Raw genomic sequence first — 144,179 nt, forward strand, 5'->3', positions numbered from 1 at the left:
GCTTATTTTGGTCTGTCTTCTGCTTTTAATTCAATCCTCTGCAACTCAAAAGAAAGATAATTATGGTAAAATGTGAACATTAGGGAATGAATACACTGCATAGTAGTTACCTTTTTCAGCCATTTCTAGAGTTCAAGTCAGTGGGCTAGAATTTGTGTACTCATGTCTATCACATCTAATTACTATGGAAATGTATTCTAGCAATATTGAATGATTATTACAGCCTCGTAGAATAATCCTGTACCACTTGCTTACTATGAAATCTAAGCTAAATGGCACTTACAAATTTATCTGTTGTTTAGGTTAGAGGAGGAGGAAGAGGGAAGGAAGAAGTGACAGCTTTCACCAGAAGCTTGGAAGTAGGAATTTAATAATGATCATACTGATAATCTAAAGGGGCTCTTGGCAAGTAAAGGAGGAGGTGGGAGCCTAACGTTGTGCCAGAGGGCAAGTGAGACAGAAATGCAGAACATATGGATGATTTTGTGGTGTTGAAAGAATATGTCTGTGCTGTCAGATAAGAAAGATTGTTACATTTGATGCTTCTGCTATTATTTGGAGTTGTGGTTTTCTTAATTTCAGTGAGACTTCTTATGGCAGTGTTACCTTGTTTCACAGCTGAATAGGATCTATCCCTAGAGCATGTTTCTCTGAGTTTTTAAGTTCTGTCAGCTGCCTTCAGGGTTACTTCTAAAATGCTACTGCATATTCATGATATGTTAGTGGTGGCCACCAGTATCTCATAGACAACTCTAAACAATACTTGGCTTTTCTTATCTGCCTTGGTGGCCACAGAACTTGATTTCTTGTCACCCCTTCTACTTGAAGTGTACTGTAAGTTTGCAAGGTGCAGAGAAGGTTTGAGTTGCAGTACTGTTGTAAATGCTGACATTCCTCCTGTTTGGAGTCTCTTTGGTCAGTTAGTTTTCTGAGCACGAGCTAGTACTAGCATGGTCTGGGACTTAACAGGTCAATGCAGATTGACAAGGAAAACAAATATGTTAAAATATCTTCTGTGAATGTAGGACTTCTATTCGAGTATTACTGTTTGTTTGAATAACTGTAGTAAAGGCAACGCCTCTTTCACATGGTGGTTGCAACGTTCATTTTGTGAACTTACAGTCTTTGTGCCTGTCATTCCAGATCATCTACTGAGATCTTTTTGGGTTAAATCAGAAGTTGTCACGTATCAAGCAGGGAGTCATTTACACTCACATTTAGATATCGTGGAGGAGCCATTTCAAGCCACTATAACAAGACTGGAGCTTTAATTTCTGCAAGGTGATGGTCAAATAGGTATCCTACAGGCTGCTTTTCTCCTTGTGATGAATGCAAATTATTTTTCTGGCACAGTGGACCTGTAAGTCCTGCCTTTAGACATTCCAAAGAAGTTACTGGATCCTTTTAGTGATCCTTAATGCCAAAGATCTGATGTTACTGACATATAACCAAGTACTGAACAAGATGATAAATTATTGCTCAAATGGCTAAATGAGCTTTTTATGTTGCTATTGATCATGGAGCTTTGTGAGATTCCAAAATAAAGTATTTATAATATACTGTCAGGCTTGTTTGGATGTTGTCTTTGGGACTAGTCAGTGAAAGTTCTGGTATTTTGAAAGTCTTCATTCAAATGTACCCTTCTAGAAATTGCTAGTTACTTTAGATGTCTAAATTGATCTTCAGAGGAGGAATACTCACATCCTGAAAAATCACTTTCCACTAGAGTCTTATCCCTTCAGAATAACTGGCTAGTCGTGAAAGCATGATTGCCTATAGTGAGCAAGACCTGAAGTGATAACCTGCTCTGATAACTAAAAATTTGGTAGTCATGTCTCTGCTTCTTTCTGGCCAGTGTCTATACTATTTTCTTGTAGCTATGTATACAACATGGATGTGTGAGGCAAGGTACACTATGTGCTGCTCAAATGACTGTACAATAAGGGTTTCTGCTTTCTGAAAAATCTGTAATTATATGGTGATTTTTCTTTCAGAAGAATAATGATCTGAAATTAGAATTTGGACTATGTCCTCTTCTGAGGTTTTAATTGCAGTCTGATGTATGATTTGGAAAAATAACTTGCCAGTTTTAGTACCTTTCACAAAAGGTCTCATTGTTGCTTAGGAACCAACATAATGTCCATGAAAAGTACTATCCACATTAGACGGTAAAAGGGTTTCATCTGAAACATACCTCTCCTGAAGCAGAAAAGGTATGTCAGTGCTTGTAAGCCATCAAAAAGAGCTATGGAGATATGCAAACTTCTGCAATATTGGCAAGAATATATTCTACTGCCTGAACACCATAAGCTCTAATTAACTCAAATATAATGAGAAAATGAGTTGTGGATAGACAACTGAAATTTCTCTCTAACACACTTTTTATCAGGCTTCCTTGCCTATCAGGCAAAGCAGACCTATATGAGAAGGGTTTTTTTTTGTATGTAGCTACTATCGATTTGCTATTACTACTGAGTGTAGGTGGTTTTGTTTCTAATTCAGCAGATAGAAGGCAGCTCTCTGCCATAATTGTGACTCTGCTGTGGTACTTTTATTGCTAAAAAATACTTTGACCAACTTAAGCAAAAAGTTAGTTGACACAGAAGGACCACTCTGTAAGAAAAGTAAATTAAATTTTTGACTCTTTTTCTGGCTATAAATACCAAGTATTTTATCAAAGTATGTAAATTAACCCTGAAGAAAATTTATCTGAGTATTTGAAAAAAGAAGACTAAGGAAGAATGCATGACTGTTCTCAAACCATTCTCCCTGCAAATGACTTTATTAATCAGAAATAATTATTAACTAAGATGTAGTAGCTTAAAGAAAGACAACACTTTTCCATAGCAAGTACCAACTGAGAGAGGTCAAGCTATGACAGAATGAAAAAATTCCCTGGGTCAGTTCCGCACTTGTTCTACCTCATGACCTTTTTTTAACCTCACTATTTTTCCCTTGCTGTGACAATGATGCTTGAAAATGTTGGTTTGTCCAAATTCACTCACTTTCTAACTAATTCTACATTGCTATACATCATCAACCATTAGCAGTGTCCATTCTATTCTATGTATTCTACCTCAACTTTGTCATGGTACACATCTTTGTATGAAATGGAGTGAATGGAGCAAAATCCACTTTAGAGTAGATAGAATGAAATCAGAAACCACAGAAACACTGGGCAGGTTTGGGTTTTTTAATCAATGGAGCCTGTATCTATAAAACCTAAAAAGTTTTAGTATTTCTTGATGTAATAAAAACAGTTTGAAAGGTTGAATGAAGCGAACGTTTTCTAAGGATGACTATTCTGCAAGAACATTGCGCCATTTTTTTAAAAAGAAACTCTGTAGAATACTTACAAAACATATAACATCTTATTGTTATTTTAATACCAAGAGTTTGGTTTAAGACCTGCAGATTTTCTGCTAAAATAATCCTCTCTATTTAGATAGTGACAACATATAATTTACACAAAGTTAATTACAGTAACTCGGATCAAAGCAGCTCCAGAAATCATAGTTCCCACTCAAAACCAAAATAAAAATATTTTTTGTCATATCCTACTCACATTGTTTGAAGAAAAATGCTAGAATATGAATTAAAAATTTTTACCTGTGTCCTCTTGTTACTTCTTGATTTTTACTGGTGAAGAGTGTTATCTGTGTTACGGATGTGCTCCTTTTAAAGATCTGAACAGGTTTTCTGGTGATCACTCTCTGTGGCATCTTTTATGCAGGTGCTTCTTGTTGCTAAGAGATCAGTTGCTTAGAGATGGAAGTTTGTTTTTTGTAATAGATCAGGGGCCATTGCTATTGAAAAGATAATTTTGTAATTTTACCTCTAGAGCTCAATGTATCTGCTGCAAAATAGCCAACGGTAGAGATACACACGCCTAATGCTGATTAGAATTGTAACCGGAGAGTAAAACAGAAAAGTAAACAAAGTTTGTAATTATGGCTCTGAATATCTAGCAAACAGATTTGCCATTTAACTGTGGAGGTGCAACTAGCAGAAATTACATTAATTCTTTGCCTAACTTATCTAAATGTATTTTTAATTTCCAACAGAAAGGAAGAAAAGTCCAAGAGTTTTATTCTAAAACTGGGATGCGCAAAGTTGTCGATAACCATTTGTAAGATACAATCCTGCACTGACATTGGAAAGGTCTTACTGACTTTTCTATATATTTTTGTATATATTGTTTCCTTTATATTCCCAGTTGGTTTGATAACTCTTCACAATTACTATACAAACTAAAGGCTGGTTTCTCTGCTTTGTGATGCTTATTTTTATTGCTGTAGCCTTGGGCAACTTGAACAAACTTAACTTATGAAAATCAAGAACTGCATTAAGCAATTACAGGAAACATTAAAATAATGACCAAAGGAAAAGGTGGTGATGTTATTAAAAGATTAGACTAACACAGAAGAATAAGACACTTGTGCCTGTTACTTACTGTTTTGAAACATCAACAGAAGTCTGAATTTTCTCAGTTTCTGCTATGGGAAATCCTTAGCTGACTCAGCCGCCTCTTCTATAAATTTACCTCTGTGAGTCCAAATAGACTGTTTTGTGAAATAGGTCAAAATCATCTTTTTTTTTTTTTGCTTAGTGCTCTTAAGTTTAGGGAATCCAGTCACTCAAGTCTGTTTTCAGCAAGGCTGTGTTATGTCCTCTGGCAGCAAGACACTATGCATCCTTGTCTTTCACTGTCAGGCCACAAATGTAGAAGATTCCCGTAAAATGTTTTCATTCTTCTTTCTCTGAATTCACTTAAGGCTTTAGCATTAGCATTTAAAAGGAATAAGCAAAACAAATTAGAGCACTTTTAATCAGAAAACCCATCTAATGGGTAAAAGGGTCTTATATCTAAAGGACTATGATCTGACTTGGAACAAAAGGTATTTAAGACTTACGTACAATAGTTCTAGTGATGGAATATTTTAACTTGGGGAAGGCTGGAAGACGCCTAGAATTTTATTGAATGTGAAATCTCTTTTGAGAAGCCTTTCTTAAAGTAAGTAAGTAAATAAATAAATAATGCAGACAGTCTGGGGAGAAGAAGGACTGAATTCATGCAGAAATGTTTCCAGCATTACTGCAACCTCATTGAAGATGCACAGCTTACACAACTAGCAGCCAACGTAATTTCAGTCTGAGAACTGAACTCTTGTTCTTTTTCCATGTGCACACACCCTTCCATATCTATTTATTATGCAGAGACTTGTTTACAGAATAATTTCACTGTATAATTTTCCTGGAATCAAAAGGACAAGCAGAAATGGGCAGAACTTTAGTGAACAATTCTATTGTCTCCTGTATTTAGAGCTGATCACAATAACGGGTAAAACCTGTTGCATCTTATCTGACATTCTGAAAGTGTTAAAATTACTTTATTTTATTTCAGAAAGAGAGGATAGCTGGTTTTAATTTTTAAGCTTACCTAAAAATTCTGGGGGAAGTCGTGCATTAGTATTTTTTGTTTTAACAAGCCAGCTGTATGTTTTTACTGCTTGTAGACTTAGGGTTATTTACATTCTGGAGGAGTTAGATTGTGAGGCTGATTCTGATCCATTTCATGGTCTCTTTCTTATAGATTGTTAATGTGGCCAAACTAATATGAATGATCAGTTCTGAAGTAGATGGATCATTTTTCCATGGATACCTAATTAAGAAAGCTTCATGTAGCAGTGTGAGAAAGTTACCATAGTAAGTTTCCAGCTCTTTCTCATGATTTGAAACCAATTTACTGCATTTAGTGTTGCTTTGGCTTCAGTTGCTGAGAAGAATAACAGCTCGTGTTGAACTTTGCTAGCTAGTTTTCTCGTTTTGTGTTTCTTCAAGTTCCCCACATATTTTTATCAAAAATCAAACCTCAGTATTCATTGCCACTACAAACACATCGTTTTGGGTTTTGTCTAGGATATAAAGGGAAGTTATACCTCAAACCCTTGTGTGGTTGCAGCTATCACTCACTGACTTCGGAGATGGTATATTGTTTTATAGGTGTTGGGTCAGGCTGCAGTATTGGAGAGTAACACTCTTGAACTCAATTGGAAAAAGAGCTCTGGGAGGACATTACTTTCATTATGCTGAATTGCAGTTAAAACAAATACTAGCTTAATTTAGAAGCACCTATATCCTTAGATATTCTTTTTTAGACATGCAAATGGTAAGAATAAACTACTTAACTACTCATATTATTTTTAAAAACCTTAGAATGAGGGGTTTGGTAAAGTAAGAAGTTAATATAAGGAATGCGGAAACCAATACAATTTCTTTCTTTGTCAGCATGTGTTGCTTGAGGTTTAGGGGAGTCCAAGAATGATCTGGCCAGTTTCCCACACAAGTACGTTTTGATTCCTTGCTCCATGATCATTTATTTAATCAAAAGTGTACTGATTTCTAAAAATGAAAAATCTCGTAAAGTTTTTGTTGGGGCTCTTTCTTCTGCCAGTGCTATGTATCTACGTACTGATACAAAGAAAATTTATGCATGAATTGTAATTCAGGGGCAAGAAACCAGTTGAATTGGTCTTGAAGAAGTCACAAAAGAGGTTAAATAATGTGAAAATACTTGTTTATGGTTAAACTAGGTTTTGTCAAGACTGACTTCTGTGGGATATATCTTTAAATCAAATATTATTTCCATATACCAGACAAAATGTATTTAAGTTCTTTCAAGCCAAAGAATTCCCGGAACTTTGTATAATGCAACCAGAATGATTGGACTTGTTGTTCCCTACAAAGATCTATGGTTGAATACTACAAATTCTTCAGAGCTTGAGTAGGCATTCACTGAATTAACAAAGTTCTTTTTTATACCATTAAAAATAAGGCGCTTTTTTTTTTTTCTAAAGATTTTACAAGAGACTTTTGAGGAAAAAAGGATGCAAAGTGCTCTTCATAGTTGAGTAGAAGGGTACACATCCCTGTATGGGACCCTGTGGCTCATATGTTAAAACTGATTAGAGTTCTGTTTTAGCAGTAAGGGCTTGAATCTGATCTAGTAACTATGTAAAAAGAAAATAAGTTCAATTAAATCAGTGAAAATGAAATCACTAATATAAGAATCAGTATTGTGAAACTAGTAGGACAGGATCAGGCTCAGATCTTAATTTTTTTAATGTCCTGATGGTTTCACTGAGGGTATGAGATAAATGCTCACCTTACCCCAAGGATGGATAACCACTGATAAATGTGTCTCTAATATACTCCATGTTGTTTTAGGATAAAAGGAAAAAAAGACATCTGTATGAACATAGACTGTCAGCACAAGGTCACATTAAAGCTCGGTGCTCCATCTCAGATATTGGCCAAAAACAGATGCCAAGCGGAGAGTATAAGCACTGGGCAAGTATATATACTTTCCTCTCCCTATATTTCCTCCACTATTTAAGGATAAAGGAATTTAAAGTTACAGTCTTAGCCATCACTATGTTTGCAATGGATACATGCCTTTTCTAGGAACTTCAAGAAAGACATCGTAGTAATTTAACCAGGCATTTTACTCCTACCTTTTTCTCTTAACTTCCCATATGTACTGTTTTCCTGTTATCCTAAAGAAGTCGGTTGTCAAGTACTAAGAGAGCTGAGACTATTGCAAGTATCCATATCCAAATGCTTCCTGTGCTACTTTATAATTTAGAAGTGTGTCTCAGCCATGGGAATAGCTAATGTCAAAACTGTCAGGTTCTCTCACTGACGAGCAAAACTGTTAAACAAAACATACGCTGGATATGTTTTATATTTTTTATGTATATATATATAAGTTCCCTTTCTTTATAATTCCCTTAAAATTGTATTTGGTATCAGATTAATGGAGTCTTTTGTTTGATGAATGAGGAGATAATTTTGACATTTCTTCTAACTTTTGAGAGCTTGACTTATTGGTAACTTTCAATAGTATTTTGTTATATTCCTCATGCTTATGGCAGTTAACGGCAAAATAGCTTTTTCTTAACACTAAACATATGTTGTAATTTAGAAAAGGCAAAAAAATTAATGGAAAGCTTTTGAGGAGAAATGGTATGGTAGGAAAGAGGAAGGGGATGGATAAGGGAAAGGCTGTATTGGCTCTGTAGTTGTAGTATATTCCCTATATTAAATATATTCAGTATATATTGAATATAAAAGGCTACATATTCAGAGGAGCACTAAAAAGACAGTAAAGTTCAATGGAGTTTCCACTCGAAATGATGGGATTTTTGTCCTAATTTCAGTGGGAATAGAATAAGGTCTCCTTTAAAGCATATGGAGAGATTATAAGGTAAGGTTCCAGAAAATGGATTTTGAAGTTTGATTGTTAAGGCTTGACTTATCTCTGCCTATTTTTACCTCAAAATCTTCTCTTGGAAATCAAGCACGTGCTAGTGGTGTGTTTTGATAACTTGTCCTTCATACTAATTCATAGTTATCTAGAAAACAATTTTACTTATCTGCCATGTTTTCCAATTATATCTAATAAGGTTATTAGTATTCTTTTAATGATCAAAGGGGTCTTAGGGCTGAATGTATGTATTTGGCTTTGAGATCCTTGGGGCAAAAAAAAAAAAGGTGTACTGCAGGGTTATGTTGCTATTGCCCTTTGAAGATAGGCATTAGATAGCTGTTATTCATCACTGTTCTTGCATATTAAGAGAATTTAAACCTTGAAATAAAATTAAGCTGTATTTTTTCAGTGACTCCCCTCAAAATCACTCTTCTCATTCTGTCCACATCAGGTTGATAGAACAGCATTAAAAAACTCAAAGTGGAACAAGTTAACAATATAGATATTTTTCTCTTATTAGTCTGCCTGCATAAGTTCAGATCTTCAGACTATGGTAGACTACACTTGTTAACTTGAGAAGTACTACTTATTTGAAGATGGGGACAGTGTGTTCTTGTCACAGGCAGAAGCAGCTGTAATGAAGTATCATAGGAACAGGTCACAGATGTGCTATGTAAAACTAACTTTGTATTAAGTGGCTGAGCATCTACAGTTTCAGCTTGTTAGCCGTTCAACTGGTTTAAATTTTTTTTTCTTCTCCTGAATTGGTATTGCAGCAGGCGAAAAAAAGGAAGAGAGATCTGTGAAGACTTCTTTGTCCTTGATGTGTGGGAACTAGTGAGGACTATCTCAGATTTTTCTCTCCATGGATATAAGACTAATTTGAGAGCAGCTCTTTGGGGTGTGGGCAAACGTGCTTTGAGAGATAGTCTGTTCCCTTGTCACGGAAAAATCTGCAGGCTATTCAGAGTAGTTTAGGATGAGCCTTCAGATTGCTACAGGCTGCTTTGACAGCTAAATACTCTCCCACCCCCCCTTTTTTTTTTCAGTAAGCTGCCACAGTTGAGTGACTATCCCTGCAAGTCTTGTGCAGCATTCTCTTGTGTGATTACTGCAATAAAAGTGATACAGAACTTGTACGTCAGTGTGCAACCACAGAGGCAGAGTACGTTCTATTGAGCTTTTAAACCACTTCTTCCATTTTTTTCCATTTTAATTTCTTTGAAGTAATATACATGCTATACAAGTATTTCTTATTATTGTTTATAAGAACCTGATTTACTCAGGTTTTTTCATACTGATTCAATGTTAATATTATCTACTTTACGTTGTAACTGCTTGAATGCCTGAGCAGTTCATGCCAGTAAATTAATTTCCTCTTTTGCACAACATGAGGTTTAAAATAATTCTTCATCAGAGAGTTCGAAAATGTAAGAGTTGAAAAATCTTTTATTAGAACTTTTATTTCTTATAGTCAACTTTTTCATTTATGAGGTGGTATGCATGTATGTGAGAACACATGATTAAAAGCTCATCTATGTTACATTATTATAACTAAGCATATATATGTGGGCCCACTGCAATGGTTGCAGCCTCCTTTTCTGTAATATGTAGTTTCAGTGTATTTTTCTCAACCTGTTGGCAGGATTCGTGTTACTTCTGTCTTTCTTTGAGGGGTAGTTCCCAAAGAGATAATACACGGTGCTACTAGGTATCTCTTTCTTCCATTGTTGAGATTTTTCCTTACTTCTGGAGCTTGTCTGTCGCTACTTACCTCCTCAAAATGTTAAATTGCTAAGCACTGGTTTTGTTGCTGTAATTATTCCTACTTAATGGACTTGTGAACAAACCTCCTCCCTTCCCTAAGTATTATCGGTTTATCCTATAGAGAACTAAGGAAGGTTGGGAGTATCTGCCTCTCTGAGCTTTCTTTGCACTGTAATTCCAGTTTTTTGGCCTGTTTTTAAAGGGGAAAGATAGGAATACTGAGGTGTAGTTTCTTGCTGTTTGGCCAGATAATTACTGTGTATCGGCCAGGTGCTGGTACTACCCTTCTACTGCTTGGGATCATTCCAAGTATGGTAGGAGGCAGTGGGTCCACTAAGGCCACTGGACTTTCACGTTCTTGTGGGGATGACTTCAGCAGCTTGAACACACTTGCTGTCTATTGGTGCCACTTTTGGAAAAATGCTCCAATATCCACTTAATTTTCCCAAGAAATTTCTGTTATTTGGCCATTATAGTGGGAACAGGAGTCCACTGTACTTTTGTTGTATCATGTAGAATTCTTTTTAATGGTCACTTGCATATATTGTGGGATGTTTCAGGCATTTATTTTAACAAATAGGGATGTTTTCCACCAAAAGTTTAAACTTTTGTTAAAAGGAAAGTATAGCCAAACCTTTAGTGCATATAATCCCAACCACTCAAAGCAGTCATTATAAGAGTGCTTACAGAACAGTACGTTTTCAATGCTGAAGGTGCTGCAGGCATTTCCTCAGTAGAATTAAAACACTCCATACAATACTCAAGTTTAGTTTGGAAAGAAAGTACGCAATAATCAAATGAAAATGCTACTAACCACTTCTAGTTGTTCTGAATCCTCTAAACTGCTTTTTCAAGGGCTGTTGGTTATTTTGCTAATGGTACCGATTTCTCTGTGAAGACAGCCTTGGCTGCACAAGCTCTGAAGTGGACGGGGTTCAGAGAAGCCTCTCTGCACCTGCTTTCTAACTCGTACTGCTTGAAGGCATAGCAGGTTTGCAAAAGCATTTTCTGTGCATAGGACTTGCTGCTTATATAAGAGGGTTTTTCAGTAAGTGTTTTTTTCCTGTTATACAAATTTACCTGTACATCAGTCCAAGCTATGAAGCATTTTGTGACTGATCAGCTTCTCATAAAATGCTTTTTTTCCCCATTTGTGCTGTTTTGGCAAATACAAGAAGCAAATGTTTTGAAATAGTCTGTGGAGAAAAAAATACCATAAACGTTAATGAATCCAGCCTAAAGCTGTGTACAATTTCAGGTTATAAATACTCCTTTAAAATAATTCCCTCTGCATTGAAACATACTGTTATAAGCTTCTGTATTACCTTCACCTTTTAGAGGCTGAAAGTCAGTTTTTTGTAGAAACACACATGTTGTATGTTTAGGCCCTCTCATGTAAGTGTTTGATGGAATATTACAACTTTGTGCTATACAACACAGTGCAATAATTGTAATTTTCTGCAGAAGAAGCTGCTGGCAAAACCAAAATGGTTACATGTGATTATGTACCAAAACAACCAAAACTGTCTTTTGGTTGTGAGCTCAGAATTCAAGAGCTGCGAGGGAATTTAGCACATGACCCAGAATATATCTCAAATGCTGTGATGTGTAAAAAAACTATTTTTGATTTTAAAGTTATATGAGGTAAGTATGCTTAATCTGGGTCCTTTCTGATAAACTATGAAATGCAAACAAAGCAGAATTTATCATAGCCTGCACAGGTAAGACTTCTGAATGATCTGTAACTATGTTTATCAGCTAGTCCTACAATGAAATGTTAACTTGCCCATTACAAAATTGCTCACAATTACTGGTGTGTGTACCCAAGTAAAACACAATGAGTTTTCTAAAAACCTAGTTATAACAAGCTGAACTCAAATTGAAGAAGCGCTACTGAAATTTATTCTCCTGCAGAGACATTTGCTGAAGATTATGTCTAAGACAGTAGCATAATGGAAATAGTGCAAAATCCTCTCTGCACTCTGTGTTTGGTGGAATCCAGTCAATTTTAATACCTGAAACACTCAGGTTTATTAGCAGTTCTAAATGAAGCTTTTGTAAATAGTCTCACAACATCACTGCACAGTGCAGTGCTCCACAGTAATACTAAAGCTGACTCTGAAGGGAATACCTTGGCAGCTGCTAGCAGAATGACCGTGTTAGATTGGTGCTCTGCCTGTGATAATTCACTCTGCTTCTTAGTAAATGTTCTCAGATGGAAGTTTCTCTGCCGCGGTTGAGTGAGTGAAAGCACTGGCTTTGCCATTCAAGGTGAAATGGCTGGTACATGTAATCAAGAGGAAATCTCTTGGTCCATATTTTTCTTAATGATTTAGATTATATTTTTAGGCTCAGAGACGCCAGGTCCAGTAGATCTTCTATAAAAACTAAGTAAGTAATTGATCAAAGGCTTGAGTGATAAGCAGTAAAAAACAGGTTAGAGTGTTCTAGATTATGAATGTTCTTTTTTTAATGAATAACCAAACCAGGCACTGAGGCTTTGCTTAATATAAAAATTGATATGTTCAGTAATCCTCATCTCTGCTTGCCAGCAGACTCCCTACATACCTGTAACAGATGCTGATCCAATTCTGTAAGACATAAATGACAATAACTCATGCATAAGAGCATTCATTTTAAAATTAGTATCTAAATAGACAAACAAGGCAGTTTTTCATAGTTAGTTAGCTACGCAAAAACACTCATCATTCTCCAAACTCTATCAATAAAAGAATATTAAAAAAAAATAAATCCCAGGATTAGCCCACAATCAGGCTGCATCTGATCTCTGCTGGAAGAGTAATGGATTGTGGTGAATCACTCTAGAACAGTCAATTTATTTTTTAAGTAGCTGATTTGGCTGGGGAGATGCTGCAGTTCTTCCTTACTGCTAAACTTCCTTTACCTAGTAACTTAAGTACCGATATCCAGCTTTCCTACCTGAAGGAACTGTATAATCATGTTTAATTGCAGTGATGTTAAACCTATCCTAACATTAGTCGTAAAATCTGTGTCCTCATACAGATAAGAAATACACTAAATTTTGTGCTCATTTCTGTTATGGAGGAAAGGCGAAAACTTTTTTAAGGAAATGCAGTGATTTTCTTTTTTTTTTTTTTACTTTAATCTGTGTGTGTAAGAAGTGACAAGTAGGACATAATCCGAAACTGAGCTAAAAATAAAACCAGAAAACTCAATCAGCTTTTTTACATGAAAATAGAAATCAATGTCTGGTAGAAGTTAAACTCCCATTTTACTTTTTTCATCCTATTTATCCATACATATAGAGAGATGGGAAGATTTTTTTGCCCTATGGGCAGCTATTCTGAATCAAGACAATGGTCTGTCCATTGATATTATTTGGGATTGAATTATAACTGAGAGTGCAAATGAGTGACAACGTACAATACGTTAAGCAAAACCTCCTCCTTGTTCTCGCAGGTTATAGATATCTGGCGTGGTTTCCTAACAGTCCTTTTCATTGTCACAGATGAACTCTTAAACTCTTATCTGAGTATAGCCAACAAAAAACTGCAGGGCTTTAAAAGGAAACTTTCTATCTGAATAGATGGTTCAGATTGATTTCTTTATAAAGTGCAGGATACAAATACAAGGCCCTGGGTCGGTGTCAGTACTGTTTTTCTGTGTTCTTGGTAATGCTGCTTTGATAAGACAAAAAGTCAGTATCACATCCTGTAGACATATTTTGTTTAAACAAACAAGAAAAAAAAAAGCAGAGGGGATGTGCTTGTACTAAAGAAGATTTTATTGAAATATGTGCATAAACTAGCTTATGCAGGAACAATGCAAAATTTTCAAAGTGACAGTGCAAAAATAACCACACAATAATAAAACTAGGGGAACAGAGGAAACAAATAGAAGGGATGGATGTCCTGGGCACTTCTTGTTTGTGATGCAATTTCTTTTTCTTTCTTCAAGAAAAAACCCTTGATAAAAGGCAAGCAATAAGAAAGAGCGTGGGAAATTAAAAAGTGTGTTTCTGAGAGAAAAATAACTTTTCTTTAGGTCTATTTGTCGTTATTGACACAAAGATCCAAATCTGATTTAGCAGTAAGAAGAAAAGCGGAAAGAATGCAACTGTATAGCACAGTGATAAGAACTGTCAAAGAAGAAAAGGCGAACTACCAATACGTTTCTGTGATCTCTGCTAAAGTATTTCCTGAATGACCTACTAAATGCCTGTTACCTTAGAAGATATAATGGTAGAACACAGGTAGAAATCAACATAAATTGTGTTGCTGTGCCAGTTGCCTTTATCCTGTAATTAAATCCTTAGTTTATAATTTTTTGTTAAACTTTAAATACATCCATTTTACATCTTGGTTGTTGAGATGCTGAACTAAGACTGGTAATTATACTTAGCTCTCTGGATCCTTTTTTGTAGAAACACTGAATAGCATAGTATAGGTAACATAGCAGAAAAATTTTAACTTAAAGCTATATAGTAAAAAAGGCTGTATAGCAGAAAAGTTCGAGCTCAGCTGCCCAAACATTCTGTTGCTGTTGTAATATAAAATGTACATGACAATACAACCTCTTGCTGCTACCAAGAATATTGTTAGATCTGATTATTATTCTCAGCCTCTTCCTAAAAGAGGACCTCTGCACCTGCAGAAAGTGTAGGTGCTCAGCACCTTTGAGACTGCAGTCCTATAGCATCCAGTCTGTCATGCACATTCAAAATTACTCTTTCTGATAAAATTACTCTTTTCTTAAAAGTCTTTCTGACTTGATCTACTTGCTTAGAAAATGACTGTTTTTTTAAGTCATGATTTTGTGGCATTTCTGATCCTTTTGTGGTATCTTCAGGTGTTTTAATGTGGAGACAAGGAACATAAATTCAGACAGTGCAATCTGAGGGGGTTCTTCCCAGACAGGGAATGTGCCAAATTGCTTGCTTGTTGACGTGGGCTGTAGCTACAATGCCTGTAAAGGAACTAAGTATTCTGCCAGAGTGCCCCCTCCATCCTGTATTCCCAGAACAATTTGCATGTTGTGTCATAGCCATGTGCCATTTTGAGATCTGCACAGACTTGCACATTTTCTATTCTGCAAATTAAGACATATACAGCCCTGAAACAAGGGTGTTTGGGGAAAAGGGAGGGAATGTGCCCCTTCTTCCCCCTGGAAAAACCTCAGTGCCTTCCATACTTTCTCCCTAAATAAGGCAAAATACTCAAAATGCAGTTTTATGTGTGTACATTCTATTATTGACTTATATGAGCAGCTTTCCTGAAAATATTGTGCATTTAGATAATTTATATAAAAAACCCTACTTAAATTTAAAGTCTAATCTAACGATAAAAATCTAATATATAAGGACTCCATCTCTTGCTTCTTTGCTTCTTTCCTATTCCTGTTGTGTGATGACTTGAGATTATAAAATCTTTGAAATAAGGGACAATCTTTTACGAAATGTGTCCGAGTAAGGTCTATCTTAGTATCCCACTTTCCCTGAGTGGTAATACTGCTATGGATATATGTCTGAAGTTAAGGAAAATGAATTGTATGTCTAAACCTGTCTTCTGGGCTTGCTTTGTTAGCAATAGAGGAAAAGCAGTAATTTCTAGGATGCGATTCATCTTGTTCTCAGGTAGAAGTCTGTGTGGTCACTTAGTTTCCATGCCTGTCTGTAAGACACACTGAGGTGTCATGGATAAGCTTAATGTTCCTGTTTAGTCAATCCAGTGTATGTGATTTTTATCCCAATTATGGGTAAATAGGTAGTTGGTAATTACTTGGTTACTAATGAAAACTGTAACTCTTCTAACTGAAGAAGATCCAATTCTAGAATATTAGTAGACTTTAAAGGTGAAAACGGCAGATTAATTTGTGTAATATAGTTCTTAATGTCATTCTAACGCATGATTTTAGTGCTGTCTTTAATATAGTCTTTCAGTTACCTTTCCATTATCGCTCTGTATCTTTAAAATTACAATGGGTTTTACTATCAGGACCTCAAAGAATACGTTCTGTGGTTTTGACTTGAATTAATATATAGTGACTATAATAATTTACCTAATATGGCTAGTCATTCTCTTTTTCTTGTGGATGTTCTGAGATCACATTGCCATCCTCTCCATTTATAAATTACCCCAGTGCAGTTGGTGCATTTCTTTTGCAGCTGTCTTTGTGGCTGTTACTGTGTTCAGTTTTCTGGAAGTCGTAGATACCTGTAGCAAATTCATTATTTGAAATTTCTTCTATATGAATTTTTAAACAGATTATACAGTGCTATTTCTTTCTCTTGGCTTTATAAATAGTCTTATGTGTGCATTTATGGTGTGTGTAGTGATGTATCAAATTAATATGTTAAAAGTGCTCAAATAGGCAAAAATAATTTTAATTTCCTGTGAATCACAATTCCTAGAAAAATAGTCTTTAGCTGCCAGTGCCCTAATGATGCATCTCTAAGGCATCTTTCTCCAAGATTATTGAATGTTCATTCAAAGACAATCACAGAATCACAGAATCAACCAGGTTGGAAGAGACCTCTGGGATCATTGAGTCTAACCATTGCCCTGACACCACCCTGTCAACTAGACCATGGCACTAAGTGCCATGTCCAGTCTTTTCTTAAACACATCCAGAGATGGTGACTCCACCACCTCCCTGGGCAGCCCCTTCCAATGTCTAATGACCCTTTCTGAGAAGAAATTCTTCCTAATGTCCAACCTGAACCTCCCCTGGCGAAGCTTGAGGCTGTGTCCTCTTGTCCTATCATTAGTTGCCTGGGAGAAGAGGCTGACTCCCACTCCGCTACAGCCTCCTTTCAGGTAGATGTAGACTGCAATAAGGTTACCTCTGAGGCTCCTCTTCTCCAGGCTAAACAACCTCAGCTCCCTCAGCTGTTCTTCATGGGTCATACCCTCTGCTCATGGCATTGAACAGTACTCTTTGTGCTGCACTACTTGCAGGTATTTATGGGTTTTATTTTTAATTTTAAACACCATCTTGGTTTACCTAGCAAGAAATTGTTTTTCATTGGTTCTTAATTTATGATTTATCATGAAGACTGGATATTCCAAAAGAACAGTTTGTATATCCTTTGCTGTGCGTAAATTTATTTAGTTTTGCAACTCTGTATAAGTAGGAATTTCCTGAAATCAGAGGAACTTCTTAAGGTATATGTTGCTGATTCCTTTAGGAGCTTTATATCCTTGTGCCACTGAAATACACAATGGAAGTTTAAAGAGGTTGGGATATAGCTACAGCTTTTTCAGATAGTAATTCGTTAAGCATTATCTTATAATGATAATAATTATTAATTCTGCAGTATTCTATAGGAGCATCCAAGGCTTCTTCCATGAAAAAAAACCCACCTCCTCTGATATAAAACGATCAGAATTATACTATTCTCTATATATTTTATTTTCCTCTGATTCTTAAAAATACTCCCCCTCACCTTGAAAAGCAAGCCTGTGCATCCGATATGCTATAATCTGTGTGGAATGTATGTGCAGAAAGGGAGTGGGTTGCATTCTGGTGCCTGTCAGTGATACAAGCCTGAAGTAATTCTGTGGGGTGAGGTTAATCATGGAGTTTAGTGTAGTCTGAATCACTCTAAGTCTGCTATTGTAGCTGACCCACAGTTACTGCAAAGACATTTCAAACCTACGTATTCCATTTTTTCCGACCATGAATAGACTAGGACCTAATATGAATTTCAAAATCAAGCCTTTCTTCTTGCATGTGGTCAGAAGCCTTTTAGTATTTTAAAGCTGAGCCTTTGCTATAGAAACAATGTTGGTTTCAGTGCCAATACTGAATTGCAACTGTGATTTGGATGGAGGAACTCTGCAGCTGCTCGGCTGCTAATGTGTCACATGGTTTGAGCAGCGATGGCAGAGATTAAGAGAAAGAGCATTCACAGCTCTTACTGTGGCTTGCCTTCCTCAGTATATCCACGCTGAACATATAGATGTAATGGTTCCCAGTATCAACTGTTGCAAAGGAAACCACAAGAAATTTGCTGAAAAGCATTAACTGTTCATCCGTTTGAGAGTCCAAAGAATGATCTTCCCCTTCTGCTTATGTAGATTTGGAGAGTAGAGTAGATCTGGAATCCTGAAACATAAACATATTAAACCTCTATCATATTTCCTGAGAAGAAGGGGATTCAATAAAATCTATCAGTTATCATGGGAGGTTATGAAAGCTTTATAAGACATTTTTTCACTTTAACTAGTTCAGGAGAAGAGATTACCTTCTTTCTAATAGCATTCATAGAGATTATAATCTGTATAATCTTTTAATAGCATCATCAGAGGAAGTTTGGTTATCTGTCTTATAAGAGCATCATTCTCAGCAACTCAGTCCATCTTTCAGCATCAGTTATCCAAGTGAAAACAACATGCCAATCTCCAGTGTGCTTTTTCACTGGGACAACTGCCTAAATAGAGGGGATTTCAGTAACAATTTTTGCAAAGTAAAACATCAGTGGGAGCATTAGTTAAGTGTGGCACCCTCTGAATACATTCTCAGCCTCAGAATAATCAAGTGATATTCTTTATTATACACACAGCGTGTAATTTGGATACAAAAATACCTCTTGTGGTAAAGCTATGTTTTATCTCCTAACAATTTATTTCAACTGTATGACTAAGCTGGAATTGTGAAAGGCATAAACGTGATGCTGCCTCTGCAGTTTCCATATTTATATTGACAGCTTCTTTCAAGTTCCCATATAACTTAGGCAGATTTGCATCATCTTTGTATGCCATGCTTCACTGCATGTCAGTTTTGATGCACATCTGTGTTAGGACATGCTTTGGAGAAACAGATTCTGAAATGCCAGGAAAAAATTGAAGTGCTGCTTGCTGGCATTCTGCCTACCTGACAAAAAGACTGATGGGTATATGGAATAACAGCTTTCTCACATGGGTTTAGATTGCTAGTGAGCATATTTTTTCTGTCCTTTTGGCAAGGAAATAAGAGTAAAGTTTCCAGAACTTATCAGCAGCACTCCCAAGCCTCCATTCTGCTTTGCGGATACCAGTCTACCATTGAGACTCTTGATTTTCATCATGGAGAAGGAACGGGGCCAACAAGCATGCGGCTGCATTGCAGTTGATGTCAAGTGTTGTATGGATGGACTAAAACTTCAGGTGTGCTATACAGGGACAAGACATCTAGAAGGAGACATAGGATTATAGAGGGGTAGCAGAAGATGAGAGGATGTGGAGACATTTGGGTGAAGTGCTGGTTACATGGTATGGGGAGAGATTCTGTAGAAAGCTGGGAAAGGCGTGTCCACGGCCCAGTAAGACAGCTGCTTCTGCCACTGGAGTAGCTAATAGGACTTTCTAAGCAGTCTAAGCTTGGGAACTCCTTTGCCACAAACTGTGCTGTCAACTGATTCCTGACTTTCAAAAAGAGGGCAATTTCTTGACAGAGGTGAAATGCTCTGTGTTCTAGCAAACTAAGTACAGTACTGCACAGGCTGCCATATAACCTGGGATATAGGCAGCAGCTCTGGAGCAATTAACAGCCTGGGGAAGAATCCTACTACTCTGCCAGCTGAGCAGGTTCCGTAGCCCACAGCCTTGGATAGGATGTTCACAGTGATCCAATGGCCCATTTTTTAATGAACAATATTCAGTTTCTTTTTGATTGTAATACAGAGAAAATCCTGCAAGACTAGACAGATGGGGAAACAGTGCTGTACTACTTCTGTTATTCTCCAAATGGTAGCTCATGATTATTATACTCTTTTTACTCAATCATTATGCTCTGAAATGGACAATAAAGATGAAGGATTGCTGTTTGCTATGCTGTAAGGTCTCTGGAGTGCCATTCTATTTATGTTCTCGAAAAGAAATCTTTAGTTTGCTGTTATGATAGATACTTACTAGTTTTATTACCTCTATGAAATTATAAACTATGCTTGCTTAAGATATAATGTCTTCTGGGAATTTCTATGCAGGGTTATATATTTTTTTCCTTCACAAGATTAATACTATAAGCAAAACTCAAATATGCACTTTTGTGATAAGCTAGGATATCAACTGCAGAGTAAACAATTATTCTTGTAATCGGAAAGACTATACACATGTAAGTAGAACTTTATGATAGCTTCAGAATAGTCTGCAAAGGCCTCAGAAGTGATTTTTCAGGAGGTTTTTACATATTTGTTTTTGTTATTTTTCCTTAGAATGTCAATATTTTACTGGTGGAACACATTCTAAGATTGTTCATCCTGCAAAAAGATATACACACCCGTATGACGTTAGTAGTCTTACATAAAATAGATTATCTGCAACAATATGGTAAAGAGCTCAAGCAGTGGCTTAAACTTCAGTGAGATTCTTTTTTTGTGTAGAGGGGGCGACGTGCCCCGAGGCACCAAGCCCGGGGGTGGGAGCGGGGAGGAGGCGGCCGGCCCGCGGTCCCCGTACGCGGCGGCGCTCCCTCCCCTCGCCCCCCGCCCCGCTCCGCACCCCGGCCCGGCCCGGCCGCCGCCACTCCCCTCCGCCCAGCCAGCGGCCCACGGCGCCGGGGGCGCATAAATCCCTCCCCGCCGGCGGCGGCTGGCGGGTCGGCAGCCAGCCCGCGGCGATGGAGGCGGCGGGCGGCCGGGCGCTGCGGTGCCTGCTGGCCGCCGTGGGGCTGCTCTCGGCGCTCAGCGCCGCCGGGACGCTCTTCCTCCTGGCGCAGTGGCGGGAGCTGGGCGCGGCACTGCGGGACCTGGAGGCGGCGCGGCCCGCCGCGACCAACGGCTCCCTGCGCGCCCTGCCGGCCGGCCCCGACCCCGGCCCGGCCGCCGCCGCCCGCAGCAAGCGGAGCCGCCGCGGGGAGCGCGCCCGCGGGCACGTGCGCGCCGAGAACGAGGATCTGGTGATGCTGCTGACGTACTCCGCGGTGCCGGTACGGCGGGGCGGGAGGGGGCGGCACCCGCCGCGGGGCCCTGCCCAGGTGGGAGGGTGGGCGCCCGGTGACGAGGGGGTTGGCCCTCGGTACCTGCCCCCGGGGGCCTTGGGGACCTCGGCCTGAGGTACGGGGCATGACTGTCCCGTCACATCTCTTTGAAATTGACCGTGCCCTTTCAGTAAGCTACTCTGCTGTCATTAGGTAGCACGTATGGATTAAATGGATTTTATTGCCCCTCTAAATGGCACCGAGTGACACGGTGTATGTTTTAACAGCGTGTGGCAAGAGTATTTACCTGTGCACCTCCTCCATTTAAATCACCACTGTGATGGCTGCTGTGTGCCATGTGCTTCATTTCAATGTATGTGTCCTGCAGGGAGTTGCTTGGGGCTTTTTTATGCCTTTTTGTTCTTACAAAATTTCCATCATGTATTTTTCATTCTGGCTGCTGCTCAGAAGAGTGTGTAACTGTGTGCGGACCCACTTGCTCAAGGGGAAAAAAGTCCTTAGAAAAATTTTCAAGCACCTCCCCTCCCGCTCCTGCATTTTTGCATTTTGTCTCTAACTCCCACTAATGTCATATGAAGACCTGAATACTTTTGTAGCGTGAGACGAAGTTCCTCTCAGGTGGTGAGATGATCCCTACCGCGCTGGTGGGCCTTAGAACGACATCCAGCCCCTGTTGAATGCGGGCCCTGAATGGAGGGTTTTGCCCGAGCAGGATCTCTCTTGTAATGGAGGCAGAGCTTTCTGCACATTGGTGCTATTTTCTCTTCATGAGAAAATGAAGCTTTTTAGCACTTAAATAAGATACTTTTATCTGTGGCTTTTCTTCGTGGCCGAGGTGATTCTGGCTGATGGGATGACTGGTGTGTACTCATCTTTCATAGTTAAGCTGGAGGTTCTGTTGTAGGCTGTTTGCTATAACACTCACTTCTTGAGTGCCATATTTTTTAATTGTCGCCTGAATTGCACTGATTGGTAAAAATAATGCTGCTGAGATAACTGGAGGGCCCCAAAGCAAACTGTAATCACTTCAGCAATCTCAACCAAATGCAGTTTGAATTAGAGCACAAGTGAACAATGTGTATTTTACAAATTACAGGGTAGAGGCCAAGTGTTTCTGAGAGGTGTGAGGGGAAAGAGAACAAACAAATTCTGGTATTCAAAACCAGTTAGCTCTTCTCAGCTAATTTAAATTGAGCCTAAAACTTCTAAATGTAAGAGCTGTTCCAGTACAGTCTGGAATCCAGTAAATTCCCAGTATGTATCTGACAGAATTGAAATTCATAGTCAAATATAGTTTGATTTTGCAGCAAAAGAATACTTGCTATCAAAATAATTGTCCTTTATTTGAGTCTGTTAGATTTGTCACTTGAAGCTAATGATGCATTAATTTTAAAAATAAAGACTGACAGTGGCAAATAACCTTGCTAGGCTTAAACATCAGTCTGCCTTTCTGATTGATTTGCACCTGTTTGTTCTGTCTTTTGGGACTAGTACATTCCATTGTTTGTAAATAATGTGCAACTCTGCGTAAATGTGTTCATAAATTATGGTAAGTTGCACAGCCCTGAAATAATAATATTTTTATTTTCTGACTGTAAACGTTAGGCTTTCCCATAAAGAGCTGAGGCACTTCCAGTGCTTATGTTCATAATATTCTCATTTCTACTGGATGTTTTGATGAGTTGCGAAACATTTTAGAGTGTTGACTCTCAGCATGCAGGACGTGCAACGTGAATGTTTGCCCAGCCAAAACCCATGTATTTTGTAAAGATGATTTTTTAATTTATAAATTTTTGTGTACTCTAGATTAAAAGAATCTGTATGAATGTCTCTTCTAGCTTGGTTTTTATAAAGTCATTGTTGGGATGAAGTATTATGAATGGGCAAAGGTCCATTCCAAACTTGCAAATCTTGGTTATTCCAAGATAAGAAATTGCTTACTTGGAACGTAGGTCATCTTTCTCACCAGATATGCTATGTTGGAAACTTATCCATCATTTGACACAAATATAAAATAAAATTGAACATAATTTTTATTGGCTGATGTTGTCTTTTAATACCTTCCACTAATAGAATCAGTGCATGGACAACCACTCATGTTTTACAGTAATGTGTGAACTTTAATGCCTAGATGATGTATGGAGTTGTCTGCTCAATATTTTCTTGATATTTTCAGTAAAGTTTAAAATGAGTGTATTGCACAGATTCCTATGACATAATCACTGCCTGAAAAGATGGAGGGTGTCACAACGTTAAGGTAGTTCTAAATAGTTTATTCTTCTAAACACAGTGGACAGTTGTATCTTTGTTTTTGGAATTATTTCTGTAGGCAAAGTAAACCAGATACTTTTATGGCATGCATTGTTTTCAACTTCACTTTCTTTGCAATATTAGGTCCGAGTGATGGTGGATTTATGTAACAGCACAAAAGGGATATGCTTAACAGGTATGTTTATTGCCTTAAGCATTACACCTGTTACGTTCAGGAATACAGAATTAGAATGTTTTCGAAGAACTTGAGGTCAATGACTATGTGAAAGAACTATGCTGTTTATCAGAGTTTACATATCAAATGGGTTATTTATTCATAAAATTATAATAGGTGCTACTTTGGGACTTACCTATACCTACTTATTATAAATGCTGGAATTTAAGGAGCTCAGTTGATGTTACTTGGAGCTATTTCTTTCCCCTGTAACTTTCATAAGCAAATCTTACAGACTTGGGTGTTTAAAATACTGTTTGAGGTTTAGTCTTGGTATGTTCCTGTATGTCCCCACACTTCAAGGCTAACATGGGATGAACATACAGGGTGTAGAAACTTGCTTCCGTTGTTGTAACTGCTGTGGAGTAGTGGGACCTCAGTGAGCAACGTGTTTGCCTCCCCTGCCTTGGACCATGGTAGGAGGACATTGGGTTTCACATGTTACTGGTGAGGAGCTGGAACAGCTGATGGCTGGGGCAAGAGAAGGTGTGAGAAGTTTCGATGTGATTTGGTGAAGAGAATGTTGGGTAGTAGCCAATTTAGGGGCTGTGGTTCAGCTTTGAACTCTGTAACAGATTGAGTCGTATTCTTTTTGGAAAAGAGAAGATCAGAAATAAGCCACTTTTTATGAGTTAAAACACTTCACTTGCTGTCTGGTTTGTATTTTCAGATGGCTATAGGGTCCATTTAGCTTAACTGATTTCAACATAAATGAGAATTACCATAGTACACACAGATGTTAAATGCTACTTCTGCAGTTGTAGATCAGTTCTGATTGTAACTGAGGCTGAACCACAGACAACCTAGAGGTTTGTTTCTCTGGGCTCCAGACTTTTGAATTCGTGCTACTTGGTGCATTCTGCACCTTTTGCTCTCTTGACACTGTCAAATTTTGTCTCTAATACTGGCTTTCTCTGCTATAGGCCTCTGTGACATCTGCTACTTTTCGAGCACTTTTCTTATTCATCTTATGCTAATACAAAGATAATCAAGATCCTCAGTTTTTGAGATGAGGAAGTAATTGAACACACTAATGGGCGTAACATCATAGTGTGGGAAAAATGGTCATTTACTGGAAAACCAGCAGGATTATGTTAACTGATGTTACTGCCTGTACTGATTAAAAGGGATAATTGCTGTAATGGTATTATAAAATGATTTTCACTTTACTCATAATGCTTTCTAATTAATACTGAAAATTGTCATCTTTAGGGAAATCTAGTAATTACTGTTATTTTCTGTTGTAGAGAGTTTTGTTGAAACAAGATAGTACTTTGTTGGCTGGATAAAAATGTTCTCAGAACTAACTTGGTTCTTCAATTGCAATTGCCATCTTTGTTGGTATTCTCCTAACCTGCTTTTCCTGTTTGTTTTTTGTGGGTTTTTTTTTGGTTTTTTTGTTTGTTTTTTTAAATGTGTATTGAGGATCACATAAGATAAATCTTGTTACAGAAATATTTTCTGGTTTGCTCTTGCTTTACTCTTGCCTGCTATGCTTTCTTCTCATTAAGGCCCTATACTTGAACTAAGTCAGAGAGAGTGAGACAGATGTTATTGTATTACATGTTGCTGAATAACTGAAGCAAGTCCAATTTCTAATATACCGACCAGGTTCTGTGGGGAGCTTGGTCCAGTCTGGATTTAATTTTGAAATTGGAGGGGCTTTCCCCCCTTTTACTGTTCTGATCTAATGTTAATCAATTCATTTTGGAATTGCTTTTTGTTTTCTTGCTAGGTTAAACTCACCATTTCTTCTTTCTTGTGTTCTTGTTGTAGGCCTCCCAGGCCCCCCAGGTAAGATACTCTGATAATTGCAGTAACGTTTTTGGGTAATTGAAACAGTTGCCGGTACAAAATGTTGAAATGTAGAAGCGTATCTTTTACAGAATAGTCTTCCTTTGCTAATTAGAATGCCCCCTCATTCTAACTGAATGACTGCCTGCCTTTATAATCTTTGTATTTAGGTCAACTTGCGCCCTTTCTGAAGGGGGAGGGCGTTACACTTTTCTGGTGGAGGGAAAAGAATAGTTTCACATTTGCTAAAACATACTTGAACAAAACCAGATGGAATTTAAGAGTGTTTAAGTAGGATTTAGCTGGAGGGATGAGTATTTACATATAAAAAACTATGAGTAAACTGATACTATAATTTAATGCTAAAAACATCTCTTTAAAAAAATGTTGGTTACTGATTCCACCCTCCCACCTCCCCCATAACTTTTCCTACTTTCTCACTTGATTCTCTTTCTGCTCTCACTCACGTGGTTGCTAGGCTGTGTGAACGGTTACTTGCTTTCTTCCGTGCTGCTTTACCTGTGGGTCTGCTTTAGAATAACTGTCAGAAAAGTATCAGGTACTTTTTCTTTGTGGGAGTTCAAATAGCGACAAAGAGGGAGTGATGCCTTCTGTATCAACCAGTCATGGCTTGGCACTACGGTATTCTGGGCAAGTATGTAAATGCTTTTCTTGTGTTAGATTAGTCTGGCCGGTATCTTCAGCAACATTAAAGCTTATGTGGCTTGTGGAAGATGTTATAGTCACTGCCAAATTCAGAAATAAGATGAGTTCCACTGTGTTTGTCCTTAAAGTGGAATCCAAAAGGCTGCTCTGTGCTGGCCTTAGTGCCAAATGCGTGCAGTATTCATGGCACTCAGTTTTCTTATGCTAAGGCCAGGGTGAAAGAGCCCCTTACCTTTAAGTTTGGTTTCATAGTTTTTTGTTTGTTTGGTGGGTGGGTGTGTTTTGTTTGTAGGGTTTGGTTTGGCAGTGGGTTTTTGTTGTCTTTTTGTTTTGCTGAGGTTGGTTGGTTGTTGGTTTTTTTTTTTAAGGAGGATACTCTGTTGGCACGGAGAACATAATGGCCAATTAGAGGATTTTGTATGTCTAAGGAATATATATATATATAAACAAACGTACTATATATAAATGTAGTAGATTTAAGAATAAATTGCATTTAATAGTGAAAATTCAGTTATGCTGTTTGGTTTGTTCAGGGCCTCCTGGACTTGATGGACTGCCTGGCCACAATGGATCAGATGGAGTCCCAGGTATACCAGGGCAAAAGGGAGAACCAGGAATAAATGGAAAAAGAGGAAAAATAGGTATTTTATTCTTTTTGCTGGTTGTTTAAAAAAGAAATCATTTCTTACTGTTATATTCACATGTAGTTACTCGTGGACCTTTGTAGAGGGAGAAGGGTTTCAGTGCTACAAAGAAGTTGCATGTTGCAGAATTCTGTAGCATTCATTGTATTGCACTAAGCCTCAGTAGATTACTTCAGACTTATTCCAGAGTGAGGAGTGGTATAAATGGTATAAATACAGAAGATGGTATAAATACACTATAGAATATTGCAAGTTAAAGCTATTGAATGCACTTAATTGAATCTCAGTATTCTGAACTTGCTAGTAAATATTGTAAGAATATTTCCATTCTCTCAACCTGCCAACATAATGGCCCTTTGACTTCAGATGTCTTAAAAAAAGAAAGCCAGAGTTTGGGGATGGGAGTTATGTGTTACCACAGTTTTGGTTCCAGTTTTGTAATAACTATGGCAGGAACAGTATACTTCCGTGTTTTTCTTCCTTTCAATATTGTCCATTTAGGCTGGAAACTCTGGGAGCAGCTTTTTTTTCAGTCTCAGATAAACTTTGTAATGCAGTATAGGGGCTCTAGGTGCTATTATAATGTAGCTGACACAGCTAGAGCAGCTCTGCTAAACAGCCTGTAGGCTGTGTAGCCCACAAGCAATTTTCCATGCTGGTGGAAGAAACTCGTCGTCTGAACTTACCGATTTCACCGTAATGTGTTTCTGCTAAGAACAGAGAGAACCAGCAGCAGAAGTGCTGTTGTCTCTTAGCTGTCCAGCTCATCTGCACATGGGGAAATGGGACAGGGCAAAGGCTGAACATAGAGAACAGTAGTAGACCTGGCATGCTAGATTCAGCAGGTCTCTGCACAGTAGCTGGAGTGGCAGGTAGGCAGTTAGTGTGCTCAGAGCCTGTAAACTACTGTGAAGTTGTAAAGCAGTAGTTGGTTTATCTGCTGGCTTATCTGATGCGCAATAGCTATGTGCAAGCACTGACGGATGATTGATGCCTTCAAGGCAGAGTGAGAAAGCAGCAGGCTGTGCGTGGTAGGAGGGTAAGGAGACAAAAGGACAGCAGAATGGTAGCATTGAGGGAGGTAGAGAAGAGGGGGGAGTGTGTGTTGGTGAGTGGACAGGCTGATGTTAGCAGGTTGGTGTTTATAGTGGCCCAGCTATTATGACTTTTGCACCTAGCCGTGGGGGCTTGCTGGCAGGTACAAGTGGAACAATTGTCTACTATGTCTTGAGACACTACATGGTCTGTCACTTTAGTATCCTCAACAAGCTTTTAAAATTGGAAATGAAAGTGAGAACCAGTCTTCAGAGAGTCAGGTGGCAATTATGCCAAAGACACATTTCAGATTTCACTCCAAAATTGTAATTCTGTTTCTGATTTCACAAAATCAATTTAAATAGTAAAACCATAAGTAGAAAATCAAACATTTTCTTCTCAAGTATTAACAAATGTAATTTATTTGAAACCTATGCCTTCAAGAACACTGTTATTTCTATTTGTACAACTATTATGTTTCTCTCTCCTAAAGCAAGAAAAAACTAACTGCCATAAAAGTAGAGGGTGCAAGGTTTTGATGTGTCAGTTGTACAAACACACCGTTGTTCTCCTGTTGCAAAACTATATCACACAGGACAAAGGAATATCTCATTAAATATATTACTTTACTAAATGATCAAGTGCAAAAAGTATGTGGACTGATCATGCTTCTAACACATGTAGAAGGAGGATGATAGTAGCCGTGTGAAAAGGTTACTAGGTAGCTGTGTCCGTGCTCTGTTGGGATAGTGGAAAATGTGCAAAAAAAAAAAGTGCAATGTGTGTTGTAATGTTAGTGCATAATTACTTTAAGAAAAAGTCTAGAGGAACCATGAAAATGCCCTTCTTTAATGCCTTATAAATGTGAAATAAATACATTACTTCACATCTTTCCTTGGTATTCCTACTTACCCAGAAATTCTCCAGCCAGTGTTAATGAGGCCCAGGTCTGTATATTTCATGTTCAAAACTCAGAGATCACTAGGTAAAGAATGTATTATTTGCACCAATCGGATTGCACACCATTTCCCTTTGAATTAGCTTACAGTGTGGTTTTGAAATCAGAACAACTTACAGCTACCCAGCTACCCAGTTAAATACAGGTGAAATACAGTTTGTATTTAAAAAAGTATTGATTGATGCTTAATACTGGAACAGTGCACTTGGTAATGAAATGCTTTTTATTTCTAGGTATGCCAGGACCAAAAGGTGATCAAGGACAGAAAGGAGAACCTGGAGAAATGGGTTTACCTGGCAAGGATGGTATGCCAGGAGGAAAAGGCGCAAGAGGAGCAAAGGGTGAAAAGGGGGATGCAAACAATGATGTGATATTAGAAGGTAAGAAGAAGCACTCTTAGGAGCACTCTTGCAACAGTGTACTTGACAGAAAAAGACATACTCTGCTTCTGAAGCATGAATGTGATCTGCAAGAGTAGGACCAACCAGCATAACCATGTTATCCACCATATAGTTTTTGAGTATTCCTACAGTTCAGATATCAGTGTCCTTCAGTAATAGTTTCAAAGGTGTGTGTGGCTCCAAAAATGAAAAGCTCTGCCCAGGAAGTTATGTTCTCTTTTTAATGCAAGCCCTCACAAAAGCTTTTCTGCTTGGGCTTTGGGTTGAGGTGTACATGAATTCCACCCTTTCCAGTACACTTCCAGACAGTTGACTTCTTCCTGCTTTTTCTTGCAGTGTAGTTTTATTTTTCTGTTAGAAAATGAGGGGCAGATTTCCACTCAGGAATACATGAAGCAGCTGCAAATATAAGCTGTGTAAAATTATAGCACTGTAGCCTCTGAAGTTGAGGTCTTGGAATACAGTAAGTAAAAGGTAACAGTGCTTTATAACTCTCTAATGTGCCTGTAATCCAGACAGATAAATTGCATTGATGTCCTACAACTTGTGAAGTTCTGTATAGTTCACCTTCTAACAAACATCATCCCAGTGAGTTTACTGCACCGTATTTCTGTACACAGAAACCTCTTGAGAGGGGTTGTTTTAGAGATCTTTCGAAGTCCATCACATGGACACATAGAATTCTCTGCAGGTTGCCTGTTGCCTGTAGGGCCTGTGACATTGTACTCTGCTTTCTACCTAGGTGCAAAAGGTGAACCTGGACCACCAGGGCCCCCTGGACCACCTGGACCCCCAGGGCCTCCAGGGAAACGTAAAGGTAAAGGTAAAGCACAGCTTCAGGAGAACATATACAGCAGCAAATGCACAGGTCAGTTCTTTCCAGTGTTCTTTTTAGTATTATAAACAGGTTCAAGGTTAAACCCACGGCTCCAAGTCTCACAAAACAGTAAGCATGTGTTTCATTTTGCTGGCATCAGTAAAACTGCACAAACTTAAAGCTGAGCATGTGCTTAGGCGTTTTGCTGAAGTATAATCTGGATAAGGCAGCGAGCTATCTCCAGTACAATATTAGTCTTTTAATCGTGCTATGTTAATGCTCAGGCAAAGCATTGACATGTGGTGTTTTCTGTTAGATGGGGTATATTTGCAATTTAAATTTTTAGCTTTTAAATGCTGAATTTTAATTTTACATGTAAATATAACACCTGTTAACCAGGCTACATTTCACTGTATTCTACAAAATGAAATTGCCTGGACATGGAAGCAAGCTTGAACTAGCTAAGACTTTTAAAAGCTGGAGGAATACAAAAGGATTCTCTGAGACTTTGTGTCCATTTGAATATGTAAATTTTGGAGCAAGGTGATCTTGAGTTCTTTTCCGTTGTCACTATTCATCATTATTGTATCCTGAATGACATTGGGAGTCTCGTTTTATCATCATCATGAGTCTCTTTTATTTCCTTTCTGTAGCTGTGTTTTCAGAAAGGAAAAATTAAAGACAGTAATTGTCTTCAAACTGTGGCTGCAAATTGCACAGCAGATACTGTTAGAACCAAAATATGAGTATCCAGACTGCCAGGTGATAGATTGTATGCTGAAGTGTAGCAGCTGCAACACTTTTTTTTTTTTTTAAGACACTGATTAGAGTGCTGACATAATTAAGAGTTTGCCATGAGATATCTCTGGTATGATTTTCAGGCGTGCTGGATACCAGTAAATCCTCATGGATTGAACTTGATATTGTGGGTTGTTGAAAAACCATGTCAGGGTTTCATGTCTCAACTTCTGTCCATGTTTTGGAAGATCTTTTTCTCAAATAGACTAAAATTGTGCCTCAGATAAAATCCACGTGTGTATGTGTGCATGTGCCTCTGTGTGTTTTTAATGAGTAAAGTGCTGCCTCTGCTTTGTGGTGAACATACACAGAAAGTTAATTGGCATATATCTCCTCCTCCAGCAGGTGACGGGTTGGAAGTATTCTGCTGCCTTGAACAGTGTGTGTTGTAAATACATTGACAGATCTAGTGTACTGAGCGTATTTTTCCATGCGTGAAGTTTGTATCGATTTAAATATATTAATAATAGCTAAATACTTTGTGGAAGAAAGTGTTGGTGTCAATGTGATACCAAAGACTATATTAATATTCTAGAACCTTTCTATAGTGAACACATTTTTTACTATATTTTTACAGACATTTATATTTATCATAGAAAAATTACATTTTAAATGGATTTTTCAGATAGGCTTGAATTTCTTTTGGCATGTTTGAGTGGGAATAGCTTTGAAGAGGTTAACAGGGACATTGAGACTCTGTGAAAGTATTTGCAACTTTTGTAATCAACTTTATTTTCAACAACATTGAGAAGAAAATGTAATCTCTATGATCTTTGATCTCTGTAATGCTCTAAACAATTCTGTTTTTTAATTAGAAGTATTAAAAAAAAAATCTGGTTTTGAGACTTGTATTTCAAATAATTTCTACATACTGGAAGAGGAGAGCCTTTTTTTTTTTTGCCCAGTGCAGAATTAGCAGTAGATGATGAGAGGAGCTGGTGGTTTGGATGCTCAGGAGCATGGGTTCTACAAACATTGTGTATTGTGATAACTGGAAAATTTAGTTTCAAGGTATTAGCTGATTATGGAAAGCAAAAAGAAGCTGGTGCAAGAACACCACTGTACTTGTAGCTTACTCCAGCTTGAGAACGGAAGCAAACTTTTGCTTTTGGATCTACATACTGGATCTGGCTGTCCTTGTCCTTTGCGGCTCTCAGCCGCATTTATTATTATAAATGCTATTAACCAGTGAATATTTAATACTGAGTGGAACATATAGCAATTATTTCCACCTCTTATTTTTAAATATAGCATGTAATTGTAGTAGCATGTGAGAACCTCAGTCAGGCAATGCTGGGTATTGAAGTGGTAGAACAGAGCCCAAAGAGCCTCCTTACGATGGAAAATAGACAGCTGGAGCAGAAATCTCATCCTGTTTGAAATTCAGAAATGCATGTACTGTTATACAAGATAGAATTGGACCATTTACTCAGGTAGCCTCTTTTCAAGTGTTGAAACAGCTTATCCTCCAAAGGACTTCAGTCTATCTGATGGATTTCTGATGGAAATTAAATCCCAGTGTGCAAATGGGAGCTGTACTCAAATAACTCTGCAAAGAGGAGACCTTCCTCAATGAGCATTTACGTTTTATGAGTCCAGTAGGCTGTGAGATCTTATTACCAAAATTGAAAGTATAAAACAGCTTTTGTAATTAAATATTCATATCCCTTTGAAGAAAAAAGAATACACGTGCTGATTTACAACTGCAATTAACTTATTACATAAGAATACAAGAATGGTTTCTTTAAATTAAATTTTGAATTGGGTAAAACTTGATTTCTTTAAGAGAAGAGAATAATTAGTTGGAAGCTCAGGTGTATTTGTTCTCAATGGTACTGTTAGCTAATTCTAAAAGAAACAAACCATCCTTGCTCCATCCTTCCCACCCTCCCAGACAGACCAAATCAATAGTTTTAATGTCTTGTAAACTCCATTAACTCTCAGCCAGAATATTTTATGATCAGAATCAGTAGGATATTTATCTTTTTTTGATGGAAAGACAGCAGTGAAAATTTCACATAAGAGTCTCTTGTTGAAAACTGTCTTTGTAATCTTAGTTGCTTTCTGTTTCTTGCAGCTGAACGTTCTCAGAGTATTGCAAATATTCTCAAATGCAAATAGTGCACTCAGCTTGCTTACACACACTGACCTGGTCCTTGGCTATTCTATAGTCTTAGATAAACTACAGTATAGGGAACTGCTCATTCACTTAACTGTATCTATTAGACTCAGCCCAAGAAAATTAACTTCTGCATTGCAACTTATGAGTGTGTTCCTTTTTTTGAGATATTTTGGGAATATTTTGAGTTCAGAAGCTGGAAAGGGATCTAGAGGGATTGCCAGATTCTAGCTATGAGCATTCATATTCCCAGGGTTGGATTGACTCTGTCTTATTTTGGAGATACGCTGTGATCACTTACAAACTTTCAATGTCATATCACCAAGTGTCCTAGATAAATGAATGGGAGAAATACGTGGTGTTCTTGCTCTATCTTGGAGTAGTTTCCTTCTGCGTGAACAAAGAGAGGACATAACCTAAAGGAGAAAACAACAATGCAGTATAACCTGTCCTTTCTTTCCTGAATGTCACACTACCCTTTCAGCATTACTTTATAGTTATTTCATATTTTTACTATCTTTCTTGTTTAAACTTCCTCACAGCCCTGTAAATCCTAGAAATATCTTGGAAGGCAACAATGAAAATGCATGTCCCAAAGAATTTGCAGCCTGCATGTCAAGCAGTGTGAAATGTGTACGGAGATGAAAGTTAAGAATGGAATTAGAAAACAAGGCTATGATAAAATCAGGATATCTTCAGCAAAGAGCTGAGAACTGTTCTCTTTGGTTATACATTCTAAGCAAACTGAAATGTGTTGCATTACTTTAAAGGCAGAAGGGTTATCTGGGTTTATAGAAAAAGGTCGTAAATAATTTCACTCAGGCGTTGCTTTAACAGTAAATGGTAAGAGAAAACCCAACCAGTTACTCCTTAAATAGTTGAGGGGTGGGAAAAATGTTTCCAGGTGTTTATTTGTCTCTAATGTGAACCATTTCTCTGTGTGTAAGCAATATGGTGTGTAATTCCCCTTAGCGTTTCATATTGCATCTTTAATGGCATGGATGGCTGACCTGCATTCTTATGCATTCTGTGCTCTCTGTATGTGTTAGTGCTTTATTACTGCCTCAGGCATTAACAGCAGGACCAAAACTTCCAGTGTTGCCTACAGAATACACCCCTTCTGCTCCTGTATGTAGATTTGGGCATGAAGCTTTTGAATTTAGCCATCACTCATTCCCAAGAAAGTATCTGTGGTATTACTGCTAAATCAGCCAGCTGCCGCCTACCTCAGTTGTCTAAAGTTATCTAAGGAAAGGGGCATCTCTGTCTTTCTAAGTAGCTACTCAGTAATTCACAGCTAATGAATTAAATCTGTTGAGCAAAATTAGTTACTCCTCAAAGCTGACTGTTAGCCTGACAACTTTAAAGAAACAAAGCAGCCCGAACACTTCATTTCCTTGGCAGAAGTGAGAGCAAGTCTTTTTTTATCTCCTTTTTTGACCAGACCAACCTAAGTTTTTTTCCCAGATGAAACAAAATCCCAGTTGTTATTCCCTTATTTTAGTGGAGTCACTGATGTGCACATCAGTCATCTCAAATATAAAAAAATGACATGTTTTACCCTTTCTCTCTCAACTCTAGGTGAGACATGTGCTGTACCCAATGATGATACCCTGGCTGGAAAAGCTGAAGACAGAACTCCTGGTCCTTCAAAAAAAGCTGGTAACCCGCTACAGAGCGTGACTAACCACTGCTTACTGTTTTAACGTCACAGACAATGGACGTGTGCTTTTTCTCTACTAGAATGTGTCATAACATCCGTAGGAAGTCCTGTCCACTTTGTCAGTGTACAGCAAACGTTTGGAACCTGGATGCGGGAACCTGCAAATATAAGCGATGAAAGGATTTGGCTTACCATGCATTTTTCAGGTACAGTAGAAGTAGTCACTGATCAAAAATCAGTTATACTAGCATTGCTTTCTTAATTCCTTCAACCAAAACTAGTATTTCTAATCAAGTATGATGGGTTTTTTACCCACATCTTTTTCAGAATATTTTCCATATTACCTGTATAATACCTGACTGTACATACAGTTAGAGACATTTGCAGTATCTTTAGACATTTTCAGAGTCAACATGAGATTTTGAAGATAGTTTGAGGATTTTAGGTTTGTTTAACTAATCCAAGTTTAAATGCCTGTTGTTCATGCCTTTTTATTCTTTTCTTTTCTTTCAACAGTTTTCTATGACTTCACTTCCCTAAATTGTAGCTAGGAGTTTTGCTGCTTCATTTAGCTAGGCAAGAAAATGAATCAGATGCTGCATGAACTACATTTAGTGCAGGAAAATTTCCAGGACCTAAGTGGAAAAAGGAAATATTTTCTGTATATTTACCAACTGTGTTCAGAATTAGGGCCCATCGGGTCAGCGGGAAGCAGGCCCTTGAACACCTCTATAGATTTTTTTTGCGTTTGTCTCTGCATTATTTTATCGTGTTCCAGCAAGTTGAATCATTATTGAAAACACACATACAATTGATGTCTGTCAGATATTTGATTGAGAGTGACTTTCAGTAGAGATTGAATTTTAGGGTAGAGATTTCAAAATTAGATGAACCGAATCATAGTCCTTTTTTTCATGTTTTTCCCTTCGTTTAGGAAACTCTATAAAAGAATATGAGAATTCCAATGCCTTGCTGAATGACAGCTACAGGACCATTAACATCACGGGATTCTTTCATGGTTGTGGTCATGCAGTACAAAACAATCATCTGTACTATCAAAAGGGAGGAACCAATGTCATCCTGAAGTAAGTCAAACATAGTTGGTTTAAGGCAAGTGATGCTGTGGAAGAAGCAGCAATGGGTTAGAGTGACAGAGGTGACCCTCAGAAAAGCAGACCGCTTTCCTTGTACCTTGTATGTTTCTTGGTCCTGTCTAGAATAGGAAGAATGGAGGAATGGAGGAATGGTTCAGAATTCTTTCCAGAACAGAACAACTAATTCTTTCCCATCTGTCACTAGAATGTGGGCCACCGGCCTTTCATCCGTGTGTGCAGATGCTGTGGGAGGAGAGGAACTGGGAGGGTAGTCCAGGTCCATTACTCTGCTGTGACAGTCAGTTCTTTATACATTGTTCAGCTCCCTGAGTGGTTAACCTGAGTAGTTACTACACGATAGGACAACCGGGCCTCCAGATTAACAAGATGCCATGTGCAGAGTTGTCAACGGATTTTCCTTTTGGCTCTCCTGGGGTCCAGCAGGTTTCTGTTGTACATTACATTGCTGGTGGTGTTCTTGCACTTGGATTCTTTGCTGTGTTCATAATTGTGACAAAGAAATGGGAACTGACTAAGGAATTTGGGGGTTAGAAAAGAGTATTTGATTTAAAAAAAATAAGCTGTGCCTCTACCTACATCAGAGTAAGAATTGGTTCTGCTGCAATTTAGAGGACACAGACGAGTGGTTACATGATTGTAGCCCACTCGTGGAGCTTGGCTTTCCAGAGCTGCTTGCTGGGTCGATGCCCATGCTTTGCTCTCAGATAGCGCTGTTCTTAGCCGGTAGGGGTTAACGCTGCTAGTGCAGAGGAGTGCGCTAAGGTACCAGCTGAGGACATGGCGACCTGGTGAATTGCACATTCCATTGTGGAGGAGTGGCTCCGCTGTTTGATTGCCTCCTAATAAGAAGTTCCGACAACTCTCCCAATATATCTCCCTGAATTGGAACTGGGAATTACGTGTCTCTCACTTCAGTTTCTACTGAGGACAGAGACAGACAATACAAATCAAAACCAAAATCTCATCTTGTGGGAAGAGCCAAAGAAAGACAGTCCAAGGGCAAGTCAAAGAAAGCATCTGCTTTCAAGCTCTCCTACTTGACTCTGATGTTTGAGCCAAGAACATCACTATACTTTGATGTCTGTTCCCAAGCAGGTGTGAGTGCTGCCTTCCTATATTCATTTGGGTGCCAAGGAATGTGAACAAGCTGCTCGGATTCTATAATATTTATTCTGCCAAAGACAAGCCCACTTTTTGGCAACCTCCTTTAAATATCTTTAGGGCTTTTTTGTTTATACATCTGTAAAAGACCATCTCTGTCTAAGCGATACACAGTGGTAGGACAGAGGCTCCTCACCTTTGCTTGGGTACTGTTAATTGGGAAATGCCTTCATGTACAGCTGAACACAAGCTATTCGTGGAATTTTCAAAGCCTCTGTAACAACTAACAAGATTAACTGGGTCGACACATGTTTCTCGGAAATCTTCTCCAGCCTTGAAGCCTTTTTTTATTGCACATACATGCTGCTGGAATATGGAGTTGCTGCAGACCTGAGTTTTACAAAAGCTGAGGGGAATCATCTAGTTAGTCATTCTTGACTTTTTTTAGGATGATTTTTCCAGTATGTGCTATCAATGCCTCTTGCACAGAAAAATTATTCTTCTATTGTAAGTTCCTGGATCTGAAATGTTCCTGTCATTAAGCCTGTCTTCTCAGAAAACTTTTGTAACCGTAGCAGATTCCTGTATTGAGTAATGTTTTTCCTCTACTTGAGGAACGGAGCTGTACAGTTAGATAGAAGTCAGACAATGAAATGTGCTTCATTACAGAGTGCATTACTTAAAAGGATAAAGCAGACTTTCTCTGTCTTTGCTAAAGCACTGCGTTATTCAGTGATTAAATGCTAACTGCAGATGTGTCTTGATAGTAGCTGATTACCCTCTTAAACTAGTAGAGGAACTCAATTTAGCTGCTCAATGCTGCTGTCCTCAGATCATCATCCTATTAAGGAATTTCAAGGAATAAAACCAATTTGACACATCATAGATGAGACATTCAGGCTCTCCTGTTGGAGGTCAGCATGAGGGCAGAATTTTGGCTCTGCAGAAGTGTAATTTTTATTCCTTTGATGTCTACTTGAGCAAATCACTGCATTATCTGAACTGTTTTCAAAAGAGGAACTCTAAGACTAGGTGAACCTGCCCAGAATTTATGCTGGTTTGGTCAATCACATTTTCTCCCGTTAGTTCCCACCTAGTAGAAAGCAAACTTCTGTACAGATTTAGTTTCACAAGTTTGGGCCTTTGTCTGTTATCTAATTCTTTTTCATACCAGTTCCTTTCAGTTGCTTCTTTCACCCTAGTGATAATAAAGCTCATAGACTAAATAAAGTGAAACCTACCAAAGCGAGTTCATGCTCTAGTGCACCTTGTAGATTGGTTATTACTTTGGAATTTTCTCCTGGTGTTTTGGAAGGTGCTTTGAGTGGATTACTTCATCTTCAAAGACATCAAAATGGTCCTTGAACTCAAGTATTTTCAACAATGCTTCTATCAGTAATAACACACTCTGAATTGATTCAACCAACCAGTATGTATAAAAATGAATTTTTAACACAATATACTGAATACTTATTTTATCTCATTTCAGACTTGGGCTTGATAAAGCATCACTGGGCACACTGCTAATTGAAAATGCCTTATATCATGGTCGTAACTACCTCTTTTCTAACTCAAAGACGTATTTCAACGTAGCAGTGGATGAGAAGGGTCTTTGGATTATATACGCCTCAAGCACCGACGAAAATATAATAGTAGCACATATTGATGAAGGAACATTTTCAGTCATTCGGCATATCAATACCACATATCCTAAGTCCAAGGCTGGTAACGCATTCATAGCGTGTGGCATTATGTATGTTACTGATACTAAGGATATGACAGTAAGTTTTGCTTTTGATTTATTGAAAGAGAAGCAGATTGATGCAAGGTTTGAGTTACGGTCTTCGCAGTCCGTTCTTGCTATGCTTTCATACAGTCTACGAGATAAGAATCTGTATACGTGGGAGAATGGGAGCTTAATGGTATACCCTGTACATTTTGGCAGATGAATATATTTTAAAATGTCATGTATGGGAGCCATGTTTGACTAAATATTATTTAAAGCTATATGATATACACACGGGGGTCTCTTCACTTGGTATAATTTTCTGTTCACTGGTGCTGGTTTGTGAGTGTGCATAAAAGGGAGATCAGGCCCTTTTGTATGAACACATTTCAAATATAGGCTGCTCTTGTCTTTTTAGAAGAACAGCTGTTCAATCTTGCAGCTGGCATACAGTTAGCACAGACTTGCTTTTGTTTTTCCTCTGTTATTCAGCTGATAATTATATCTAATGTACATTGATTATTCCATGGTCATGTGCTCAGCAGGGACTATTTATAACATTCAGTTGCAATTGTCTTATCTGCAATCATTTTCTAGCCAGTGATTATGGTCTAGTATAAATGTCTAAATAATGAATTTTGTGTACAAACACCTTTGTCATTTTCACTTAATACTTTTCACTGATTCTCTGTGAACTTTTTTTTGACAAAGATATGCACCTGTTAAAAATAATGGGGATGGAAATAGTTGTTTAAGTAGAGAAAAAGCAGAAAGCTTCAAATTTGACAAGTTCTGTCAACTGTTACCTAATCAAAAGCAAAATCCAGCCCAAGTACAAGGAAAATGTGAATAATGGCATTATTAAATATTGAATATATATGAAATTGTGTTTAGTAAATAGAGCATGGGAAGAAAAGTAACGAGGTATAAAATTGAAGAAAAGATGTAAAATTTATGATTAAAATTCCCTTTTTAACAGTGTTTGAGTTCCTTGTGTTGCTGGTGGCTCTTCCTTGCCACTGACTGCCATGTAAACTATACCACTGTAACTTGCTTATAACTATACTTAATTTTAGTAAGGTATATTTCTAAAAAAATTTTCCCCACGCTCATCCAGACAAATGAAATCATAAAATGAAGGGTATACGTTTTTGCTGCTATTCTTAGAAAAATAAAATATCTGGAGCAGGAATGCATATATTCATCCCTGTGCTTACTGACTTCATTTGTTGTTAATCTTAATTCAGAGATTTCCCACTCATGTTCAAATTTTTGCGAGCTAGAGGCGAGAAATAATAACTTTTTGATTTTAATTTTGTTCTGGTATTCAGATTTCTAAATTTAAAATTGTAACATAAATCCCTACTGTTGCTTTGTGTATCTAAATTTAAAATCATGCTCTCAGAAAACCCCTACCTGAATTTCTATGCTGCCTCTGTATATTGGTAAAGTTCACAGAGCTCATTCAATTATTTAGAAGCAAAGTATCACTTAAACCCTGAACTGCACTCAGTTGCTTAATACCTATGTGACGTCCAGGCACCATCAAAGGGATTAATTAATGAATCGGGGAGTGTCTCTGCCTGCAGAACCTTGTCTAGTAAATGTACTGGAAAAACACCTTTGCTGCAGCTAAGCTTCAGTGTGTGATACAGGGGTGGCTGGGCCTGGGCTGCATCCTCTCTCTTCAGCGTACTTGCTGGTTTTACTAAGGCCAGGATTTTCAGGCCTTGCATGCTAAGGAGAGACATGCAGAGGGAAACAAAAATGCATATTTAATACTTTGAACTAGTATAGACACCAAAACTCATATACCAAGAATTCTATCTATACCTATAAAGAGTGCAAAACTGCACAATCCAGAGCTATGGTTTTGTGTGTATGGGTGGCTTTTGATTTTTGTAGGGTATGGGGTTTTTTTGTTGTTGTGGTGTTTCTTGAAAAATTGAATTATGGTACTAATAAAGTAGACTTTTTGGCTAAAAAAAAAAAAAAGCTTGGCAATATACTTGGGCAGATACAGTTCAAGCCAGATGTGACAGTTTCTAGATAATGTGCCTACCTTAAATCATGTTACCTTTCTGAATGGCATTGTCGAACCACTCGGATCAACCTCTTGGAGAAGGAGGGCCAGCAAATTCTGCCTCTTTTCTCAGTGACAGAACCAGGCTCTGTTTGTTGCAGCTGCTTTTGTTGGAGATGAAGAACTAAATTCTGTTAACCTTACGCTTTTCTAGGACAGCTGAAAACAAAATGCAAACACAGCTAATCCTTTTTATCTCAGTATAGTCTGAGGTCAAGTTAAAGCTAGCTCAGGCAGTATCCAGTCAATCTACCAGACATTTAGTTAAATCTGTTTAAATATAAGGAAGAGTTCTGGGATGGACTGTTCCATGAAATAAAAGTAGTTTATTTAACCTACAAAGGAAAACTAAACAATGATGTTTACTGTTCTTTCTTTTCATACTTCATAGCCTGCAATTTAAAATCACCTTTGGAGAAAGGTGCTTTTTATTCTAGTATATTTTACAATACAGCACAGACATCAAAATTTTCATTGGAGGAATGAGACAGTTTGTTAACATTTAAATATGCAGACATCTGTTCCAGTCTCTTAAGAACATGTTTTTTGTTTACAACAGAAAAATACATCTGACAACGGTAGCTAGTTATATTACAAGCAAACAATATTGAACTCTGCATAGTTTATACAATATACTGTGGTAATAATTTAATTACCAGTTTTATCCACTATGTACTAGCTGGCCACATAAAGCCTGACATTCATCTGAAATGTGGCATTATACGTTCTATTGGTATTCTCTTAACAGCTTCATTCAATGAAGTATTTTCTGGACAAATGAATTTCAAAACTAAAAGCTGACTAGAATCATGGATGTCTTCACTACAGACATTTAGTGCGTACAATACATTCCTAAAGTAAAGGCCAGGTGTCCAATAGAAAACATAGCTGTCAGAAAGAAAGGAAAATAATGTGCAAATTAAAAACCATCGCATTTAAAAATGTGTTGATGTGCAAGTTACAGTATCAACTGTGTATTAAGACTAACTGGGGAAAAAAAAATCTCAGCATAAACTGATACATCTCACAGTACGTTCTTGATTGCACATGTTCCACGGCATTTGCATCCATTACACTTTCTTGTGAAAATCAAATACACTGAGAACCCTTAATTAAAAGTAAACTATTTTACAAGGAGAAGTTGTACACATGCTTCAATTAGTGCGAAAAACTAGAACAAAAATAATCAGAATCACATCAGAAATGCTTAATGACTTGTAGAGCCACAGTGCTTGTTAAGTGACTGACAATTGTCAGAACCCTTACATTACACTTACTAAATGCAGCTTGTGGGTTGTGGAGCAATAACCCCAACCTATGACTGTACTGGGTGCAATTCTTCGCTTTTACAATACAGGACATGCATTTCCACCCCAGTGATCCTTATGGGCATACTCAAAATATACCTGTTGTAAAAGTCTCTCTCTCTCTCTTTTTTTTTTTTTTTTTAAATCTTTTTTCCCCGTAATACTTAATGCTGCAGTGACTGCTTTGAAAGGAAACAGAATGTTTCCTCTCCACAGTGCATATCACTGTGATTTTAGCTACTTAAAGGGACATTATATAAAAACAGGATTAACTCACATACCACTACAGAATGTCAAAAATGCCTGAAGGTACATTGAAAGCACTGGGAAGAACTCTCATTTTCAGCGTGCCATCTGCTCCACAGGAGAAGATACGATTGCCTTGCACAGTTTCTATCTGGGTGACACCAGCACCAATATTTCTGAAAATGGACTGCTTAGCATGTTCATTTTTAAATGAATGAATTAAATTATAGCCAGTCAGTCTCCATGCCTGTATCAAAAGAATGACAAATGACAAAAGGAGATTAAAATTAGGATTTGTATTTTTTCCCTAATGTTTCAGATTCCTGGCTGTTCTAAACCCTGTTCAGCAAAGATAAAGAGTATTTTTTGCTGTCTATTTGCAACAATTATAACAAGTCCAAGAGTCTCGAGAGGCTCCTGATGAAGCATAAGGCAAGACAGCATAAGGCTACCTTAATGTGGACCAGCTGGTTACTCAGCAGGCTGAAGCTGCCCTGCGTTACCTGATCAGTAGTGCCCCTCCCAGCTTCCCCCCTATGAAAGCTGTAGAAATGGACCGGTTGCATTTTTATCCAAGATGACTATTGTCAGCTTTCCAGCAGCTGGAAATGCTTTTCTGCTCAGGAATGCTGCCGAGAGTAAGCTGCATAATTAATAAGAATACAGAGTGGTAGCACAGCTGTCTGAGTTGTCTGTTGTGTCCTAAGTTACAGGAGCCCTCGTTAAGACCAGGCCATGACGTGTGTGGAGGTGCAGAAAGCACCTATTAAACAGTATGCAGTCTAGCTAAAAGGAAAGAAACTGTCTTCTCCTTTTCTTTACCATGTTCTTGTATTTCCTTCCTTTAGCATTCAGGAAACAAGCCCTTTGAAACAGGGACTGTATTTCTGGTTTGGGTTTGTTTGGTTTTTTTTGGTTGTTGTTGTTTGTTGCTTACTACTGTGACATCTCAGTAGCTGTCTGGGGCTTTAGCATCAAGAGTAAAAACAGAACTTTGTGACTTTACTCGATGCTGAAGTTACTGAGCGCCCCCAGTGTTACAAAGGGAAATATCCAAAGGCAAAACTAGAACATTTTTAAGAGAGAAAAATAAAGCTAAGACTTCAGAATCATGCACTCTGCTTTATCCACTTAAAATTCAGTCATGAAACTTTAAAAACTGTTTAATCTTCTATAGTGGAGAACAAAACCTACTTGCTTTAGAAGGATATTAGTATATTTAAGTTTGTTATAAGCGTAAGGCAAGCATTCTGCGTATCAAATGTAGGTTTTGGTTTTTGGGGTTTGTTTTTGTTTTGTTACCGCATTCATCTGGCTATTTACAGCATGCTGATCAACATATGTCAATACTCTGCTTCAGCTAAATACTCTCCTATCCAACTCAGCTCCTCCAATACCTTACCTTCATGTTACCTTCTGCTGAGCCTGTAACAAAATAGTCCTCAGAAGGATCCAGTGCAAGGGCCTTAACAGCTGATTCATGTGCTTGGAAGGTGTAAAGGATTTGCCTCTGTCTGATGTCAAAGATGCAGATATATCCCTTCCTACCTCCAGAAACCAGCAGTTGATGTTTAGGTGCATACTGAAGTACTGTGGCACCGTGATCATGACAAGTGAAGGCTGAAGAAGAAGGATGTCAGAATTTATTAGATTTGAAACTGTAAGTAGCTTTCAATCTTAAAATGCATTTCTTGTATAAATTTTTATCTGAATATTTTCTAACTTGACAGATACATTACTTCATATGGGTAATGTCATATCAGCTGACAGCTTTTTGCTCTTGTAAGAGCTGTATAGATCTAATGCACAAGAATGCACTGCATCATGCACTGCATGATATGCAGTCTAATTTATTTTAGAATACAGGCACGTACCTGAATTTAAAAAAATGAGAAAATATAAAATTCACCATCTTAAGTTCAATTAAGTTCCTGAGTTAAAAAAATAGTATAGCTGAACTAAAAAATTAAAGTATATGTTAATTACCTTATAGATATGTACTATATTCTAATTTCCTAACCTATTTTTCATAGGAGCCCTGACTCTTTCTTTAAAATGAGGCTGCACTTCTGTGCAATCTGCTAGTTTTAAAATATGGCTCTCAGAATGCACCTATTGCTTCTTCAAGTACTGCAGTTGTTTGCAGATGTTTTTGATGGTTGAATTTGCTCTTTTAAAAGCCCAGGATATTATATTTGGATTTGTGTGTATTTTTCTTTCATAGTACAACATGACAGAATTTTTCTTTAGTTCATTACATAAAGATGAAATTATTGAGCTTGTTCAAATAGACACAAACATCTTTTTAAGAATCCAGTCAAAGTGCTGAAAGACAAGGCCAGCTGACAGGAGCTGCTTATACTATTACCTACAATTGTCTTTTCCTCTGTGCTTCAACAAAGTACTAGATATATCAAGTGCCAGTTTAATTGAAAGCCAGCGTACACATAAGAGTTCAATAATGCAGCCTTAATTAGTCAGCTGTTAATTTTTTTCAGGACTGTATTCAAATATTTTAGACTATATTAATACTGCCACAAAGCCAGCTTTGTGTATGACTTTCTTTCTTCATACTTTTCTATATAGAGCAGATTAACATTGCGCTAGAGACTATATAGTGCTGGTTCTGGTGCATGCATTAGTGTCCCCGAGTGCAAATTTTCCCCCTCACGCCAAATGCATACACGTGCTATATTTCCTTAGTCAGTAAGAAGCAGAGGTTTAATTTTCACTGCAGTACTTACCGTGTATAAGACTGTTACCAGATGAAACCAAAGTGTCCCAGAGGCACACGTTTCTGAGGGAGAAAAGAAAAAGTCATTATGGCCTGTTGCTAAGTGATTCATGGGGTGACATGACTCGGAAAGTGTTCACGTTTTATATCGAAGACTTAGAAAGTAGAACGGAACAAGGAGCCCTTAACTCTCTGCAGTCATTTGGAGAGCACATGCAAAGAGTTAAGAGCTTAAATTCTTTCTATGCTCTTTTATGCTTCTTAGTGGAGCTATACTTTCTACCTTTAAGATGTGTACTAATCCTAGGTTGTACCAAGAAATTATAGAAGTTGTTCTTTTCAGAGAAAAATAATTATCTTGCCTTTGCTGAACATATTTCTCCCCCCAGCAACAGCATTACGTCAAACCAGTTGCATTTGGAATACATCTTGAAAAAACTGGTTAACTGTTGACCACTCTTCACAAAAACTGAATTTGGGAAACAAGCGACTGAAGGAATGATGTTCAAAGAAATTATCTGGCAAGTTCAAGCTGTAACAAAGATTAGAATACTGAGCCTTAAAACGTCAGCGACACACTAATGCACAAAAGCTAGCAAGTTAATGGAGATGAATCGGTAGCTTTGGTGAAATTCCTCATTGTTTCTTTAAACACACCTGTTATCATTGGACTGTCCCGATGTAGCAACTAGACTTGAAGAGGTTATAAATGCAAAGTCACTTGTGGTTTTACTGTGGCACTGCCAACTCTATTAAAAACAAAACAAACAGAAAAGATGCAATCTTACCAGTTGAAGTCTGCATCAAAAATTACTATCAGTCTGATGTCACTGATAGCATAACACAAGCAGTCTTTTAAACAAAGTTTAAAAACTGATGGGCAATGCAGTTTGAAACCTCAGAGAATGGAGCAATGGATTAAAAATACAGTATAAAATAGCAAGATACTAAAATAAGTGAACAATAACAAATCCACAATATAGTGTATTACAATATACAATAGCCTGAATTTCAGATTAAGCACCATCTTCATGTCCTATTAAGAAGCAGTGAAAAGAATTGAAGAGTATTTTTACTAAATCTTGGGGTTGTAAAGTCATTACTGTCAGCTCTAATTTTTAATTGAATCAGGGGTAATGCTGAAGTAGTATTTGTAATTACATTGCAGCTTATAGTTATTGTACAATTAGTTTTCCAAAGATGTATCATTGAAGCTCTACAGTTGCTTTGATAAAGTATGCCAATTAAAAAGCAGCAAAATCAAAAGTGTCTCAGTGAAACTCTTACAGATGTCTTACAAGCTCTTGGCCTGTCTGACATCTCAAAGACTTAACTTTCCCCTATAAAAAGAAAAAAAAACATAAAAATTTCTGTTTACTTACCAGATAGGGCTTAGGATTTGAGGTGGTTTGGTTTACTTGCCAAATACTTAGAAATCCTTCACCATCAGCAACGCCACACTGCAAGGAATGAACTGCATGTATTAGCATAACGTACTGGTTACTGGATGCTTGCTACTTCATGATAGTAAGCAGCTGACTTCAGGAAAAACCCCACCTAAAACACCAGACCATTGTCTGTACATTAAATATCACCAACAATGATTGTCAGGTACAAAATAGTTTAGAAGCAGAGTGAGTTCAGTGCTGATTGTTTAATGATTATTCAATGATTGATGCTCTCCTACATGCCTAACTCTTTTCTGGAAATGGAGGATTTTTAAGTGTGGAGGCTTATCTTTCAAATCCTAATTTTAAATACTAAAGCTTACAGAGGCATCATTACTCCATGACTCTACTTGAAAATGCTTAGTAAAGTAAGATGCATGACAGCATGCCATAAAAGCGTGGTAATAATTATGGAAGGACTGTACTATATCATGAATGGTAAAAAGACTGAGTTATATTTGTTAACCAAAATGCATAACAATAATACTGTATATTCTATACAGCATATTCTGTATCTATAAATATTTTATGAAATGTTTTTAGAAATATTTATAATTATTTTTTATATTTTCTCCAGTTAGTCAGGTTTCATGAGTCCTGCCTGAGTGACCTCCATGTGAAGCAGTGAGGATAACTAGTACATCTTAATTTCTTACTTAAAATTGATTCCCGTGTGATGTTAAGATTGCAATATCTCAAAACATAATCAAAACACTAATTTTTTACAAAAAGTTTAAATGAGATTTCATGCTACCTGAAAATAGGTATGCTGGGAGATACTTTGTATTTCCAGCTATTTCTAAATGTTGAGCTTTTGCTGTTTTATAGCTACGCTTATAGTCATGCCCTAACTCCTTTAATTCACTTTTTATGGCTCTTAACTACAATGAAGTTAAATAGTTCATTAGCAAAATGCAGACAAGACCTGCTAAAATAACAGGACGGGCAACATGAAAAACTGAAGAGGTGGGTATTCCTCCCAATTTCTTTCTTTGTCCACTCTGATTTTTGCATCTCATACACCTCACAGAGTCATTCTGGCCAAAGTGTATGGCTCCTTTGTACTCTCTCTCTGCTCTCCACTGTACTGGCGTATACTTATATTCTTCAACTGATAGGCTGTATTACATATATCTTCCAGGTAATGCATTCTGTCAAAACTTTATCTTGGCCAGAATGCAAAGTGTGAAGCAGTTCTTGAAGACCCATGCCTAGACTGATACAAGTTTTCTTCTACAAAATATGTAAGCTCAATATTTTTTTTTAAATGTTTAATTTAAAAAGGTCACCACATGTTGTACTTACCTTATTGCCCTGGGAATTGAAATACATTCTTGTAACCCTGGCATTCCCAGCCTGCCGGAAGCATACCAGTTGCTGTGGCCTTGTCCACTCAAACATTCGAACACTACCATCTTGTGCTCCTGTAAGATCTAAGAGTAATAGATAGATGTTCATTAATACTACAGTATTTTGTAGAAAATTACCTACTCCATACTAGTAAGTATGAATAACTTACAGTACTGATGGACTGGATGTGAAGCCATTCTCTTGACGTTATTCAGATTTCTTTTAATAAGCTTCATATAAAACAAAAATAAAAATAACTTAGAATAATAGACAGAAACACACTCTTCAATTTTGTTTATACTAGTACATGGTGAGTGTCCCCCAGTTAAAAAAAAGTCTGTTAAGCTAACATTATTTGCATCTAATTATGTTTAGTTGCAGTATAGTAATTAAAGCCTGTTTATGACAGCTTTTTTAGACATGAAAGTTCAAATAGTATTAATATTATCTTCTATTATACAAAGAACTTAAGCACATGCTGATGTGTATGCTTTTGGTATTAGTCCCAGTGCAAGAACTTAAAGTTTGGGATTGTTCTGGTTTTGGCTGGCTTTTTTGTTTGTTTTGATTTGTCCCCAGAAACTCCAGATCCTACCTCAAAGTTCCCATAAGAAAGAGGAAAACTTGATTGTCCCATTATTTTCTATGTCACAATAATTCTATGCCACAATATACAAGAAAATGCTTAGTTTGGCCTTCTTTTTTGACCAGGTCTTGGTCATTGTAGGCCTTTTATGCCAACATTGAATTAACGGTATGATGACTAATGCACACTAGGTCTCTCTACTAAATAATACACTAAAAAAAAGTGACTGTCTCCTGAGCTGCACACAACAAAAGTACTTACCACACCAGCTCCAGTGCTAGTTTGACCACTGCCTAACCATGGCATCGATGAAGATGGTTGTATCTGATTCACTCCAAAAGATGGTGCAGTCGACTGAGTTAGTGTTGTGGTAGAACCACGGAAGTCAATATCATCAGAACTGTAAAACAGCAGCAGTGTTCTGCTTTAAACAAATGTTTTTGCTACCAATGCTGTTTGCTTATCTCATTGTCAAGAGCCTAATGGCAGTGGGTAGAGGAAGTGATTATAATGGACTATAAATTGATAATTTCTGCACTTATATTGTATGAATGCTTTCTACATGCTCCAAAGCTAATGGTGTTTAACTTCAACAGATTATCCTCACTCCGGTAGATAGATGTTGAGAATATAAGCTCTCTTAATAATAATATTGTTGGAATATTCCTGACCTGCGCGTCTGTATGTATATCTATTCTGTGCAATGGAGTGTGGTACAGAGGAGTGCTTACTGCAGCTGATACATTCACAGTTCTCAGCACAATAATGGAGGAGACAGTAATTCAGGCCGTTGCATTATACAACTAGTATCACCTACCACAACTTGCCTCAACACTGCAATGATGCAACTGCAGTGTTTCTAAGGTAGCACCTCCTTTATTAGCTTATGCACTGTGGGATTTTACTTCATTGTGCACTGCAGACATGCCCAAAATACTCAAACACCTCAAAACATGTGTAAAACAGAGACAGTAATATTCTTTTGCCTTCCCCGCTCCCTTGTAAAGCAATCTGAAACCTACTGAAGAAAAGTAACTTTTTTTGTATGATCCACTTGTGCTTACACAGGTATTACATATGCAGCCTTAAGGTAAACCAATACTCTTAATAAAACCCCAAAGAAATAATCCTACCTTTTAGACTCTCTGTCGTATTCTTCCCCAATCCATATAAACGACTGAGCAGCCAGCAGAGCTGAAATATCAAGTTCTTGAACATCATGTGTAGATGCCAAAACAATTTCGTTGCTGTTTGCCTATGCAGCACAAATAGAAAATTTATACTAACTATAATTAAGATCTTTTTATTACGCTTACTGAATTTGTAAGGCTTACCTTATTAACTGCAAATGCCATTATCATATCTGATTCTTTGTGAATGATTTTTGCTTTTCCTCCAGGGTAGCCAAGATCTGCTTCAACCTACAAAACATTTATAAGAAATTTCAATGAGCATGAAAATCCATTTTCTAGTGGTACATTCAGACTGCAAAAATCTATACAAAATTCATGCAAGAAAAGTTCAGTGGCCTCAGCATTGTTTAGGAAGCTAAACTTTAGAGTTCTCATACTCTTTAGTGTTCTGGAAGCCAAAAGTTATATTTGAGTGTAAGAAACCAAAGTTATGTGTGCAACACTATTTACAAGGTGTTCACTCATCCTGATTGTCAGGACATCCAAAGTTAATTCACTGATTGGAAGCCTGCCACACATACTACACAGAACATATAGTTTCTGTTAGTCACATTAGAGAAAGAAAAGCCAGTTCCACAGAACTTTTAAGAATGTGCTAGAGGTTTGGGAGAAGGGATACTACCTTGTTTTTGTGATCTTCTGCTACGCAGTTTTGTTTGACCTGCTCCACACGATCTTCTACAGACTACATAACATCACACAGTCACAAACACAAAACACATGCACAAACAAATATAAAAAAAGAATGAAACATTCCAAACTAGATTTTAAAGGCCACTCTGTCAGTAAATGATGACAAATGTATTTTCAACTTTTTATAAAAGGCACAGAAACTAAGACAAGAATCTAAACAAGCTCACTTAAATGTAATGCCTCCTAGATGAACACAAAATGTATGATATAGTAAATAAATGGAGGAGTAATACACACACAAACTCCATACTTACAGGAATTCTTAAAGATATTAAGTAGTATACTTATTTCCCATGGTACTTATGTGTTGGTTTAAATTTTCAGTTACAACTCATTACAGTTGTAACTGGTACAATTTGTAAAGCCCCATATTATATAGTACTATACAATATTACTTTTATATGTATATATTACTCATGCATATATACATATACACAAAGTAATAGCTCATTTAAATTTCTTTTTCAATGTGACACACAAAAAGAATATTATATGAAACTCAAATTTATTTACTCATTACCCTTATCGCAAATGTTCTGTTTCTTTATTAGGACAGTATTCAAATACATAAAGGTAAGGTGAGATATGTCTTGTGTAAAAGTACTCAGTTCAGTTGATATTCCAATAAACAACATGACAGTCATGTTGATTTTAAAAAAAATCCAAACACTGTTAAATGAAAGAAAGGAAACTGAAATGCCAACACAAAAATGGAAAGAAAAATGAAAAGAAATACTCAAGAGACAGAGGAACAGTTCTAATTGAGCTTTCTTTTAAAAAAAAGTTACATCCTTCGTTTACCTCACTTTGCTTTCTTTTCTTTGTGAATATATATCTAATGAAAGTCTCCTGAAGAAGTTCTTGCTTCACAAGAAAATGCCAGAGCCTTTTTGCTGGAAGAGCTGAATAATCCTTTGATCTGGGTAAAATGGAAGGGAAAAAAAAAAGCTTCAATGTAATTACAGGTGGACAAAAAAATAAATCTAAAGAAAGTCTCTGAACGACTTTAGATTAAATTCCAATTTGAATAAAAAAAAAAACCAACAAACTTTTAGCTCTAATTTGTTCAAGGCAAATATCAAGAGGTACTTTTTTCTTGCATTTTTTTAAAATCCATGTTATGTTACTAACTTCCAAGTACTACAGTTTAATCTGCTGACTTGGATTTATGTCTATATTTGCACTTTACTAAAACTGCTTTTATGTTGGAATTATGCTGGCCCTACAGAATTTCCTTACATATTTCTTTCAGTATTCAATAGAATTCTCAAATATTTAGCTCATATGAGCCAAAAATGCATTGCCTCATATTTGAGGACAAATATTTCTAAAGAAGCAGTGCATGTTTGTAAGAATATTTTAATAAAACCCTATAGCAGTATCAACCATGCAAATCCAAAGTCATATATAGTAAGCAAACCTAAAGTTTTATTTTAGAATATTGAAAAAAGCAAGCTATTTTTGAGTTAAAAACATGGTTCACTATCTGCATTTAAAGATACCTGCAAGCATGATATTGGTCTAAACACAGGAGGATTAGCTTTACAAGGACCGTACTCCAACTTTCTTTCTCTCCTCCTCCTGACACCTGCATGTATTATATAACTCTCTTCTTTTGTTGCTGAGGTAGGGTGGGAGACAGCTGCTACTGGAGGAATAGTAAAAGAGGCTGAATAGGGTCTTCCCAGCAGCAGCCGTTGCCCTTGATTTGTAGTCCTCCAAGCTCTGCTTTTTCCTTCTTATTTTCCTTTCTTGCTGCAGTTGTGAAAGGTGCAGCAGAATAAGTAAAGGCTACTGCAGGAGACAGCTGCACAAGAAGGAACACAGGGACGTGGGAAAGTGGTTTCTGTAAAGCTAGAACTAAGATTTAGCCAACCTTTATTTGGCTGTTTAACTTTTAGGTGGAAATATTCTAGTATTTCTATGATCAAATAATGTGTTTTTGCTAGGAAAAAAGTACTTACTTGAATGGTGTGTTTTCAGGTTCAATCATTGCTTTATTGCGAAGAATAGCTGGTCCTGCACCTACTCCAAGGTCACTAGGATAAGTATTGATGTAGTTTGGTGGTGGGCCTTCAAACTGGTCCATTCTATCTTGAAGAATCTGTTCCCAGTGTTCCAAATTTTTTATTATAGCAATGCCCAATGGTGATGTTACAGGCAGATCTAAACAGAAATATTAATAAAGTAAGGCTTAGAGGAAAAAATTATTTTACTTACAGTGCATATAAAAACCGTAATAATACAAACATCAAAAAAAAATCTTGAAAGGAAATGTACTTGTTGGCAATTGTAAAAAGTTATGTATTACATTATTTCAATTTAAAAATGAAAATTGAAAAGCAAGGTCTGACAGAAAGCCACTTATACGGAAAACTAAAAAGTAAAGCAGAATTTAACATACCAGTGAATTCCAGACCAGCAATGGGAAAGAAGTTCTTAACATTGTGCAGAACTAATTTTACCATTGTCAGATGCAGAAGAGCCCAGCTGTATAAAAATAATAGATTTAGTTGTGTTAAAACATTAACACAGTTATCTGCAGAATAATTTTATTCTTCTACCAAATACACAGATTAGAAAAACATTTATCTTGCAACATTTTCTCTTTTAACTGTTCTATTTAATCTGCCCCTCATTCAAAAACTAAAGATCATGCTTGAATCAGTATTCTGAAATATCATTCTAGAGCTGGCATTGCAGTACCTTATATTCTTTGTGTCTTAAAAATGAAGATGGGGGGCGGTTTAATTTGTTTTTCCCCTCCCCCAAAAATGCGAACCACACAGCTTTGACTTCATAATCCTGCTTTTTTTTTTTAGGCAAGTAAATGGGGAACTGTTACTGTGATAAGAATTTGTCACTCCTGTAATCCCATTGCCACAGATAAGTCTATCCACAGTACTAAAATTATTTGACTTAAACTGTGGAGGGTGCAGAAGACCTGTATTCTCTTTAATTTGGAAGAAAACGTAAGCACACGATATAATTATTCTAAAATAGTGGCAATTTCTGCTAACCTGTAAGAATTGGCATCTTTGTGTTCCTGGATCTGTACATCAGAGAGGAAAGCATCATCATCTTCCTCATCACTGTGAATGCTTTCATCGGAATCATATATAACACCGCTGTCTGATAAAGGAAGAAATGGCTGCAACGCAAAATAAGTCTGCTATAAAAGCAATTTTCTGATCTCTTAATATTCAACTCTTTAGTTGTCATTTAAACTCTATGGCAGTGATAACAACTTAACCTATAAATAAGTTTCCCTAAAACATAAACAAGTAGCAAGGGGAGAAGTGTTAATCTCTATTATTGGCAAGAGATGTTTTGAAAGTTAAGTAATAGACTTGTCGGCTCTTCATCTTTTATGAAGAGGATAATATTCTGCATCTTACTATGAAGAGCACTCAAAGTTTTCACATTATTTTTGTCCTTTAAAACTTAACAGGGAAGAAATATGCCTTGACGAACTGTAACTTGCATTTTCCATTTTAATTACCTTGCCATAAAATAGTCCCACATGCTGAGCTCTGGAGGGATAAACTTTTCTTTGTAAGAGGGTCTTTCTGCAGGTACAGGTGGTGGTACAGTGCTATCTTTTACTGGTCTTTCCTGGCACTAGCATTCTCATATTAACCTACGACGATGTTTATCCATTTCTTCTGATGGAAGAGGTGGTGCTAAATGCAGGTAATTTGAAAAGCTGATATTAATATTGCATCTTTAGAAATGGCTGTATTTTATATATGAAGCAACTAAAAACATTGTTATTGGTACTAATTTCTACTGATTCAGAAATCAAAGACAGCCTAAATAAAGTAAGTGTAATCATATAAAAAGTTCACTTATGATAAATTCAATAACTGGTGTTTATACATTGGATATATCATGAGAAATATATTTTATTATCTGGATTAAGTTCTCAGGAGATGTAGCTTTTCAGTAAAAAGCTTTTAGCTGAAGAATTTCTCAAGAAAGAAACTAAGAAATTTTGTTGAGAAATAAAAGTAATATATACAATTTTACTAACCTGTAAACTGCACAAGTAGCAGTAGTTATTTGAAATATAAGCCAAGGAACTCTTAAGATAGTGAAGAAAATTTGAATAGAGACACAGGCTTTTTGACAACTGAAGTCTATTTTAAAGTGTTAATGATTTAAAATGTCTTAATAGTTATCAAAATATTAATGTGGAATTTCTTTTTCAAAGTGTTATTGGCCAGGCAACATTGAAGATCACACTTACTTTATTACAAAGGAGCTAGAGATCTAAAAACTTTTTTTTTTTAAAAAAAGCCACTACTAACATTCATCTACACTGCAAATTTTTACAAACCTTCATTACCATCCTCTGAAACATCAGAAGCTGTAGCAGCTTGTAGGTTAAAGGAAAACAGAATACATCTCAAATGAAGACATGACTTTATGTTATTCATATTAACATCTTGTGAAAATAACTGCTCTAAATGAGTTTAAGTTGTTCCATGAATGACAAATATCCATTGTGCATGCCTATAAAGGTGCATTGCCTTATTGTTTTGTTTTATATTTCAGACGTGGAACATGTAATTTTTGCATAAGTTTCAAGCCTGTTGTTGTTTTGAAAGTCTCTGTGCTGTGATTTTCAGTATTCTTGCAGTGTGAAGTCTATGACAAATGGTTGTATTTGCCTTTGTCTCCAGAGCCTGAATTCATTCTCCACTTTTGCTTTTCCTCATGCAGTATATTAAGACGTGCTCATCTGTCTTTGCAAAATTCCTGGCTTTAGTTGGAGCTTACATATGCATGAACTATTTTTCTGACAGATGAAGTTGATATTTGTTCTCCGTGGTCTTGTGCAAGGTGAAATCTTATCTTGCAATAGAAATTGGTTTCAGAAATACCGTTTCGAAGTTACTACAGTCGTTAAACAATAACACTCACCTCTCACATACAGAAAACCATAGGTATTAACACTGGTTTATACCATCTGTTTTTTTTCACTAAAAAATGATGACTGAAAGTCCTGAAAAGTGTTATAAGTAAGCATCTAATAGTAATATTAGCAATATAATAACCATACAGTTTTTACGGCAAATTCAAAACGTGCTGGGTGCCATTGCAAAGGACAACTGCAAGACTAGTATTTTTTCTGCTTTTTAGTGAATAGAACAGTTTTCTTGCCAGTAGATGCTTAAATTCTTCTTGCTTGGTTTTTGTCTTTGAAAGGAAGGAAATCTCTTTTACTAGGTTACAAAAAGGTGTAAAATGCAAATCATTAGTATGACCTTTAGAGAACAAAGTACCTGGAATATTTTCTGACTGCCTTCGAGGTTTTACAAGAAGTTTCACTCCTCCGCCAAAAACAGCAGCCCACATTCGACTGTTCAAAGGATGGGCTGCTAGTCGAAATAATTCATTACATGAATTGGTTGCAAGGGCGTGTATAAGGAGACTCAGGTAGACAGCTACAACAGCTTCACAAAGTAGGATGTTTAACTTTGGTTGATCTTCATCCTGAGCTGAACTTAACAGATTTATAAGTGAACTCACACCTGCAAAGAGAAAAGAAGAAATGTTCTGCGTTAGATGAGTAGGAGTAGAGATAGAAAAAAAGGAAATGTTTCACCTCTACATTTTATGTTAAACTTATACTAATAGCCACATGATACTTTTACTCAGATGAAACAAGATCAAAAGTAAAAAACCCTTCTTTGGTCTGGGATTTCGGCATTGTACCTCTCTGCAAATACTATGAGCAGTTCAGCTTGCCTATGAAATTCCTGCACTGTTTCCACAGTTAACCTCAAAATACTAAATTTACGCTCGTACATTGGGAGCAGTTGTTTTGATAGCTGTACCAAGTAAAGCATAGATGTGAGACAGTACCGTAGAAACAGCTAACAGAAATAGTTTTGCTAGGGGGTGAGGCAGACTGGAGTAAGACATTTCAGGATGACAAATTATCAGCTTACTGATTTTATCCTTTAAGATTGTGGTCTCTTCTTCAAGCAAGATGTTTGCCATACAGAAATTTTATTCTTATTTGTTTTGATAGGTGAAAAATTTAAAGGCTGCTATTAATTTGGGAAATAAAAAACATTTATTCATCATTGATCATCCATCATTTCATCCATCATATTACAAGACAGTGAGATAATTCTGAATTGTGGAGCTGGTCCAGTGGTGCTAAAAGTAACCTTATTTTTGTCTCACCAGGCCACTGAGCAGGAGATGAGTTTGGAGTCGCATGCTCTTCAATACTTTCTGTCCTGAGTCTGCGTCGATCACTCAAAAGCAGTCCTTGATAAACCATCCCTGTAAACTGATTCGCTTCTGTTTGACTGCTAAATACAAATTAATTTTTTTCTGATGAGAAAGAATTTTTAGAATATTTTTGTAATAAAGTATAATATATATACACGCTTCCATTTTAATCAGAAAATGCAACATTTAAAAATCTATAAGGCTAAGTCAAGAATTTTATAATTTCACAGTATACAAAATACATTTTTTATTAAAACTTTCCACGTGGCATTATCAATTTTATTATGTTACATGTATAGCTCCAGCTATGAAAAAGGCTTTTTCAAAATTTTAATAATATATTTGTTCTGAAGACTTTTAAAATGTTTTTACAGCATTCTCTTCCAGTTCCAGTTTGGAATATAAACTGCCTGAAACCCGACTTCAGTGAGGCTCAAATGTTTCCCCTGCACCCCTATTCAGCAATGGATGTGCTGTGGAAAACAGCATTCAGATATTTTTCAGAAGCATCCCAAGTGAGAGTGACATCAGATTTTCCTATTATTTATTGGAAAAAATCTGAATGATTGGTGTTATCTGTGTAAAACTGATCTGGCATATCAAAGCTAGCAATGTGTAAACTGTATAAGTATCTATACCCATATACAGATATTTAATCCCCTTTTTAGACACCTGCATGAAGAATTTCCATTTTTGATACACAAAGTATACTCCAAATGTAGGACTGTAAAAAAACTCCTGTTTTTACCTGTAGCTGTGGCTGTCACATAGTGCTTGGTAAATGGATGCAGAAAGTGAAGCTGCTAAAGAATGAAGTGTGTACACCTAAAATAAAAAGAGTGAATAAGCTACATAAGTTATATATAAAAGGTGAGTAAACTACAATTCTTTCTAAACAGCATTGGCAATGTGTTATGCAGGAATGTCCTAGTTCTAAATCAAGTGCAGGAAATAGTAACTGAATGTTACTTTAAGTTTACAATACAGTACTTTGAAAATCACAACTGCTTGTTCAAGGTCATTTGATTGCAGTCAAAACCTTCTAGTATTATGTCAAGATAATTAACTTTATTCTAATATAGAACTGTTGCAATGAACAATGACACTGAAGGAGTGATTAAGCATGTCCGGGTATGATAATGAATTTGATAGAATGGTTCCTGGAAGCCGTATTATGTAACATCACAGTTCTGTGTAACAGTAGTTGCTCAATATGCAGAAAATACAAAAGTTCATGCAATCATATAATTGTTTTATCTATAATCTCTTTTTTACCTCAGTTATGTGCTTATAAATTTCCAGAAGTCTCCAGAAGTAACAAGAATAATACTCCATTATTGCCTCACAATGAAACAGAAACACTCCAGTTCTTAAAAAGAAGAAATGTAAGGATTTCTTGGGAAGTCTGATGAAATCCACAGTGTGGAGAAAATAGTATGGTCAAACGGTTAAAAATGTAAGCTTCTTTAAACCCGCTCTGGGTCCATTTCTATCTTTTCCTACCGTCTTTCCATTTAATCAAATGCTAGACCTCAGATTAAAGCTATGAATTATCTAAATAGTTGTTTTGCAGTTAGGAAGTGTCAGCTCTTCTTTCTGAATTCTCTTTTAAAAGAAAATGCATGTGAAGTTGGAGTTTTTAGAGTAAGGAAGATGCTTTCCTCTAGCATAATGGAGGATGGAAAAGGACTCAGCTGATACAAGAGAGAAAACAAGATGTAAATGAGCTTGGCCTTGCAGTGGGACAACCCATTTAGTTTCCTAATTTTTCCCTACTTTTATTTAGTCAATAGAAATTCAAATTAATTTAATGAATATGAATATCGATTTAAACATACAAAACAATGACTTAGCTTCTTACTAACTAACTCTGTCATAGTTTCAGGCTTTTTGGCTTTTTTCCCCTCTCTTACTGAATCTGAACAGAATTTATTCACCCCAGAGTATGGAGTCAGATAAAGTAATTCACCACAAATCCTTAAAAACCAGTACACTTGAGCAAATTTGTGCTAGAGTAAGTTTTATAATATCTAAATTAATAGAAGATTATAACCTACCTTAGTCTCCTATCTCTACTTTCATTAATCTCCCTACAGGATCTGACCAGAATTTAACTAACATTTTCAGTTCACCAGACCTAAGGGAGAAGGTCAGTATTGTGAAAGGGTAAGTGTTGAAAAGATAACTCAAACACCGTATTTTATTTTCGCATGCTCACTCCCCATTTTATAAAAAAATCATTTAGCATTTCCTGAAAGCTTTTCCTTACCTTGACATCTTCAATATTAGGATGTGGTGGTGATTTCATCTGCACAATAGTGTAAAGAATATCATGGATATGGTTGTTTAAATACAGCACAGGATTAGCTATCACAGTTTTTGTGGATGCTATACTTGCAGAAAGCAACGGTAGTGTTGTGGGTAACGGAAGTGGAGACTGAAGTTGTTTTACAGTAGTCTCCTGTTTAAAAGAAAAGATTGTATTTAAAACGATTGCTTTGAGAAAAAAATCTAAAAAAAATGACAATTTTACATCTTAAAATGTTTTTCCAGGGTTATTTATCCTCTTCCACTGCTGCCTACTCAGTACAGACAAGATTTTACTGTGACCGATGTCAAAAGTAAGTTCATATTTACTATAATAACATGGATCAGACCTGATAGCCAAGTTTGCTGGAACACTCTTTTGCTTTAGTGCAGGAAGAGTATTTTTATGTAGTTCATTAGGAAGTGTTGGGATTGTCTATTAAGAAACATTAACTAAAAATGCACTTGCAGTAGCATGAGCTGACATAATGTTCACTGGTCTGACTTTAATAACAAAAGTCAAATTTGCACTAATCTGCATTTCTGAAGTGGAAACGAACAGATTTTTTTTTTATTCTTAAAAGTATGTGCTAAGCCTAGCACCACCAAAACAGTTGTCTTACTGCTCCTATTTGAAATGTGAGAAATCTAGGACTAGAGGAAGTTAAATGACTTGCCCAGTATCAGATTATCTGCTGTAGCTCAGGTTAGTCATTAGTATTTGCTGGAAAATATCTCTTTTTGTATGAAATAAATGTAGAAAATGCTATAATATAGTAAAAGGGAGCACTGCCCTGTCTGACTTGGTATTATTTGTTGAGCCTTGCAGCCAAGATCCCATTCCTTGTAGCTCCCTTGCATGATGTGCAGATGTGTAGGGAATGAGATTTTGTCATATTTCAGCAACTGTGAATTTTATTTATTACATAGGTACCCAGAATATTGTGATCAAAATTATAATTTAATTGGAACACACATATAATGCTGCAACTACGATAGAAACAGCAACATTTATATTCTATAGTTATAGGTAGCCTAATCCTCAGTGTCTTATAACAGATTCTTAAGAACCAAACAATCAGGATGTGGAAAAGCAGCACACTTAAATACCACATTCTTTCTCCAAGAACATTAAAATGATCTTGACCATTAGACTTGCAGAACATAAGAAGCATCTATCTAGGCACAAACTTAAGCATTTGACAAAACTGACCTTCCAGAACTGTTCACACTTGTGAATACAAGTTAGTTGAATTTGTTTTACCTGCTGTGACTCTTGTAGCAAGAACTTCAGCTCCATTCTTACAGATGCTAAACCACCACCTTGTGCCCCATGAAGACTACAATAACTTAAAAAAACTCTTAGAAGAGCTTGGTTCTTCTGCAGCCACCACTTTCGTCTTTCAGCGTGTTCTCGTTTTGCTTGCAACCTACGTCTTTCTATCTGGTGCCGTTCATATGAACCAATGTCTGGCTTATCCATAATGTCATCGTGATCAAGCAGATCCCCAGTTACTTTGGTATATGTTTTACAATAATCTTTGCCCCCTGCATCATGGTTGCATATTTCATGCATAGCAGCAATCTCTTTTTCAAGCCAGTTGTACAGCTGAAATCTGAGCTTTCCTCCATCTACTTCATAACCTGTAGCCAAAGTCCTCAGTTCAGTCATAAGGATCTTCAAACAGGCTCTGAACTTCAGTTGTTCAGCAATAACATCAACCTCAGTGTCTCCTGCATCAGAAATCTCCCCATGTGGTGTTTGTGAGATGTTGGTGTCTGAGGTTCCCTCATCATCTTCTCCATTCTTAGAATCAGATTTTGAGTTTTTCATCATTATACCAACATCCTTGTCCTCTTCATCTGACCCATTTTTGTCTTCACCCCAATCAAGAGTAAGGGGCTCATCATCAAATTTTACTGCTGGTTGACTCCAGTCAAATTGTGCTGAAGATTCAACAGTATTCTCCAAAACAAAGGAAGTCGAAATTGGCTTTAACCAGTCTATATCACTGCTTCCTGCACCATCCCTTAGGGCTTTGGAATCTGAAGCACCAGCCTGTATTTGAGGACTAGATGAATCTTTCTCTGCATCTACAGTAGACTTTTTTCTTACTTTTGGAATTTTGGAAAGGACTTCAAGAGCTAGTACAGGGCAGCCCACTTTAAAATGAGCATTTGCAGTCGTGAAGAATAATTTTCTTTCTATAAGATTAATTTTGTCAACAAAGCTTTTCTCAGTTGTCAGACCTAATGTGGCCAAAGTCCCTTCTGGTGAGCTGAAGTATCTTCGGATGAGCAGAGGGTGGGTCCGAAGATAATTGTAAAAACTGAATACCACAGGATTGCATGACTTGACGATAACTAAAGAATTAAACAGATATGACATCTATTGAAAATGGCTTTAAAATGGTATTATTCTGTTTTGCAATATTTCCTGCATTACAGAGATTTGTCAAAACACAAAACCAAAGTCAGTTTTGGGTCTAGTTGCCAAAACAAAATGAAAAAATTATTTATTCCCCAACAAAAAGATTAAAGGTATGAGCTGGATGAGTAGAAAGGTACTAAATCCTCTCATTTGCCTCACTGTTATATTCCACTCAGCTAAGCCTAAAAAAAAGTTGAGATTATCAGCCAGGTAGAGATTTCTCCAAGGGAGGGAATATGCCACAGAAACCTGTGTAGCTACCTGTCACTTAACATTAATCTCAGAAGAGACAGGATAGGAAATCCTGCTAGAACACTGCCAATTCCTAGAAGCAAGAACAAGAATTTAAGTCCATTGGAATAAAGACTAGCCAACATTCAGTAGTAGGGAGGTATTGTAGGGAAGTATCGAAGAAAGAAGGCCCTCCTGAGCTTATCTGACAGCAGAACTAAGTTTGATATTGGGGGGTTGAAGACAGGCCCTTGGAAGAAATTGGAAGATTTTTTTTTTTTTTTTAGAAGAAGAAATTGAGCAGGCCAGTACATAAGCCAATTAATGATTTCAGCATAATGGCATCTCAGGAGAAGGGACTGCATAAAAACACAGAAAGTATTTCTCCTTCTCTACTTTGTCTTACTAAGTTTGTCCCATCAGACTAACGTTTTTCCCTTACCTGGGTTTTCATCATCATCTTTAGGTGTTTGTTCCAATAATGTGTCCAGTGCTCTGGTGTAATCTTTCATTATCCAGTAAGCAATGCTTCTCAGAAACGGATCAGAATGCAATTTAGTACAGCTGAACCCAGCTCCATCCTTACGGCAACCCAAAATCTTTTCATAAAGAATGGAGGTGTATGTGACAGAGGTTTCAAACTCTGATTCATATAAACGAGCAATAACCATAGCCAACTGGATGTCTTCCATTTTCTCAAGGCACACCTAAAATAAGAAGTGGGGAAAAGGTTGCTTTATGAGGGAAAGGTAGTTCTTTAAAATGACAATGAAGTGAATAGCAATACAGGGTTACAGAACAGATTTTTTTTTTTCTCATCATATCTGTTCTTTGAAGTATATATTAATCTTTGGGTCAAAAATGTGGTAAGTGATATATATCTAAGTAACATTTTCTTCCATGTTTGGAAAAAGGTGTACTTTATTCTATTTCAGGAATTATGATATACATAGCAGTACATCAGCATGTCAAAAATTAATATGGCAGAAGTTGAGAGAAATATGTTTATTTTTATTCTACCTAGTAGAACAAACATAACTTCCAATTCTAATGTTAATACATCACTGGTAAGATATTCTTCACACTGCCAAATTACATCTCTGAGGAAAATTCTTTGTGTTCTCTGGTAAAGACAAGCCTACTGCATATAAATAGGCAGGATAACTAAAGGTTCTCTAATTCCCATCCTCTCCTGAGAGTTACCGCTTAGGTTATGATCCTGCTTACAACTCTCACCTCCCTTGTGGCAGGCAACATCACAGCTCCACTAGAAAGGGAACCTAGGGCTGCTTCAGAAGAGAACTCTTGACCTTTTTTTACTTAACGTTGTAACAATAGGTCATGCAGAATAGCCGGAGGCTGAACAGAGTGCTACAACTGAACTGTGCTCATCAAACAGGAAGCTTTGCGAGAAGGGTCATGACTGGTATTCCCAAGAGTGCTTCCACTGAGGACTGATGTACATGAACAATCATTATGGCCTTCAGATCAGTTTCCAAGCTGCTTTTCACAGCAGTATGGAGATAAATGGTATGTCTGCAGGGCACAAGGGGGTCATTTGTGCTGCCACAATTCGTGAAAAGATCAGTGGAGAACAGCTTGTAAGGATGCAGTTACATAGCTCAAATTAGAAACTGAAAATTTCTTAGAAGTGGATACCTCTATAGCGTCTTTCAGTGAACCTGCTAGCAAGAAAAATGCAGCTGATTGTTCAAAGCGTTGTTTTCCCAACAAAGCAAAAGCGTTTTTTAAAGCAGCTTTGCGCCATCTGTCTTCACTGAAGTTGTGGCTGAAGAAGGCAGTCATCTTTTCATCATGCTGGGACCTGCATAAAGAAATGCAATGTATACAACTACTTATATAACCTTAGCATACAATCACTTGAATAACATAACTTTAAATTAAACTCTAATGAGTTGTGCTTTGCATTCCTGGCTCAATGAAGATTTAATTGAACTCACAGTTAGCAGAACTCACCTAAACAGACCCCACACCACTGCCTTTTTCTTCATGGCAAGGTAAAAAAGCGCAGCATCTAAGGCATCATTGTTCCTCTGGAATGAAGCTTTTGCAACCTGTAGTAAGCAAAACCTACTATTATTACTGAAAATATAAAGGCTGCTTTTAGCTAAATAACATATGTTCTCTGTCAGGGAGGATGGTCTAGGTGACTGTATTATATGTACAAAGCAACAGTAATTTCTGTCAAAATGTTTTATTCATAAGCGACAGCTCTCGTTACACTATAAATGTTCTTAAGAGTCAGAAAAACAGCACTACTCTAGATATTAACCCCTCTCAATCACAGTGGGACATTACAAATGTGCAAATAAAAATCTTTTCTTTAAATGTGTTACACTAACTCATACTATTAGGTGAAATTCCTCTTGCAATCTATTATTTACATATATTTAAGCTAATACAAGTATTTCTTTAATGAACACTTTGGTTTTTGTATAGGACTCGGAGATGTAATTGCATTTGATTTGGAGTACTAGGACAGTTAAGTTTTTCTCCTGGATTCTTTCAGTATCCTGTAACTTTTTAAAATGTATTTTTATAACAGATGACTTGGAAATTTAGTGAACTAGCAAGTACTTCTTTTCCATAGACATTTCAGAGATTGCATTATTTGTTGTAATTCAAAGCAAAAGCTAGTAATTATTAAAATCCATCAAACTTCAAGTTACAAAAAAGCTGAAATTCTTATTAAAGTAAGGATTTAAATCTCATTGGTACCTATGGGAAACAGTTCTAGATATTATCTCAAAAATATATTGCATTTTATCCATTATTAGACCTCCCATAAGAAAACTCTGCAGGCAAATGAGATTTGGTGTTATTTTGGTTTTACATAATATAGGTGCGTATTTCCATAACATAGTAATTTTGTGACTCTTCAGAAGAGTAAAACCTGCATTTATTTGTAGTTCAGATCTTTTATGTTCTATAGTACTCCATTACAAAAAAATACAAAATTTGAAAAAAGACCCTTTATATAGTTTTTATTGACTAATATTTTTAGATATATTTATTTCTTAAATAAAACCCACTACTGAACTCAAAGCATAATTCCCTGTTTAACCTACAGATATATACTGTCTCGTATACCTGAAAACAAGATTCTTTTTAAAATAGAGTACTTAATATGATCTTTAACATACTGTAAAAAATGGGTGAGGGGGATAAATTAGGTGTTTCAGAAATGGCTTTTCCCTAGATCAATTGTATAGGAATTGTATTATATCTTACTATTGAATAAAAAAAATTGTAAGCCAGGACTGCCAACATCAGTTGGCATAGGAAAACTAGTTACAGAGTCTCCTGGCTGGGCTGGAGTACAAAGAAATCTGCTGTATACAAGTCACCGTGTGTATCTTAAGGCATATCTAACAGCACGTAACTATAATTTGTAAGCAATAAAAAGTACCTTCTCAATGCACCTTCGGAGTGTGTTGATATTCCTGACCCACCAACCAATACCCATAGCTCTTAATTCAGACCACTGTGGGTCTCCCTTCTGGATAGCAGGAATCATATTGATCAACTCCTCCTCAGCCTCAGAATGAAAAGCCCATGCAAAATGGCAAGTAGATAGGCCTAAACAATAACATAACAAAATTCAGAAGATTAAGACTTTTTAATGAGCAAATGGAATATGTCAGAGATGCAAAGTGGGATCCCCAAGAGTTAGGTAGGTCTGAGAAGGGACTGTTTCCCTCAACAGGAAGTAAGAGCTGCTAAAGGAATAGCTGAAATATCTTTTTGCTCACTAGGGATGACCTCTCTTCAGTGCTTCTTCCATTCTTTTCCAGTACCCCGTTCAAATATGTTTTAGAGTTATATGGTGAAAGACTGAAGGAAAAATACACTGTTATCTCCAAGGCCGACCCATTCTGGGCCAGAAACCTTTCTGTCTGCTGTTTAGGTGGTAACTGCTTTTTTTTTCCTGTATTTCACAACAGCATTTACTCAGATCAAGCAAGGGAAAAACCTGCTGTGATGAAAACAGTAAAATAATCTTTGAAGTAAGATAAAGACATGCTCTTGTAAAGCAATATCTTCATTCCTCCAGCAGAAACAATGAAATATATATATACAATCTGTATGTTATCTGGCTGGGGAACTTATTAATGCCTCAAACTGAACGGGGCAGAATCTGTCTTCTGTTCTAGAACTATACTTTTTTGCTATTCATGGTGCATGTACAGAAGCATATACTCAGCCTTTGCAAGATAAAAGCCTTAATGGAATAGATATCATCTAAAATTAATATGCAGATAATAGAAATATCATAATATTATAAATCAAACATAACCAGATCCTGTCAGCTCAAGTGGATCAAATGAAAGCAATACTTTGCTCTAAGAATTACCTTGGTGAAGCAGCTGAACTCGATACAGAGGTGGGAGTGATGTCAGAAGGCAGGTGTGCAAGCGCATAGCCAACAAATATCGTAAGCCACATTCATCTAAGGTATCTCTTCCTGTGAAATATAAAATACTGACTTGAACACGCACATGACTACAAGAAGCGTAATACAACCTATCATATGCAGTGTGTGAGGAATGTATGTTTCTAAACTTGCTGAGAACCTGAACTACAAGTTATTAATTATGTAAGAAACATAAGCAGAGATTTATATTTAAGTGTTTTCCTCTCTTATTGTATCTAATCTGAATAACTGATGCTAGCTTCCAGCTTTGCTGTCCCAAAATACCCAAGGACTAAGTTTACCTTTGCTGAGAACAAGAAGAATATTAATTCAATAATATGTCAATTACTAACCTGAGTAATTCTTATCTCTGTTCTCATCTAGTTCAGTGCTTGTCGTGGCCACAGTGTCTGCCAAAGCTACAAGGAACATCTGCTCCAGTCGAGTGAGGCCTGGCAGACTTGAGTGCATCAAGTGGCTTGAAAGGACACTAGCATGTTCTCGGCCAAAGTAAGTCGGACCATACTGTGACAGATTAATAACTTTGGATTTGCTCTCCCTCTTTTCAGGCTCAAAATCAATGAAGTCATCAGTTGTAACGGGCTGAATCTGGAACAGATCTGAGTACTGATCCTCTGTTTTTCTCTTAACATGATCTTCAGAGCCCTGAGGTATTTTAGAAGTTTCTTCAGAAACATAAGTGGCATCTTGATCTGCAGCAAGCAGCGCATACAGTGGCAGTGGGGGAATTGAGTCTATCTCTGTGTAGTCTCGAGTGCCATCTTTTCCAGCTGTGATGGTATCCTTAGCAGTACTACCACTTACACTAATGGTACGAGAAAGATGGCGTTTAGGACCAGTTCCTTCTCCAGCTTCTGTGTCTTTAACTACTGCAACTTCTCCTGCAATACATTTAACTAAATGCGACAGAATAGCTTTGGCTCGGCGAACTTTGCCCAGATCCATAAGTTCTAATAACTGGGTTGGATGATACTGGGGTAGAGTAGGTGAAAGAACATGAGCAGCTTCAAAAAGGCCACCATCCTGAATTACAGTTGGAGTGCCAAAAACATCATCCACAATACCTGCCCCATCAATTACACTGGTCGTCTTCGCTATCAAGCTTGTTTTGAGTGGATCTTGTGTTGTTGAGTCTTCAGTAGTAAAAATGTCACTTTCTCCATCACCAAACTTGACAGCGTGTTTCCACTGGGCATAAACATGCATTTCACAATCCATTCCCACTACCAGTATACCATCTCTCACCCAGGACAGAGAAACAGGCAGTGAAGGAGTGCCATCTACAGATGATACCAAATCAATTGATCTAAGCAACACCCACTTTGACTTTATACCTTGTTTTATGCTACCACCTAGTGGTAAAGTAATGACAGCTACTCCCTCCTTGCTGCTAGTTTGATCTGTTACAATTCCCGAAAGTCTTCCGTACATGAAGATGTTGGCACCAACTCCAACTGTCAATATATGTGAACCATCTTCTTTTGATACCCAGTCCAAATGCACCAAATGCTTGATACTGGGCACCAGGTATTTGTCTTTATTCAAAAAAGCATCTGATTTACTGTAAACAAATAAATTACTATCTACACTGACCCTTGAATCAAGTACACTTCCAACCTTAACTAAATCATCCAGATGAATTGTCTGTTCCAAAACCCATTCTGATCCTCCTGTAGACTCACATTCAAGTATACAAACATGCATGGAAAATTCTTTGGAAACAAAACCGTTATGCTGTATGGGTTGTTTGTATGCTACTGCAAGACGTCCTGTGTAAGAACAGCTAACGGCAACTGGCCTTCCTACTATGCTCACTGTACTGCTGTTGTCTTCTCCTTCATCATTCATTAAAGGCCATTTTCTCCAATGATATGTTTCCCTTTCTTCATTTTTGCTGTTTAGGTCTGTCTCTACAGTACATCTCCAGAACCGCACTCTGTTGTCTGAACATGATGTTACTATCAAATAAGGTGCAAGGCAGACTGGGTATATTGATGAAGAACTCAGGTGACCTGAAGTTAGAACAAACATATTTACTTTTAGTAATATAAAGTAGAATGCCTATAAGGCAGACACAACACTGTCTAACTACTGATAGAGAACTTTATAACCTGGTCTTATTTTCCTAATTTGGAGTTGGGTAAGGGCAATTGTATTAAGACTGATAACAGTCTCGCAGGTTGAACATTAATAATTATTTTCATTTCCGGTCACCATTCAAAGAAGATAAACTGGAACTGAACTAATTCAGAGAAGGGTTGTGAGAACAATGAGAGGAATACAAAGCCTTAATCAGATGAGATTAAGGAAGTTACGATTAGGTACATATAGCCTACCAAAATGAAACCTAAGAGGGAAGGGGAAAAAAAAAAAAAAGACAGGAGAGACATAGAAAGACAGACGAACAGAAAAAGGTGTGAGTTCATCAGGTAAAAAAAAGCACTATATACCCAACACATTAATGCTGGCAAATGAACAAGCAGATATAAATTGTTCATTAATAAATTAAGACTAGAAGTTAAGTTTCCAACTATTAGAGCTGTAAGTTTCAGCAACAGCTTTCCTATCGGGTTTTGATGCATTTATGAAAGGGTAACATGACATGGACATGATGATTTGAAAGAGCCTTTTTAGACCCCTGTTCCCTGTTATCACTAAATCAGAATGTGATAAGCTGAGGAAATACAATCCTATAAACTAGGAGGTAAATCAGTGGACCAACTGGATAGAAAAAAAAAAAAAAGTTAAATTTACCTGCTGAAGGAGTTGCTCTTATTACTTCTACACCAACAGGAAGATCCAGAGGTTGGCTATACACAAGTCTGGAGCTCAGAATGAGTTTACTAGCAGTCTGAAGATTAGCAATTGATGAAGATCGTGGAATGGGACTTATGCCAGGTGATATATCTGGAGAAGAATCCAGAGTCTTTTGCTCAGGTACACTAAGCTTATTCTCTGATGAAATAGCTTCGGTTGGTTTTGCTACATATAAAAAAAAAAATCGCCCACAGTGTTAAAATTGTTTGTAAGGACGGACAAGGCATGAATATCCTATAATCAGATTTATTTTTTTAGCAGTGCTTAAGTTAAACGGAAAATTATATGACATGTGCAGGCTGTGTTAGTTTTATTGCATGCTGTGACTATTTGTTTTAAGATATTCATAACATTCTGAAATACTGCTAGTTTAAAATAAAGAATCCAGTGCTTAAGTACATTACTCATCCTATCAACGAATTTTTATATTGCTATTGGTATAGAATGCAACCAATGTTTGTAAGGAATCTTACTGCTTCTGTTGCATTGATAAATTATTCTGAAGATTCCCAACTTTGAGGCTTTTGCTTGACAAAAATGACACAACTTGTTTTAAAAGAAACCACCAAGCTTTATTTTAAACAATAGGAAAGAACTGTCCATCTCTTACGAAAATTACACACTCTCACTCACCTAAACAGGCTTGCACAGATTTGAGATGAAGATGCCACATCTGAAGTACAGAGCAGCCATTGCTATCTTTTTCAATTACTACTAGGTAGAACTTTTCTGAAAAAGGTGGTGGACGATACCCTGTAATTTAAACATATTATTGCTATAATGAAGTTTACATTCAACATAAATAATTTTCAATAACAGAAGACTCTCCAAAAGTTATTGATACTAAAAGACCCGTTTTCCTCTTTGAAAGAAAATGCTTGATTATAAAACAAAATATTCAAACGTGGCTCCAGAAGAATTACAAAAATAAAGAGACTGACTTACAGACAACCTGAGCATTAGTGGCAAATCTAATTTATTAGATATATTTGCTTTCCCAGTCAGTTTGAACTATTTTGCTAGATTGTAAAGACTCCTTTCCACCTGCCTGCTTTCTTCATTTTTCTTTTAAAGTTCAAGTCTACTACCAAATTCTCTAGTTACTTTCTATTGTATTAACTTGGAAGTCAGATATATTCACCTTATCACCTGGAACGACATATTGATGCAGAAAATCCACTTCTGTTCTATTTTGTATGCATTTTTATATGTAATATAGAGCATTTTGAAAAATTGACTTTGTCATATGAGTTAAAGTGTTTCACTCTAAGCAAATTAGATTGCCTTTGTTTAATACTGTTACCACGTAAACAACAATTCATATGAGAAACAGGAAACAGCCATTTTACTGAATTCTACAGATTCTCATTAAAAAGGAAACTAGTATATGCCAGCTAGATTTCAGTATTCTTTAAGAACATTTGTCGTACCTACTTCATTCATGTAAGTTATTTTTATGCTATACCTTGTGATGGCTGGAAAAAAATCTCAGTTTCCTTCCCTTCCACATCTTCCTTATGTGGTTTGTATCCCAAAATGAAGTCTTCTTGAAAGACATGAAGCAACTGTGTGTTTGAGCCACACTGAAACATTAAGCAATAGTTATGCTTCCAGAACAGTATAGCAACATTGTACTAATGCAATTGTTTCTTTTGTGCAATCTAGCTACCGATGAGGATCACTTTATTTTATAATATTGAAAATTATTATAATGCGCCAGAAAAACTAAACATTTTCCTCTTATATTAAGAACAGCATATTCTAGAACCTATTGTTTGTACATTCAAATAATTTCACCGAGATCTACCATGCTAGACAAATTCTGTAATAACATTTTTGCTGCAGTTATTGATAGATTATTTAGTATCTGATTGTTTTTTATTTCTTTAGGTGTTGAATAAATGACAGTGGCAAAAACTCTTAGACTTTTATCCCTCATCAGTGGGAAGACATGTCTGTAGTGAATTGCTTGGGAAATCTAAAAAAGGGAATGATTTGTAGATTTTCCTTCTCTTGGATATCTCAACAGCTGTCCTTCCTGACAGCAACAGATTTCTTTGCAGTACCTCCACCTCTCTACAAAGGACGCTGCTGGCAGTGAAATCCTTTCCTGCAGGCAAGGAAAAATATGTACCTCCAAGACAGTGATGGCAAAGTTTTCACCTTGCAATACACCTTCTTTTTCCAGAGAAAAATGGAAAGAGACTATTCCCTGTACTCATCTATAAAAATTCTAGAAAAATATTTTGTAAATCTGAACTTAAAATTGATGATCCTATGTGATTAATAGTTAAAAGACATGGAAATTTATTGATAAATAGAGGAATACTTCTTTATATATGTCAAAAATATCCAGATGTCTAATTAAGAAATGGTAAAACACAGTTTTCACAGGCTGCTTCCTAACAGAAAACAGCACTGGAACCTATATGATCAAAATAACTGTGAGTAAGAACAAGCTGTAATAATACTACCTCCTCATTGTTTGAAATGTATAGCTGTATTAGTTAACAGATAAAAATCTGTCTTACAAGACAGGCAAAAAAATTGAAGCTGTACATGGCTATGATTCCTACATTTTGGAATAGCTAGATCTGTTTTTTAGGTTTGGGTTTTTTTTTTTAATGTTTTTCATCTTTTTGTTTGTTTGGGTTTGGGGGGATTGTTATTTTTTCCCTTTAAATTATGATGCTTTGTAAACTAGTCTTTAGTTAAGTTTTATTTTCATCAAGATTTATGCTTAGAAAATATTATTACATTCTAACAACAGGCTTTGAGCTCCTAGCAGCTAAAAGAAAGTTGTCTTGACTAAAACGTTCAAGGTATCTCAACATTCACAAAAATTCAAGGTAGTCATTATCACCTTAGAGAAATGTAATCTCTTTTACCTCTTTTCAACAGATTAGGTTACGTAATGGACAAAGCTAATTAACACCTTTATGTGATACCCTTAGAGTTAACCATTTATTTACTTTGTTAGTTATTGCATCGAGTTCAATAATGCATCCTGGTCGAGCAGTAGATTGTTGGCTCACAATGTTAAACACTTCCCCAATAAGTTTCTGAAACAGAGCAAAATGAGAAGAGTTAGTATATTTTTCCTTCAGGCGGAAGGAAATTGCAGTCATTTACAATAAAATGATGCTTTAATTTTCCTTGTTGGCATAAACCATAACAGACTTCTTCCTGTTGTCATTTTGGCACTTATGAATACTGCGTTTATCAAGACACTTGCACTGTTGTGAGTCTGTAGCTATTCATGGGGCTAGCACACAAGTTTTTATGGAAACCAAGTGTTGTTTATTTAAAGGTTTATCCTTCCATAACATAACTTAGTACCTGTGCCATGAGAAACTCAAATATACTGTTTCACTTTTGTTTAAAGCTTCAGGTTTTGTCACAACACGTAAAAAAATAAATCAGTACAGTTATATATAAACTGAATGCTCTATTGATTTTTGCTGCAATGTTCACAATCATTGCTCCTAGGACAGATTCCTCAGACTCATCTGAATACTGACAGGCTCTATCTTGCAGGATAGCTTATCAAATAATAGAAGAATGGAGGAAAAAAAAAGGAAAGATGTGCTGCTTTATACAATAACAGTGCAAGGTCAGGCTTTACTCTGCTTAAAGTCACAGTAATTAAAGATAAAGAATGAAAAAATTGCTTATTTCAGAAAAAATAAGAGCTAATATTACCCTTAGCAATAACCTGCCAATTCCCTCCTATCCCACCAGCTCTGCCCTTCCTCATGTATAGATGTAACTTAGATGGTTACACCTAAGTCTTGCTGTTCTATTTTCACCTTCCCACTTGCTCTTGACTCCCCTCTTTTGAGAAAACAAAGAAATCCTATTTTTCCTTTCCCCACCTGCTACAGGTTGGGGAAACTTGTCAGGGAAATTTTGTTTCAGTCCAGCCACTTTTAGTAGTAATAGCTGCATTTCTGTCTGCTAACGTTACAGACAGCTGCAAAACATGTAATTATGCAAGGTATAATGCATAAAATCCTGTACAGGGAATGGCACAAAAATTATACAGAACTAAGTGAAGACAAACCACTGGAGGGGAAAAAAAGTTACCTTAATTAGTTTTATTTTAATACTTTCAAACCATTGCTACATAAAACTTACAGATGATTCAGGGTCAGATAATTCGTCTAGAAGTTTTCGTGCATCTACAACAGCTTGATAAAGTCTCAGGTTTTTGCCATCAGATGCAACAAAGCAAGCACTAGCAGAGTTGCAGTATGTACCTGGTAGAAAACACAAAGATGTCATAGCTAAAGAAAAAAATTGGCAGTCAAATGGCATCAGGTAGCCTATTACAAGCCACTTCACAATATCTGAATATGTTTCTAACATAATTTTCATAAAGTACTGAAGCAAAAAACCTAAGTGTGTGCATTAAAACACCATTATTTGAACTTTGAAATAACTCCCTTTCTGCTCATTTATGTAACTGAAATTCCTCAGAAAAGCTGAATAATCTAAGCAGAATTCACATATGTTTACAAACATAGCTCACACATGCAAAAACCAGTATGTGGTACACCTAAGGGAATGCTGCCATTCCTTAAAGTGGTTATGTTCTCTTCACTGTCACCTCCAAGGAGGTGCTCGAAAGGGCTAACTCTAGCTTCCCTAGGTTCTCAGAGAATATTTAGAGCAGGAGTCTAAGAGTAACACACTGTTAAGAATGTCTTTTTTGCTTCTGTACAGGCTTGTATACAGCCTGTATAGAACAGGCTTGACACAAGGTTTTCTATTCTGATACATGTTTTCCTCTTACATTATAAGAGGGAAGCAGCTAGTTATTTGTGTTTAGAAGACTTTGTGGGATTCAGATAGCACAGAATGTTACTATGTGAGCAGAGAAAATGGATTTATTTTATTTTAAATCAAAGATATGTTATGCATTTATTAAGTATATTTAGGATTTTTCAGATTGCACAACATCTTTGACACCCATTTAATCATTACAAAGGTCAGACTGGCATTAGCATAATAAAATAACCTGGCATTATTAGTATAAAATTTAATGTTACATCCACAGCACAAATGACATTTTTAGTACTGTATACAAAGATGACAACTACTACAACACCATCTTTATGATAATTCAAAAATAAGTATCTGAGTGGCTGAATAGAGTAACGTAGAGACAATTTTCCTAACTGCAATAGAAAGCCCTAAAATTAAATACAAAAACTGAAGAATTGTCCTAGAGCATTACACATCAGATGTTGTACTCCCTAACCTCTTAAAAAGTATTCAGTTCTGTGAAGTTAATGTAGTCTTATTTCTTTAAAAATATTCTGTGTTCTAACTGGGCTTTTGTAAACCACTGACGGCCTGAAGAATTTGGTATTGTTTCAGGATCTTCTAAGCAGAGTTCTTAGCATGTTAAAAGATTTCAATACTTTAAATTTTGGCTGAAAATCTTTTCCAGTAATTCAGATGTTCAAGTTATCCAAACACTAGTTCTGTTCAACCCCCCTGTTCAACCTTGTTCAGCTGCCTCCTGCAGCTGTATGTGGCCAACAACCCAGATGCCCAAGTCATCAAAACATCTCCATTAATACTGTGTCGGTGCAGAGAACGCTCAGTGAAGCTGCCTGAAGCACTGAGGAAAGGGATCGTCTCGTTCTTTGTGAGAGTGATGGTTGCTTACCCGCACAAAGCTACTGAATGTCAGCTGATCCACAGTAACTAAACACACTCAGACCAGATGAAAAGTTTTGAAGTAGCTTAGCCTCAAATGAAATAAAAATGCTTAAATTGCGTAATACAAGGAAATTGATGAAAAGTTAATATAAATATACTCCAAATACAACAATAATTTATTTTAACAAATTAATTCTATGACTCACAGTGTTAACTCTCTATGGAAACATGCTAAGTATACTTACCAAGGCAATAGCTGGGAATAAGTGTTGGAAGCCAGGCTACATTAGAGAAAGCGGAGGTATGAAGAGAGTTAATTCGAGCCAATTCAGATACTCCTCCAGTGTACGACAAAGGTCCTATAGGGTCTACACGCCACAGAATCAGCTCACTATAGATTGCATTTGGGTCGTGGAACGTACGGGTTGCTGCATTTTTAAGTTGCTGCCTAGAAGTACCTTTCACATGTTTAACAGGATCCATTATTCTGTTTATCCTGTCAGAGTCCCAGGAACTGTCTGATTCAGGAGTTAATAGAGCATTATGATGAGAAGATGTTAGCAGCAATGGTAAAACAGAATGGCAAGCTAGATCATTGAGATGAAAACGGTGACCGCAGTACCTAAATTTATGTGATACAGTTAGCACAGTGGTGAAAGCTGATTTATCAGCAAAAGTAACTGCCCACTGATTGAGAGAGCCATCTATATGTTTGGAAATCATCATTACTATGGGAGAAATTATATTCACATTTGTGCTGTCCTGGGCAAAGCTTGGTCCTTTACTTGCTAGAGTCTTATCTGGAAAGTCCATTGTCTTCTGTTGTACAGCACTACTGTTATCTTTTATAAAGACAGGGCAAGCATACATCATAATATTTTTGCTAAGGGAACTGGCATCTCCTGATGGAAATGCAACAGGGATCCTAGAAGAAAATGAAACCTAAAAAAAAAAAAAAAGGAAAAAAATTAGAATATAACAACCCAGCTTAAGTCTGAGTAAATGTTAGCTGTTTCATAGAGAGTACTTAAAATTAAGTTCATACTGATGTTCAAGTAAAAAAGAAAGGACACAATGATTGTTGATTAAGATCATAAAGTAAACCAATTTCAAATATACAATACCTGAACTTGTCGAAAGATGCCTGGAGTGTATTCATCTAAATATTTCACATGCCATACCAAAAAGGTACCATCAATAGGATGGATAGTAAAAAGCATATCTGGATTTCTGTTCCATTCAGTTAGGAGCAACTCAATTTTCCGATCTAACAAAACTGTTGGAAGAGGCATACGTGGGCCTGCTAGTAGAGATGTTTTGGGGCTTCCCTCTCTCTCTCCATCTTCATGTTCTGAAGAGCCTGTACCAGTCCCTGTCTCTGATTCTCTATCTGTAGACAAGTCTGCAACAGAAATGTGCCTTTTTACCCATTGCAAAGATTTCCCTATCAGTTTCTATTCAAAACAACACAATATTTTTTGATCTGCTAATAGTACTATCTGATAAGAACATTCATGCACATTGAGGGTAGAAACATCTTTGGTCTGTCTGTACAAAAATATAAGGCTCTGGCCTTTGACTACTGCTCCTAACTATGCAATACAAGTAATAATAAATATAACTGTAAAAATCCAGATAATTAGAGTAATGCCTTGCCTAAGATTATTCTGGTCAACTATATAAAACAACACATTTTATATGAATGCTGGTTCCAAATTATTATTTTTTTTTTTGTGTTTTTTTTGTATTTAGAAGGTAATAATGAAATATATGGTATGTGATCATTGATGAAAGTAGTATGTATTGCATGTTCAGTAAGAATTATCACCCAAGTAGTGCATTAGTAATCTAGATTTTAAGAACCTAAGCATTATAAATGACACAATGTATTATCAGTTTACTGTCACTAATTGGTCTTACTGGTTTCTGTAGACAGATTTTCATTTTTACACATTCTTACTGGCCAAGTGACCCTTCCACAGCAATGTAAAGTATTTCTGGCAGGATATGTTTTCCATCATTAATTTCAAAATATGTCTCTCCGTTCCTTTGTGAACAGCTACAGTTGGGATCATTGGGTGATCTAAGGTTTAAGATGTAAATCTTACCAGTACTGGAAACAGTGCAGTTGCATTAAAATGGAGCTATGTCCAACCCCTCCTAAAGCTTGCCATAAATATGTATGTCATTACTGACAATCAGATTGTAAGGTAAATAGAGAGCAGGTCTCAGTCATAATTTCATAGCTCAGTGGAATATATCCAAAATAGAAATGAAAGACAAAAGCTACCTTTCTTTTTCACTACGTGTATCACTATTGCCTTCCAACAGAGGGTACATCATTGAATTTTTCATGCCTACAATTACAGGAGCCAAAATTTCACCTGTAAATGTCTATTCATTTTAGATTACTGATAAAATGTTAGCACTTATAATTCTTGTGCTAAATGATTGCATTAATTATTGCATTAATGTGCTTCAAAATAATTTTTGTGCTACATATCTCAATATTACTAACCATGATCTAATTTCATATGTAAACCTCTCTCTTTTTCTTCCATTTCTTCTTCCTCTTCAACTTCAACATCAAAATCTTGTTCTAGTTGGTGTTCAGACATTTTTCTTAGATGCTGCATAAATACTTCAATAGACGATGTAAAATTAAATTCTTTATTATTCAACCAGTGAACAACGAAGCCTCCATTTCCTTCATCTATATTAAAAGCTGTTCCAGCCAAGACTGATGGAATATCTGTGGACGTTTTTAAACAAATAAAAAAGCTATACGTTAAACTGCTCATTTTTTTTTACGTATATATATGCACACACACACACACAGATTTCTTAAGACATTTAACTTCAGGTAGAACATAATTTGTGCCTATAGATTAGAAAAGGTAAGATGCAGAATAAGTTTCTACATGCAATTGTAATAAAAAAGATATTTTAATATCAATAAATTTACATGAAAATTGATTATTATGTGAATGGTAAATGATACTCAACAGTTCTAATTGCTTAGTTTCATATGTTGCAGTGTTGTCACTTCATGTACAGATTTTAGGTAAAGCACATGATTGCTCTTTAATCTTTTCCTTGTTTAAAATATTCTGCATTATTCTATAAAAAGCAGCTTGCCAAAAAATCTGGTAAAGCTTTTTTTCATTCACTGTATGTTCTGTAGGATATATATACACAATTGCCTCCCAAAACCCAACAATCAAATGCCAAGCAGACTTGAAATTTAGGTTTCTCTTGTTTTCTGATGTGCAAAGATGAATGTAATTAGCTTTTAAAAATGCTGAAGGTATTCAGAATAAATTCAGCCTCATTTGTCTTACAAAACTCTATGCCAAGTAACAGACTTGTGAAAAAACAGTCTTCCTACAAATTTCCCCGTATTCAATTAGGCAAAGCAAAGAACATGCATCTCAGCCTCCTTTATTTTTTTTCTTTTTTTTTGTGCAAATATATTATTACAGTTTAATAAAAGGTTGTATTTCACCTGTATTAGGGTTGATGCTTGCTGCTATATGGAAGTGACCAAGTGCATTTGCGTGATGTGAAATGTGACGCTGAACTTCGTGAGTACCCTGTTGATCTGGCAATACATCTGTGTGGGTAACAAGAACTGAAGATCTCCTCTGTCCTTTTCTCATATTTTTCAAATGGTGAATTGTCTGGTATAGTTATAAACAATAAATTAAGAAATACTAAAAAACTGTTAGGTAGAAATTCACACTTCTATAAAGCCTAAAGCTTTTTAACTTCCTTCTACCTAGGAAGGGAAGACTAATTTCAAAAGGATTATTTTAAATATATTTCAACAGAGATTAGTAACACTTATGTACATCAGTTCTGGCCAAAGGCAAAGCTCTTCTAACAGTCTTCTGACAGTTGCTTTAATATCTGCTCCAACAACAACACAAAAATACACACTATTTTGTGTAACATTCATAAACAAGATTACGACAGTCTAAAAGCAGTAACCTTTGCAATATAATTTTATAATGAATTATTTTTGTGTAACTGAAAATTACCGAGAGCACAACTGATTCAACAGCCCAAAGCATACTTAGTTCCACTCTCCCTGTTTGTTGATAGTCATGATATGTAAGAAGTAAAAATTTGGTCTGATTGTAATAGTCTACAAATGAGTGGTGGGGGTGGTTGTTTTGTTTTGTTTTGTTTTTATATTGATAGGTTTCCTCTTACTGTAAATATAAGAGACTTGATATGACTGCCACTGAAATTTAGAGCCCCATAATACCACCTTTCGAAAATGCAATTATCAAATCAGGTAACTAAAAATTAAGAGTTTATTTACTGTTTCCACTGTTTTTATAATTACAGACTTTCACACCCAATCAGAATGAAACCATCACTTACTATTCCATATTAAACATTGTCTCTTCCCAGCACTATTAGTTAGCTATAGAAAAAGTAGATTGAGTTTTAAGAACGTGGAGCTTGGGTACAGAGTTGCAAAGTCTCTGACTTCTTCAGTGTTTAGTAATAATCTTCAAAAACTGAGATGAAATAATTCAGACTATTCTGTTATGCTTACAAGAACTAGATAATACACATTCTTAGAGTTCTACATCCTTTAAATATCTAAGTTTTAAGAATCTTGAAATAAAAATTGGACAAAATAAGTATTTACTTGTACCTCTAGTGCATGCTGTATTTTATCCTTTTGCTTTCCAGATTGAGAGACAGTGCTGCTAATGCTGGAAGTGCTAGTTTCACAGATCTGCTCACCGAGAAGCGTATCTTCTGGTAACAGCGTTTCTGCCCACAGCCGACAGATGCCATCAAGACATGATGTGAGTAACACATTACAGACCAAACCCCTAAGGACAGACATATCAAGGTTACTACCCAATGTAATTAAATTAGCTATATGGACACAGCTGAAATTAGGGGAGTATACAAGTATTATTAGTTATTGTTTCACCCAAATTTGTGCCTCTCCCCTAACTAAAGGTTTTATATCAGTAATGATTTTTGGCATGCTGATAAACCCATAGATTATTTGCAAAAGTGCATGTGAAAATGGAATTGTTATTATTTGATAAACACGACAATTATTATAAAACTGCAGTTATGAAACTGCCTAAACTATGTGACTTGCTGGACTATGTGAAGAATGCACAGGTTTTACTAAATAATGAAAAGTGAAATTGAACAACTAATTAAATACCAGTATATACAACAAGGTGCACAAAACAGCTTACTAAATGCTAATCATTTAAACAAATATTTTATTTCCAATGTCATAGCACCATTTGGTGAAGACAAAGCCTTCCATCCATGCTTCTTGGCATAACTTGAGAAGGCTTTGAAGTTTAGACCATATTTTAGAATAAACCTCACCTGTTAACATGACTATGTACTAGGTAATACTGAAGCTTATGGGAAGATGTCGGTATGTTTTATTTCTTGAAAGTATAAGTAGAGAAATCTAATCACATTCTTGATGGCCAAACTTTAAGCAGAGTGTTAAAAAATACTTGTTCAAAGGCTTTCTTGTTTTTTTTGAGAAAAGAAAACTTTCAAACCTGGGCATGTACTTGCTAATGTTACGCCATGAAAATCCTGTCACTGCTCGAGGATGAGCCAAATAAACAAATGAGAAGTGGACAACCCCTGAGCATTTTTTCTTTTCGTCGTTCTCTTGGGGCAAAAGAGAGGACTTCCAACCGGTCATAGGATACCAAACCTTTAAGAGGCAGTCATCCTAAGTAAAGTGATAAAAAAACATGGGGTTAGCTAGCTATAATTTAAATTGTCACAAAAAGAAAATTCCAAATAATGAGGAAACTGCTGTTCTAGTATCTTTCATGAAAACTTGATCAGTGGCCCAGAACTATTTGCAGTTTTTCAGACAACCCATTTCTGAGACCACTTATTTAATTGATGGTCATCCTGGAACGAGTTACAGGACTGAAGAAATATTCTGCTGGCAACACTGCACTCCCATAAGGAATTTTTCTCTATGCGTTTTCTGTATAGCACGTGTGCATGCTTAAATCCCACGTCCATTTCCCTGCACAGACAGAAGCCAGAAATAGGCTGCCAGTCGCACTACAATATTGAGCTCATTAACAGTCAGATTCTCCACTGAGCCAGTTCATGCTGTAAGTCCCCGTTGGTTCCCAGGCACAGGAAGCCTGACTTCCCTGGAAAGCACTGTACCTGCTGAGCATGGGCATACAATAGAAGAGCAGATGCATATTGCAACCTTCCCCTCCACCAGCACAATCTATGTTACCTTTCTGGTTTGAATGATTGGGCACCACTGATGTAATTAATTGAAACAAAACTGAAATGCTGACACAGCAATACTACAAACGCTAGTAAGTGAGACTGGAGTATGACTATACTGATGTGAGCTAAGGACAACATTACTAGTTTGACAACAGTGCATTGTACACAGCTGGATGCCACATTTCAGGCATCATCCAAGATTTCAGGACTTGCTGCTGGAGTGGAGATACAGAATAAAGAAAATAAATGAATAAATTACAAACCTCTGAGAGTGTAGATAAAAGATAGTATTTCCTGACAAGCATCAAAAAGTACAGTATCTGACCACAGATTCTGCAAGAAGGAAGTCTGACAGGCAGCCCTGTTAAGAATTATGATCAAAGCTGTGTATCTCATGAAACAACTAATATAGAGCTGTCCTACAGACAAAAAATGACTTCTGGAACCATCTGCCTCATCTACTTAGTCAAATTCTTAGCTATATAAAAGCGTATTCACGGGAAATAGAAATATGGAATGATGCAAATCTTGTGATAATTTTCTAACCACAGTGATTCTAAATGTCATATTTATTAATGTGTTATAAGTACATTTTTAGTCATAAAACAATGCAGCTCATGATTCGGTTGTCCTCTTTAGTAAGTGTAAGAAAACAAAGGTTCCTAAATTCCATCTCATTGTTCAACCAATGTTAAGTGCAAGCAATAAATACTTACCTATCCAGACTTGAAAACCAAAGGGAATCACTCAAATGAGATGGATGATATTAAAGAGAATTATTAATTAAAAACATAGCTTGAATAGCAATTTGACAAAAAAATATGCCAAACTGAAACAGAAGTTAAGAACTGATAATTGAACCCAGAATTCACTAAATAGAAAATCTTTTATGATTTATCCACTGAGGTATGCATATTATACCAGTTTAAATGTGCGTTCTATCATAATGATCTAATATTTATCCTCATTATTTCCAACAGAAGTAGAAAAATATGTTTATGCATATCTGAAAGTTCATCTAAGTATACTTTATCTTATATATATATATGTATACATATATACAGGTCTGTATCACTGTCACTGTATTTCCAGGTTGATTCTCGAGTATTCAGTAAGAGTACACAGCTAAATCAAATTTCTTGTTGCTGAAATTCATGGAATTACACGAAAATACAGCATTACACATGAGATGATAATTTAACTTAGCTCAGACTACAACAGAGTGTATAGTCCAGGACTGTTCTATATTACTTATTTGCTTTTGTCAAAAAAATGCAAAACATTGCAAACACTTATTTAATTACTCTTTTTTTGTCCTTACCTTCCCAGCTGTTGCAAAGTATTCACCATCAGGAGACCATGCCATCAAATGTACTGATACTGCAGTCCTAAAGAACACAAGAGTAAAGTTTTAAGTTGTAAGTAAAGTCTATTTATTCTATAGTATTATTTCATATGTATTCAGTTGATTATTACTGCTCGTTATTTAAATGAAATATATTAGTATTTTATAGTTGTTGCTTTAAGCATTCTTTAGAAATACAGAAGCATAAAAAGTATTTGCTACAATGAAACAAAATATTTAGTATTTTCACAATTCTATAGAAAAACAGCCCATAAAAAAAAATTGTTTTAAATATGGCAAGCCTAGGCTAGATCCAATGAGACCACAGAAGTGAAGTTTGTCCCACCTGCTCCTCTACTCCCAAGTGAAGCTACGACAAATAGTAGGAAGAAACAAAAGTGAAGAACTTTTAGAAAATCTGCGATACTATTTGTCTGTGACTACAGCTTATGGGTCAGCTGTCTGAAAGAGGAAATTAGCTTATATAGTGCTTTGTGGGCACAAAATCTAAAATGGCTTCAAAAAAGTCAAGAGAAAACAGGTTCATAGGCAGCTGCTTCCCAAGTCTGCATATATATATATAGAAATGGCTGATCATGAAACACTTCTGTAACATGGATCTCAAATAGAACTGGGTACAAAGAGTTTCAGGACCCTACTCCTAAGATTCAGGAAGCAGCTCTCATCTCTCATCTGTATCAGTGTAGCATATCTGCCTGCTACTGCTCCTCTGTTCGGTCTCATCCAATACCTCAGCACTGCTTTCAAAGATGAGAAAACAGGCACAATTTTGACACCTTGCCAGTGCTACCGTTTGGGTAAGCCTTTGACTAGGTTATCTGGTGATGGGTCACTTGAAAAAGTGAGGAATTTTGGAATAACTTACATTTTTTGAATTTTATGGTATTTTAAGCTGATTTAAAAGCACATTTTAAAATATGGCTTTGGAGAAAAGATAGGGTTGATATATGAGGTGGCATTACAATTTGTCTTAAAATAAAAATTATCTCACTCACTTGCACTGCCAGACACATTTCCAGTCATTTAGAACTGGGAGAACTTTATCATCTTTGATCTGATTGTCAGGATCATCTTCTTCTTCTTCTAGAATGTCACTAGATGGAGGGGCCCACAATTGCAAAAAGTCAGTTGCTGTCAGCAGCCTGTTACCTGAAAGTGAGTAATATCGAAGCTGTGAAATCAAGACAATGCATGTATATTGAAAGATTAAGCTTGTCATCATATTTTGTTGAGAATTATTCAAAACAGGTTGAAAACTCAACTTTATAAAGCCCACTTTAAATATGATAGGGTATTCAACCATACTATACAGCTGTTTTTATTAAAACATTTTGAATTTACATTACCTTTTAAGAAAGAACATCAAGGTTTTTTTGGTGGCTTCAGATGATAAATCATATTTAATAATAAATGTTGCAGATGCTAAATAGCCATTCACATCTCAAATAAATACACGCTGTTAAACATCTTATAAATAACTGTGTCTGGGTACATTGCTGACTTAAATTGTGATAAAATTCTATTTAAATGATTATTAGTGGTAATTTGAGTCAGTTAGCAACTTAATACTGTGACTCCCAAACTAAGGTCTTGCATAAGAGACTCAAACACCTGGCACAGCATCTTCACAAATGCTAACTGTAGCCTCACATTTTATGCAATACTGCCTGAGAACAGATAACCTAAAATTTCCATATTCATGCTTCTCACTTTATGACAATAAAAATAATTTGTGTTCAAGTTCTCCTAACTACAAATATTGAACAAATACTTTGCAAACTTCACATTACCTTGAGGATCCCATGCCAGGTTGTAAGTCATAGAACTGAGGAAGAATTGCCCCGTTTTAAGCCACTGACACTTCAGTTGCTGTAGTTTAAAAATAGGAAAGGATTAATCCTCACATCAACAGCAAAATACAAAGGTATCAGTATTTCTTTCTTCCTCTATGAAATTGCTATTAAGCCTATTGCAGAAACATTCAGGACCCAGTGGCAGATTGCTGAATGTAGTTTTAATAATTTCTTTAATTGTTTTATAAAAATTAAATTCATCACAGAGTGCCCTGCAAACCAGATCTGGACCTGTCACACATACAGATGTATCTGTAGATTACTTTAAACTAGTTAGGTCATACATTTATAACAACATAAGGGATGGCAGTATAGATGCAACAAAGACTGTGAAACCTGCTTGAGAACATACTTAATGCTTGAGTACTTGACCATGGCTGTGCTGTTAAAACAAACCTGAGTACATGTATACAAGTCTAAGTCATATTTCTGTAGCACAGATCTGATGATCTCCTCAAGTTAAAATACTAACTTGTCATCATGTCATTCTACTATGAGATTCAAGAACAAGATGATATTGTGAATGTAGGAGTGCAGTCCCCAGTTTGATTCATGCAGTGGAAGATTCTACCCATCCAGTTTTATTATGGATGGTGGAAAACATTTATCCATTAGTCTTTTGTGTGCCAATGTAATATAATAATAAAAACTGGCAGACAGACTTTTGCCTCTTCTAATAGCCTAAACCGAGTTACAATCATGAAATACATACTTACAGAATTTCTTTTATGAGAATTTATACCAAGTGGTTCAAAAATGCAAACAGCATTTCCATATGATGCTGCAATCTGGAAAAAAAAAATTGAAGACTCAAAATGTAAGGTTAGGAGATAAGTGTAACCACTCCTTAGTATTCCAAAATAGCTAAAAAGAATTTCCAGTACCTCTTCTATGTGCTGCTGTTCAAGAAAAGTGAAATTAATACAAATGTCATTAATTGTTATATGCATGCTTTCTTAAGAAAGCTGAGAAATACATAGTTCTGAACAAGCCCATCTTTAAGATTTTAACTCTAAGTAGGGAAGACATCTTGTTCAGTAGGATAAACACTGCCAATCAGATCTAACATATTCTTCTATGGTAACTACTGTTAATGAATAAGGGAAAGCTGATGCCTTCATTACTTCTGCTCATGTTCTGCCTACTTCACAGCTAACTAATAAATTAATTATTAGTGTCTGGGTCTCAGTGTGTTCCCAGATTCCATTTTGTACCATTAAATAATAATTACGAGAAACAGGAGAAAATATAATTCTATTTTGTATAGTTAAATACATTTTGAGAGGAGACAAATGGCAAATGGAAAAACTGAAGTACTTATACCACTGAACCCCTCAATTTCCTTCACCCACTTATTTCACAGAAACCTCCACACACAAAATGGTCTTTATTAGGAATTTATCTGGTCATGTTCCTAATACTCATATGCTTACGACTACTCTTGACTACCTTTAAAATTCCTTTTTCTTCCTTAAAGGATTTTTAAAAGAAAAACTGTTTAAGTTCTTCCCATTCAGGATCTGGCTTCCTCAAAACAGAAACGTTGTAAAACTTTCACAACATTTATTATGAAATCTTATTTCCTCTTCAGGGGGAGGGGAGTGAGAGGGAAGGTTGCAAGAGCACACTCCTAAAGAAAAGAATAGACCGTGAGTTCAGAGTCCTGAATGCAGAACCCCCAGGGGTTCATGGTGATCTTGCAGGGGCCACCTGTGCAGCTGGAATCTCTCTTCCAGTCCTGCTGGGACTGCACTGCTGCAGTGCAGGGGCCTCGCCAGCTAAACCTGCCTGAATCCTAACTAGGGCTTTCTCAATACTGCAACCAATTTTTAACTGGCTAGTATTAGTAGGTAGTGACAACTGACAAACAAAATTTGCTTAGTGCACTACCATAACTCAAAGAAAGCAGTTTTTTTTTTTCTCAGCAATCTAAACTGTCTCTTTAGCACTGTTTAGGGATTAAAAATAAAACCATATGGCCAGTCAAGGCGCCACGCAGTTATGACGGCTCACACTGTAGCACTTCTAAACACATTAAACATCCCTAAGCTTTTCTGAAAAGTAAAGTATTTCTGATTTATTACTTTGCAGGATACAAACATACACACATATGTGCGTGTATATATATATGTATACGTGAATAATTTATCCATGTCTTTAGCTAGATGAAAGTATACAATAATGGAAACAATAACAATAATTTTAGTACCATTCCAGTTCTGATATTGTACTGTAACTAATACATATTTTCATGTTTTGTGAGACCTGTTATTGCAGGTCCTGGAAAGGAATAAAACCCATTTTTACAAGGTGGCTCCTGCTTCCCCCTCCCTCTCCCCCTTAATTTAATAGTAATTTATTTTTTAAAGACAATTCTCTGAGTAACACAAGAGGTGTTACTCAGAAAGTTACAGATCAGTAAAAACTGATCTTTGTCGTGAAATTAACTCATTAATACCATTAATGTATTATGCTGCTGTTTAATTATTTCATTTAGAGTATTCCTATTTTTTTAAAGTCTATACAAATTTAGTAAAATCCTTACCCTGCCTTGTCGTTGGGAGCACTCCACACAACTGACCTGGATGTTTCCATGTTTAGCACCGGGAATAATTTGCACACATTCAAAGTCATTTGCCAGAATAACAATGTCACAACCAGAGCCATATGCCTGAAATATTTTTGAAAAGAAACACAATTAAAGTGTTATTTAAAAAACTAACTGAATACTTATCAACACCTTATGATTTTGAGAGAGCTGTGAAAAATCTCCATTGAAACAAAAAGTTACTATGTAGCAATTTATCCCTGATCAATTCAGGAGCACCAGCAGAATAAAGAACAAGTAGAAACAAAGTAGCAAAGGCGACTTTAAATCTCCCAGGGTTTAGAGCATGGCAAACAAACAGTAAAAAAAACCCAAACAAACAACAAACCCCAAACTTATTCTAGGACTTAAGCTCTGTGTGTACTTTCACTACCATTTGTTTTGTGGAATTTTTTTAGGTTTTAGTTGTTTTTTTCCTCCCCTCCAATTCTTGTTGCCTCTTAGAGCAAGGCAGCGAAGAGTTTACTATTCAGGTGCACTTATTGAACTTGCATATAAATTTCTTAAACATGTGTGCGTTGTGCCCTCCCCTCCCCTTTTTTAAAAGGATATTATGTGATTATTTTCTATAAGAATCTATGGGCTTTTCTGAGTTTTAAGAAATGCACATTACTATAAGACTGTAAAACAACAAATATGTGTCTTGGATATATTGTATCTTGTGCAATACACACTACAGTCCAAATAACTTGTGTAAGAATAAGTTACAGATCAATGATAGCTTGCAGCACTTTTTATTGGCAGGATAAATATATACCTGTCTGCCAACCTTTTACCTGTCCTAGTGTGCCAGAATATTCTAAAAAGTTTAATCACTCCAGATAATCTGTTCTACTGAACTCGCACATTCAGGCACAGAAATCCCTACCTAGCATCAATCTACCAATAAGCATTTTTAAAGTAAACAGTTACAGCTAGAAATCTCTTTCCTTAAAGTAAGTTTTCCACTGATTCCAACACAGTAAGCAGAAATTTTACAACAGCTGAATTAAGCAGAGAGTGCAAGTCCTCAACAGTTTGTCATTTTAACTTGTCATTTTAACATTTTAACATTACTTTGTCATTTTAACTTGTCCCCTGCTTCTTTCACAATAATTTCCAAATTACTGAGCCTAGCCCTCTCCTTTGAGGTCAATCAGTTTAAAGGCTACCTGTATTATTTTTGAGAAGTGTATGAGAAGTTGTGAGTATTTCTATAGATTTATAGGATCAATGCCCATTGATGGGCAGACTAAGATAATGGTGCAAGATAACGGTGCAAGATAACCACTGGAACTAGAATGGACAATTTAGGTCTCATGACCTTCTATGTCTACTTCTGATCCTCCTGAGAAGGAGCAACAAGTGAGAAAGTCTGAAGAAAAAGGCTTAACTTAGTGAAAGTACAGTCACTGCTAAGAACAAGAAAGGAACAGCAATGCAAGCGGCAAAGCAGAAACTCGGGCCTCAGAAATTAGCACACCATACAATTGCACACACAAAAATGAGAACTGCGTACAAAACAGATTGTCTAAAAGATTTCGAAGGTCATTTCACAAAAATAGAGTGACGCAGTGTTGTCTGTGTCCTCAAGCCCACAACCATTATTCTGGGAAGCTCTGAGGAACTGATACTGGTGTTACTCACAGTGCAAGCAGGAGAGGGGAAAAAACCAACTGCTAAAAGGTTGTTAGAGGGAGATTATCTATGTAACAGAATATCCTAGCTCCTCGATGATTAGGCTATGCAATTGTTAGACCCAATCTGGAAGGGAATAAGTTATTATTAAAATGGAATAGGATTATTTCCAGAAAGTAAGAGAAAGAAAGATGAGATTCTGAGGTAAATTCTGGCATCAAACAGAAAGTGGTTTTGTTTTGTTGTTTTCCTATTTTTCATATTGAAATTTGTTGCAAAAGAAACTCCATCAGCAGCATGAAATTCTGGACAGGCCAGCAAATGTTCACAAACAGGAAGGAAGAAGATGGAGACCAGCATGAGAATGCCCGTAAGTAGACAGGAAAATAAAAGCAGGTCCTCTTGTTCCAAAAATTTATTCAGAATGCTAATGTTCACAAGCAATTGATTCTCCTACTATTTACTTCAAAGGGCGAGCAATTAAAACAGCAAAGAATTGAAAGACTCCCCTTCTTTTCAACAGTCTGCCTCATAACTACTAATACAAACCTACTAAAAGACATGACTTAAATTGTTACCTAATACAGTAAAAAAAGGTAGTGATCCACTTCAAACAAGGACTTAAACCTTTCTGATACCCTATTTTTTCATTGTCGTATTGATGACTTGCAAATTTCAAACTAAATTAAATATAATTTAACACTAGCTGCAATACTGTTAGCAGGAGATATGGACGTGTGCCTCAGAAATAACATAGGGAAAGGAAAAGACTTCTCAACTTCAATTTCCTTATGCTTACTGTTCTTAAACATGCACGTTTGTGTCTGTGTATAGTTGATAATGCATGAAACAAAATATTTTATACTTGGGTATGTCTGTTGACTCTGAAGCAAAAGAATTTAGTGTCTTCCCTTTTAAATGTTTTAGTTCTGTCTCTATCTGCACTTCTTATTATAGCAACAAAGGATTATTTTTCTGGCTAATTATATGATTTAGCATATTTTTACAAAGTTAAGTAAAAAGGTGGTTGTGAATTAAAATGGTGGTTTACAGTAGAAAACTTATTTTTTTTTTCCTTAAAGAATCATCAAGATGTAGAGATCTCTTTCCTAAGTGAAATCTTATTACTGTCACTCATCTCCTTTCTCCTCTTTGCCTGTGTTTGGCACTGCACCAACAAGTGACTCAGCACACCTAAGTGTCCTATGCCAACAGAGAGGATTTAGTCTGTTAGAGACCTTAGTCGGAACACATTCCCAACGGCAGGGTGTCGGGCCTTCAGCTCTACGTTCTTTGAGCAAGTGCTGTCTCGTGGTTCTGGGGTCATTTTCTCAGTGTAAATATTTATTCTGAGAATGTCTCTCATTTCTTGAAAGTATATTAAGGTATATTTACCTTAAATCTTAAGTTTACTTTAAGAAGTACATTTATTATAACCCCGCCTTTGAGAAGAGGTGTCCTACCATTTTAAACCAAGTGTTCACTTTTTCACGTTTATATTCTCCAAATTTCTCAAAACAGAAAAGTTCAATATACTTTTCTGTACTGAAAGATATTTCCACAGTTCACATTATTGTATAAATCCAAGTTTTCCATTTGATTACTTTTATGAGGCTTTTCTAATACACTCAATATATTAACATGTTTATACTTGAACAGAACACATGTCTGTTAAATCCTCTTTCCTTTTGTCCTTCCACTCCTTAAGCTGGTAATGAAGTAGAAGCACCCTACACTGGCAAAGAATAGGGAAGTGTCATAATGCGTAACATCACTAGTTCCTTCTTAAGGATTCAGCTGACAACATCCTCGGGGACATCATTCATGCCACCACAGGTCTCTCCTGCCAGAATACCAGTAGCCACAATATTTGTGGTAACAGACTAACAATCTGCATAGCCTGATAAAAGGAATGGAAAATTGGTGAGCCATACAAAAAGGAAAGACAGAAAATAAGATGCTGAGATACTGTAATGGATGAGAGCAGCACAGAGGTCTTGGATAAACAGAATTATAAGCAGTTACTGAATGAAACAAGTGCAGTAAAAACCACCCACATGGAGTATCTGCCAGCCTCCATTTCTAATGTCACTGATAATTTCAAAGAGAAAATTAAATGGAGTTGCAAAACCGCCAGAATGCAAGGATGACTTGCAGGATCCATAAGCAACTAACAAGCCGTAGTTTGCCAATGTCTGCTCTAACTGTCAAGATCTGGAACCACTGAAATGAACAATGACAAAGCTCTAATTGAATGCAGGAGCACCAGAGAGAAGTAGGACAGTCTGTCCTACTGTAAGAGTTTATGCTATATCCTCAATTTTCAGATAATACAAAAGCAGCATGTGCATCTTTCTTTTTCAGCTGCCCATGTTTTCCTGTTTGGTTCTCTAATTTTGATGTTGAACACTGGAACTACCATGCAAGGAAACAATATTCCTTCATAATCTCATCTTGTTTTTCTTTATATATATATTTTTCTCATCTTGTTTTTCTTTATATTTTTCTCTGTATGAAAAATGATTCTTCTCTTTCTATAACCTGCAACTCCTTCCAAATTTGGCATAAGTGAAATAAACCAGTTCTCAAGCTTCAGTGTGTGCTATTAGGGGTACAAAGGCTTTTCAAGATGGTAAATGATGTGGAAGAAACAGAACCAGCCCACAGTGGTATTAAAAAAAAAAAAAAAAGTAGTTCATAAACATTTAAAACTACATAAATTAAAATCTGTATTGAAGCCTGTATTGAAGCCCGTATTGGCCTTATGGTACTCCTCCAGTATAACAACACTTATCCTTAAGTTTCTGGCTATGGATAGTAAACATATAAGATGCAGAAATTCTTCCACCCTCCTGTCAGCGATGAAGTCACCTGAATTCTGAAACACTTACAAGCTTTCATCAGTGGACACAACATTTACATTTCCCCCCTCCCCTGGCTAAGTACTATTAGAATTACATACACTTAATGCAAACTATCACAATAACCAAAAAAAAACCCCAACTCACGACTAGCCTGTGGCCTGTAGAACAGGCTTTCCTAAATTGACATCTGAGAGGAATTCATGATTAAATACTTGACAATATGCTTACACACAGAGCTTCAGAGAAAAAAAGACTGTAGTAAGGATTCAGATGTTAAGTGTCTATAATCCAGTTCATATAAACATGACACAGTGGAGAACATATAGATACATGCAAGTAGTAATTAACTGAGAGGGATTTGCAAATAAGGGTTTTAGTAAGTAATTTTTCAAGAAGAGTGAGGTAGATGAGAACCCTACACAGCACAGAAAACCTGTTCTCAGTTGCTGCTATCTTCTGGACATAATGGTGTGGATGAAGATTTTGCTGTTTTCAATGAGGTAAAAAAAAGTTTACATGGGCGTGGGAGCCTCTAATCTGCAACAGCTTCTGAAATTTGTTACACACAGTTCCAGGCCAAGTGTCAGTACTGGCATGGAAGATACCAAGTACCACTTTTCAAAAGTGACAAATCGTAAGTTAATTTTTTTTTACTTCTATCAGAAAAGGTCTTACGTAAAGATACTACTAAAATTGGATATTCTGATTTTCTCATTAGTAATGTTTAGAGTTCTGTATTTTGTGCATTTACCTCTTACAAGAAGTAAATATTCATTATCTTCTGTTTGTGGGACACCAGCCAGAGCTTGGAATTTTTATAGTTATAGAACCTAGCCTTTAGGTAATTGACATACCTATTGATTTTTTTTTTTTTTTTTTTTTTTTTAAACCTAGACTGACCTTAGACACAGCTACATTCTGTTCAGAGTTTCAGGAGGGGAAAAACAGCCCTGAGCTTGGACAAAGGGCAGAAGTCAAACAGAATCAGAACAGCTCGTCTTCTTTATTTGAAACCACCTCAATCCACATCATGAAAATCAGGTTGGTAACATACATCCCATTCAGAGTTAGGGTCAGTGACTGAAATTGGCTCAACGTAAAAGGCTGTTTAACAACAAAAGCTAAGTGAAATCAACCATGGTTTGAAGAATGCCGCTTACTACCTTTAAAAACTTATTAGCTGCCAGTTAGACTGTGAAGTTCAAATAACACCCTTCTTCGGTCTAGGCAGGGCGTGTGCTGTAAAGGCCCTTCTGTATAAAGCTCACCTGTGACCTTCTGTAAATTCATTTATGAACCATGGTTAACAACATTTGCTGAAATGAGAACATGAAGCAACAGCAAGTTGAATAGTGCACAGAATTATTACCAGAAATGACAAAAACAGAACTTCTGTCATTTAGTACTTAAACCTTCTGCTTATGCAGTGTCCTGTTTGGGTGGAGTTCAGATGAACAGAGGCTAAAGAGACTGCCTGGTAGAACACAGCATTATGAAGTTATTTTGCTTCTAATCACCCTTCAAACAATTTTTCCTGTGTATTACCCACTCTACTAGACTGGGCACAATACAGCTACAACGTCCACAAGCCAGTTTGTCAACCAAACATCTCTCTGCTTCATCCCTTATTTGGGAAATGCTAGATATATGTCAGGATTGCTGCAGGCAGATGTGGGAGCATAGGGAGGAAAGAACACTATGTGCATTTCAGATGAAGGATGCACAAAACCTTTGTTGCCAGCCTACAGCAACTGTCTGATGCTAGCTCTGTTTCTTTGGATTTGTTTTGCTTTATGGTTGTCCTGGTTTGGCCTAAACCAGGCCAATTTTCCTTTCAGTGATTTTTACTTTCAGCTAAGTCACTAATACTTGTTTTTTAGCAGGTAAAGAAAAATTAATGGCAAAATTGTTTTTTTTCCCTTTCTTATTCTCAGAGTAATGAGATGACTTTCACCAAAGCTTTAAAAAAGTACAGTTGAGGCAGAACATGTTATCATCTTAGCTCTAGCTACACTGACTTGGAAATTAAAGGCCTACCTTTATCACCAGCAAGAAGTCATGTAAACAAGCCAAGAGCAAACCATAAAGGAAAGGAAGGATGAAGAACCTGAGAATTGCAATGTCGCTAATTTGGTCAGAAGAAAATGTGTTCCTTCTCTCAGAATCCTAAGACTGCTGGAGTTAGGCATCTAAAGCCAGTTCTTCTTAAGAGGATATTTCTCTTCCTCGTCCTTCAAAAAAAAGGGAAATAGCTCCAAAACTATTAACTAGTGAATATACATATACACATACCCATACTCTACTGTCAAGTGGAGTAACTTTAACATGAGTGATTCCCTTCTGCAAAAAAAAAAAGCCATATTTTCAAGTCCCTATGATGAATCAGTTTTACTACTTTTGAACTAGTTCTCACATATTTTAAACAAATGTCCTAACATCAACCAAAACATAAACAAGCACATGCACAGAAACAATGGCTCCTCTGCCACAGCCTAACTTCACATGGATTCACATAGTACAGCACATACTGTGTAGATCTCCTTTAACCTCTTGCTTTTACTGCTCTGCTTCTGCTGTGCTCTAGAGGCTGACAGGTGTTGGGTCTGAAGAGCATGTCTATAGAGCCAGGCTCTGTCACCAATACAGATGATCTCTTACCTAAACTGCAAATCCTGTGTCAGGATCTGAGTTAAAGTTATGACTCCAAACAGCTTAATGGTTTGGGGGGACAGACCTATGTCAATACACTGTTACTGATGTTGACCAACAGAATCTAAGGTTAGGCACTATCAGAAGTGACACCTGCAGTGGATGGTAGACTATGATGCTACCAAGAGTCACACAGGTGACTGATTTCTTAAGAATCTGGATATAAGATGCCAAACTGTTTGCAAGCAGATGTTTTTAACTGTACAGTCTACTACAGGATCAAGGTCTAGAACAGCAGGAAATAATACCACGAATACAGAGAAAGGAGAAAAAGGGAAGAAGAAAGTTACAGCTGTGGAGGTCCAGAAGATATCTTTATTAAAACATACTTATCCTTTTAGTTCCTTCTTTATTGTATTATAAAAAATTGGATGCAGCAGCCAGAGAAGACAGTGAGTTCTGTTATATGCAGTTCCATAATTAACATGCTACCAAATTATTCTGCATTTTTTTTTGTAAAATGTGACTTTTATTCTTGGAAAATTCTTGTATAAGCCATAATATTTACCATTATTCATTTTTTCTGTTATCAAAACTATTATGAGAATTAGCATAAAGTTGTCTTTTATAATATCAGTTGATTGACTTTTCAAATTGTCACAGTAAAAAGAAACACATCAGAATATGAATATGAGTAAACAACTCCTATAAATACCAAAAGTAACAGAGGTCCCTTTAATAGCAGTATGGCTGCATAGCAGCAGAACAAGGAAAATAAAGACAGATATGGCACCTTTTATTTCTTAAGCCTTTCAAGAATTCATTACTGAAATTAGACATCTGTGATAATCTACAGTAAGCTTTAATGTTTGACAAGTCTGCTGGCAGTTATCTTAGAGTAAAAATGATGCTCTGTATTATTCAGCTTGGAATGGGTTTGTGCCTGGGATATAGTCTTATAAATATTAACACAAAATCTAATGAGACAATTTATTTCCAAACAATAACATACTGATTAGATGACAGTATGCAAAACACTGCAGAAGCTGATCAGTCATTAAAATCAGAGAAGCATATCATAAGGTAAAAAAGTAGAAATTGACATTGAAATGGACAAAAATAGCCTGTGGATGAAAAACAGTTTTTATTATATAAACTCTGGACTTTTGAAATTTACTTAGTGTATCTTTCCATGTCTTTTTCCTCTAGTTTAAGGTGTACATTTGACAAATTTGTGTTTTATCAACCACAGTAATTGAAGCCAAATGCTCCTCAGCATTGGACGGGCTTCTTAAGAAACCTGGTGCAACAGACTATTTTCTTGGTTTTGCAGGAGGACCGTACACACACAAAAAAAAAAGCACCTAGCAAAATTTGGGGAGGCACAATTTGGGTGTTTCCCTGGCTCCCTACGCGAACTGAGAGGCTCCCCGGAGGTGGGGGGTGCCCCCGCGGATCCCAGCCTCCATCCGCAGCGGCACCCCGGGAAGAGCGAGCAGCGAGACCCGCCCCACGGCGGGCGGCGAAGGCGGCGACGCTCCGCGGGGGGGTCACGCCTGTCTCCTCCGGCCTCGTGCTGCCCGGGAGCGCCCCGATGCCCCAGGGGAACGCTCCCACCCCACCTATAAACATCCCGGCTCGCACCCACTCCTCTTCACCGCCCCCGCTCGTAATCACCCCCTTAACTCCCCCGGCGTTTCTGACCCCCGTACGAGGGCCCGCCAACCGCCCTGCCCGTACCCCCCCGCCCCGGCAGGTTAATCCCCTCCAGCCCCTCCCACCGCTCTCCTCGGGCCTACAAAACACCCTCCCCTTCCCCCACCGCCGCTCGCTTGAGCCCGGGCGCCCCCCGCCTATCGCCACAGTTACCGTGAAGGGGATGTCCTCAACACTGCCCACCGAGTAGCAGTTGTCCCCGGGGTTGACGGCGCCGGTAAGCACCTGGTGGAGATGCATTGCGGCTCACCCCCCCTCCCGCCCCGCTCTCCTGGGGACGGCAGCGCCGCGGTCGCCGCCTCCGCTGCAACGAGCGGGCGAGACCCGGATGGCTCCGCGCTCCCGCCCGCCTCGCGGGCCGAGGCCCTGCTCGCGGCCGCCGCGAGCGCGCGCCAGGGAGGGAGGCGGGGAGGCGGCGCACGCGCCGGGCAGCGCCTGAGTCAGGTGAGGCGCGCGCAGGCACCGCGAGGCGGTTAAAGGAGCGGGGCGGGGGGAAGCACAGCCCGGTCAGTGACGGCAGGTTCCCGCGCCGGGCAGCCTGAGGCGGGCGGTGCGGGAAGAGGAGAGCGCTAGGTTTAAAAGGGAAAAGGGAGGGGCGGCGGAGGAGCCGGGGGATGCGGTGCGCTTGGCTGGCGCCTCGAGAGGATGGGAGGGAGGAGAAGAAGGAGCTGAGAGGGGGGAATTATCAGGTGCCGCGGCGTTCCGGCCGTGAGGCGGGCTGGGGAGGCGTGTCCCCCAAATCAGGAGCGGTGAGTGCGCTGAGGGGAGCGCCTTGCTGGCGGGAAGCCCGCAGCCGGTGCCCTCAGCTGGCCAGGTGCTCTGCGCGCCGCAGGTGCGGGCACTGTGCTGCCGGCCTCGCACTTCGGCCTTTTATTAGCTATATATAGTGTACCTGAGGAGCTCTTGGGTTTTTTTTCATTAGGGATCCTCACGTTTAGCTTTGTCTCAAAGATCTTATGGAGCTCTTGGGAATCCATGGGTGTCCCTGCAGCTGCCGGTGACACTGGCCACAGCGGGTACACGGAGCCTGCCAGCAGCTGCTGGCCCGTGTGCTGGCTGTGCAGCGCGTACCTGACCCTCGAGGGGTTACGCTTAGCTGTTGAGTCAAGAACGGGGCCGACGTTACAAGTCAGAAGTGCTTTGTGCCAGTGAGGAACAGATGATGTTTCAGGGTCGTCGTAAATACCCATTTACAGGAGGTTAGTGAGCAAATTACCAGTACTTGATACTAAAAGACCAGTAAGAGGAGGTGGGGGACTGCCTTGTTTGATTAAGGTGTTTGGTTGCATTTTATGCAAGTTATGTGACCGCACAGAAAATATGGTGAGGCTTTTGCAGCTTTATTTGTAATAACTGCCAAACACTGTTGAAAACAAAAGCCTTTAAATGTGCCTATCCTTTTCTGTCTCAGAGGTGTGAAGAAGGCTGGATCCTGAAAATTGGTTGGAAGGGATTCTGAACTCCGAAGGAAAAAAAATTATTCGCTATACAGTGTGTCATGATATAAGGAAAATTCCCCATTTTCTTGTACTAGGTCAATATGGTAGTCTTGCAGTTGTACTACTTGTGATGATGGAAGCTGCAAAGCTCAGTCTCCTTAAAGTTTATGGCAGTTTTGCCTGAGTCAAGAAGCACTATACAGCAAGATAAATCTTGCAGTCCTGAAAGTGTACATCTCTCACTGAATAAATGAGTTTACACAGAATGTAGAAGTAGATGAAGACATAATCAAGTTACCTTTGAATGGAAAAACCATTGTTATAACACTTAAGATTTTATCTACTCCCACACTTAAAGGTAATATCTTTTTAAAGGGAACAGTATCTCTAGCTGGGGTGAAAGGGGAAAAAAACCCCTTTGATCTTTCGTTGACTTGGTTACATATGAAACTACTACGTAACGTTTATATGCTTCCACTGATACTATTCCATAACTTTTCTGATTGAAGGCTCTTCCCATAAAGTGTATGCTAACTTACAACTAAGTTTTTCATTTTGGATAAGATTTTTTTTAAATGCATGCAACAAGATTTAAAGGCAAAAGCAGTGTGGGTTTTTTTGTTTGTTTGTTTAAAATCAGTGGAACAAAGTCTAACTAATGTCTGAAAAGACAGCTGGCTTTTGAATTGGCACAGGCAGTCATAATATGAAGTAGGATGATAGGAGAACAGTATGATCTAAAGGAAAGCATTTTCCTTTCTTAGGTGTACTAAAGCTATATGGTTTTAATGGGAAGAAGTCTTAAAGCAGAGTACCTGCAGGATCAGTTCAGTCTTCCTGGGTAACAGACATGATGAGGGAGAGTTTTGGTTTTCAGCCCAGTCTTCTGTTACCTAACCAGAGTAAGACTGCCAGTAACTCTTGGGCATGGCAATTGTGAGAAAGGCTTCCATCTTATTGCTTGGGTTGGTAAGAAACTTTTCACAGCACTTTACTTGTGTGGTCCTCTAACTCCACTGAGACTTTGCTGTGGGACAGAGAATGCATGTTATCCGGAAACAGGTAAAGTTCCTCTTTAAAGTAAAAATAATGCCAAATTGTGGGTTTAACAGTAAAAATGTTCTATTTGTGGCCATGGAAACCTATAGACATGGTCAGCTCCATGCATAGCGCTTTGAGCAAGAATTCTTCTGCAAGTATCTACAGATAAGGAGTTCACATTCTTCCTGAAAACAAGTATTTTCACCTGAGTTTTGCTGAAAGACTGTTTTATTTACCTTAATTGATTCTTCCTTATTAGTCACTTAAATACCTCACATTAAAGTAATTTTCAGTGCATGTAACAGTGATTTCTATGCCCAAGAGCATGAAGCAATCTCTCTCATATATATATATATATAAAAATATATAAAATAATAATTAAAAAATCTGAGGAGCCTGCATTCTCTTCATTTTTCCTTTCATTCTTGACTATCTTGTTGCTTTGCTCAATTACTTTCCTTTCTTTCTAACCCTAACAAAAAGCACCTGCAGTACCTCTGCTGGAGTCTGTTTACCCAGGAATTCCCTGCTTTGGCTTGAAGTTAATTGGAGTTGTGGGAGGGGAAGTTCTATTACCTCAGGAGAGTGGCTGCTGTATAGAACCAAAAGGTCTATTTAATTTATGCTAATAAGCTGCAGTTGGAGCTGCCTTAGGTGGAGTTTTGAGAATGTGTTAGGAATGCTTGACAGTACTTTGCTCTTGGCTCAGTCTAGTAGGATGGATTAGATGACCTCTCAAGACCTTGTCTCTATCATATATGAGGATGACTGTACTGGTTTGCCTTCTGCTTCTCCAACTACAGGGAGAATCTATAGGTATTCAAAGACTGAGACTTTCATCATCTTTTCTGCTGGTTCCAAAAAGAGAGGGAGGCAAAGGAAAGAGGTCCAAATTTAGAAAACAGGCACTTGACTACACAGATGCTATGGAGAAGTAACTTGATTCCATTTACTGTAGGAAGAAGTATTTTCACTTGGCAAAAGAAGGTGGTATTTGTATAAAATAATCAGAAGGAAATGCCATGTTTTGATATAGAAAACATGATTACATATAAAAAAAAAATCTAACTTTTTTCCTAGTTTTGCTTCATGGTAAAAGATCGGAGAATTTTCACCTTTTGGTAAAAGGTGGAGTGTTTTATGGGAAGGGAGAAAATTCAGAAGACTATTCTGTGAAATTTGCATAGGGAAGAAATCCTAAAGCACATGCAGAAGAAATGTGCTGCACATAGCCTAGGGAAAGACAGCAAGACTCTTAAGAGGCAGCATGCAAGAGAAATACCTATGCTGGACTGCCTTTTATTTCAAAGGTGAAATGCTGCACTCCAGCCTTGGTATCTTGAAACCTGAAGAGCTCACTGTTTGGACCACGCTGTCAGTTTTCTGTGCTCCTGAAGGCCTTCACCTTTCCACAAGAAACAGAGCTGCTAAGCACGATGCTTTTATGATTCTGTGAATATTTCCCCCATGATTCATGATGATAGTCTCAAATCCTCACTGTGTTCTTGAATAAATTGCATTTGTCCCTGAAGAAAAGCTACTTGCCTGTTTTTCCTCTAGAACTCAAATTCAGCTGTTAACTTAGCTTGGAGAAAATCATGTGCTTCAGTCAGTAAGATGCAACGTCTGTTCTCTGCTATTAATTTCTGAACTGTAATGTGTTTGTTTTTTTTTTTGTTCTACCTTTGTGTCACGGTTTAAAGCTGGGCTGGCGATAACTTTGTTATTACTGGCAGAACAAGATTGTCCCCGTAATGATCTTAATTTGTAAACTGTTGTTCGTTGTGTATTTCTGTAGAAGACCTTAAAGGCATTTACCTGTAAAGGATGGTCATTTCTTCTGTAGTCCTGAAAAGATCTTGCTACAGAACAATTTTCGCTTGGATATTTTTAAAAGTTCACGTTCATGGAAACTGACAGTCTTGTTTCCTCAGGGGTATCTAAATGCTGAACACTTTTGGCAGTGCATAGGTATCTAAACGTTTCCCCCTGTCTGGACCCTTACTGCCCTGTAGAGTAATCACCCATACTTCCATTTTTAAAGAATAAAAAAATAAAACCCAACATTAAAAATTGGAAGGAAAATGAAACTTTTCAAGAATTATTTTAAACCTTCATCAGGTACTTGTGGAGGAAAGAACTGATGATTAAAAATTCTAGTCCATTAAATTGTGGGGTAGGGAAAAGGACAGATAGTTTAAACAGCACAGAGGAGTTGAGGCACTTATTCCAAGGTGCTGACTTTTTCCATGGCTAAGGGGAGGGCTATGTTGAGGAGTGCTGTCTCTTAGTTCTCTTCAAAATCTTCAAGGCTCTTGTTTTCTTGCCAGTCTGTCTAATCATGATGGCAGTTCCAGACCGGTAGAGTTTTTTTGGGGAGTGGGATAGGATTTTTGTAAGAAATTACTCAGTTGTTTTGCAATTGTTCAGTTGGAAGTACTTAGATGCTAAGAAAGCAGATACAGAATAAACATAAATTATTTCTAGTAGTGATTATGTGGCATGACATTGGACTTCAATGACATAGGATTAAGTATTAAATAGTTCCATTGGCTGAATTTATTCTGTGTGCTGTCTGATAAACACTTATGCTATACAGAAATCTAGTGAAACTTTTAGTGAACAAACATGTTTAGAATAATTTTCTTAGTGTCTGGATCCTGATATACAGTAGGAGGCACTATTGTTTTAATATAAATATTTTTCTTCAGATGGAAGAATTAATACCTTGTACTTTTGCAGTTCTGATCATCTTTATCTTGCTTTTCTATATGTCTTTTAAGCATCTGGAAAAAAGAATCCCTCCAGTGAAGTCACAAATGACCACGTGCAATTGATTCCAAGAACATGTTCTTTAACTTCCGCTCTAAATGATAATTTAGTAGAATGACAAATGATTTTGTTGTCAATTGCACACAAATAACTTTCCTGACATATGAACAAGCATTCTGTATCATACTGAGTGTACTGATGGAACTAAGTATACATGAAAAGTGTTCTGGGAATTTCCCCGGTCATCTTTCATTGAGGGGGAAAAAAAACCCAAACAAACAAACTTCAGACTCATACTGAGTCATCTCGTGCTGCAGCAAAGATTTCAGTTCTGTATCTCTCAAAGGCAGACATTTCTGTCCTTAAGGAGGTAATGAAAGGTGTTGCATGGGGTTATTTATAGCACACGCTCATATAAAGGAACTGTAGGACACCAGAAGAAGATTCCTATTACGAACTTCTGATGACAGTCTTTTCAGGCACAGATCAGGTCTTCACTGCAGAATTGTTCTTGTGCTGCTTATGAAACAGTTGGTATTGAAAGCTGAGGAAGACTTGAATCAGAAGCCCTTCTGGGGAACTTAAGCCATAATATTTTGGATTGACATTTGAAAAGCTTTTAATCATTTTAGGTTTGTGTTGCTTTCTCAGTAGCTATTGCACTGTGTATTTCTTCAACTTCAAGGTGCCTTGTCACTAATACATCCTAACTTTATAAGATAGCTGTTATTCTTCCAATAAGCAAAATAATCTGTAAGGGAATAATTTTTTTTCTTATGTTATTTTCATTTTGCTTTCCATGTGGTACCCTTCTTGAATTTTACTGGCACTTATGTAGACTATTTTTAAAACAACATGTGCATCTACATGTTCCATGCTGTGTCACAGAATCAGTCAGGTTGGAAGAGACCTCTGGGATCATCGAATCCAACCATTGCCCTGACACCACCATGTCAACTAGACCATGGCACTAAGTGCCATGCCCAGTCTTTTCTTAAACACATCCAGAGATGGTGACTCCACCACCTCCCTGGGCAGCCCATTCCAATGTCTAATGACCCTTTCTGAGAAAAAATGCTTCCTAATGTCTAACCTGAACCTCCCCTGGCAAAGCTTGCAGCTGTGTCCTCTTGTCCTATCGCTAGTTGCCTGGGAGAAGAGGCCGACTCCTACTGCGCTACAACCTCCCTTCAGGTAGTTGTAGACTGCAATAAGGTCACCTCTGAGCCTCCTCTTCTTCAGGCTAAACACCCCCAGCTCCCTCAGCCGTTCCTTGTAGGTCATACCCTCCAGACCCTTGACCACCTTGGTCGCCCTCCTCGTTTTGCCTAACTTATTTTCTACAGGTACCTGAATGTATCCTAAACCAACATATTCTTAAGACTCTCTGGCTTTTGGTAAGACCTTAACTACCTTAAGCCTATTGTAATATTATCTATGCTTCAAAAGATTGTAGTATAGGGTTTTAAGTTGTAAGTAAAACCAACCAAGCTCTTAACACCATAGTTGTCACTTTTGCTTCCTTTGAATTGCGGATGCAAATAAAGTATGTCATCATTTATGGATGTAGCTGTTGAAAGTCACTATGAACCTCTTATTTTCTTCTGTTTGCAGTATTAAAAACAACACTGTCTTTCAATCTAAAGGTATGTTTGCACTGGATGAGGAAGAGGAGCGGAAACAGTATCCACAGTGTTTAATTTTTGTTCTTTATATGCTCAGCAGAGCCTCTGACGAACATACATGAGCAATGGCTCATGCAGAGTACCCAGCTAGGTCTTTCAGACTGCCCTCTGAAACATCTTCCTAGTTTCTTGACTATACAGGGAATACATTATAAAAAGAGGTGTATAAAATAAGACTCTGAATTTGCTTCTTGTGCAACATGTCACAGTTCAGTGTAACTGATGTACTGTGTGCCAACTGATGGTGTTTAATTTGGTTTGGTAATTTTTTGAGGGTCTAATTATTAACTCTTAAGTACTCATGTCTATAAGGTAAACTTTGAGGCCTTGTTGACACTCGAGCTGAACCATTGCTAAATAACCCAAGGGCATTTTCTGGTGTTGAGAACAACAGTGCAATGTATCTATATGGGCTGTGGCTTAGGCAGTACGAATGTGTTTACTGTGGGTAGTTTTGGGACCACAAGTATCTAATTTGCTTTATGCATTTCCAGTGAGCCTGTCAGGACAGATATGAATCATGAAATGAAGTAAAATGGTTATCAATATTCCTTCTTACTAACATAACTCTGAGGCATCTCTCACCAGCTCTGCTTAGTGATGAAATTTATTTTTAAAACTTGAGGGAGGTTCTCATGTCTAGTTGATTTTTAAAAAGCTGGGGATATAGAACAGAGCACATATTTACTAATAACTGGGACTATACAAGAGTCTGATATTCTTCCCCCCCATATCAATCAGCATAAAAAGTTGAAAATACAAAATCTCCTGTGAAATGGAAGATTTAAAAAAAAGTTTTAAGGATTTTTAGATTTTTTTTTTTTCAAAATACCTCCAATTTGGCTGCCTTGCAGCCCTAAGAAGCAAAGAACTGATATGCTTCTGCAGGTGAAAACTAAATTCATTGGAATCAGTTCCACTGAATATTATTGAGCTGTTTTTTATCCATTTTAAAACAGCCTTAGTGAAGTAAACTTTAGGAAGTAGTAAGCAACAGTAACACCAATGAGCAGTCTTTCAGTGAGCTAGGTTTGAGTTACTGGCCTTTTCTTAATGGAAGAAATGTCAGATTATAATTTTTTAGGGTTTTTTTTAGATAAAAAAACATTTTAGAAGCATAGAGTCCTGTGTTCAGTGTCAATCATGAATTGCCTGATTAGGAAAGGGACTGATATATTTGCTTGATGGCTCAATGACTTCTCATGAATGGGACTTCTAGATGCTACTTCTTTGTAAATTCTAGAAGCTGAAGTGGCAAGTGGGCAGTTTACTCAGAGCACTTAGAGACTTACTCAGAAAAATAGACTGGGATTTTACTTTACTTTGCTCTTTCTACAGTGAATGTGTAAGATCTTTAACATATGTCCTGGGGAGCTTGTAATTGAAGTTGGTATCTTGATTTATATTGTTTCTGTGGCTTGTTTTTTTCAAAGTACTAAAAATCCCTGCAACTGAGACCTCCAGATACCCTTTCTCACCGAGCCTGTTTAGTCATAGGGTATTTTATCTAGAACTGTTGCTGTCCTGATTTCTTTTTCAGGAAGGCAGAGATTTGTCATCTTTGCTTGGGGGACTTAGTGATCCATAACTGCCATGGAGTTCACTGAACTTCAGCAGAAGTTTCTTGGTTTAACACCTGCTCACAATCTGTGTCCGCAGAAGAGCCTTTGAAAATTTCTTGCAGTAATAGATAAAGAGCATTAATATTTAAGGTATATGCACTATATATTTGTAAATTCTGGAAGTGGCATCTAAGGAGCATATTTCAAGAGCAAATTGCCATCTACGTATTCAGTTGCTAAAATAAATCATGCGTCATGTAAGGTTTCTCAGAGGTAGCAGTAGGTTTAAGAATGACATGTGATCTGCAAAGCTCTGTGGACCTTCATAGTGACTGACTTATTCTTTTGTGCGATTTGTATTACTCATAATAATAAAAAGCAAGTTAGTGTTGACAATAAACTAAATATATTTCCCAGAAGATTATACGAAGGTACGAGAGCAACTTGGTTCTTTGTACCTTCCCTCCGAAGATTTCTAACTGTGGAGACTCTCAATGCAGAGATAGTTGAGGATTGTTGATTCATATGTCAATAGGAATATTGATAAGGAACATGTGGATTTTACTCTAGTCCTCAAACTTATCTGCAGAATGCTGCAGTATGTGTTAAAATGAAATTTGCTTGACTCCTTATATAGCATTGAGAATTTCTAGGATTGTTTTGGGATGTGAACTGTGTGTTCTGACCTTGCAGACAATTCTGAGATTGTAATAAAGATGTATGCTTATGAAAAACATCCTCTTGGTTCCAGCAGCTGCAAACAGGATATGAGAAATGAACTGAATGCTAGTCATAATTACGCTATGCAACGAATTCACTGAAAGTACACTCTGGCTCCCCAGTCATATACCTTAATTTAAGTCAAGATAAAAGGTGAAATTTGGACCTAGATAAATGAATAGTTTTTGCCAGTGATTTAGTTGGTGGGAAGAGTGTTTCAGATTTTCTTTAAATTGTGTGCATTTCTTTGGGGTTTTGTTGTGCTTTCCCAGCTCATGTCCTGTCGCCCCCCACCCCATTTCTGCTGGGGGACTCTTGAATTCCCCAACTCAGTTTCATCAACTGATGAAGTCCCTTGTACATGTTATGGAAATTCTTGACAGAGTAGAGAAGAGCCCTGTATTCTAATTATGCCCCCACTGATGGAAAAGCTGCAGTGAGAGGCAAACAGTTCTGTCTTGTTTGGCACAGGAGGAAAATGGATGGCGGTACCTTCCGTTAGAGGAAGGAAGTGATGGTGTTAGTGAAGGCTGATGTCGTAAGAGAGATAGCAGGGCAGTAAGAAGGGGACTGAGGAGGTGGTAGCGCATGGGCAGGCTTCATTTGATCTGCTGCTCATGTAACAACTAACCTCACAGAAAAAGAGGTCCTCTAGTGCTACCAGCCAAATGCATGTGGCAGCTGGTTTCCTGACCTGTCTCAGCTTCAGTTTCTTTTGGCTAAGTTAGAATAGGTGAATTTGGGTTATCTGCTTTTGCCTCACAAACAGAGGGAAATATTAATTTTGTAGTTGTTGAAGGAGTAATGGAAAAACTAGCTGTTTGGTGTGTACAATGTAAGGAGAAGCTAGTACTGAGCACTCATTACCATTGGAGTTGAGTGGTATGTGCCGAACACCTCTGGCAGGTCAGCAATGAGTACGTGTGTTCTGAGGGTGTGCACAGGAGTAAACGAGTTAAATGATGGTGATACTTGCCAGCAGCATGATATGGAAATGCTGCCCACTGCATCACACAGATCTGCTACCATCTGTTCACAAAGGTTTGCTGCATTGAGAGGAGCAGAAAATTGCGTAATTTTACTTATGTTAAAGCTTGGGGAAAAACTTGCTTCTGTTTTTTTTCTCTGGAAATTTATTTTCTCTGAATTCAGGTCAAGTCTCTTTATTCTAAATATTTTGAAATTTCCATGGATGTTATAAATTTAAGTAAAGGAGCCTTAGTTATGTAAATAATATTTTCTCCTGTATCTGATCAACATTGATTTTTTTTTTTTATTTTTTATTTTTTTTATTTTGCTTTGCAGTTCCAGCAAATACGTAAGCCCAGTAATTAAGGTAGCAGGACAAGCAGTCTGTTATTTGGATCATATGGTATTTTTTATATCTTATTGATGATGTACCCAAAAGGGATCATTTCAAAATGACCTTAAAATAAAGAACTCATTAATTTATAGAGCTGGCTGTTGACTGGAATCCCTGTTCTGTAGAAAACTCTGAAACTTTTAATTGAAAAAATATAAATCAGATCAACTATGAAGCAGGAATTCCAAAATTCAAAGAAAGAAATGTTGAAGTAGTAATTCTTTTAAGTATTTGGGAGTATCAGACACTGAGCTGCCTGAAGTGTGATTTCCCTACCACCTCCACCCAAGGAGGGCACTTTGGGAAACCTGGGAGCTGATGCTGCAAAAGCACCAGGAATCCATTCGAGTTCCAACTGCAGAGACTGAAAGTGACTCAATCATTTTTTTTTAATGGAGAAAAGAGGTGAGAGTGTTTATGTATTTTGCTATATAGAGCCCAAAGGCCTAAGGGAATTATCTGTTATCTGCACATATATGCAAATAAGACATATGCAATATACATAAATTACCAATGCATTTAAAAAAACCATATCTACAATATGGATCCATTTCTATACTTTGGTCTCTTGACTGCTCCAGCTTCCAGAGAACAGAGTGGTTGAATGTTGCTTTTTCTCTTGTTCCCAGCTGAGAGAAACAGAACAGATGGGAGTAGGAGAAGAAATGATAAGCTAGAACAGACAGCATGATTCATTTTTTGCGTTTTGTTTTGTTTGGGGTTTTTTTTTAAATTTGGGAGGACAACGCACTGACTGCAGGAAAGGCAGCAAAAATATACAAGTATGTTTTGAGTGTTGTTTGTTCATATGGCAAAAAATTCTTCAGTTGCTACCTGGAGGTAGTGGGAAGGGAAATAGTCTGTGCTGCTATATTTAGAAAGAGTTGCTTCCATAAGGTAGTACGACCACCAGTGTTTCAGAACTCTGCCAGATGGTGTTAGCTGTGAGAAAGTTCTGTGATTCATTTGGTAAAATGTTTGTCATGGCAACTGAGGAGCTTCAGACTTGTTGGTCCAGTCAGTGGTAGAAACCACCATTGGCCTCACCAGTGTGTGACGCTGGACATAAAGGAAACTTCTTGTGACACTACTTTTCAGCCTGCTTACTTTGCCCAATGACATGAAATTGTAAGTTGTTTTCCCTTGTACTGCCATCTTAGCAAAACTTAAATTTGCTATTTCAAAGACTTGAAATATCTACTCAAAAATGTGAAAATTATTCACTAAATTTTCTTTTACCTTGTGTTTACCCTAACTCATCAAAGGAGAAATGGGTTTTCACTTTCATTAAACCCATTTTGGAGCAAGCAGTAGAAAGATTAGCCCAGGAATGGGATATCTAGTAGAAGAAGCAAAAAGAAGGGGTGAGGGGAGGCTGGAACAGTGCTGGATTCTTTTCTTCAAATCACTCTTTGGGAACAAGATCTGCAAGGTGGTATTCCGATGATCTATGCTAGCCAAACAAATATACCTTTTTATAGCTTTGTTCTCGGTTGTGTGGTTCTCAAACATTTACTGTTCAGTTTCTAGTTTACTATCCCAAAGTTCAAATCAGTCCCTCCTTGCTAGTAATTAGTAAGTAGCAATACTGCAAAATAGATCAGAATAATTACCCAAGGAATACTCTGGTAGCTGCTCTGGAAAAATGACTAACTATTCTCAGCAGCAACATCACATAACATGTTATGTTCCAGGAAGGACATATATTGACAGAATGGATGTCTAGAGAGACACAACAGAAGCCTATCAGACTTTTTATAAGCTAAAGAAAATATCTCTAGGGACATAGATGGTTGCAAACCAAGTCCCCTCCCACCCATAAAACTGAAAGAGTATGAAAACAATGGAATATCTGAGGCTATTGCAATTTACATAGGCAGAATCACCCATTTAGAAATAGGGCTTCATATGTCAATAAGTGACTATGGAAGAATTCTGCCTTCCTCAGTCTCAAGAGAGAGAGAAGATCTTCAGCTTGGTCTGTCAGTGCAAGTCAGGCTTTTAGCTCTGTTTGTTTTTCCAGAAGTGTGTGGTTTTTGCTGTTGTGGAATTGACAGACGCCAGAGAACCTTCTAGTTATGAAGTATTTTTTCTGATCTCAGAATATCTTTCTTGATACTGTAATCAAGAAAAGTGTATTTAGAAAGAGCCTGTGCCAAAGAGATATTTTGGACCTTAGTTAATGTAAACCAGCAGTGCTTTGCTGTCTTTAACAGACTTTCATCTGCTTACATAATTTCAAGATCATTCTCCATCTCATTAAAATGCCATCCAAAGCTCCCTCTCTCTCATATGCATACATATATCTCTCTTCCTTTTAATAAAAACATAAAATACATATTTTAATATCTAATGAAAAATATAAGTATGGAGAAAAATTGCAAGATAACTTTGCTAGCTTTTCCATGCTTTATTTTGACCAGACCGCTTCTGTTCATGCCATTTTGCCATGTTTCTTGGAGTGAGTGATATATGCTGAATGTTAAACTTGCATAGCACCGGGGAAGAGAAGCAGTAACATACATGTATCCTGTACATATACATTACATATGTATTGTCTACATATGACCCTATAGAGTTGCACGTGAGATGATATCTGATGTTAAAGCACAGAATAGCAGAGGAAAGGGAAACAATCATTCTATCCTCTGTCAGCATACAGTTTTCACAAAGGGAAGCCTTTATTAGGTAGGACATGATGAGTTTGGAATGATGTATGAAAGAAATGGAAATACTGGTGATGGTATAAAACTTTATAGTGAGGTGTACTGTTATTAGCATAACATTTTTTTATTCTTTACAATTAATGTATTCTAGCAAGATTGTGAAAAAGAAGTAGAAAATTTATTCTTTTTGAATAATAATTTTCAAGAATCAAGGGAATGGGTAGTGCTCTACTTTTTACTAAAATATCAAAGAGAATAAAAATAAGAATTACTAATGAGAAAAGAAAGTGCTTAAACTGCAAGGATAAACTTGATCTCAGTAGTTTTAGATTTAAAGTGATGTTTTCACAGCTGATCCTTCCAATACAAAATCAAAAGAACTATTTAGATATTGCACTTAGAAAACTGAATATTGAATATTGTTCTACTCTGTCAGAAACTGTATCTTATTTTATAGTTGTAACACTTTAAAAAGGTAAACTTTGTCTTGAATTATTTATTGTTTGTACATCTTTTGTTGATAAGTGATTAGAAGGCTGACAACCAGACACTTGACAAACCACTTCCCTAAAACTGATGAAAGAAAATCCTTTTAATTATTTTGCTTTATTCAGGCTGAAATAGAGCATTGCTTGTGGAAAGTTAATTTACTGGTAGCAAAAAAAGAACTAGTTTATAGAATCTCACCTCTAAACCTCACTTACAGATCAACCAGACAGACATATAAAGCCCACTGAAAAGTTCTTGTCAGTGCTGGATTTTAGTATCAGTTGATAACAGACCCTTTGTTATCATCTTTTGATTTTTACCATAGGAGCACATTGACTTTTTTGTTCTCTTTGACACCGACTAATTAGGTTGATCTGTTCTCAGAACGACTGCATAGAAAGAGTTGCTTTCATGTATTGTTATTCTATGGCAGGATTTCGTTGCTTGCCAAATTGAATCCTATTCAGTTAGAGTTGAGGCGGAGATAGTATTGATTCTTGGAAAAACACACAGAGCTCCTGAGATTCTGTACTCCCATTTATTCATCTGTTTAAATTTAACGCTGGTCCTAAATATGTGGGTATTTTATGAAGGCTTGGGTGTTGCCAAAGCATGCTGAAATATTTCCACCTGAAAATACATGTAAAATGCAGTAACTTGCTGCCTTTTTTTAATAGAACATTAGTGACACCCAGTGGTTGTATTTGGTTATGGACTAATATATATTATAAAATTTATTCTAAGCCTTTTTTCCTTGTAAAAACTGGAGCTCAGAGAACCCATGGAAAAACTGTTTGAGGCCCATGTGCCTTTGCCAGGTAGATATTCTGCCTGTACTTTTGGCTTACAAATTTGAATAAGCTTAACTAAAGGGAATGAAGAAAAAACGCACTTCAAACTTGCTTTGAAATGGTTCTCACTTTGTCACAGACTTAATGACAATGTGGAAAGTACTCTTCTTGTGCTGTAAGGAATGCACTCCTTTTCCTTCTTTTCTTTCTCTTTCCTACCTCCCCTCTTTATTTCACATTTTAAAATAGTACACTGTATTAGCATATGGTTTATTCTTCGCTTCTGCTATGGCTTAGGTAATTCTGTAGGGAAAGCTGGTTTACTATTTTACACTACTGTCATTGCCCTTTTATACCTTGCTTGTTTTGCTAGGACTTGATTTGTTGTTTTGCAAATACGATTAATAATTGATTAATGTTTGCAAGGTGTTTTGAAATGATGGGCCATAAACTATTTATCTTTTAACTGTGCCAACTGTTGCTTTATTCACAATCAAAACTTGCTGCTGAAGTCAGTGAGAGTTTTGTCCTACTAAGTTCCTTAAAATTAATTTTTTTGATTCAACCTGTAGCAAGAGATCTGAGCATTTGTCTAAAAATTCAGACTTGATTAGACATCTCCTAAATACACGTGGTCCTAAGGGTAGTGATTCCAGCAGAGGATATGAAAGGGCCGGACAGCAAGATTTCATACCCCAGCGACACAAAGGTGATATGCTCTTACTAGTACCCTTCTGGGCTTTAGAAAGTTGAAGAAAGCAAAAGATGAGTTGAAGGGGGGGTGTGGGGGAGGTAATCTAAAACTTAGTTTAGGAACCTATCTTTGTACAGCTGGGGGATGATGTAAACTTTAAGCTTCATGACGAAGATTTGGGTTCAATTTCTTACTTGTACATGTACTTGGGCAAGTTGTATAGTTCTAAACATGTCTGGTCTTCATCTGTAAACTGCTGATATCAGTGTTTCCCTGTTTTTGAGAATAAATATGCTAAATCCTAGTGATAGTATTTTTTATGGGAGCCAGGCCTCTGTGGTATGGAGGTGCTTGAGTTAGTGGACCTAAACAGTACCTTCTTTGTCACTGAGAAAGGCAGATGAATCTTTCACTGATAGGAAGGAAAAAAATGGCTTTGTGGAGGAGAAAGCCTGCTGGCATTGATTTTAATCAGATAAAATCCTACTGCTGTTAGGGAAGACTGTAAGACTTCCTTCAAAGGCAAGCATCATTTACCAAGCATGGAAAACCCGGCAGTTTTTTATCTCCATTTTAGAAGGAAAGCTTAGCTAGGATGACTTACAACCTTATTTCAGTGTCATTGCCTTTGTATGAATTTGTTCCAAACTTTTATTACATTTGTTTCCTAAAATGAAACACCTGCATGTTTGTTGCCTGGCAGTGTGCTAGTCCCATTTCAGAAGATAAGGGTAAACTGAGGGAGCATGGCTGCACTTTTTCAGGATCTGTTTCACAAAGACGTGCTGCTGTTGCAAAGGGGTGGATTTTGAGTCTTGGAATAAGCAGCAAAATGAACTGACCTTAAACCTGAAAACAGTCACTCAGTCCTCCAAGTTTGTCTCTTGAGCATGTAGCCTCTATAGCCCTTACTGTCCATTTCTGTGTAATATTGATCAATTTAGAACAGGTAATATTTCCATTCAGATTGGCTGGTACTCTGCTTTATGATTGCAGAGGAGAATACATGAAATCGAAATGAGACCAGTGTGGGATTGATTTTCTTCTATCTGTCTTACTTCATCAAGACTTGAGCTGAAATATTTAAATAAAATGTTTTTTTCAGATGCATTCCTTTAACTACAGAATATATTTATCATATTTCCTAGAGAAATGAGTAATACCATGAGGAGCTATTTAATCATGAGCATGGAGATTGCTCTGCAGATTGCTGTGCTCTGACACTGCCAGTCAAGATGGAATAAGAAAAATAATGCTAGGAAACAAGGTGTCAGATTCATAGTTACTTACAAAGCAGTAAACATAGCCTGTACTTTCTAAACAACACAAAGAGAAGTATGTACAGAGGGAAACAACAGCATCTATTCTTATTAACCAAACTTAGCAATACAAAATTAAAATTATAACTTATCGTTCTTTGTGATGTCTGATATGTCTCATCACGTTATTAATACTGGGAGGCAGCCTTGTCGAGGAGACTGGAATTAAAAATATTGTGAAGGAGACTGAGTTATTTTAACCCTCTTTTACATGTAAAGAACTGAGCATATATTCAGTTAGGCTGTGAAGCTTGATAGACAGTCACAGACAAGTCAGTGCTAAACCTCTAAAAACCTGTTATCTTAAGTTTGGTCTGTGTTTTAGCAGTTCTTCCTGGTATAGCTGCACAACGTATTTTGTTTTGCTGCCAGATAAAGCCAGGCTGGTATCAGCTGAACTTGTGAAGGTGCAGCATGTGTTTGTGCATGGCGTGTTTGTGTTCCAGTGTGACAACATTAACATGGTTGCGATGAGGCATATTTCTTTCACATAGACGTGGCCCTAGGCTACTAGCCTTTAGCTTATAAATGTGAGCACTCCTATGCACAACAGGAATTTACTGGAAGAGAAGGTGCTGTGTGGGAGCCTGCTTAAAGACAAGGTATAAGGGAATGGAAGAAGATCAAGTGAGAGATCAAGCGTAACAACATGCCTGCACACCTCAGCAAGATGAAGCAGTGATGCTTCACAGTGACAGCTATAGGACTTTTGTTACTCAGAGTAACATTTCTCGGTGTTACAAAGAGTCTGTGTTCTGGTTGTCCACAAATCGCATCTGGTTTAGTGACAGGTCTTTCAAGGAAGGACTTTCTAAATGGAATATCTGCCTGCTGTTTTCACTTGACATCACCAGAAGAGCGTATGGATATGTGGAGGCCCACCAGTTTTGTGGGCTTAAACGTTTTTGCCTTATCCAGTGATTGAGTACAGGTTTGTACCAAGAGAGTATAGATGCAAGGCAGAGTTTGGACTGGAGCACAGCCATCAGTTCAGGTAGCATGAGTTATCACCGTTAAGGAAATGACATGGTTTGCTCTGGCTGATTGTGTGTGCACTTTGTAATTTTAAGTCAGATTCTAATCTCTCTAAATAAAAGCCTTTCCTTTCTCAAATCATGACTTATAAGAAAAATTTCAATAAACTGACAAGGGAATTTTTTCTGCTTTTGCATGAAAAACCTACAGCTGAGGAGATGTATTTAAAATTCTTGGCTGGGTTCAGCTATTTGGAAGAACGCAATGTAGATAAGAGAGAGTGTAGGAGACTGAATCTGCACCCATAGAAGCCAATGGTGAGAAATACAGGACCAGCAGTGTGAAAAGGAACAACTGCTGGGAGGAGTAGGCGTCTTCAACAGCACTGCTGCAAAAGCCACTTTCTCTCTAAAACAGAAACACATCTGAGTGGCGTGGTCTGAATAACTTTTTATAAGGAGGTTGTGGATTATTTCAAGAATTTGTTACTCTACCAAAATTTTAAGTCTTAACTAATGAACACTCAGAACATAGTTTTCAAGTCTTGCTATTTTTTTTGGTGTACAAATCAGACATGGGCACCAGCCATGAGAGATGATGAGGTTGGTACCAAGGATCCAATTTTCAAGCAGTTGTATCTTTCAGTTGATAAGTGTTTACAGTTTCTTGGCACTAGCAGGCGGATAAGGGAAATGGCTGAGGCAGTGTGGTGGTTGTTTGGTTTTGTTTTTTTTTTTTTTTTTTTGCCAAACCGTTCATTTTTGCATAGAGAGAACATCTGAAAAATTTCAGTCCCAGGGTATATGTTTCAAAAAATATGTAAGTGAGAAATGTGGTATGTAAATAGAATGGGTGGAGTCATTGTGCTGGATTGGTGCCAATACAACCCAGTCTTTTCAAGTTCACTTGAATTCTAAATAGCTGTTTGGTCTTGAATAGGACATTTACATTTGTTATTCCTACCTTTGGACACAGGTGTTTCTAGTCCTTATTGTAAGAAGAAGAAACACATATGTACATGGAATGTGGATTGGTTACCTTTTTATTTGAAAGTATTTTTCTTATTATCCTTCTGAATTCAGAAGAATAAATCATGCTATCAAGGGGCGAGTTAGATAACAATTACACCATAGTAAAAGGGGCAGAATGAAAAGCGTGCAATTCTTGATCAGCCTGTTGGCTCACGTGTATTCGTGCAAGTATACATTCATTATTCAGAGTTCATAGTTGCTCAAATTAATAATACTCAACGTGAACAATTCAGGAAAAGAAGAATGTGCTAAATTTAGCAAAGTATTTATTTGTTACAAATAGTAGTAGCTCTAATTTCAGATTAATAGAAACTGTTTGCAGTTACTGCAAGAGACTGCTGAAGTATTTCTTTACATTTAATATATATTTCTCAAAATTAATCAGTGTGGTAAGCTGCAAAATTACAGGTTTATGTATTTTTAAAATAAATATTAGCACTTACAAAATACAGCAGTAAATTCAAACTAAATATGTCTGCGATAAAATTAAAAATAAAAGTCAACCTCAGGATTTAGAGGTGAAGTAGTCCTTAAAATAAACCAAAACAAAAAATTCCAAAACTCTTCATGTATACACAGTCTCCTACTGGAGTTAATAATTATGCAATGAGCTCTGCTGCTGGTTCTGAGTTTCTTCTGTGCATGATTTGAAAAAAAAATATGAGATTTAGACAGATGCATAGTCAGAGATTTACCCAGGATGGGAGTAGGAGCTGAGTTCACAGGTACTGTTATGGAGAAAAGTATTTCCAGATCTGAAAATGTAGCATAGGAAGCAAAATGGTGGCACTTTCGTTTAAGGTAACATTTATAAATATTCTGCTATTAAATAACATAAATACAGCAAATAATTTGTCTTATTTGTATTGTATTGTAAAATATTTACTGAAACTGTTGAAAAGCACTTATTGATAGGACAAAATCCATTAATATGACATATTTTATGGCACATTCTAACACATTTTGCAAGAGTATTAGGAAAAAGCTCAGCAAACTTTTTTATATTGGAGCTTGATCTAAAGCCTATTTAAGAAAAAAAGATTGATTAGTCATTTGATAGGACTGTGTCTTTTATACTTCAATTTCTGGCATCACCCCAGAAATTATTAAAAGCTCTAAAAATATTGTTTTATGAAAGCTGTAACTGAAATACAGTATTTGAATTGAGTATTACTTATTTGAATGGAAGGGCTGCCACTATAACATTGCTTTGAAAAGAACATACTTGTAATAAATAGAGTGCTTATATGGGTTTGCTGAATGGATTAAACTGCTAGTAACTGATGGCTATTTTGTGTCCTCCAAAAAAAACCCTTGGAAAAAAGAGCCCAAGTCAAAGGAGACCATCTCTCTTTATTTGTGGTCCCCTGGCCTTGCTTTAAGGTAAACCCTTTAAGAAGAGGTCACCTACAGAAAATGATCAGATTATTTGGGAGATCTGTGCTCTTTATGCAATCTGAAAAAGATTGGTTTGAAGGAAAAGACACAGAAATATTTTTTTTTTTTTTAAGTGACAAAATGTTGGAGCAATGTGTGGGAATGAGTTATCAGAAAAAGGAAATCTGAAGTAAGGAAGCATTGACTTGATTTTTATTTTATCTTTTTTTAAAGTGCTGTACATCATTGGTGGGCTCAGTAGACATCCCATGAAGAAAAAGGTCGATGAAAGTTCTGCTGTGTTCAGTTCTTGCTGTAGTAAGACAGCACAGCAACAAAAAGGATCTTAATGTTTTTGACAATCTCAGGAGAAGCTTGAGACATAGGATAGGACAAATATGAAAGCTGCTGGATTGTTACTTCCAATCCAGCATAACCCACAAGGTCTGTATGGTACAGAATCCCAGTCATTCTTGATGCTTGTTTTCCATTCACCTCCTCACCAATGCTTACACTCTGTCTTTGCATATTTAGGTGTCATTTCCTTGCTGAGGAATGACAAAGAAATGACAATCATCAGTGCTTTCCTCCCCTCCTTGTGAAAATTGTCAGGTCCATGTAGCTGACATAGTCAGCGTAGTGACTTATTGGGAAACATAGGCAATGATTAGACCAGTCGTGTTTCACAGGTACTGTTGTAAGTATCCTTTTTGTTCTTGGGTTTATTTGCATTTTGGTCAAAGATATATGGCAGTTTAATGCATGCTGCCAAAGCACTTAAAATGTTTAATGAGTTTTGATTCCCAGTCCAATACCTTACTTGAACAAAACTGTGGTGATTTCATTTGAAAAATGAGACTGCCCTGAAGAGCAGCTATAGCAACATCTTTTGTGATCACATTTTAAAGTGGCAGAAAATACTGGCTTCTCTTACATTCTTTAAATTAAAACTGTAAAATTCTAACCCCCAAAGTGCTGCAGAGAAATCAGCCATCTGGGATTTGCTCTGAAACAGCTCTGCAGGAGTATCCCCTACTTAGATGTTTCTGTTTTTATCATTGATTATGCAGTTGTGTGTGAAACTTACAGGATAGTTTGTTTCCTGTTCCTCTCTGGTTTGGTTTCCTTTGCATATTTCTGTTGATGTTATCTCAATTTTCAGATCTTCTGCATTTTTTTTTACATTCTCCTACCTATTTCTTCTGAGTTGAATGAGTCTGTGAATACCTTTTCATTTATTGTTGTTCCTTGTCAGAGGTCAGTCTTCAGCACTGCTTACCATGCGTGCCTTGTCGGATCAGCCACTTGCAATGGAAAAGGAGTGGTTCAGACATGTTTTAAAATGCAGTTTGGTAGTATCTAATGGTTATTGCTAGACTACAAGCTTTTTCCTTTCAAGGCTTCTGGTGCAGAGACAAGGTATTTTAGCTGGTTTCCGTTGAACAGGATTGCTATGCTAAATACTAGTTGGCATTCATCTGAGGGGTCATACTAGTCTGTGATAGAAAACCGTCAGCATGTCAACATGAGCTGATGCATTGACATGAGATAGTCTATACCGTTTAGCTGTTAACATGTTTGCTGTCATGATTCATGCCAGCTGGCACTCACCCTGTGTTCACAGGGATAGCACAGGTAGGTGCTATCGGCAGCATTGATAAAGCTTGGCTGTATGGACGCAGGCTGTGCCATGCTGAAGGGTACAGGCTTTTTTATATGCTAGAATCATATAGACTGAATAATGGTTGGGGGACACAAAAAGATTTGGGCTCCCAAGGTATGACAGTTTTGTTGGCATTATAAATGGTTACATCGCAATAATATTGCCTATAGCTGAAACATTATCCTAAATGGACAACTGTGCAAAATCCTTCTGCATTCTAATTCTGCTAATGGATGCGCTGGTTTAGATGTCAACAGGTATGGGACAATTTTGCGTCTGACCATCCAAATGAACTTGATTTGGGTAAGCTTTTCAGGTTTGTCCTCAGTCCAGAGACTTGGGATTGTCACAAGAGTTGTGTTGATCCAGCTTGAATATGTCTGGATTTTTTTTTGTGAGAAGTAGACAATATTGAGACTAGAGAAAGATGAAAATTTTTGCATCATACTTGGAAGTGTTTGGCTCTTAGGTCCATAGGAACAGAAGAGTTGTAGCAAGGTCCTTCTGCCCTTTTAACCTCCCAGCAACAAACCTGACACATGGTGCCCTTTATCTCAGCTGGCTGCATACCAGCTACGCATGGGTGCAAACCAAAGAATTTAAAGTACTGTAGAGCTGGAAGGATAACACATAATTTTTTTCACAAGAGGACACACAGTGCAGGAGGGTGTCTGAATCAGGCCTTGCTGACTGAAAGCAGTTCTCGGGATTTCATACGGTGCTACTTTTCCATTTAATAAGATCTTATTTTTTTGACTTGCAAGTAGGCTACTGTTTTGCAAAACTCATTACGGTTTGTTCTTTTCAGAAAATAGGTTCAATCATGATGCAATTTAGATAACTAAGTGGAAGACTGTCATCCTGAAGTGTATGATGTACCTATTAAACAAAATAAATGCTGCATTTAAGAAATTGATTTTTGATGTGTTGTTTGTTCCTTTTCTGATGGTTCTTCTGACAACATGAGTGGAATTTTGGTAATTGGTTCTTGGAAACATTGGAGTGGTTTGAATCTGGATAAGTATCCAACCCAAATTCATCACTGTGTGTCAGTTGTGTTTTGGCAGCAGATACTTCCAGCAGCATGGACATGTTTCAAAAAATTAGTGTCTGCATATGTATTTCCTCTGTATAGAGGTTTGCTTGCACATGCTTACCCCAGAACCTCTGCACTTCAATATGTTAGGGAAACCTCTTTGCAATGTTAAACAGTGACATGACTTATGCTAGTTGTGAACTATTTCTACAGAGCAACTAATTCCACCAATTCTTCATCTTAGTGGACAGTTTTCTCCAAATTAGTTTGGTTACTTGCTACACTGTCACTGGTTCCAACCATCAGTTTGCAGCTGAGCGTTAATTGCAGCATTTCTAGAAGTTTATTTTGTATGTATCTATGTGTGGAAGTTCTTATAAAGTAATTGCATACTGACTCATTTTTTCTCCACATTGAGAAACAATGAGCTTCTAGAATTTTATTCAAATATGCCATTCCTTCCCTCCGCTCCCGAAAAAAGTGCCTGGAAGGTGACAATGTGTGCATTAATCACGAAAATTGAACATGATCATTTTAAAGTTGTTATCAACTACGAGTTTAACTAGTAACTGTTATAATCCCTTGACTTCAGATTGCAAGTCACTGACAAAAATGAAGCCCATACCCAAAGTGAAATTTAATAAATCATTGAGGCAATGCAGCATTCATTATAAAAGCACTGAGCTGTGTTTAGGTTAAAGTCTTGACCTCTCCCAGCAGGAGGAGTCAGAGAAGTATGTTCTAATCATACTTCATCTTTATGCATTTTTGGATTGTGTAGTAGGATGGATTTTCCAGCAGAGGGAGAAGTATACTGAATTATTGGAAACTGAGCTATAATTTTGCAACCCCTAGTTTAGCAAAGTTATATGTAAAGATGAAAATTCCTATTACTTTGCTTGGAAGACGTACTTATTTGTTCTGACTGATGTTCTTTTGAAATGTCAATATATCTTTCTGAAAAACTTGTTATCAGTAATTTTTATATAATCTTTGTTTTGGTATTTTTTAAACATAATAAAATAGCTAAGTGCCTGTTTTATAGGGTTTTTTTTCCACGTCCATAATAGTCTGGTCTAATGAGTTGCACTTTCCACTGATTGCAGTGATAGCTGCTCCTTAATTCTTAATTAAACTGTGTTAAAATATGCTTTAAGGGACACACGTGTGATAACATTGTCTAGTCATTATCAGAGTAATCTATGGATAACAGCTGTAAAAAAAAAAAAGAAAGAGAGAGTACTCTTTATTAGAACAGTGTGTTGTTTGAAGAGAAATGTGAATGAAGAGTACAGCCTGCTCTAGATAAAGAGCAAATCCCTTGATATGCTGAACTTGGTATATATGTTTTGTCATCACTGTTCTTCCTTTACTGGCCCCAAATCTGTTCTCTTCCTTGTCCCTTGCTCAGTAAAGCACTTTATCTGTACGCTGAGTGCTTCTGACGGTCAGTGATTTGTTGGCAATGCATGGTTTGAAGTATGTATTTTAATCTGTGGAGCTACTGTACAAAGTCTTTTAGGTGCTATTTTATGAAAAAGAGAAGCGTCATCCGGAAGACTTTTAAGCAGTAGAACATTTTGTTGCAGAACACAATAAATTTTCATCACTGCTGTCTCAGCAGTTTTGGCTTTGTTTTAAGAGACTGTCAGAGAGAGAGAGGATGGTGGAGGTTGGTTAAGCTTTACCTAGGCCACTTTTACTCTCTGTAACAAAATTGACCAATATGGAAATAATTATTCTGCAATAACGACATCTTCTGTCCTTCTTGTGAAAGTGGCCATGTTCAGCAGTGAAACTAACGGCACTGGGAATATTACTGGATAATTTGTCCTCAGAGACCAATTCATGTAACACTGTCAAATTACACAATGTCAGTGCAAGGTATTGAAGAACACATTACAATGACAAATTAGAAGTGCAAGGTTCTTTGAATAATGTAGTTCCTGTGAAGTTGGAAACTCATTTCAGAATAGCTCTTGGGACTTCACAGGCTATCTGGGATTAAGAATATGGCAGGTATTTTGCTTTTAGGGTCTGGTGGAGGAGGGGCTGTAGCTCTACAGTGAGGCTCTTGTTTATATGAGATGAACTTGCTTGTTCATACGAAATGGCAATATATCCTGCTGCCTCCCTTCCACAGGGAATTTGCATATAACAATTGTTTAGGTAATTCTTTAACTCACAGAGCAAGAAATTAAAATTTAATTTATTGCAGTAAGGAATTACTGCACGTCTGTTAGTAGAATCGATGTTTTATAGAAAAGCACGTTTATAATTCTACGCCTTTGCGGGGATATAGCCTGCTTTAGCTGACATTGAGTATAGTAGCAGTGAGCAGGTATTGGATCTCTGTGAAAGGACAGAGTGAAAACTTCCATAACCAAATGGTTTGGGGACTGGGACTGAGCAAAATAAGATAAAACGCTGGATACATAAAAGGATTTAGAAGCCCAGTCAAAAACTGCAGTCCTTAAAAAACCTCGTCTGCTTCCCAAGCTTGGAACAGCCTGCCAGAAGTCCAGAGGAATTCAATTTTTCTCAGTAATATTTCTTAGGCACCCTTGGTCATGTTTTTGGTTCCGTTTTCTTGATAAAGCAAAACAGTCTGGTGCCTAACTTCTGAGCCTAGTGGCATGCCATCATTTGGATCTTTTGAGGCTTATCTCAAGATATATTCTCAGAATATACCTACCTTTCTCAGTGTCTCAGAAATATATAATCCTGATTTTCAGAAGGTGGAAGTTTAGGCTCTTAGTATCTGCAATATGATGAAGCTTTGTACAGTACAAAGACTGAGATGTCTATGTATGCTTAGGCAGTTTTTTAATTTGGGGAAGTACTCTTTGCCCCTTTCTCAAAGAAGAAGATGGATTATTGAATATTGTGAATTTAAGTCTTTATTAGCAAGTTTCAGGAGTTTTTCTGAAATGTTTGAGCAGTGTTTATGAAGGCTTTTATCCTTGAAGTCTTGTGGAATTTGGGAAGGAGTGGCTTTCTCAGTGATTTAGATGTATGTAAAGTGATGTGCCTGCTTTTTAGAGACCAAGGGTTGGTTTGTTTTTTTTTTTTCTTTCTTTTAAAGCCTGGATTCCACAGTAACGAGCACAGATTTGCTTTACCAACATTTAGTTTAATTGATTTTACTTTTTCACACGTCTACCTCTATCTCCAGAATTGAGTGAAACTCAGAACTTCAGCTCTTCACCTGTGCTCCACTGAAATCATGTGAAATTGCTTGTGATGGTACTACAAAGCTGTAATTCTGCTGTGGTTCATTTTACAACAGACCCGGAGCACCAGAAGATTTAGCCTGCCGTGGCCTGAGTTCTAAGTTTATTGCAAAACCTAAAAATGGGCCAACTTGCATTGTTTCCTGCTTTATTATGAATATTTCATGATGAGCTGGTTTGGTTCAGTGGTTAGCAAATGGTTAGAAAAAAAAGTCTGGTTTTACATTGGTGACTTCATCACTGTGACATCTGCAGTGGTATTTGAAAATGTAAGATTGCTGAAAGCTGTCTGTGAATTTTTAAGTGCTTGTGTTTTAGAAGTCTAAGGATATTGAGGTAAAGTGTTTCTTCGCTTTCATTTCTTAGTAGTCTTACAAGCAAAAATGCAAAAGCATCTACTAGCCAAGTGTCTCTGCTGAATTGTGTAGTTCACAGTGATCCTAACTCAGCAGCAATGAGGCTGACAGTTTACTCCTTTGGAGAGCTGTCAGCAATGCTGATGAGGCAGCAGCAGGATGCCTTGGCTAAACCACGTATCTCAGTGTGGAGAGTCCTTTGGCGTTCTCCTTTCCCCATGGGAAAATGCACACTAAACAACAGGACACTGTTAAGCTCTATTTAGTAAGTGGACCAAGTGAGGGATAGACTATGTCAGAGAAGCTTTAAACATAAACACATGCACAGAGTTAACTGAGACCTGCTCCAATTATCACACCAGAAAGTTGGTACAGTCAGGCTTGGAGGACTGGACACTTGTTCTCGCTCATCTCAGTGTAAGGTTGTGGTGGCAGCTGAGTGCCAATCTAGAACTGTTTTACCTTGCACCCTCTGCTTCTGCATGGTGACAGATGTGGGCATACCAGCTCTGTACTCTTCCTCCTGTTTTTTGTTAATAGCCAGGTGTTGGCACAGGCTGCTGATCAATTAGTCCATGCTAGTATGAATGGCACAACATTCCATCAATTTCAGGTATTCTCCTGTTACTTGTTAACTAGAAATCCTACAAGGGCTCCTTATGCTTAGCTTGTGCTGTCCCGCTGGCCATGGCTTGTTATGCTCAAGTCCTCTTTGCGTTGTCCTGCCATCCATGGGTCACTCAGTAACTCAACTTTTCATGCAGGCAAAGCTGCTGTGACACTCTGTCAAACAGGAGCAATGCTAAGACTACGTGTAGGTATAAGTAGAGGCATGTAGTTGTTTGGCCTGCATTTATTTTTCACTGGAAGTAATTAGATACTAGCTTGTAGACTCTGTCGGCCAGACCCAGATCTTAAACCATTAAAGTAATGTGTCTATACAGATGTTACTGAGATAATTGTAGGAAATATTGGTTGTCTCAACAGTAGAAACTATATTTAGGTAAAAATGTTATGTAAATCAAACTTGCAATAAGATGAGAAAATATGGGAAAACATAAAAATGTATTTTAATGTAGCACCAGACCAGTAACATCTAAAGATCAGCTGGAGGATGTGTACAATAGCAAAATCCCTTTCTCTTTGTATTCTTGGTAGTATTTACCAACTTATTTCAGAAAGAACTACATTATTTTATGTAGTGAAGCAGCTGACTGAATTCTAATGACAATATCATCCTCAATATGTGGGCAGTTCATATTATCAATAAAAAAAGTCATACAGCTTTTTGGGTTCTGTGTTCTGCGCTGTAACATTGGTTTACCATGCTCACTTGTGAAAAGTGGAGGTTTTGTTAGCGGACAAGTATGAAAATGAAAGATACAAAATTGCTTTAGTCAACAACAATGTTTTGTTTCATTTAATTAACCTTTGGAACTCTGCTTAAAATTCTAGATCAATTTAAATATTTGACATAGTATTGTCATTCTTAGGCTGTGCAGAATTTTTTGATAAACTTGAAACTGGATTTACCAGTGACTCTCTTCCTTTGCGCAGTGAGATTTTTTGCTTATTTCACTCAGGCTGCTCAGCAAGAGAGTAGACTCGTACACAGTCAAGCTTGGCCTGAACGCATCTTTGGCAGGGCAGTTCCCTTTAGGACCAGACCGCACTGCTGTGAATTGAAAGTGAAACAAAAGGAGAAAAGAGTGAAATACAATCATTCTAGGGGAAAAAACAGGAGGAAAGGAAGCAAGTCAAGGGGAGATGCTATGTGCATTCAGCACTTTTTAGCATGCTTAGTGCTGCCTTAAATATTTGGTAGGCATTGCCAGGAAGTGGAAGTAGCCTAAATGCCTTGGTAATACTCAAAGAAGATAGATAGGCCTGTCTCTCTGAACTCCTTCTCTTTTCTTCTCTGACCTCTAAGCTTTTATTTAAGCCCAGTTACTCCTGCCAGGGCTTGCTGAGCTCATAATTTGATCTCACATTCTCTCTTCCTCTTTTCCATTATAGCACAGCTTCCCTAAACCTAGAATAAAATCCTGCTTCATCTGGCTGTACTGAATATGGTGGAACTGGTTGTGTGTAAAAGTGTGATTGCATTGTCATTTTCTTACTCTAGCATGCTATCAGAGTGAAAAATACTGAGGTCATGGTAAGGATTTGATATTGTTTGTCAGGCATTACCTGGTTTTGTCTGAATTTCCAGTCCATTGTCGTAACTGCTGTTATCACAATTATATCATTTAGTTAATTTCTTTAGTGTTACTATTAAATTACTGTATCCAGATTTGCAGTTGTGGCTGGGAATGTTGCTGTGCTTTCATTTTGCAAGTCTGTTTTTATATATTTGGTTTTGCTGCTTTTATTTCTTGCACAGTACAGTACAATTTGCAGATATTTTCACCTAGAGTCATACTGACTGTTGGTCAATTAAATTCTGGCAGTTTTATTCTAGTTGGCATCTATATGTGATGCCATGTTTCGTGTACTTCATCTGCACATCTAAATCTGCATTGTAGTTTGACCTAAAATATTCTTAGGTTCTTTGGCTGTTTAATACATGGAGAGATATACTTTCCACCTTGATCTGCTGTGAGTTACAGTACCTGGCATTTGCATTTTGAAGTCTTGGCTAAAAAGGCATAATGAACACTTAACCAAATGTCCACCAATCACATCAGATACCACTCCAGAGAGGTTACATTTAGCCCTTGCTTTCTCTTTTATCAGGAGACACAAAGATCTCTGACATTGCCAGACTGTCTGACTGCCAACTGGCAGTGCAATCCTATCACCTCAATTCAAGTGAACTTCAATGTGCTTTATTAATGCTTTGTGCCTTCTCTTCTATTTGAGTAACTGTTATGTAACAGATTTCACATACTGCAGCAATGAAATGCACCCACAGGCACCTCCTTTCAAAAATGCATGTCATATAGTAATTCTGTAAATAATCCCAGCAACAATCTTCCCCTCTACTAATCTCTCATTACTGCTCTCCCAGTGGGAAAGTGAAGGGGAGGGCTGTAGAATGGGGGGATGTGAATGGTTCCTGTGACCAGTGTGGCTGGACAGAAGGGGCTGCCATACCAGTACTAGGCTGGCAGTTGGGCATAAGAGAAGGTATTTTGTGGACTGTCCCTGGCTAGAACAGACACTCCCCTGCTCCCTCTGGGGAAGGGCATGGCCTGGATGAAAGCAGTAAGGTCATGCTGGGCTAGAGGACCTCGTGAAATCCATGTTATTCTATTCAGACCTCGTACTCTGCTCTTGTGTGCTAAGTGATTCTAGGCAGGACTGAATATGGGCTGGAAAGGGTTTATGCCATGTGCTAATCTGGATCTATAATAAACAGCTTCTAGTCTGATTTTATGCATTTGTGGGTACTTGGAATCAAAATAATCTATGTTAGTATACATACAGCTGTGGTGACTGCAACTTGTATTAATTTACCTGAATTGTCTTGGATTACAGCTATGTGGCAGCATGGAGCTCAAGGCAGGCTACATGCTATTCAACCAGTTTATTAGTCCATTTTCTTGCCCTAATTTTGCACTTGTATTCAGGCACTTGGCTGTTGCAGAAACTGAGCTCTAGGTATCTACCAGGTTATCACATGTGCTGGCTGTAGAATTAGCTCTATGCCAGCCAGGGATTTCCTCTGTGCTATGGGAATGTTCAGGGTTGAGGGGGTTGAGCACATTTCTAGCTGCTTTTTGCTATCTTGTGGAGGGTAAAACCCCTGAAACCAAACTGAGTCTTGTACTCAGGGGCTTTTGTCACTGCTGTGAGCTGAGCAACCTTCCTTAGCTTAAATTCAAACTAGACAAAGATTTTACAGTAAGGGAAAGGTAAGTTTTTCAATAGCTTTGCTTGGTCAAAATTTTAATGGGATATTTCACTCTTGCATATAGCTGAATAGATATGAAAAGCTGGGAGGTATTAAAGTATGAATGAAGTAATTTTGACTGTAAGACCTATGTTAGGGACAGGCTATCAAGTTGTATTCATCAAAAAAAAGAATTAAGTTAATGAGGAGAAAAGCTAGGTATGATCTCAGGGATAAAAATGTGTTTGCTGATGCAAAACTCTCTGTATCAGTTACTCTTGCAACTTTTCTTGTGTGTGCTGGATCACCTCTGCACATAGTCTGGTTCTGCAATTTCTTCATACTAGGCTCAGAAGCTGTGAGTATATTGTACGTGGGATAGAAGGAAGGAGATTCCAGATAAGTTTAACGTAAGAGAAACTCTGTTTCTTTGGTATTTCCATCACTGACCTAACACTTTTGATTAGTGAGCAAATTAGATCTAATGAGTTGTCTAATGCACTAATTACTGTGTGAAATTGTCCACACCTTGCATATGACAAGATAAAGACAGACTAATCTAACGTACCTTTGAAGTAGCCAACTATTGTGATTTAGGTAGAATTGTCTTGGGAGTAATAACTTATTCCCTGGTACTTATTGCAAAATAAACTTCCATAGTTTCCTATTTATGAGGGTGCCCACTCCTTGTTCAGCTGAAGGGGGAATATCTCCAAATTGAATTGGATTTGTCTTTCTCGTGTTCCTCAGTTAATGCTTAAAGAACAGAGGAGAAAGAAGTGATAAGTGGAGGGAAAAATGTGAGATGAATAAAGAAGGTGAAAAACGAGAAGTTTGCTCATGACAAATGCGTGGACTAGTTATGTCAGTGCTTCAGATCATTTCTCACTGGCACCACAGAACGAACAGATCTCCTGTGGTCTTGATTTTTCTCTTGTGCTTAAGTAGAGTTCTTAGGCTGGATGCTTAACTAGCGTAAATCGGTATAGTGCTGCTGAAGACAGGGAGCATGGCTGAGGAACTGCTCCAGGAGGAATTATTCTGGTGCAAATGAGGTGTAAGCAAGATGAAAATGATAATGTGTGCCTTTATTTAGCTCAGGTCCTTGAGCAAAGGGATAGCCAACAGATGAATAACATTGTTAGTAGTGCCTTCAGCACTCCTTGGCCTGAAGGACAACCAAAGCGATCAAAAAAGCAGAAATCTGAAAGTAAGAAGGCAATGAATGGGATAGAATCACTAAGCAAGAAACGCTTTGGTGAAGGCAATCAATACCTTAAGATAATTTGCAGTTAATATAAAGGATCTGGACCTTGGGAAAGCAGAAAATACCTGGCAGTTTACTGTGTTCTTAGTCTCTCTGAAGCAGCTGATCTTTTGCCTATGCCAGAGTTTGTAACGTGACCTGCTACTGTTGAAAAATGTTCCCTGTACAATTATGTACCACAGACCAATTTTCATATAACAAGATCTACATTTCAAGTGCATCTGAAGGGCTGACTGTGCTGTTTGAATGTATTTAAATGATCCTTCATCTATAATTTATGTACATCACTTTTGTCAGATATGTATTGATTACCATTCTATCGGATGTCAGTTCACTCTCTCCAGAGATGCATGGAGCAAAGCAGAGAGCTGGTCCTCCTGTTAGAGCTCTGTTAAGCTGTAATGATTTGCAGCCTTGCATACCACAGAAGCTGTTTAAGGTCACGGATCCTGGGACTAGAGCAGGCTGACCTAGATCCTGGGACTAGAGCAGGCATGGAGTTTGGCCTCTCTGTGGAAACACTTTGCTGTTTCTTTTTGTATGTCATAGCCCCACAGATCTGTAGGAAAATACTGCTCTGGAAAATCAGTTGTGATACACACCTGTATTACTGGAAGATTTTAAATGTGGGAAGCTACTCCTTGGAGTTCTAAGACTGCAGTATATCCCCATATCTGCATAGGCATGTTTATGACCTGGATCAAATCTATGACTCTGTTTTTTTAAAGAATCATAGCACTCACATCCTTTCCACTCCTCTTCCCTTGTTAGTCACAAGAAGTGAGATCAACAGCCCTACATTTTTTTTTTTCTTCTTTTTTTCATGAAAGGCAGGAAAGGTTTAACATCCTCAAGACGGCATTTGTTTAAAAACTTTTTTAAAGCTGATGTGTCTTTTGACTTATTACTGGTCCTTATTACAGTAGCACTGCAAGGTTTAAATGAATATCAGGGATCTAATGTGTGAAATTTTGTATAAACACAAAGTAAAACTCAGCTGATTAGCTTTAAAGAGTTTACTGTCTGGATAGAATTACAGGCTGACATTGTGGGTGCTCTTGCCCTAAATGACATAAACCAGTCTATTGCCAGCTGTGTGTAATTAATGTGCCCACTATATAGCTATGTCAGGCTACTGCAGTTCTTTGCACAGTTCTGAGGATACTTCTACGGAACTAAGCTAAGCCCTGTGTGGTCAGGTGTGCCTAAAAGGGGAAGGAAGTATTGTGATAGAGGTTCTGGATGGTCCCATTATGCCAGGGGCCAACAATTTTGACTGTTTTTTTTAATACTCTCTAACTAAGCTGTATATATACCCCAGAACTATGTCAAGCAGCCTCCTTTTGCAGTGGGAAGTTGTGCAGGTGATGCAAGCTTGCAGAGCTCAGCAGGACCTGTTATCTTGAGTGCAGTACTGCACTAATGTTGTTTTGCAGAGTGGTACTGCACTATGCTGTGTAGAAGTACTGCTTGGATCAGCTGTCCATCCCATACAAACGTATCCTTAGCTTCCCGTTCCTCACTGCTACAAGTCTATTAAGAAATTTCGCAGAGACTCAACTTGGCAAGTAAGAAAAACAGGCCTTGTGAGGTATTTGTGAGCCCTTTGTGCCTTTCCACAGCTGAATTTTTAGAATATGTAGTGCTGAGTCATGCAACTTGGTAGCTCGGTACAATCAGAGTTAATTTTGTTTTGCCTCCAGTCTTGACTGCCATCCTGAAAAGAAAGGCTGGATTAAAAGAATTTTTCAAAAACATATCCAGAGGGAACAAATACCACTGATTAACTTAATAGGTGAATGAGCATCATTGCACTACAGAAATACATCTCTAAATTGGATTCTCAGAGCAAGAAATCCAAGGGAAGGAGCTTGACAATGACAGATATTTCTGTGTGTGGTTTATTTGTAGATAATGAAACAGTTGGTTGGGGTTTTTTGGTTTTGTGTTTTTTTGTTGCTTTTTTTTTTTCTTAAATACCTAAGGAAAGTCTGGGTATTTCTATTCATTTTTATTTACCTATTTAAGCTTTAGATATTCAAAATCAGGAAGACTGTTATTTAAGATGGAACAGAGCCAGTGTAAGGAGCTGGGTATAGGGAAAGTGGGGAAAATGTCTATTTTCCTCTGGTGTAATTTTTGATGTTTGACACCTACATCATTCCCTGTAGCATACTGGCTTAGACTGGTTTTGTGTTAAAGTTGCTGATTGTCTTCTGTCTGTTGGCTCCATCTCTTACAGCAAGGCAGCAGAGCTCATGATCCGGCTTTCTTGGGTCTATTTGAGAACCCACCCAGGAATGCAACATTTAAGTTTGCTAGTATTAGCCTGTGCCATATGTACAGCTAGATAATATGTACCCTCAGATCATGCTTCTGTCAAAAAATACACCATGAAACCTTCATAGAAACAGAGCCCTAACTTTTAAAATTTGCTCATTTGGTGGCTTCCTAAAACAGAGGAGTGCTTCATTTGTGTTTCAGAAGGATGCTAGGCAGGAGGCAGGCATCTGGGTGTCCCATGTGTCCTGACATTGGCATAGAAGACATTAAGTAAAACAGGAAGGCTGTTAGGCTGTTACAGGGTTATGTACTGAGTCAAAATCTGGCTTCTGAGCTTATGTCCTTTACTGCATCTAGCCCTCCATTTCCTATGAACAATAAATTTATATGCACTGGGACATGTTACAATTTCTTAAATTTCAGTACCTTTTACCTTAGCTTAGAAACCACTGAATTATTTCAGAGATAGGTGGTCTTCACATCAAATATCTATTTTTTCCCAGATATGACTGTAACTGTCTGTATAAACTGATCAATGATATAGAAATTTTTGTTTCTGATACACTGTACTGAAGTATCACTGCTTGTTACTGTGATCAACAAAACCTTTATTTTGTACCTGAACAACGACTGGGACAACTCACATGAGAAATGCTAACATAGTTCTTACTTGTTCAAGATTTGCCCTTGACTTTTTGTTGTACATCTACAAGCAGCTTTCTCTGCTTTGGGGAACTGAAGCAAGTGGCTTGTAGAAATCAAAGTTAGTATTTTTTCCTCTTTCACACTAAGCTTTTGGGATAATATACCCTGCACTTGTGGAAATCTAGTGAAGAATTTCCCTTTTTGCCATATAAGTTTTATCTGCAGCCTACCTGAGCAAAGATGGATGTTGATAATTTCTGGTATTTCTGCACCAGTAAACACTCTAGTTAATGTTGCAAACAGACTTTCATTATAGCCCTCTTTTTATCCCCACCAACTACATTTTTGAAAAATTCTGCTGCCTTAAAACTGCCATCATTAGTTTCAGCTCAAAAGTTTTGAGGAAGATTTCAATTAAATGCAGTCAGCTATTATGCAAGTGGGAGGAGAATAAAAACTTTCCATTACTTTTGTTTTGCACATAATAGCTTCAAAATAGTTACATATATGCTTAAACTGTGGTGAGACATGATTTGCACATGCAGAGCTGTTCATCCTTTCAAAGCTTAGAGTTGGATTTTCTTTCTTCTATCATCATAATTAAAAACTAAACTAACCTAAAATCCTATCAGCTTGGTTTTCCCACTTTTTTAGAAGCATTGTTATAGAATGGCAAATGGTTTGTTCTTTCTGTTGCATGGGTGGATTAGAAAGGCATTCAGCTTTTTATCCAACAGACTGTATCTGTTTATGATTAACTCTTGAGGATACTTTATCAGTGGCCACAAAAAAAGGACTTAGGTTTGAATTTCATTCGAAGCAGTATTCCATTGCCAATGAAATGTATTTTTGTCATGAAATCACATCAGCTTCAAACAAACATCTCTTAACTCCCTCTCCCTTCAATACTTCCATTTAAAAATTAAATTTTGTTCCAATGTTTTTTGGAAAATATTTGTGTCCCTTTATTTGTTTGTGGTATCCTATTAAGTCAGTAGTATTGGCATAGGAGATCATACACCTTATTATGTCTTCCATGATTTCCTAACATGCCAGTAGTATTGGCACAGGAGAAGATATACCTTATTATACTGTACTGGGATACACTATGTCCTGTTACTGACATTTCCTGACAGAAACAGACAAGCTGTTGAGTGTTTCTCTGCCTGTTACAGACAAGTCTCTGCCTGTTACTGAGCCATGTCCGGAAAACAAATATGGAGATGTCCTCCTTTTTGTTTAAAAGAGAACTAATACCTTATCACTGCTAGGCTTCGAGCTTCCACTCATAAATAATAATTACTTCTGTTGGCTCAGAGCATTTGCATCTGTTTCTTCTTTTGCTTCAGGGCTATGAGAAGCAATGCTGTTGGTACTTTCATATGTAATTTCTGCTCTATACATCTTTTAGAGTTTCCTAATGAAATTTGACTCACAAAAATAAAATTGTACTTCATTAATACATTTAAAAAGATGCCTTAGTGATCTATGACCTTCAAATGCAGAAGCAGAGCTAAACAGAAAGTGTTTTCCAGAGAAAGTATATTTCTATAGATCTGTCAGTCTGCAGCTCCACTGATGAAATGGCTCCCACATGCTGGGACTGAAGCAGGTGTTTCTCTTCACTCAAAGCCACCCAGTTGACATCTGATTTCCAGATGCTCTGAAGTACTACCTTATAGCAGTCGATTTTGTGCAGTCCTGCTCATGTTCTTATGTTTTATTACCTGTTTTCAGGTCATACATTAGTTTCGTCTGACCAAAAAAAAATAAAAAAAAAAATGAAGTGATGGGTTTGAAATGAGCTCATGCACCTTTGTAAAGTTATAGGATTTATATGATCAAGCCTACATCAGGCTGCAACTTTGGAAACATTTCTGTGGCTACAAATGATTATACTTGTGGGGTGGGCATCTCAGCAGTGCTTATCTGCAAGCTTTTAATTTCATCTGTGTGATTAGTACTGTAGAATTTTTCTCCTGACATCCTGTTAGTTTTCTAGCTTTCACCTGTGTTTGTCCTCTAGTATGTCCCTAATTTCTTTCCATATTCTTGACATCTACAGCAGGTGTCTTTGGCCTGAATGCTCCTCAACACCTGCTGCCTTCTTCCAGATTCCCTATTAATAAGTACCTAAACTGCTACATACTGTGGGGTAGAAAGGTAATTGTTTACATATTATACGAAAAGTTGTTGTAATGTTTTTTGGTTTTTTTAGTCAAGCTAATCTTCCAGTGAAAAAAAAAAATAGATCCTACTTTTTTTTTTTCTCATTTTCACTCTTGTGGGTTTTTTTTTTATATGTGGAAAAACCCAATACTTTCCATTTTTATCCTATTAAATAAATGGGCAATGACCAATGAAAAATGAGATAAAATGAGGAGAAAAACTCCTTTACTTTCTTCTGCAGGAATGAAATGCCAGTATTACTTTGTGTTGCTTTTTCTTGTTTAAGAGAAAAGTTGTAAAACAGACAGGTTTTTGAAATGCCTTTTTCCTTGTATTTCAGTAGGTGAAGAAACAAAAACCTGAGACTTTGGTATTCTTCAATGCTTCACCAAAAATAAATGTTACAGTTGTGTAACATTGGGAAGGTTATACTACCCTGAGATTCTGAATATATAGTTGGTTCTCTGTGGAACTAGAAGATATCAAAAGAAAGTTACTGCAGATTCTAGACATAGTAGTAATGTTGTTGTGTCAGTGATGGCCTAGGATTTAAGAAATGTGGTGTTCATAGGGACAGATAAAGTCTTTTATGAGACCAGCTAGCATATTTTCCTTTTCTGTCTGCCTCTCATAACTGATCTAATAAAAGATAGCTTGTTATTACAAAGCTCGTGTCTCTGGACTTAGACCTTTTTCCATTTTTTTTTTCCACCACCCTTCTTTATCACTGGATTCAACATATGTCATCAACCCTTTCTCTCACACCAGTGTTTTTCAGAGAAAGAGCAATGATGACTACCATTGATTTCAGTGAAAGCTGTGTATGTCCATCACCTCTGAAAAGCAGTTGTGTCCCAGACTGATCACTTGGGAGTCCAGATCTAATTCTCCTCGGTTTAAGAATTATGACATTCCTCTCTATTGGAAAGCTTCTATCCTAGAGGATTCCCCCCCTCCTCTACCTGTGGTGACCTCATGCTATGAATCTGGCTTTCTCAAATAGAGAATGGGGACAGTCAATTTCAACGTAAACTTGATCTGAAATTAATTGTAATGATAGATTTATACAAATATTTTCATCTCTTCTTTGGTTTAGGAGTTCTGACTTCTGGGTCATTGGGCTTTGAAGGCCATATGCTTTTTGAAGCTGGGATAATATACAAATAACTGAGATCACAAAAAAAAATTTTTTTTTTGCTTAAAAAGATGAGTTTACATTCTAGTCACTTTTAATTTTGTTTACTGAAGTCTGCAAAAGTGCTTTGAATAGTAAATCTGTAATCTAGGCTCAATCCCTTTTCTTTCAAAGTTAGCAGACATATGAGATGTTAAGTACTTTCAACAATCAACAATGAGGAAGAAGCTTTAAAGGCCTATTCCTAAGGCATCATTTTATGGTACATAGCCTTATTCTTTAAAAAAAAAAAAAAGCGAGAGAGAGGAATAAAAGTAATAGTTTTGGAAAAAGCCAACCTCTCCTCCCCAAACCAAAGCACAAGTTTCAGCATGCAAGTTGTCAAGGTGAAGACAGACGCCTTTTATTTTTATCTGACTCGGCCAGCTCTATGGAAGCCTTGTTGCACAGTTTTTGGAGTCCCTTATTTTCTCATGGGGAATATTTCCATTCACAACAATATGACTTGCGTCAGGACTGGTATATGTATCATTGCATATGTTCCCTTTTATCTGTTAATAAACCAAGTTCCTGTGTGCCCTGGGAGAAGGTAAGTCTATGAATTTCATACATCCACTGAAGGAGGTCAAGTGTAATGTTTTATATAGAGAAGTGCAGGAGTACAGTTATAGAGAGAAAAGGAAGGGGGAAAGTATGGGAAATACCTGCTTCGTAATAGTGCTGTGGTTTGAGCAACATGTCTGACTGGTTTCCGTGTGCTAAATAAACAATTTATCTCTTCAGAACGTCTGCGAAGAAGTAATATGGCTGATTTATTTTGTGAAGCCACAGTGGTTGCTCTGCATTGTCATCAGAATCCACATGGACATGTAACACTAGGTCATGAATGAGGAGTGTTTTCTGAGAGGCCTTGAAGGAAAACAAAACAATCAAACAAAAAGTGTTTGATTTGGACCCTTGGAAGGTCTAAGCTCTGTTGATGTAATTTTAAAATATTTCCTATGTTTTCTTTTATTTAGTCTCAATACGTCAGGCTCAGCTAAACGAAGAACTAAATTGGAACTGTCATTTCAGCTCATAAATAACAGATGTCTCGCCCATTTAATTATTTATAGTCTTGAATTGCTCAAAAATGAAAATGGCTATACACATTTTTAATGTAGTTCTTGGTAATTTGCTGCATGAATGATAAGATTCCAGATAATCCCAGCACACAAACATGAAAAATAAAACTTTAACTGACTCGCTTATCTTATATGACTGCTTCTTCGATCCCCTGTGACTTTTTTTAAATTAAAATTTAAGTGAAATCTAATCACAACAAAATGATGTTCATATACTTGCATTAATAATTTATCTGCTAGAGATCACAGTGCAGGTAGTATGGACATTAGAGATTCATTTGCTGCTTGAAAATCAGTGCTTTCTCTTTTTGGTAAGTTTCATCTTTTCTGCTGTGTGAACTGTGTTTGGATGGATCACAAGTCTGAAATATTAGTGTTGAAAGAAATTGAGACTGTGCCAACATTAAAAAAAAAAAACAATACTCCACCTCCCAAAAAAAACCCACCAAACCCCACTCTCCTGTATTCCTTAGCTAATGATAAAATTATATCACTTATTCTCTTTTTATGAGCATAGCTAATCTAGTGAAAGATGAATTTATTGGGTTAACAAAGATTCACTGGCACAGCACACAAACCAAACACGCAGTATGTGAGCTGAAAGAGGAAACATATGGGTGTGAATGCTACAATTCATTCTGGAGAAAAGCAATCCCCCAAAGAAAACACACCTATTCCTCTTAGCTCCTAAGCAGCACAATTTAAGTTCCTTTATGAGAAATAAAAGGGAGTCACTGACATTCCTCATATAAGGAAAAAGTGAGTTGTCTGGCATCTATGATATGTGGCATAAGAATATTTTATTTTAAAGATGAAAAGGTCAAGTATCATTCCTTGGATGGAAGAAGGGCTCTTGTGAAGGTGGGTAAACTGAGGGAGGCAAAAACTCCAAAATGTGATTATGAAGGAATCGTATGTATGGTTAGAAAAGCATTTGCAGAGCAATATGGAGTGGGAGTTAGCATCTTGGCAAGTTGCAGGCTGCCAAAAGATCTGTTTACACTCTTTTAGTAAGCAGGAGCAATATCCAACAGCTGATCATATAATTCTAGTAGAAGCAATCTTTGAGACCCAAACCTTTCGAAAATATTTGAAGATCTAAAGGGCTGCATACAGAAGGCTTTGGTAGTTAAGGCAAAATGTGCATACAAATAAAAAGAAGGAAATCTGACTCACTCTACCAAATTTCTTCCAGAAAGGAATGATTTTGCTACTTCTAATCATGTACAGCAGCATTTATTAGCTAGGCATTTGTTAACAATTTTTGCAGGCACAAATCAACGTAGATCCTTTGAATTAATGGTGTTGCTGTAAGTTGTACCTGCTAAAGTTCAAGTCCTGTGTTTTCAATCGGGAACTGCTCCTTTGGCAGGGGAGAGACTCTAGCAGTTAAGTTGGAGAGACTGTACCAGTACTTGGACCTGAAGGGCTAAGAGAAATAACTTGTACGTGCAGCATATTAAAGAAAGGCATAACTACTTACCAACTGTTGGATTATCTAAAGAGAATTAGAAAAGCACTGTAGCACTGCCTACCTTCTTGGTGGTTGTTCAGGCTAAACATTTTCATTTTTGCCAGAAAGAATTGTGTGTTTGCAGTCTCTCATCGTGATGCATCTAGGGGAGCGTCCTGAGAAGCTCTGATTCAAAGGGGAAGGTAGATTGACTGTAATCTGGGTTTGTGGGAAGTGACAGAGAAGAAATCTGGGGTGGAGCTGAGTGGACTTAAGCACTGATGTTCCTGTTCATAGGGATATGAGTCTGGACAGTTTGGGAAGAGAGAGGTAGAAGATGGGAAAACAGAACTGCTGTGCCCTGAGAAATTAGAACAGTTTCTGGCATGTTCAGTGAGGACTTGGACATACAGGGTAGCCAAAGAGTGTCCTCCTGGAGCATCAGAAGCTGCTAGCTACATGACAGGGAAGAAAAGCAAAGGAAGCAGGCTGTTGAGTGACTACAAAAATAATACAACCTAAGTGCTGTGAGGAAGGGAGGATTGCCAAGGACAGGAGAAAGAAGTCAAGTCAAAGAGCTGAGGAGGGCTGCTGGGCCTGGCTTGTTGATATAAAAGGCAGCTTATGGTTTGATTATGAGTGACTAGAATACTCACATAAACTGATTAAGACTTCCTTGGTGCTTAATAAGCTGAACCACTGTTGGTGAATAAATGTATATTTTATACATACCAGGTGACAGAGCCAGGAAAATCAATCTTTTGCAAACACGACCCATCCAAAGTTGGCTTTCAGCTCAGTGTGTTTTGTAAATATTATGTCAACATGATGCTGCATAACAAAATAAGAAGAATATACTGGCATCCATTTTCTCAGCTGCAGGGAACTCTCACTGGCTATTGTAATTGGAGAATGACAAATCAGGGTTACAAACAAACTTCTGTTCTCAGTTTACACTGTGTAAGGATTGACAAAGGTAAGTAAAATAGTGATTTTAAAAATCTGATTTAAGCTGTGGCAGTGTCCCTTTAATGATGTTTTGCACCAGTGCAGAATTACATATTGCAGCTTTTTACTAGACACTGCCCTTTGCAAACTTTCTGGAAAATATTTTCCATCATTTTGACATTTCATTTAAAATGAAATATAGAAGATATTAGAAATTCATGTTCATGACAGGTATTATTTGTTTGACTGTGAAATATACAGAGAACACACATTAATGCACAGTGACTGAAGTGTTACAGGGGTGTGCGTCTGCATATTCATGGGACACTTCTTTACTCCACAAGAAACCGCTGCAGAATCAGAAGAGGAGTGACCTTTTATAGTACTAAAAATCTGTGTGTGCAACAATGAATAATTTAAAAAGGGGCTAGCTGAAATGACCTTCTTTGCAGTATATATACACATGTGTGTGTATAACCAAGAAAGATGGAATGTTATTTTTCCTTGCAAAGGTGGACAATTCCACAATATTTTCTAAGTTGCTTCTGTTTACACATTCAGCAGAGAAATTCTTATCCAAACTGTTATATTCATATAGATATATCTATATGTTAGCTATAAGCCCAGGATACTTATATAGGGACTTGTACAAACATGCCTGCTGTGAATGCTAACTCCGTACAGGGAGAGCCAGGATCAGAACACTGTCACTGAATTTGATCTGCAAATCAACTGAAGAGATGTGTCTCCTTTCCAATCATCTTTTTGGAGTTCCACTTGGGGAACACGAGGGTATTATGGCTCAGGGCTGGAAAAGGGGTTACTGTAAGTTTATACTGAAGTAAAAACTGGGAGCTAATAAGGTGGAGGTTCCTGTTGAATTTCATACTTTTTTCTTTTTCTTTTTTTTTTTTTTCGATTCTTTGAGAAAGTTTCTTTAGTTAAGAGTCCTTTTAACATGAAGCAAGTTGTAGTTCTTTTGTACTAGAGGGGAAAAAGGGACACTGAATGGGTTTTTTATTAAAATGCACATATGCACATGCATGATCAGAGCACTGAACAAGTTGTACAGTGGTTGAAGCTGTTATTAGCACAACAGAGTATTTATTGACAGCTCCAGTTTTTTGACCAGATAAAGATAAAATCGGTTTGAATTTGAATTGACAGTTGCCTTCCCTTATGGTTTAACTGCTGTGTAAAGAACTACTCCACATTTTTTTGATGACCCGATTAACTGTTTCACAAACCCAATGCACATTGCAGGTGTGGTGAGGCAGGCTTTTTAATATTTTCTTTTTTTCAAATCAAACGTTTCCTGAAGAATGTATTGTTACTGAGGAATGTTATTTTGATTTATACAACTTCTGCTGAGGTGGAGTTTGTCAACAGTTTGTACTGAACCTTGGGCTCAGCTGAATTCTATATTTAATGTATGTCATTGTAAGCTTTCATACCTCTGGTGCTGAGCTTGCACCTGTGGGTGTTGAAGTGTGTGGCATGGAGTCTGTAGTCTTCATGAAACTGAGAGCTGTTAAGGTAGAAATTTGTTTATACAGCTGGAAGAAGCAGAGGCTTTCTTCCTTTTCTGAGGTTTTACTACTTTTCCTTCCAGAAGGCCCTGAAACTCTGACCTATTGAAGGGGAAATTCTAATTGTAACTGATCAGCACTAAAAAAAAAAAAAAAAAAAAAATAGTTTCCTCTTAACTATCAACACTGTTAGTTTCCAGAAAAGGTACAAGGCATTGTTGTGTGTAGTGGGAATTGACTCAACCTGGTGACACTTCTTACTCTTTGGCCCTAAAATTTTTATTTAGTTGTAGTGACTGCCATATTTTTAATGAGGCCCAGGTTTCATTCTACGTTGTGTACCTGTGTTTGCCTGTGCAGTCATTGCAAGTGCACAATGAATATCAGAAAATTACCTATTATTAACTGCTTATGTGCGATCACTGAATTTAAATGTGCAATTGTACAGTTAGGCAATACCCAGATTTTGGTAATGTAGGTAACTTTTGTTGGTGATGTGCATCATAGCAAAGAGTATATGCATCTAATGCAGAATAACTGATTATATCATTACAAGGATATAAAATCCTTCTCAAACAGGATTAGTAAGTAGATATCTTTTTAATTGGGATATACTTTTTAAAATGACTGATGTAGAAGGAACTATACTGGTCTGCTTCCCATTCTGACTTGTACCATCTGGAACTGATGTCTGTCTTTAGCTCTTACATCATATTTGTAGGGTCCCCGATAACTGCTGAATAAAACAAAGACAGTGGGTAGGGAAGAGACAACCTTGTATTTATGCGTCTGTCTGAGATGTTGGTAGAAGTCAAAGATAAAAAAGATCTAATCAGTGAATTTTCAACTAACATAGACCAAACCAGCTGATTAAGTCAATAATCCCTTCTCAATCTGAAGTGTATAAAACTTGTGTGATTGTATTATTTTATTCAAATTCAAATAAAATAATTTTCCAACTTCCCTTTTATATTTTCCCCATAACTTTAGTTTCAAGTTACAATTGTCACAGACCTTACACTTTTGAATGCCAATGCTGGATTGTTTTCTCATGCAAAGTGGTCTCTGATCAAGTGCAACTGATCAAGTGTACTCTCCCCACATGCATCAGCATGTTGATTATGTGAAATCTCATGAAGAATTAGAGTCAATGCCAATCACTGTCTAGGTGAAGGTCAAATTTTACATTCCTTTGCTGATGTCATCAGTTTTTCTACAGTAATCTATAAACCATGTAAGGAATTCTTGGATACATTTTCTTAACAAAATGTATTTATGCTTTCAACTAGTGTTTTAGCATGCAAAAACAGAGCTCTGTTCTTGTTCAGCATGCTATTTCTAGAATGTTTATTGATACTGGAGAAAGGAAACACTAAGAAGCGCCCGAGGGTAAGGAGTGTTTAAAGCTGAAGAGTGATGCTTAGCTGTTGTCCCTGTTTTGTGCAAGGTCTGCATGTGGGTACTACAGAGAGGCGTATCTATGCTCAGTGCAATTCCCATGTTACTAGTCACATTAATTGTCGAGTCTGCTTCTGCTATTTTAGCATCTAGATGGTGTCAGCACTGCAGACGGTGCTTTGGGACGTTAATGCTATGCCTGTGACCTAAAAATCCCAGGAGCACAGCCCACTGGCTCGAAATACATTGGTTAAGAAAAATATTTTGTTCAAATATCCTTAATCGGTACTGTATCTTTTCCGATTTACTTCTTTTACATTTAACATATCTGATTAATTGCTACCTAGTGATTGCTTCTTATTAGGCTCCCATATGAAGCAGTCATATATCTGGCAGATCTAGGCAATCAACAAACACTTCAATAAGCTTGATCAACAGAAGGGTATCTTTGAGATCAGACACCAGTTATGGAAACAGCTATGCAATGTAGCAAGCCATGTTAACTCATGAGATGTTTGCCCAGTTAAGCTCATAGTAAATAGAAATTGGAAAGTCCAAAAAAATACAGAATAACCCTCCCAAATGGAAACATTTGAGAAGGCAGTTAAGCTATATTGTATGTGTGATGTCTACATGTTATTTGCAGACAGCTTATCTTACATTAATATTGTTCAAATATGGAGACCAGAATTATATATGTAGGATACAAAGATTGCCCTCTTATACTGTATTCCTGCTTATTTGAAATAAAAGGCTACTCTGCCCCCAGCCTCCGCCAGTTATCACCTCTGTAATAGAAATAATAACAAGTCATTGTGCTTAAGAACTAAACTTTCATTTCCAGATTCTAATATTTTGCTGCCAGTTTTCAGAATACAAAATAAGTAGGAAATTAATTTTGCACTTTTTTTCATAATGCTATACGTATAACTCCACTGTATCTACATGGTAGAAGTGCAATATTTTCCTTGGCAAAATAGATGATTTTCTGTTTTCCTTTCTGTCCTCAAGTACAGCTGTGTGCAACGGGAAGCTCACTTGAAGGCTAGCTGAAAACATTTTCCTAACAAGATTACATAAGGCTAAAATGTTTGTACTCTACATCATGTCTTTGAACGCATAGGGACATTCACATTGAAGGAACTGGATGCAAAAGGTAACAATTTTTGCAGTGGCGTATGATGAATTCAGCAGCTCAGAAAGCAGAGGTGAATAAAGATTGTTACGCACGGCACTGCCGTGGTAGCCTCACATCTCAGTCAGAAATGGAATTTTATTTCAGCCTTTGTCTTCCCTTAGATGAGATATAGATGAAAGGGACTGGAATGACTTGACTAGTATTTCACGAGCAGATCATTGCCATATATTTTTGTGATAGCTGCTTTAATGTTGCTAATAAGGAAGTAGTTTGGAGTATTTGAAGGATTTCCTTTGAAATTGCTCTTAATGGAAGAATGGGTTTTTATTATTTTTTATTTTTAGATGAATTTCACTATGTGCTGGAAGTAAACTTTCAAAAAAGAGAAAATTATAGAGGCTTTTAAAATTTTACTTATAATGAATCCTGAAATCCATTTGGATTCTGGCTGACTGCTTCTCTAATATACTGAAATTGTAGGTTGGATTTTTTTTTCCATCTATGGTAGATTTTATTTCTTCAGATTCACTATGATCAGAGACCCAGTCATTGATTCCCTTTATTAGAAGGGAAAGTGGTGTATTGTGGGAGGTAAAATCTATCCAGAGGTACCCATTCATATTTGGTTATGCGTGCTCACAGTACTTGTAGTACGCCGGTGGTGATGCTCTAATAAATATTTTTCTAATGCTTAATGATGGAGATGAATAGATATTTTTCTGAAAAGTCAAAATTTCATGAGGAAAGGACATTTCATTACAAATTCTAGATATACCAGCCTTGTGGTGTTACTCAAAGGAGGACGTGGTGAGAGAAATAGTTATGTATTTTTTTTTATGGGACCAAAGTCCCCAGAAATACAGGCTCTGTTCTACTTCAGCCACCTTGGCCAGATTAATCCCAAAGCTGTTTTCCTACAGTTTTATGAGTAAATTAGGATTTTGCCAATGCAAAACATTTATATATGTAGAGAGGTTTTTCCTGATGTGATTTATGCCAGTGTGATTCTTAGCATTGAACTGATTTTCAGTGAAGAATCTCTTTTCTTGTTAATATTTAATGCTGGTATGAAAGGAAGGCAGAAATAGTATTTCTCATTTATCAACTTGCATAGTCAAACTGATGCCATTCTAAGATGGCATTTCTCATTTAATTTTTTTTTATTTGCGTAATTTAGATATAACAAGTCGATGTGGTAAAGAATGTGGTGCCCTAGTATGGTCTCTTTTGGGACTGCTCCGTCCAGTGTCAGTCAGTAAGGACAATAGATACGTCTGTTCAGCCCAGAACAGGGGATTAAGAGTTATGGATTTCTTTCACATTAACCATTCCCAGGATTACACTGCACCTAGCCCCAGTGTCATACATTCATGGTTTGAAAAATTACATTTGAATTCTTAATCTTTGTATGGAGCCAGTACTGTTGAAATAATTATTTTAATGACTTGGGGAAATATCCAAAGTCATAGCTGGAGGAACTCATTTCTTTAGCAGAAACATAAAGAAGAAGAAGAAAAACTCAAAGACACACACACACACAAAAAAAGAACCTTTACCAGGATATATGAAAATGATCATTGTATATTTCCATTTTAACTTCAGTTGCACATATAATATTTGTGTTGTATTATATTCATATTCACTATAAAATCTAGTGCTTGGCCAGAACATACAAATATATTTTGCTGGATGAGATTTTGCTAAACGTCTAGTGTTTTTCATTTTTAAATGCATGTAATAAAGTTTGTAGGAAGCTCATGTGCCCTCAACTCTTACTATTTTCTTTGACAGTTGAGGATATTCCTTAACTTTTTTAAGTGAGCCTGCCTGGCTAACGAAGTTAATCTGAGCCAGTCAGATTCGTGATACCTCTGCATCTGGGTCTGTGAAAACTCCGCAGCAAGAACCTGCAGTCTCTCCCTGAATTAACCTTTTTTGAGTCCCCACGCAAAGGAAATTTACAATTTTCTAAGCAGCTCTGCGTTATCCACTTACGTGCATGTCTAGCTAGTTTATTGTGTAGGACAGCATTCTCTTCTGTGTCCTCACATAGGTAGTTTTGTTATTAAGCAATGAGATGTGCAAACATGTTTCAGAACAATGTGCCAGACTTTGTCTATAGTTAATTTCTGAATGTCAGCCACTATACAGATTTAAACAGCTGCACAAAATCCTATGTCAAGGCACTTTGGGTTTGACTCAAATCCTTCTAGAGAATGATTTCATAACTTAGATGACATTTAAAGTCATCTTTGCTCTTCCTTAGTCTAACCTCCACCTATTCCATGATGTAACATTCAGTTTGGCCCAGTGTTTCCACTTCCAGACAGTCAGGCTGATTCCAGGAAAATGCTATTTTACAAAGAAAGCACGCACTCTGTGCTAAGAATGTTGTTATTAAGAGGAGTTGCTATCTCAGTATTTAGCAAGAGAAGGATTATCCATTGAAACAGAAGTGTAGATTGGTTTTTACAAGCTCATTGCTGGCTTTAGCATGAATGCCTACTTCGGTACTTTTCAGAGAGAAGACCTCTGAGGAATCTTACTCCATTCTAGAGTGTTAAAAGTGACCTGTAAGTGGGGGTCTATCAAAATAATGCCATACCAAGAATATGTGGCAAATGCCCTAGTTGACAAAACAGTGTTCATCGTAGTGATTTAAAACTTTCAATATATTTTTTCCATTTTTTGTGTCATATGATGTGCCCCTATTTCTTCATTAAAAAATGTTTAATTTCTAGTATTGTGTGGATTATGTGTGATCTGAGATGCATACAGCCACTGACTTTTGGTACATATTATTTAAAATTTCAGTTTCAATTTCATCAAATGTATCTGTGGGTGATGTTTGGGTTTTTTTGTTGTTTGTTTTCATGGTGGGTGTGTTTTTTTTTTTGTTCATTCCATAAATTACTTCATAATCCAGGCAATTTGAGAGATAGTTAAAGTTAACATAAATTTTACATTTTGGAAAATAGCAGATAGGAACTGTATAGTACTATTGTGGCAGCATGGAATAAGGAGTGAATTTAAAAGTCTGAATTTAAAAGAAGTTAATCACTCAGTAACTATGCTTTGCTAGTGGGTCATTTGAAACATTACTTATTTATTGCCATAATAATTTATTAATAAAGATATTATTTATTTATGATGTATCCACGCATGTGCTAGGCAACTCATAAAATACAGCTGATATTTACCAAGAAGAGCTTACATGCTTAGATGGGATAAAATGTCATGGTGATAAATGACAATATATCACCTGTAAGTCCAGGATTTTGGTGTTGGAAGACTGTTGGAAAATATGGGAAAAAATGTATTTTTTTTCCTAAACAACATAATGAAATTCTGTTAATTGACTTTTCGGTTTCTGTTTCACCACTCTCTTTTTCTACTTCTTCTCATTTGCTCTCTTCTGACATTTTTCCTAATATAATACTTGACTGTTGTTTTTACAGTATACATTGTGGGAGGGGCATATAAAACAAGAGCAGTCATTTTTGTATTTGAAGCTAGAAATGCCTTAAAAATTGCTACGTATTTTGATGAAAAGTGAATGGAAATGGTATTATATCCGATACTTTTAAATCTTATGACTGTGGGCAAAAATTTAAGAGCAAATGTATTGATATTCCTATCTGTTCAAAACAAAAAGGTTTAAAAGCTGTCAGGTTTTTCCTTTTCTGTGTGTGTGCTATTGTTTATTTTGGGCAAAGGAGTAGAAAATTGGAAGGGAATGCATATGATGTTGATTTTTTTGTATTTCAGTAAATACAGTTTTCTTTTTTTTAAGTCACCTTTGGTTCAGTGAAATGAATGGTGTAAGGATATACTTGAACTTTACATATCTGTTGTTTTCAACTGATTAGAGCACTGGGACTGCTAAAATCAGACTTCCCTTCTCGTGGCTCAAGAAATATCCTGTAACAACAGATCTCTACCTTGATCTTTAGATGATTAATTTTTTATCTTTCAAAATTCCCATTAGGAAGTGTTGTTTATTTCAACCTAAGGTTCTTAATAAGGGTTTTTTTTTTTTTTA

At 37.2% G+C, this 144,179-nt stretch overlaps 2 protein-coding genes across 2 annotated transcripts; one reads left to right on the forward strand and one right to left on the reverse strand.

The window, feature by feature from the left end:
- The first annotated feature begins 20,614 nt into the window (after positions 1 to 20,614).
- On the forward strand, positions 20,615 to 38,585 carry GLDN (gliomedin). Its single transcript, XM_068410683.1, has 10 exons — positions 20,615 to 20,923; positions 23,330 to 23,381; positions 25,197 to 25,214; positions 26,414 to 26,521; positions 28,751 to 28,897; positions 29,661 to 29,786; positions 34,234 to 34,314; positions 34,396 to 34,521; positions 35,250 to 35,400; positions 38,021 to 38,585. Exons 1-10 carry the CDS (start codon positions 20,615 to 20,617, stop codon positions 38,478 to 38,480), a joined length of 1,578 nt encoding a protein of 525 aa, XP_068266784.1. The 3' UTR covers positions 38,481 to 38,585.
- Positions 38,586 to 40,706: 2,121 nt separating this feature from the next.
- On the reverse strand, positions 40,707 to 95,241 carry DMXL2 (Dmx like 2). Its single transcript, XM_068410750.1, is given in 44 exon segments — positions 40,707 to 42,140; positions 43,296 to 43,513; positions 44,638 to 44,690; positions 45,285 to 45,376; positions 46,010 to 46,087; positions 47,381 to 47,508; positions 47,595 to 47,655; positions 48,273 to 48,411; positions 49,145 to 49,266; positions 49,346 to 49,432; positions 49,827 to 49,889; positions 50,699 to 50,816; positions 51,862 to 52,063; positions 52,302 to 52,387; positions 52,918 to 53,048; positions 53,405 to 53,580; positions 55,186 to 55,434; positions 56,096 to 56,226; positions 56,895 to 56,971; positions 58,416 to 58,607; positions 59,718 to 60,817; positions 61,558 to 61,822; positions 62,775 to 62,940; positions 63,093 to 63,190; positions 64,546 to 64,715; positions 65,491 to 65,601; positions 65,904 to 67,583; positions 68,326 to 68,553; positions 69,022 to 69,141; positions 69,854 to 69,971; positions 71,361 to 71,450; positions 72,526 to 72,647; positions 74,304 to 75,000; positions 75,183 to 75,460; positions 76,577 to 76,810; positions 77,564 to 77,738; positions 78,728 to 78,911; positions 79,620 to 79,798; positions 81,650 to 81,716; positions 82,690 to 82,843; positions 83,485 to 83,563; positions 84,264 to 84,335; positions 86,093 to 86,218; positions 95,155 to 95,241. Coding segments are annotated over 44 exon segments (9,213 nt in total). The 3' UTR covers positions 40,707 to 41,930.
- Between the last annotated feature and the right edge of the window lie 48,938 nt (positions 95,242 to 144,179).

This window comes from Nyctibius grandis, chromosome 11 (genome assembly GCF_013368605.1).
Source record: "Nyctibius grandis isolate bNycGra1 chromosome 11, bNycGra1.pri, whole genome shotgun sequence".
In the NCBI taxonomy this organism is placed as follows: domain Eukaryota; kingdom Metazoa; phylum Chordata; class Aves; order Nyctibiiformes; family Nyctibiidae; genus Nyctibius; species Nyctibius grandis.

Excerpts from the sequence above, each read along its gene's own strand:
- GLDN (XM_068410683.1), top strand. The coding sequence starts at position 20,615 with ATGGAGGCGGCGGGCGGCCGGGCGCTGCGGTGCCTGCTGGCCGCCGTG. Across the intron at positions 29,787-34,233 it reads ATACAGCAGCAAATGCACAG|GTGAGACATGTGCTGTACCC; the intron begins GTCAGTTCTTTC and ends TCTCAACTCTAG. Across the intron at positions 34,315-34,395 it reads TGGTCCTTCAAAAAAAGCTG|AATGTGTCATAACATCCGTA; the intron begins GTAACCCGCTAC and ends TTTCTCTACTAG.